The sequence below is a fragment of the Schistocerca cancellata genome, chromosome 8 (genome assembly GCF_023864275.1).
Source record: "Schistocerca cancellata isolate TAMUIC-IGC-003103 chromosome 8, iqSchCanc2.1, whole genome shotgun sequence".
NCBI classification, from domain to species: Eukaryota; Metazoa; Arthropoda; class Insecta; order Orthoptera; family Acrididae; genus Schistocerca; species Schistocerca cancellata.
In genome coordinates, this window is record NC_064633.1 from 345,746,692 (window position 1) to 345,890,870 (window position 144,179).

The following is a 144,179-nucleotide window of genomic DNA, read 5'->3' on the forward strand; positions in this document are numbered from 1 at the left end:
GCGAGGATGTATAGTGGGCATGCGGGAGGCCGGGTGGACGTACCGCCGAATTGCTCAACACGTGGGGCGTGAGGTCTCCACAGTACATCGATGTTGTCGCCAGTGGTCGGCGGAAGGTGCACGTGCCCGTCGACCTGGGACTGGACCGCAGCGACGCACGGATGCACGCCAAGACCGTAGGATCCTACGCAGTGCCGTAGGGGACCGCACCGCCACTTCCCAGCAAATTAGGGACACTGTTGCTCCTGGGGTATCGGCGAGGACCATTCGCAACCGTCTCCATGAAGCTGGGCTACGGTCCCGCACACCGTTAGGCCGTCTTCCGCTCACGCCCCAACATCGTGCAGCCCGCCTCCAGTGGTGTCGCGACAGGCGTGAATGGAGGGACGAATGGAGACGTGTCGTCTTCAGCGATGAGAGTCGCTTCTGCCTTGGTGCCAATGATGGTCGTATGCGTGTTTGGCGCCGTGCAGGTGAGCGCCACAATCAGGACTGCATACGACCGAGGCACACAGGGCCAACACCCGGCATCATGGTGTGGGGAGCGACCTCCTACACTGGCCGTACACCACTGGTGATCGTAGAGGGGACACTGAATAGTGCACGGTACATCCAAACCGTCATCGAACCCATCGTTCTACCATTCCTAGACCGGCAAGGGAACTTGCTGTTCCAACAGGACAATGCACGTCCGCATGTATCCCGTGCCACCCAACGTGCTCTAGAAGGTGTAAGTCAACTACCCTGGCCAGCAAGATCTCCGGATCTGTCCCCCATTGAGCATGTTTGGGACTGGATGAAGCGTCGTCTCACGCGGTCTGCACGTCCAGCACGAACGCTGGTCCAACTGAGGCGCCAGGTGGAAATGGCATGGCAAGCCGTTCCACAGGACTACATCCAGCATCTCTACGATCGTCTCCATGGGAGAATAGCAGCCTGCATTGCTGCGAAAGGTGGATATACACTGTACTAGTGCCGACATTGTGCATGCTCTGTTGCCTGTGTCTATGTGCCTGTGGTTCTGTCAGTGTGATCATGTGATGTATCTGACCCCAGGAATGTGTCAATAAAGTTTCCCCTTCCTGGGACAATGAATTCACGGTGTTCTTATTTCAATTTCCAGGAGTGTAGTTTGTCACCTCTCAGGAGACATCACACAAATACCGTTCGTAATGTTCTCTCGGCAACTGGTCGGGACGGACTTGCTTTCACTGACAGCAGCGATTCCTGACGGTTTTGAAGCCGATAGTCATTGATAGACGTGACACTGGTCTCCACTCCGTGTCGGTTAGGATCTTTTTACGACTGTCACTGTTCTTGCGCTAGTCTACAACGCTGCGAACGGTACACCATTCCTTGTTGAGACACTTGATAATCTGCGGCGATAAACCAACAAATCGGGGAACTTCATTCGTGTATGGTCAAGGAGATGCCGGAACACTAGGAACACTATATCTCCTCTCCGCCATTATGTCACGTCGACCCGTTTTAACACTTCGATTTCTTACAGGCGACTGGCCATACTCACCATTTCACTGCCATGATTTATGTAAAGGAGACAGTCGAATGAAAACCGAACACGCGCCACAAAGGGACCATGGAAGGGTTCCATTCAAAAGTAACCACCAGACGAGTTGACACATATATCCCACGGGGTGGCGAGACGATCAGTTCCTGTTTCGTAGACTGCGGTCGGAGACTGACGGATCCACAACTTCAACCTTCAGTTTACATAATACACTCCTGGAAATTGAAATAAGAACACCGTGAATTCATTGTCCCAGGAATGGGAAACTTTATTGACACATTCCTGGGGTCAGATACATCACATGATCACACTGACAGAACCACAGGCACATAGACACAGGCAACAGAGCATGCACAATGTCGGCACTAGTACAGTGTATATCCACCTTTCGCAGCAATGCAGGCTGCTATTCTCCCATGGAGACGATCGTAGAGATGCTGGATGTAGTCCTGTGGAACGGCTTGCCATGCCATTTCCACCTGGCGCCTCAGTTGGACCAGCGTTCGTGCTGGACGTGCAGACCGCGTGAGACGACGCTTCATCCAGTCCCAAACATGCTCAATGGGGGACAGATCCGGAGATCTTGCTGGCCAGGGTAGTTGACTTACACCTTCTAGAGCACGTTGGGTGGCACGGGATACATGCGGACGTGCATTGTCCTGTTGGAACAGCAAGTTCCCTTGCCGGTCTAGGATAGAACGATGGGTTCGATGACGGTTTGGATGTACCGTGCAATATTCAGTGTCCCCTCGACGATCACCAGTGGTGTACGGCCAGTGTAGGAGATCGCTCCCCACACCATGATGCCGGGTGTTGGCCCTGTGTGCCTCGGTCGTATGCAGTCCTGATTGTGGCGCTCACCTGCACGGCGCCAAACACGCATACGACCATCATTGGCACCAAGGCAGAAGCGACTCTCATCGCTGAAGACGACACGTCTCCATTCGTCCCTCCATTCACGCCTGTCGCGACACCACTGGAGGCGGGCTGCACGATGTTGGGGCGTGAGTGGAAGACGGCCTAACGGTGTGCGGGACCGTAGCCCAGCTTCATGGAGACGGTTGCGAATGGTCCTCGCCGATACCCCAGGAGTAACAGTGTCCCTAATTTGCTGGGAAGTGGCGGTGCGGTCCCCTACGGCACTGCGTAGGATCCTACGGTCTTGGCGTGCATCCGTGCGTCGCTGCGGTCCGGTCCCAGGTCGACGGGCACGTGCACCTTCCGCTGACCACTGGCGACAACATCGATGTACTGTGGAGACCTCACGCCCCACGTGTTGAGCAATTCGGCGGTACGTCCACCCGGCCTCCCGCATGCCCACTATACGCCCTCGCTCAAAGTCCGTCAACTGCACATACGGTTCACGTCCACGCTGTCGCGGCATGCTACCAGTGTTAAAGACTGCGATGGAGCTCCGTATGCCACGGCAAACTGGCTGACACTGACGGCGGCGGTGCACAAATGCTGCGCAGCTAGCGCCATTCGACGGCCAACACCGCGGTTCCTGGTGTGTCCGCTGTGCCGTGCGTGTGATCATTGCTTGTACAGCCCTCTCGCAGTGTCCGGAGCAAGTATGGTGGGTCTGACACACCGGTGTCAATGTGTTCTTTTTTCCATTTCCAGGACTGTACGTTTCACAGCTACGGATTCCGCATGGCCGCGCGGGATTAGCCGAGCGGTCTGAGGCGCTGCAGTCATAGACTGTGCGGCTGGTCCCGGCGGAGGTTCGAGTCCTCCCTCGGGCATGGGTGTGTGTGTTTGTCCGTAGGATATTTGATAATTTAGTTTAAGTAGTGTGTAAGCTTAGGGACTGATGACCTTAGCTGTTAAGTCCCATAAGATTTCACACACATTTGAACATTTGATTCCGCATGTTGTCTGATCTTTCAGACATGTCCGAAAGAACAGACACCAAGCACTCATATAACTGATTCACCTCGATGAGCAACGAATCCATATGCTCGATCTCTATGGGAATCTAAAATTAGCGAGCTTTGTGGAAATGGACGGGAACTGTGAATAGTTGATGCCAGGTAGGAGTGTGGATCAGCTGGACAGAGTGACGATATAGTCGGTGCATCTACGATAAACACGGTGTCAGGGTGACGCAGCGGTTAACGCAACTGCCTAGTAAGTAGGAGGTCCCGGATTCGAGTCCTGGTCCGGCATACATTTTCAATTGTAGCCTCTAATTCAACATAAAATCCCCATGCAGCTAATAGTAGTCCTCCCCTTTCCTTTCCAATCTTACCCCTCCACCTTCAGTTTAAATAGGACATTGGGGTATACAGGGTGGTCCATTGATAGTGACCGGGCAAATATCTCACGAAATAAACGTCAAACGAAAAAAACTACAAAGAACGAAACTCGGATAGCTTCAAGGGGGAAACCAGATGGCGCTATGGTTGGCCCGCTAGATGGCGCTGCCATAGGTCAAACGGATATCAACTGCCTTTTTTTTAATAGGAACCCCCATTTTTATTTCATATTCGTGTAGTACGTTATGAAATATGAATGTTTTAGTTGAACCACTTTTTTCGCTTTGTGACAGATGGCACTGTAATAGTCACAAACGTCTAAGTACGTGGTATCACGTAACATTCCGCCAGTGCGGACGGTATTTGCTTCGTAATACATTACCCGTGTTAAAATGGACCGTTTACTAATTGCGGAAAAGGTCGATATCGTGTTGATGAATGGCTATTGTGATCAAAATCCCCAACAGGCGTGTGCTATGTGTGCTGCTCAGTATCCGGGACGACATCATCCAAGTGTCCGGACGGTTAGCCACATAGTTACGTTATTTAAGGAAACAGGAAGTGTTCAGCCACATGTGAAACGTCAACCACGACCTGCAACAAATGATGATGCCCAAGTAGGTGTTTTAGCTGCTGTCGCGACTAATCCGCACATCAGTAGCAGACAAACTGCGCGAGAATCGGAAATCTCAAAGACGTCAGTGTTGAGAATGCTACATCAACATCGATTGCACCCGTCCCATATTTCTATGCACCAGGAATTGCATGGCGACGACTTTGAACGTCGTGTACAGTTCTGCCACTGGGCACAAGAGAAATTACGGGACGATGACATATTTTTTTGCACGCTTTCTATTTAGCGACGAAGCGTCATTCACCAACAGCGGTAACGTAAACCGGCGTAATATGCACTATTGGGCAACGGAAAATCCACGATGGCTGCGACAAGTGGAACGTCAGCGACTTTGGCGGGTTAATGTATGGAGCGGCATTATGGGACGAAGGATAATTGGCTCCCATTTTATCGATGGCAATCTAAATGGTGCAATGTATGCTGACTTCCTACGTAATGTTCTGCCGATGTTACTACAAGATGTTTCACTGCATGACAGAATGGCGATGTACTTCCAACATGATGGATGTCCGGAACATAGCTCGCGTGCGGTTGAAGCCGTATTGAATAGCATATTTCATGACAGGTGGATTGGTCGTCGAGGCGCCATACCATGGCCCGCACGTTCACCGGATCTGACGTCCCCGGATTTCTTTCTGTGGGGAAAGTTAAAGGATATTTGCTATCGTGATCCACCGACAACGCCTTACAACATGCGTCAGCGCATTGTCAATGCATGTGCGAACATTATGGAAGGCGAACTACTCGCTGTTAAGAGGAATGTCGTTACACGTATTGCCAAATGCGTTAAGGTTGACGGACATCATTTTGAGCATTTATTGCATTAATGTGGCATTTACAGGTATTCACGCTGTAACAGCACGCGTTCTCAGAAATGATAAGTTCAGAAAGGCACATGTATCACATTGCAACAACCGAAATAAAATGTTCGAACGTACCTACGATCTGTATTTTAATTTAAAAAACCTACCTGTTACCAACTGTTCGTCCAAATTGTGAGCCATATGTTTGTGGCCACTACAGCGCCATCTATCACAAAGCGAAAAAAGTGGTCCAACTAAAACATTCATATTCCTTTACGTACTACACGAATGTGTAATAAAAAATAGGGGTTCCTATTTTTAAAAAACGCAGTTGACATCCGTTTGAGCTATGGCAGCGCCATCTAGCTGGCCAACCATAGCGCGATCAGGTTTCCCCTTCAAGCTAGACAAGTTTCGTTCTTTATAATTTTTTCGTTTGACGCTTATTTCGTGAGATATTTGGCCCGGTCACAATCAATGGACCACCCTGTATATGTTTCACCGCCAGAATTCAAACTGGCTGCCTCCGGAATCTAGGGCCACTGCACATGTGCGCAATAGCGACCTCAGCTACGAATGCAGCTGCAGGTACTACTCTACCATACTGAAACGAAATTTAATCTGCTGTCGAACAAGATGTGCAGAATTCAGCACATTATTAGGACAAATACAAGTAAATAATCCCAGATTTGCCTAACGATTTTGCATGATGTCTGCAGTGCTGATTCTAGTATTTTGTACATTTGCATGCATTTATTTGGTAGTATAGCCAATTCTGAAGAAAAAACTTACGCAGATGCAGCCGGGCCACGTCTTCGACAATCACCGATATTTCTGCAGGGCACACCTTGTTATTTTCAAGGTACAAATTCTACGAAAGAGCACCGTGCAAGAATATTTAAACTCTCTGTATGTGCGGTCATACCAATCAAGGATCGTAATATGGCATAGGGTAGGTGGAGGTGAAGCCCTGGAATTTTCAGTTTTTTCTAATATTCTGGTCAATGAGGCGTAGATAAAATCCCCTCGATTTCAAATTGAAGTCCTAGGTTTGGTTGTTACCTGTAACCCATCCAGTTTATAGCTCTCCGTTGTCAGCATTGGCCCCATTTGAGATAAACATGGATTAAAATAGTCTGTATCACAAAAATCAAATGGCTCTGAGCACTATGGGACTCAACTGCTGTGGTCATAAGTCCCCTAGAACTTAGAACTACTTAAACCTAACTAACCTAAGGACAGCGCAAACACCCAGCCATCACGAGGCAGAGAAAATCCCTGACCCCGCCGGGAATCGAACCCGGGAACCCGGTCGTGGGAAGCGAGAACGCTACCGCACGACCACGAGATGCGGGCTGTATCACAAAAACGCTTGAAATAGCCCTTTGTAACATTGTGGTATTATTGCCAAGTTACCCAAAACAATATTGAACAGAAATGTCCCTTAAATCTGGACATAATGCTTAAAAATACTTCTACAAAAATAATACTTTCCTCTCCACGAAAGGATGGTAACCTGAAAGAGTTCATTTGCTGAGGCTAAGATGCCTAGATGCTAAGTAAATAGTATACTTCGTTAGGTCCTCTGATTCTTCCACGAAATCCCGTGCTCTTCTTCTCCGAATGTACCTTCGGCAATTAGTAATTCCATATCTATATCCGAGGTGCTCTCATGATGTGAAAAATCTAAATCTGACTATGAAGGATAATTAGACGGCTGACTGATCTGTTTTATTCCTTTTTCGGCATTGATGTAATTATATATAGCTTAACGTCGTTTAGTTTCTTTCCTTGGCACGTCTTTCCTTCTCAGGAGCAAGCGTTTGTTTTCCCATGTTTTCTTCTTCCATTGCTTCTTTATTGAGTACCAGAAATGCTTTGTCAAAAGGCTCCCCTAAATTTTATTTTAGACAGCGATATCACTTTTATCTTCAGAGGGCATAGTCTCTGCAGTGTGTATTGAATGCCATCTTTTGGCAGTGTGTGTTGAATCCCATCTTTTGCGTGAGTTGTCATTGATGCAGTATCGTCAAATTGATGGAGCTGCGGGCATTTACCCTAACACACCTACGGAGATTTGCCCCATTTCATTTTCCGACAAATGCGCCATTGTTGAATTTGGAGATCAATTGGAACAATTATTTCCATGCGAAAGTGAACCTTAAATGCAGAAGTGTCAACGAGTAATGCGTTTATTTTTCATTTCCGTCCCTACGTTATACAATGCTCATCAGAAAAGTTATATGTAAGAAGTAAGAAATAGACATACCTCATTTTCTCACCTCTGCAGCGCTGCAGTCATGGACTGTGCGGCTGGTCCCGACGGAGGTTCGAGTCCTCCCTCGGGCACGGGTGTGTGTGTTTGTCCTTAGGATAATTTAGGTTAAGTAGTGTGTAAGCTTAGGGACTGATGACCTTAGCAGTTAAGTCCCATCAGATTTCACACACACACACACACACACACACACACACAAAATGCACCACGAAACAATTATCCGAATGGGGTGGAAGTCGGTATATGTGATGTACATGTACACACAAACACATTATTACAATTTCAGGAAAAAATTCGATGATTTATTCAAGCGAAAGAGATTCACAAACTGAGCAAGCCAATAATGCATTAGTTCACCTCTGGCCCTTATGCAAGTAGTTATTCGACTAGGCATTGATTGATGGAGTTGTTGTATGTCCTCCTGAGGGATATTGTGCCAAATTCTGTCCAATTGGCGCGGTAGATTGTCAAAATCTCGAGCTTGTTGGAAGGCGCTGCCAATAATGTTCCAAACGTTTTCAATTGGGGACAGATCGAGCGACCGTGCTAGTCAAAGTAAGGTACCCCCTCGTACAAGAACAGCACGCAAGTTCCTCAGTGCACTCTGGCAGATGACGCAGACCAGATTCAGTCTCTGCAAGGTCCTGGTTTACAGGTAATCAAAGAGAGTATTGGAAATGTGCCAAAGAATGTATTAAATTTCTGGGCAAAACCGTTTCCAAAGTAGCTTAAGACTATATTACAGAATACGTTATATGTTTCATTTACAGCACAGATATAGAGCAAATCTTTCCAGACTGTATTTCGGAAATTAATTTTGAATTCTTTAGTTCTTCTCCATTCACAATGCTACTACCCAGTTGTATTTATTTATGTCAAGCATTCTGATACTGAATGTCAGCAGTTGACCATTCCGGACTGAAAGGCCAATAAAACTAAACCCTTTCCGAACAGGCCTTGAAGGTACAACGGTACCGACCGACCGCCGTGTCATTCTCAGCCCATAGGCGTCAGTGGATGCAGATATGGCAGTGGCATGTGGTCAGCACACCGCTCTCCCGAACGTTGTCAGTTTTCGTGAGCGGAGCCGCTACTTCCCAATCAAGTGGCTCCTCAAATGGCCCCACAAGGGCTGAGTGAACCCCGCCTGCAACAGTGCTCGGCAGATCGGACGGTCACAATCCAAGCTGGTGATCTGACGGAAACCGGTGTTACAACTGCGACAAGGCCGTTGGTCTGAAAGGCAAGTAACTATGGGAATTATACTATGGTACGACATTACATCTCTGTAAAAATATTGTCAGGTGGAGCCTGTACATAGTGACTAGTGTTACTAACTTTCCACAAAAATCTACTTCTGTAGCATAAACTTCAAAATGCTCATCGTTGCAAAAGAACTCCTGGACTGCTGTTCGCACAAGGTATGCAAGAGAATTTCTATGAAGTTCGGAAGTTGGGAGAAGAGGTGGCCTACTGGCAGAAATGAAGCTGTGGAGGCAGGTCTTGAGTTTTTCTTGGAAACCTCAGAGCCAGGAAGTTTCATCTTCATATTTTTCTGAAACACTCCTGAAAACAAAGTAAGAAACTAGTTACAAATCGTCTGGCTTCAGCTGCCAGAGACTATGGTCATTTGTGTGTGATTTGCGTTTGCGTCAGTGTGTGTATGCGTTTGTTGTGTATTTTCGAGAAAGGCCTTATTGGCCGAGAGCTCACTTTCCGACAGTCTTTTTGTTGTGCCTATTTGCGACTCAGAATCTCGGCTATATGGTGAATAGCAACCATCCTTTTAAAAATATTGTTACAAACTAGTTACACTGCAACATCCGATTTTTATTTGTACAAGATATGTAGGGATTACTAGAATTTTCAAACAATAGTGTTCATTGTACTGAAGTCGGTGATTTCTTTGTGTGGAGAGTAGGTTTAACTAAGAGTGAGATAGCATACTGCACAGGTTGCCAACATCAAGCGGAAATTGTCTCATGACTTTAGCATCTTGCTACTTTTTTATACTTTGCATTAAGATCGAAAATTTAATATTAGATGTGTTGTTCTTACATATGTATTTATTAGTAACTGCAACTATTTGATTTGGTTTTTATGATTTGAAATTTTATTTGGTCCTATTGATTACAAGTTGTATAAGTGGTGTACTAATAACATAGGACAAGTCACGAAAAATAATACAGTATTAAATGAACATTTTATATATCACATACACACTATTTGACTTATTTTCTATGAACCCAGTGGTAACAGTAAAAATAAATGAAGGAACATATTTCTACCCTCTAATGACATACATAAACAAATAAATTTACATTTGTGAATAAATATTGAGTCACACTCGACGGAATGGGACGTCAAAACATATGTATCACACAAACTGAACACATAAAAAACTACAACTGTATGTCAATAGGAACGTAAACTGATGAAGCAGTTTTTATTAATTAACTTTTTCAACTCTTTTGAAGGAGAAAAAAAATAGTTGTATTGACATTATTTGATACCTACAAATAAGGAAACGTAATGGAAAACGTAAACATGCTCTATGTATTGCCATATAAATTTTGTTTGATATGTTTTTATGTATATATTTGTGCTATAAAATAAATGTCGATGTTTGGATTACACTTTTCTTGTTTCTGTATTTCCATCTTTGTGATCGATGTTCCGTGGGGCTTATGTTGTTCCGCTTCTCAGCAGTTTGCCACACAGAATTTATCAAGAATAACAGTGATGAGGTTTACTTTGGCTATTAGTAAACTTTTTCATTTCCTTAATTCTGAGTCTACGTTGCGCTAGTTAAATCGCTTATGGTATCTTGTAACTTCGCCTTCACTTCAGTACTGCGCTACGCGAAATGACGTTGTGTTGCGAAAAGACGTTGTGTTCCCGTACTGTCCAGCTCTAGTGTGAAAATAGCACCCTTTCATTCTTTTCCGTTAACCTCTTGTGCATTAGCCTAAATAAGTGGTACAGATATGAATCCAAGTACATCGCAGGATAAGAAGCAAGTAAGTGTAGTACGTGGAGGTAGTGTATGTTGGTGACAAAAATATCCTTTTCGGCGGAATGCTCATAGATATTCCTGTTCTAATCCCCTTGGTTAGAGCAGTGTGAGCGTTACTGTTCTCTTCGTTCAAAAAATGGTTCAAATGGATCTGAGCACTATGTGACTTAACTGTTGAGGTCATCAGTCCCCTAGAACTTAGAACCACTTAAACCTAACTAACCTAAGGACATAACACACATCCATGCCCGAGGCAGGATTCGAACCTGCGACCGTAGTGGTCGCACAGTTCCAGACTGTAGCGCCTAGAACCGCTCGGCCACTCCGGCCGGCTTCTCTTCGTTGTCCTAATTATTATAATAGAGCAACGCAAATATAACATGTGCTTGTAACTTCTCTTGTGCTACACAAGAGTCCCATCTAAAGAAAATGTAGTTACATTTAGTTTGCAACACTTGTGTCGTGAAGAAAAGCAGATGAATCCAAGTACATCGCAGGATAAGAAGCAAGTAAGTGTAGTACGTGGAGGTAGTGTATGTTGGTGACAAAAATATCCTTTTCGGCGGAATGCTCATAGATATTCCTGTTCTAATCCCCTTGGTTAGAGCAGTGTGAGCGTTACTGTTCTCTTCGTTCAAAAAATTGTTCAAATGGCTCTGAGCACTATGTGACTTAACTGTTGAGGTCATCAGTCCCCTAGAACTTAGAACTACTTAAACCTAACTAACCTAAGGACATAACACACATCCATGCCCGAGGCAGGATTCGAACCTGCGACCGTAGTGGTCGCGCAGTTTCAGACTGTAGCGCCTAGAACCGCTCGGCCACTCCGGCCGGCTTCTCTTCGTTGTCCTAATTATTATAATAGAGCAACGCAAATATAACATGTGCTTGTAACTTCTCTTGTGTTACACAAGAGTCCCATCTAAAGAAAATGTAGTTACATTTAGTTTGCAACACTTGTGTCATGAAGAAAAGCAGATAAATTTGCGCTAGCGTGCATGCTTTTATACACCATTTTGTCACATAAGGTTTTTCATGTCAATATTAGGTTGTAAAACAGTCATGTTGTTTTCTTAAATTCATCAGTGATTTTTTTTTTTTTTTTCAGCGCGACCAGCTCGTACTTTATGTTCCGCTTTTCTCTGAGCTGGAAGGTATCGTGCTCATTGGTTCGAAAGAAACACGTACGGATGACATCAGGAGGCGAGAGAAAAGCGACTGGCCCTCCGCAGGTCGATAGAGACACAACACAGTGACAAAGAAACAAATTAAGAATAATATTTTCTCTGCGTAATGCCGTAATAAGCACAGTAGCCCCGCAAAGTAATACATCGCATAGATCGACAGCAGTAAGATACGCTCAAAATTCTGTCATTCTGTTCAGCGGAGAAATAGGGCGAGGGGGGTCGGGATCAAGAATAAGAAACTAAACTATCAGTCTCGTCGACTTCATTTCCTCATCACGAATACAACACAGACATAAACAGAGAACACATGCCTTTTTTTGTTTGTTTGACGTCTATTAACTTAATAATGTAAACTTAAGGAAAACTGTCACGTTCGGGGTTGGTGTGCTAGTCACGAAAAAGAAAGATATATCTGTTGTCATCACTCTGCAATTGGATTTGAATGTTTTTTACTAACATCTCGAGATTTGGAGTGATATTACTGGTCATCACGCGCATTGCTCCAGTCAGATAACGTTAGTAAGTCTACCGCTAATCTTTGATTTTGTTAATAATAATGGCGTGTGACGAGGGCCTCCCGTCGGGTAGACCGCTCGCGTGGTGCAAGTCTTTCGATTTGACGCTACTTCGGCGACTTGGGCGTCGATGGGGATGCAATGATGATGATTAGAACAACACAACACCCAGTCCCTGAGCGGAGAAAATCTCCGACCCAGCCGGGAATCGAACCCGGGCCCTTAGGATTGACAGTCTGTCGCGCTGACCAGTTTTTTTTTTTTTTAATCTCATTTTGTTCGTTTTCGTTCGTTGTATCTGCTCAGGACGGACGTCGCAAGACACCCGTTTCAGTTCGTCGTTGTTCCATTAACTCAGTTTTTTTTATTAGAGAGGGCAGCTAACCCTCTGACCGAACGCGCTGAGTTACCGTGCCGGCGAAATTTCACAGTTCACTGACGCAATTCACCACGCTTATATAATTTTTTTTTTTTTTTTTTTTTTTTTTTTTTTTTTTTTTTTTTTTTTTTTTTTTTTACGTTGCGGACGTCACACGACATCGGGTAAAGTTCGTTTGTTGATCCTTCCACTCAGTTTTTTATTACAGAGGCCGACCACCTCTCTGACCGAACACGCTGAGCTACCGTGCCGGCAGCACTCAGCTACCGGGTGCGGACTTTGATTTTGCTAATTTCATTGTTCAGAAAACACTTTTACACAAGTGTACTGAAGATCCAAAGAAAGTGGTACACCTGCCTAATATCGTGTAGGGCCCCCGCGAGCACGCAAAAGTGCCGCAACAGGACGTGGCATGGACTCGACTACTGCTGAAATAGTGCTGGAGGGTATTGACACCATGAATCCTGCAAGGCTGTTCGTAAATCCGTAAGAGTACGAGGGAGTGGCGATCTCTTCTGAACAGCACGTTGCAAGGCATCCCAGATATGCTCAATAATGTTCGTGTCTGGGGACTTTGGTGGCCAGCGGAAGACTTTAAACTGAGGAAACGTGTTCCTGGAGCCACTCTGTAGCAACTCTAGATGTGCGGGATGTCGCATTGCCCTGCTGGAATTGCCCAAGTCCGTCCAAATGCACAAAGGACGTGAGTGAATGCAGGTACCAGACAGGATGCTTACGTACGTGTCACCTGTCAGAGTCGTATCGAGACGTATCAGGGGTCCCGTCTCACTCCAACTGCACACACCCCACACCATTACAGAGCCTCCACCAGCTTGAAACAGTCCCCTGTTGATATGCAGGGTCCATGGATTCATGGGGTTCTCTCTATACCCGTAAAAGCCCATCCGCTCGATACAATTTGAAACGAGACTCGTCCGACCAGGCAACATGTTTCCAGTCATCAACAGTCCAATATCGGTGTTGACGAGCCCAGGCGAGGAGTAAAGCTTTGTGTCGTACAGTCATCAAGGGTACACGAATTGGCCTTCGGCTCCTGAAGCCCTTATCGATTATGTTTGGTTGAATGCTTCGCACGCTGACACTTGTTGATGGCCCAGCATTCAAATCTACGGCAATTCGCGGAAAGGTTGCACTTCTGTCACGCTGAACGATTCTCTTCAGTGGTCGTTGGTCCCGTTCTTGCAGGATCTTTTTCCGGCCGCAGCGGTGTCGGAGATTTGTAGTTTTACCGGATTCCTGATATTCGCGATACATTCGTGAAATGGTCGTACAGGAAAATCCCCACTTCGTCGCTACCTCGGAGATGCTGCGTCCCATCGCTCGTGCGCTGACTATAACACCAAGTACAAACTCAACCTTGATAACCTGCCATTACAGCAGCAGTAAACGATCTAACAATTGCGCAGACACTTATTGTCTTGTAGAGGCGTTGCCGACCGCAGTGCCGTTTCTGCCAGTTTACATTATCTCTGTACTTGAATATGTCGCCCTATGCCAGTTTCTTTGGTGCTTCATTGCATGTGGTCCCGAATATACGTCAGACTCCAGCAGCTACTCGAAACATCTGCAGGATTCGTGCTCATGGGAGTTCCTGTGAACTGTATCTATATTTTCTCCTGTGTGAAATTTCTCCCTGAGCACAGGACTACACTGAAAGTCAATGAGCCATCCAAAATTCAGGAGGCGCACTTTCAACGTTTACTGCAAAAGGAGTTGCAAAAATATTAAAATCAGTTTCAGGTCGATTTAAGTCATTAAATCTACTATCAGAGTTTAACAGAGCGTCTAGCACAGCCCCAAATTCGTCAAAATGTCCTCTTAATGTCTCCTTTTCAAGACTTATTTCATTTATAACTAGTGCAACATTCAAAAATTGCGCAAATGGCCCTTCTGAAAGTTACTTTATCAACCGTAGCAATCTTCTTTTAAAACTCAAAGCGGTACGACACAGTGACAAAGAAACAGATTAAGAATAATGTTTGCTCTGGGCAATGCCGTAATAAGCACATAGTTGGTTTGTATCCTGCGGAGTTGTATCTCAAGATTTTTAAGAGCTTCGTAAGGTGATTTCAGTGGTACTACTCATTTTATTAAAATGGTTTTTTGATTGCATTTGTCTCTTTCATACAATTAGAGTAGCTACTATAGAATCATTACAGTATTTGCATTTTGCCTTATAGTAATAATTAGGGTCATTTACTATCTATGAACGAAATGCTTGATCCGCCTCTCGTGCAGTGTGATTTTGTTCAAGCCTGTGCTGAGGTTTCTCACTTTTTGGCAAATCGTCTCTTTGCATCTTCTTTTTCTTTGGCGTAGAAACATCACACATATCATTGCGCCCACTTAACAAATTACACAAATTAACGCAAAATGTTAATGTTATATGCTGTTTGGCAAACGTACTGCATATCGAACTAGAGCACGAAGAACTGAGGATGATTGTTAAACAGTACACAGCTCAGCTGCCGGTATAGCCTCATGTAATGACAAATCATACACCACAGGAAGGACTTATAATCCCTAACGCTCTTTTTTACCGAAGGATCGACACCAGACTTTTTGCTATTCATTAGTGGAGCTCCGTCTATTGCAACCAATGGAAGTTTTTCCCAACAAAGATCATATTTGTCAATTAAGTTTTCTTAGCAAGGCAATGTGTTGTCGGCCGTAGCTGTATCGAGCACTGGCGCTAAGTCAAAGAGTTCCTCCATGACCTGGAACTCAGCCTCAACATTTCCCACAAATTCAGCAATCTGAGCAACATCTGCTACATCTATGACTTCATCTGAAGCCAAAGAGAGAGCGACAGAGAGAGAAAACTAACTTTGGTCTTAACTTTCAGCTGAATTTCCATGTCGTTTGCCATTTCTTTGAAGCGTCTGTTAAGTATTCTCCGTGACAGAGAAAATATTTCAAAAACAGAAAGAGTCCCTGGACATAAGATCGTTCCGACAATAATAATAATATTTACAAGAAATGATCTACATCTATATGAGCTTATTTCTGTCTCTCTCCTCCGTTTTAATTCGAGAAGTTAGGCCTTCTTTTCCTCTCTGTCCAAAAAGATCACGAATTTCTCCTGAAGGAGTTCAAAATTTCTCTTCACGTTGTACTTCTTCCATGCCGAAAGAATAGCATTACAAAAGAGACTTTAAGTAAAAAAGTAACCTTCTTCCCACTGAGGTTCGGAACGTAGGGATTCGACCTGTTTTCGTTTTGTGGATCTTTATTGCTCTTCAACCATTTTCCTATCGCTAAATTTGTCCTGCCACGAACGCAAAAGAGGCTTTTGACATCCACAACACTAACGACACGAAGTAAACAGGATCGTCTTGCAGCGCGCTAGGTAAAAATGGAGCGACGTTAGCAGAGAGATGGAGTGGGAACTGCTTGTCGATAGCGCCCACGGGCCAGCAACGCGAGCGCACACGAGCGCCCGCGCCCGCATTTGCTCTCCCCTGGTGTGACGTGTGTTCTGTGGTGCTATATTTCACGAGTAATTAAAATTCGGTAGTGCGTCTAGCATTCGGCTGAAATCGAAAAAGCGGTCACGTGACATCCCTCCACCTGAAATCGGTCACGTGACGTTCCTCGCCTTCTGTGTGGCGCGATACTTGTGTTGACCGACAAATTTACGAAAACTGTATTGAGGATTCGATCGCAGCTGAATATTTGTGACATGCGAGACAATAAATATGATTGCTGGTCCTTTCATTCGCAGTAATGTAAGCTGTGATGTTAGGTTCCTATCCAAACAGACCCTCGAAAATCCTGACATATTCCGAAAAACAGCGAAGTACTGGTGATAAGCGAGACAGTAAATGAGATTGCTACTCGCTTCATTCGCAGAAATGTAAAGCTGTGCTCTTACGTTGCTGTCTAATCACACCTTCGCAAATCCCAACGTACTCGGTAAAATAAAAGGTCAAATACGTGTGACGAGAAAGAATGTAAACGTCACTGCTGGTTATTTCACTCGCACCAATTTCAAATTTTCAATTTTTGATCGACACGAAATGGAATAAACTCATTACCGAGAGAGCACGCTCAACATCGAATATCGCAGAACACACTCCTATTACACGAAGCTGCTACCTTCTGCTCTACAACCACAGGACCACAGCGACTGTACATAGTCTGAAATTATAACACTGTTTATGTTAAAATCTCCTTAGGACCTTTATAGCTGTATATCATTGTATAACAAATCGTACCTAGAGTGGCGTGTTTGTGACAAATTTTCATTGCGCCGTTTAAAACGGGTTGCTTTCACAAATCGCAAGTTATAATACGGAAACAACCCAAATACAACGAATCCAGCGTGGCATCTCAAAAGTAGTGAAATGGGACGTCACGTGATCGCTTTCCGATTTCAGCTGTCAGCACAATGCCAGACGAACTTCCGAAATTTAGATACTCGTATGTTTCTGTTGGAGTGCATGCCATCTATACGGTACGCGCGTGAACTAAGTGACAAGTGCATTGTGGGTATGCTGACGTCTGACATTAAATGTATCTGTTACGTACGTACAGCTCACTTCACTTTTTACACTGTGTAAAGGAACTGGAATTTTCTAAAATTAGGTAACAAACGGTACAATGTCAGATCAGTGCCCAAGTAAAAATGACATCCAGCTGGTTTTTAAAAGATTACGCTCAATACCAACAAACAAGGTGCAGTATGTGAAGTAACAAAAAGTGCTCTGTATTTTTTATTCGCATCTGTTTCTGTTCAAGCGTTTGCTTTAAATTTAATTCAGTTATTCCTTATTGTAGAAGTCTTACTTAGGCTCCTCTCGATTGTTGGTGCTATATGTTAAGTCACCAAGTTAGACCTAGATCATTATTTACCAAAATTAACATTGTTGATTTTGTTTTCTTGCACAGTCTTGCTTCGATTGTGATGCGAAGAATCCAACGTGGGCAAGTGTTACATACGGCGTCTTCATATGCATTGATTGTTCAGCAGTTCATAGAAGCCTTGGCGTTCATTTGACATTTGTTCGATCGACACAGTTGGATACGAATTGGACATGGCTTCAGTTACGACAGATGCAGTTAGGAGGAAATGCAAATGCTGTATGTATTCAAGACCCTAAAGCTCATAGCCGATAGTATCTCTTAATTTTTTTAGACATCTCAATCACAAAATGTATCTTACGTCCCCCTTCTTTGTAGTGAGAGCCACTAATATACCTTTCAAATATGATTAACGAAATTTTTGAGACGCTTGCTGGTGTGTCAGACCATGTGTGAAAGTTGTTGGGCTATTTAGGCATGAGACAAATTAGGCACTGTGATTTCTAACTTTCCAATGCTTATTGCTACTTCAGTTATGGCCTTTATATATGCTACTTCGAAAGTTTCTAGGTACCAAAGAACTTACTACGTCCAGAAAATACATTATTTTAAGCTCGTATACTGTTGTAAGGCATTATTTTGTGTGCATGTAGAATGTAATTTGCTTTCATTTGGAGGAGTGTAGAATAAAATGATTAAGAAACAAGCATATATGCCAGTGTTATTAAATTATTAGGCACTATTACTACATACATCCCCTAAAGAGTGTACAGCAATGACATTTCTTCAACTACATCCATACTCTGCAACCATTGTGAAGCACATGGTAGAGGATACTCCCCATGTACCACATATTATGTTCTCATGTGGAGTGTAAGAAGAGTGATTGATCAAGTGCCTCTGTGCATACTCTAGTAAGTCTAATCTTACCATCGCGATCACTATGAGAGACGTGTAGGGGTTTATAGTCATGTTAAACTATTGTTATATTAGCCAAAAATTTATTTTTCACTAATAGGCCCTAGTGTAGATTGCTGTAGAAGTACAGCTGGAAGTCAGACTTCTGAATGATGAATTTCCTTCTCTGTCCACTGGGTTGGCAGTGAACTAAAATGAAGTAGTTGCCTTTGCACTTAAAATTACGTATCACTCTATGATATTTGGAGGTCAGAAGAATGGTAATAATTTCTAAATCTATTGTCAAATATCATTGCCATACCTAAAACCATGTGATATATTTACACTTAGTTTGTACAACATTCACTCCTTAGAGATATTCGTTACTTATATTAGAATGAGTTTGCCATAGATTAAAAATTTACATGGTATAGCAGTTTTCAGGAAAGATGTATCAAACTGATCATTGTCCGGAGTGGAGTTGTGTATTGGTAAAAGACTCAGAATAATTTAAAAATACCTGCTTCTCCAAAGATCTGTTACACTTCCTCACTTCAGTTAATAATTCAGTATACATGTGTGAAAGATATACTACTATGCAGCACTTGTGTGAATGTTTAAAATTAAGAATGAAGAAGAGCAAAGGGAAACACATTAGAAAAAATCTCCAATCTTTAATCCAAGGTGTTAGTCATCAATGGACCCAGCTTCTGTTTAATTTTGTCTTCTATTGTTTAATGGGAAAGCAAGACATAAAAATGCAAAATATGCTTAAGCAAGAGTTAAATTTTCCAGCTGTACTGCCTGCTTCATAAATCTCTTCAGTGTTAATCCTGTAATTTTTCTATAAAATCCATGATTGAGCTGTTGTTATGATCTGAATGTACTTGGTCAGCATATTTCATTGTTAATATGTGACCATCACTGTCTATTGCTTTTGCGTCTAAATCACAAAGTTGATTGGCCTAAAAGAAACTGACCTTTACTGTTACAAACCCTACAACGCTGGATATCAGTTACCCTCAGTTAGCATTGTCTACCTGAGAATCAACAACAAACTCTCCACAAACAATAATCCTCCAGTTAAGTGTGTATAACTTCGTGCAAAGTGTCTCTATAATCGTGTCACTTTATGGAGGTCCCTGACATTGCAGTGGGCTGGGCACAGCAGTTCTTCATGTGCACTGCAACCAGTCACGTTACACGATTTTATAAATGTCTCTAAGGCAACACCTCAGTGTTGCCAGAGCTCCATAGATGGCTATTGTTCTCACTTGCAACCATTTGCAATGTTACGAGCTGTCAGGGATCAAATTATGCCGCTACGGTTATGGTGCTTGAGGTATTTTCTACCATCATTGCTGTTAGCTTGTATGTTTCTTGATTCAGTGTTGTGGTACAGCAGTAAGAGAACTGTTCAGCACATTAATTGTATTGGTCTTGTTGCTATTCTGGTCTTCAGTCGGAAGACTGTGGCTCTCCTAGATAGTCTATTCTGTACAAGCCTCTTCATCTCTGCTTGTCTAAGCCAACCTACATCTGTATGTGACCTACTTAATATATTCAAGCCTTGGTCTCACTCTGAAATTTTTACTGTCCACATTACCATTCATTACCAAATTGACAATTTCTTGATTGCTTCAGGATGTGTCGTATGAAGAAATCCCATATTTTAGTCAAGTAGTGCCATAAATTTCTTTTCTCTCAATTCGATTCAGGCACCTCTTCATTAATTATTTGATCTACCCGTCTAACTTTGGACGTTCATTGCTAGTCCCACATTTCAAAAGCTTCTATTCTCTTATTACCCAAACTTCTTGTCAGTCATGTTTCACTTCTGTATAAGGCTACACTCCTGACAAATACGTTCAGAAAAGACTTCAGTGAGTCCATTAAGTCCACAAAGAAGGGGTGCCGTTACACCCAATTGTCAGCAACATTAGGGCACCTACATATTTGCTGGTCAAATACCTGGCAGAACTACTAAGCCATTACCTGTGTAAATGCCCTCATCACGTTCGGAATTATATGGATTTTGTAAAACGTCTTGAGAACTTCAAGCTGAAAGACTCAGATATCCTGGTGAGTTTTGACATTGTCTCGTTATTCACCAGGGTGCCTCTTCGAGAGTCAGTTGAGCTCATTGCACAGGAATTTGACGAGAAGACGACCGACCTTTTCAGGCACATTCTGACCTCCACGTATTTTCTGTTTAATGGAGAATACTATGAGCAAACAGGAGGAGTCACAATGGGGAGCCCACTTTCATCTGTGGTCGCGAATTTCTATATGGAGTATTTCGAGGAGGAAGCTTTGGTGTCATCCAAATGGAAACCTGCTTGTTTTCTACGTTATGTTGATGACACGTTCGTGATATGGCCCCATGGAAGGAACAAGCTCCTAGACTTCCTTACACACCTGAACTCCATACATCCGAACATCAAATTCACTATGGAGACCGAAGCAGAAGGAAGTTTACCATTCCTGGACGTCATGGTCAAAAGAAGAGCGGATGGCATGCTGGGCCATGGGGTATACAGGAAGAAAACGCACACTGACCTGTATTGGCATGCAAATAGCTGCCACCGCACTTTCTAGAGGAATGGGGTACTAAAAACACTGGTCCACAGGGCGCGCACCATCTCGGACACAGAGTGTCTGCCCCATGTGCTGGAACACCTCAAAACTGTATTTCGGAAAAATGGGTACTCGGAATGGCAGATCAGACGCGCTCTCCGCCCCACCTCTACAGTACAGCGTGTGGAGATGGACGAAGTCACGGAGGAAGAGATAGCCACCACCTATATACCGTATACTGGCGCACTATCGGGGAAAATAGGACGAATATTGAGGAAACACTGAGTAGGAACTGTCTTTTGCCCACCCAATAAAACACGAGCATTATTGGGAAGTGTCAAAGACGATCTCGGTTTGCGGGAGGTTGGCATATACCAGATTCCCTGTGAGTGTGGGAAGACTTACATTGGACAGACAGTGTGCACCATCAAAGATTGTTGCCGAGAACATCAGAGGCACACTCGACTTATGTACCCCAAGAAGTTGGCAGTCGCAGAGCACTGTTTGTCTGAAAATCATGAAATGGACTACCAACATACCAGGGTCTTGGCACAGACATCTAAATCCTGGGACAGCATCGTTAGAGAGGCTATCGAAAATCGTACCAGGGACGGACTCGTTAACAGAGATTGCGGCTATAACCTCAGCAAGGCATGGGAACCAGCACTGAGTCTAATTAAAAGGAAGCTCAGCAAAGAAAATGAATGGGCGGACGAGGCAGTTACACCAACACCACCACAGATGCCGACGCCAGACTCCCAGCGACCACCGACACGCGGGCGCAGACTGCAGAGAGAATGCCTCTTGGGGGAAGGGGATTTAGGACAGCCACCTGCCCTCAGGAGCTCAGTTCCTCAGCGCACCTGATGATGGCGACATGTCTGATTGCCGAATTATTGTGCCCATTGGACATTATGGACCGGCAGTACACCTGTGGACTGTTCGAGCTAGAAATACGCCGGGAGAAGTTTAAGACTCACCTCTAAGTATTGTTTACTTCTTGAGTGTGAATTACATATATGTTTTAACAGCATTTGTAAACAGATTCATTATAATAATCTTTCTCATCACCTTGGCCAGTTCATTGTAAGATTTTATTCCTTGATTGAAAATGATGTTTAGAGATTTTTGTTTGTATTTCCTTGATAAATGAAAGTTCATATTTCTCTTGTTCCATAATTATGTGTAGAAATACACTGCTTAAAAGTATTCGAGGAATGCGACTTTGGGTACCTGCCATACTCTACTGAGCATCAATTGAGTACTTGGTACGTTACCAAATTAAACCTTTATCTTTCTCGAATTAAGTCCACAACAAAACATCATTACATCCTTGATTGTTTGCATAAAAAGAACTGACATGTCTGACAGGTGTCAAAAACAGAGTGGAAACAGCCATTCATCCCATCATCCTGGGAGCTTTTCATTGGACTTTATGAGCTCCAGTAATGCATATGCTCTTGGTGAGCGTTTATCACTGTCCTGACACTTATGGGGCTTGCTCCTTATAAGTCTGCAGAGGTCACCCTGTGGTATCCATTCCCATTCTTCACAGAGAGCCCATGAGAGTTCTTGGCGAGTCTGCGGTTGAACAGGACAACCACAAACACGTATGTCAAGCATGTCCCACATATACAGGATGGGGTTTATGTCAGGACTCACTGCTGGGTATTCCATTACTTCAATGTCTAGACTTCACGAGACATCCCTGCTGACTCTAACCTCATGGGCCCTGGCATTAGAAGGAATTCTGGGCCACTGCCACATGCAGCAGCCGCCACATGGTCCAGCAGGATCTGTTTGATGTACTGTCTAGTGGTAAGGTGACCATGGATAATGACAGGGTGTTTATGGCTGTCAACACTGCAGCCTCCTCACATCATCACAGAACTTTGGAAATCTGTCAATTACCTATAACATTCGGCAGGCACTGCCCTACATGGGTCTCTGCAACATGGGCATGCCCATAATCTTGTCAGAGGATATCTGGACACTTTTGCCAGTGATGAAGTTGCCGGTTGATGTGGAATGGCAAAACTGAAGGTGAGCTGCAAGGTCTTATTGTGTCAAGAGGGGTATTCAAGGAGGAATTCCAGGTCGTGGTCCTTTCTTGTAACATTACATTCCGATTGGAAACAGCAGCTGCAGTGCCCCTTCTGAGTTAGTCTCGCAGTGCTCTGAATTATGTGTATGACAATGCAATGCAGAGATGTCTAGATATCGGTCTTCACGTGGGGTTATAATGTGTCTGTGATCTTGCCCAACTCACCTTGTGTACTGACTTGGCTCCCTATAGCGTGTTCACCACCTACAGCTGACACATGGAGAGGCATTGAGGTCTGCACTAACACGTCTGAAAGCCTATCCTTTTGGGGTCAAACGGACTGCCCTTGTAACTTGTAATTCGTTAAGATGCTGCATTGCATGTGCTTTGTTGAATACAACGTCCACAAATGACAACTGCCATCGATGTACTGTACCTCACTAGAAAACACTGGGACACTGATATTCACTTCTTTCTGAGGGTCACCTGACTGTAATTGTTGCTTACTTTGAAAGCAAAGATCTCAACCAATGCATTTAGGTCAATTTATCACATGTATTCCCCTAATTCTTGTGAACAGTGTATTAGTGAAATACTTATAGTAATGTTTTCTGTTATAAGCACAACAGATTGGTATAGATGGCCTCACTTGGTGTGGTAAGGATACTCCATTTTAAAAAAAAATATTTCTGTACAAGTAGCCCTACTACTGTTTCTAGTTATTATTTGTACTGCCATTTTCTGCAGTTGGAAAATTTTCTCCATGTTTTGTGCCTTTGATCCCCAGAAAAGAAACCCACAGCCAAAAGCTGTGTAGATGTAGGAATAGTAGTATCTCACCACAAGACATTGGCTGTTATGAACTGATAGTAACACTAAGAGCATAACATTCTGATGACATCTTCGTATGTTCATTCATTGTTGACATCGTTTGCTCCCTAAAAACTCAGTGTTTGTTTCATAATCTATAGAGTTATCATCTGTGCTCAGTGGGACTGAGTTGTTTTCTCTCTTTCGCTGAACTGTTGTAAACATCCTTTATGATTTCGTTTGCTTTCTCTAATAGGAGTTGCTGTAATGAACAAAGAGAACTTTTCCTCTTTATCTTTTACTGTCAGAGATGCCGTTAATATATACTAAGAACAGAATTTGATACAATATACTGCCCTGAGGCAACACCTATGGTGATGTGTTTGTCCAACAAGCGTTTTCCTAAAAAATTATCATCAGCAGACATTGAATTACCTCTACCTTTTGCACCCTGTTTTCCAGGTTATACTGGAATCGCTTATCTGCTATTTGTGTTACACCTAGTGCTTATAGCTTGTTTAGTAGTATTTTATGTTCAACAAACGTCACAAACCTTTACACAGCTAAGAATATGCCTGCATTGCTGTCACCCATGTCAAGAGCTTAAGGAATAACTTTTGTGAACCCTGCAGTGGCTGATATTGTACTTCTGCCTCTTCAGAAACCAAAGTGCATCGTTCAAAAAGAACCTGACCTTATATTTTATTGTTGAAACCAACGATAGTATCGGGGCATGCACACTCTGTCTCTGTGTTTATAGACATGTCTAGGCTCCATGCGTGATACCTTTTCATGTGGAACGCATCGGTCAGCTGTTGACAAGTGAACACATGCACATGGTAGTCATCATATTTTGTGTTATGGGCAAAATGACAGTAAAAGTGGAACAGCATTATTGCATCATATTTTGTTTTAAGCTTGGCACTTCTCAAGTTGAAACAATTTGCAAGGTTTGATAAGTGTTCGGGGATGAAGCAAAGCGTACCACAGAAATAAAAGAGTGGTACAACTGTTTCAAAGATGGCCATTCATCATCAAAGAATGAATCATGTTCAGGTAGCCCCTCAACACTGCAAATGAGGTTGTTCTTGATCACGTAAGGCCATCTTGTGATGCAGGATAGACGAATAATGATCAGAAAACTTGGCAGATGAGGTTAAAATTAGTACTGTATCCATTCATTCCACTTTAATTGAACATTGGGACCTCAGGAGGATCTCAGCAAAATTTGTGCCAAAGTTGCTAACAACTGAGCAGAAACGACTTGATTCAGATATCGATCAGGACATGCTGAATACTGTGAACAGTAGTACTACGTTTCATATCACAGTGATCACTGGTGTCATTCATAGGTTTACAGCTACAACCCAGAAATATACACTCCTGGAAATAGAAATAAGAACACCGTGAATTCATTGTCCCAGGAAGGGGACACTTTATTGACACATTCCTGGGGTCAGATACATCACATGATCACACTGACAGAACCACAGGCACATAGACACAGGCAACAGAGCATGCACAATGTTGGCACTAGTACAGTGTATATCCACCTTTCGCAGCAATGCAGGCTGCTATTCTCCCATGGAGACGATCGTAGAGATGCTGGATGTAGTCCTGTGGAACGGCTTGCCATGCCATTTCCACCTGGCGCCTCAGTTGGACCAGCGTTCGTGCTGGACGTGCAGACCGCGTGAGACGACGCTTCATCCTGTCCCAAACATGCTCAATGGGGGACAGATCCGGAGATCTTGCTGGCCAGGGTAGTTGACTTACACCTTCTAGAGCACGTTGGGTGGCACGGGATACATGCGGACGTGCATTGTCCTGTTGGAACAGCAAGTTCCCTTGCCGGTCTAGGAATGGTAGAACGATGGGTTCGATGACGGTTTGGATGTACCGTGCACTATTCAGTGTCCCCTCGACGATCACCAGTGGTGTACGGCCAGTGTAGGAGATCGCTCCCCACACCATGATGCCGGGTGTTGGCCCTGTGTGCCTCGGTCGTATGCAGTCCTGATTGTGGCGCTCACCTGCCAGCGCCAAACACGCATACGACCGTCATTGGCACCAAGGCAGAAGCGACTCTCATCGCTGAAGACGACACGTCTCCATTCGTCCCTCCATTCACGCCTGTCGCGACACCACTGGAGGCGGGCTGCACGATGTTGGGGCATGAGCGGAAGACGGCCTAACGGTGTGCGGGACCGTAGCCCAGCTTCATGGAGACGGTTGCGAATGGTCCTCGCCGATACCCCAGGAGCAACAGTGTCCCTAATTTGCTGGGAAGTGGCGGTGCGGTCCCCTACGGCACTGCGTAGGATCCTACGGTCTTGGCGTGCATCCGTGCGTCGCTGCGGTCCGGTCCCAGGTCGACGGGCACGTGCACCTTCCGCCGACCACTGGCGACAACATCGATGTACTGTGGAGACCTCACGCCCCACGTGTAGACCAATTCGGCGGTACGTCCACCCGGCCTCCCGCATGCCCACTATACGCCCTCGCTCAAAGTCCGTCAACTGCACATACGGTTCACGTCCACGCTGTCGCGGCATGCTACCAGTGTTAAAGACTGCGATGGAGCTCCGTATGCCACGGCAAACTGGCTGACACTGACGGCGGCGGTGCACAAATGCTGCGCAGCTAGCGCCATTCGACGGCCAACACCGCGGTTCCTGGTGTGTCCGCTGTGCCGTGCGTGTGATCATTGCTTGTACAGCCCTCTCGCAGTGTCCGGAGCAAGTATGGTGGGTCTGACACACCGGTGTCAATGTGTTCTTTTTTCCATTTCCAGGAGTGTAGTTCCCGTATCCCTGAGACCCAAAAAAGTGAGGCAGGTCTGCAGCAATGTGAAAGTCATGCTGGTCGTCATTTTTTTACTCCAGCGGCGTGATCCATCACGAGTATGCCCAGTAGGAATTAATGTCTGGAAAGGCCCCCACACACGCTACTGCATGCTTGACAGTCACGCTTGTGCAAGCGTGCTTGCAAGCACAGACGACGATGTGCTTGCTGTTGCAGACTTGCTTGTTTTACGGAAAAACAAAGGAGGAAACACAATATGTGGAGTAAAGAGTGGCTTAAAAAACGAAAATCGTATTCTCATAAAAATATACGAGTGAACTGAAGATATATCCTCATGATTGGCATAATTACCTCAGGATGAATGAGGAAACGTATTTGAATCTTTTTTCCCTCGTGGCGTCTTATGGCTTAACAACAGAGGATTCTAATATGCTATCATTGCAAAGGTCTACTGCAGGAAACATTCCAATTGATGCTAAACATGTGAGAGAGGAATTTATGAACTACTTTGTGAATGAAGTACAAGTTCATTGGCAACATAATTTTGTGCATTATCAGTAAAGAAAAATGTAAAAGAAAACAATGTATATTGCAGTATAGTATAAATAAATAAAAGCATAGTCATATATCTTAATTGTAACAGTGCTACTGTAATTAAATACCACTACCAACCTATCTCACTTACCTGTTTTCTTTCTAAATTACTCGAAGAGCATCTTGGCGTCTCATGTTCATTTAAAAAGTTGAAAAGATCAAAGTATCACAGAACAGGTCTGTCAACTTCGTCTGCTGCAGCCCCTGATTTGTAAGTGCTGTCACGTTTCCTTTTTTTCTTGTCTGTAATTTGTTCGTAATGTATTAATTTTCTTAATAACAGTAACTTTAGTTGCTGATGGTTCTATTTCTTTGTACTTTGTGAGAAGCACCTCATATGCTGCGTCTCTTTACATATTATCGTGATATTCTTTACTTTTAATATTCCATAAACATGGGTGTCTTTCATAGCACCTAATAAATTCCTCCAACACTTCCCAGTCTGACATCAGAATGAAGAAGGAAACGGCGCAAAATCTAAATAAATGAGCCCTCTCCATGGTCTGTGTCCGAATGACAGATGTGTGCTTGTTCAAGCCTCCCTATTGTAGGCACACATGAGCAAGCATGGACGCGCTTGGAGGCTTGCACAAGCAAGCATAATCGAAATTTGGTCAAGCATCAAGCTGCTTGCGCAAGCCTGATGCTTGCACTAATTTACCCTACACACAGTCAAGCATGCAGTAGCGTGTGTGGGGGGCCTTAAGGTGTACTACCGAAAGGTTCTTCATCGCCTTCAAGCAGTGAGATGCAGATGGTTGGATTAGGGGGCAGCTGGCAGACAGCACTTTTTCCACGATAACACTCCCACTCATCATTCTCAATTAATTCAGAGTTTTTTGGCCAGCCCTTCTGTTCCGTTGAACTGGCACTGAGTGACTTCTGGCTTTTCCCGGAACTGAAAAGGACTCTGAAAGGGCAATATTTCAGAACACGGTGCAAAATTTGACACCATACCAAAATAGGCTTTCCAGCAGTGGGAGCAGTGTTGGCAAAGGTGTGTAGAAGCTGAAGGGCACTGTTTTGAAGGTGACTAGTGTCAAACAGTCCAACCCGATAGCTGAGTGGTCAGCGCAGCAGTCTGTCATGCCAAGGGGCCCGGGTTCGATTCCCGGCTGAGTCGGAGATTTTCTCTGCTCAGGGACAGGGTGTTGTGTTGTCCTCATTATCATTTCATCATCATCTGTGGAAGGCAACGGGAAACCACCTCTGGAATCACTTCCCTAGATGCTCATGCGGTGGACCTCTCTGACGAGGCTTCCCCCATAAGGCAGAACACAAAGTGAGTGAGTGTCAAACAGCTGTATCTGAATAAATATTGATTTTATAAATACAAGTCAGGTACTTTTTGAACAGCCCTTGTATTTATACGTGTTACTCATTAGTCTTGTCTTTTGTAATTCGTTATATCTTTTCTGAGAATGTTGGCAATAGTAAAACAGGCCTGTAGTTTTCTTTGTCTTCTGCATAGTAAGGGCATAACTAGTGCATGCTGTAGGTACCCTTGAAAAGTAAGTGAACTGAAGACTCATTTACTATGTTTGTTTGTGGCGTTTATATTCTGTGTGTGCGCATCTTCAGGACAGAGACTGGAACCTCGTCATTTCCTGCTGGCTTCTTATTTCCTTCATGACTTCAGGCTCTGTTGTAAGAAACACCATTTTGCTGTGTAATTCATTGTGGGTGCTACATATGTTTTAGAAAGATTTTGTTGCAATTTCTCCACATTATCAAAGTAGTAGTATTTCACAACATTTACCAATCCCTGGGAATTCTCTGTTATTCTACCACCGTCTTTGACTTGTATGTTAATCAGCTTGTGCCTATCTTCCCCAGTTTCATGTTTTATCACATACTACTTTGCTTTTAATTTTTTTCTGCATTGTGTATTATTTCATCATCATGTGGTGTCCCTCACCACCACCACCACCACCACCACCACCACTTACTTTTCTACTGTGAGGCCCACAGTTATCACTGACTGTCAAATAAAATATCAGTAGCAAAGAAAAAAAAATCTAAACTAAAAGAATGTTCTTAATTGTATTATGTTTGTTCCACTTTGAAAGACTGTAACGTCAGATGTTCGTACATAAACAAAATGTAGTACCGAAGCCTCACCTAACAGAAATCAAAACAGTAAGAGATATTTTCTAAATGCAACAAATAGATGTCAAATCTTCAGATGCGTAACGAGAAAAAGGTATACAGCAAAAGATATATGTAAAATACATGCGGATGTTAACAGTTTGGTGCAAAGCATATGTAGTTCAGTATGTAAACAAGTCATACTTAGATTATAACCATCAAAAATTCAGTGAACAAGTAAACTTCCTGTATAATAACCACCAAATATACTAAAAAGTATTATTCCAAAAGTGGAACAGGTAAGAAAAGAACAAACATATAATTGAAACTTATGTTTTGACCTGCACTAAAATCACATTTCTCTCTTGGCAGCAAACTTGCTGTTTTGATCAATGTCCTTTGGAACTCACTAATTCAAAAGAGAGAGAGAGAACTTGTATGCGCATACATGCTCATTTTTAAATTACCTCTAGCTCCAGAGGCGCTTGACAATTTTAATCTGGTTTGTGTGCCTGTCGACTATTAAGTGTCTCAGCTATGTGCAGATAGGTTACTTTTACTTCTTGCTGTGCTTGTGTTCCACCCAGGACTTTCCAGTATCATATTAATGCGTACAAAGAGATAATTAAGTAATATGCTTATCAAACATAGGGGAGTGAAGAAACATTTTTGTACCTTCAGCACTAGCCGCTATGGAGGGCACTTCCTGTCTACTTACTTCAAACTTCAGATAATAAATTCTTAATTTACATCATCATTGCTTCCGTCTTTTGGAGGCATAATTTGGCAGTCTAGTACATACCAGATCGAGATGTCCACTAGGTCTTAGTAAATGCCAGTATGTTAACCTCCTATCTTCTTCATACTCTGTTCTGTCTCATTCTTCTTCCTTATTATTTTTTTATATCCACTGTCATTGAAATTATTGATAGGTCTTTCTAGCCTATCTTTTCTCCCAGTTTTCTATCCAGTCTCTTTCTTCCCCCCCATTCTTGTCTTAATGTGACGTGTAACAAGCACTGCACAATCTGGAGCCCCAGATGTTCCTGTTTAGTCAATTAGTAAATAGACATTCATCCTCTTTCTTAACTACTTTGTGTATACCAAATCAGGTTCCCATTCAGCTGTGATATTTAAAAAATTGTTTTTTTCAGATGACATTTTTTCGCCAGCATAATTGTACATCGACAGATGCGCAACAGAAATACAATTCACGTGCTGCCCAACTGTACAGAGAGAAGTTGCACCACTTAGCTATTCAGGCCATGCGACTTCATGGAACAAAGGTAACACAGTTTCAGGCCATCATTAATCATTTCAAATTGTGCTTCGCATATAGTACTGTTACATTAATAATATCTTTTATTAACTGTGCTAAAAATTATTCCAGGTATTACCCAGTACATAACCCTTAATCACCTTCTCTCATTAGCAATATGAGAAACTGTTTCAAAGAGCTTGTAATATATCTCGAATTTTTCTAATGTGTGAAGCTTTTAATAGGTTATTCATTCCAAACTGATGTGGATAAGTACATTATGCAGTTATTCAAGATATACTTCATTCTGTCTAAGGAAAAGTATGTTTTTGGTCAGCACTAAGGATAGTTTCCCTGGAGATTTCATTTCTCTCAAGGGGTTTGACAGTCTGAGGATCTTTCATTGTGTCAGTCATGTCTACAGAAATCAGCAGACAACATTAAAAGATTGATTGCACTTTGCTTCTTCTTAGTTTTCTCCTCATAGTGTTGCTGCTATCTTATTGGGGTTTTTCTTCTAGTGGAAAAAAAAAAAGTATCTGCATAAGATAAGAAATGCTATAGAGGAATTGAGTCCGCTTTAAAAAGACTCACTCAGACTGTTGTTGTTTTCAATTGATCCTGTAAACTGAAAACTTCTTCATAAGATAAAGTTAGCAACAGTTCTATTTTCAATTGTTCAAAATGCCTTTTCTCTTATACTGTGCAAAACTAAAATACGATATGGGAGTGCCTGTGGTGTTACGAAGAACAGTGCGGTGTTCCTTTGGACATGCACGCATGTCTGAAGGAACAGGCACTGCAGTGACTTCAGCTATTACGAAATCCATGAAATGTGTTCGCTGTTGCAAATACAAACAACCATCAGGGGAGACAACAGTGAAAATTTGTGCCAGATCGGGACTCTAACCCTAATTTCCCTCTTTACGTGAGTGGTTGCCTTAACTACTGTGGCTATCCATGCACGACTCATGGCTGGACCCAAACTTCCACAATCAATGTTTGTGCATAACAACCTGTACTCGTATACACATCATGTAATCCTGTACAGGGGAGGACATTGTAATTGAAAGTTGCTGCCTAGTATGAATGCATATGGAGGGTTGGATCTGACTGTGAGTCATGCACAGATTGCCACAGTGGTTGAGGTGACCACTTGTGTAAAGCAGGGAAACTGGGTTCAAGTCTCAGTTGCCACAAATTTTCATTGTCGTCACTCCCTTATATAGTTAATGGGTGTTCATATTCGCAACTGCAAATACGTTTAATGTAACACTTTAATAATAAGCATACAAGCTCCAGTCCCTGTCTTTATTTCCGTATTTGAAGTATTAAAGTACATGCCTATACAAAATAATTACGTATTCACTCAATAGTATGAAAATAACCGGTTGGTGTGAATGTCTTTTATTCTAAGGCAGTTTTATCTTACTAGTGTTCTAAGTCAGTGTTTAATTTGTGAGGCATTTGAAGTATATTTAAAATATATGGATTGCGCATGGAATGTAAATTCTTGAGGAACCAGTAGATGTAGAAGTTGCACTTGGCTGAGTAACTTAACATTTTCTGAAAATTTCAGGATGAGGAAAAAACGCAACTCACTGCAAATAAAGACAGACATGGCAGGTATTAACACTTGTTCATGGGAGGTAGCTTCTAGTTCTGGAAAGCAAAATACTAAGTGAACATAAATATTGTGCACTCACCAGAGAAAGTAGGATTGTGATTTCAATACACAATTAACAATTAGTGCTAATCTTATCTTAAAATTTGTGTTCATATCAGTGTGAAAACAGTGAACCTAAAAAGGATGTGAAAAAATGATTATGTTAGCTCTCTGATCAACATTTATTGAATCTGTAATTCTCAATGCATTAGGATGATGAAAAATGGCGTCTCTGTGCTCCACAAAAACCTTTGTCTTCAACAGGAAAATCTACTGAAGCTACAGTAAGCAGAACAAATAATTGGTTTTATTCACTCACTCACTAATTGAATAGCGTGTGAACCTAAAAGCAGAATTGTTTGTGAATTATAAACAATTAACTCTTTCTGTGTGTATTCAGTAGCTGAAATGAGAAATTTTCTTGTCACCATTTTCTCATTGTTCACTCTTCTCCCTATCCTGTTGATTTTCTAGCTATGACTCAATATACCTGCCCCTCCCCAGCCCCTTTCCCCTTCTTGCATGTTCCCATCAGTGGACTTAAGACTCTTCTGTGAGTGTGTGCATGGCAAGTGCAGGACCCCAAGCTATTGAGGCACCACCTTCCTTTCTCTTAAGTGCTTTCTCATGATAGCAGCCTTTGACATTGACCTGGCTATCACCTAGGTTCTGTCCCCCAGGGGGTCCACAACTCTTTTGTGGATACGTGCGTAGCGAGCACGGGACCCCGAGCTAATGTGGCCTTCCTTCCTTTCCGGGCTCCATACCTTCCCTTTCCGCATCCTTCCCCATCCCCCAGCTTCGCCCCTCCTCCCCTCACCTCTGGCTCTTTCCTTCCCTTTCTCCCCATCTGGGAGTATGGTTTGTGCCTACGTCCAGAAACGGATGCTCGAAAATGTAACGCATTCTTCGCCTTCTTTGCTTGTATGTCTTCTTCCTTCCTTTGTCCTTCTCTTTTCCTTACCTCTTCTCTTTACCCTTTTCTCCGCTGCAGCGTTTGAGACCTCTCTTCTTTCCTTTCCCTTTCTCTTTCTTCCTCCCTGTGCGTGTCTGAAGGCCGACCCACGCATTTTTGTGCGTAGCCGGTGATGGGGTAACGCGTAATTCCCCGCCCCGGGTAGACAGGTAGGACACGTACGTACCCTCTGGTAACGGCCAGGCCCAGGGAGGGGTGATTACCCGAGCTGATACCTTCCGAAAGTGCCGATTGGTCCCTCCGTCCGTTTGTCGGGAGGTGTGACCTGAGGTGTGAACAATCACCTAAGGCGGGAGTGCCCTCAGAGTGGGCCCCCACAAGGGAGGAGCGCGCCATCAGAGATGCCGGTAATCATGGGGGATTCTTCCGCAATGGTTTCCTCACCTTCCACTATGTCTGCTCACAAGCGTAAGTATACTGAGTCTCAGCCACAGACGGTTCTTCCATCGTTGCCACAGTTCTTGTTGTTTCTCGGTCTGACGAAGGTCACTACTTCTCCATGGTCAACCCTTTCATTCAGAATGAGATTTTCACTCTGCAGCGGAGTGTGCGCTGATATGAAACTTCCTGGCAGATTAAAACTGAGTGCCCGACCGAGACTCGAACTCGGGACCTTTGCCTTTCGCGGGCAAGTGCTCTACCAACTGAGCTACCGAAGCACGACTCACGCCCGGTACTCACAGCTTTACTTCTGCCAGTACCTCGTCTCCTACCTTCCAAACTTTACAGAAGCTCTCCTGCGAACCTTGCAGAACTAGCACTCCTGAAAGAAAGGATATTGCGGAGACATGGCTTAGCCACAGCCTGGGGGATGTTTCCAGAATGAGAAACATCATTCTGGAAACATCCCCCAGGCTGTGGCTAAGCCATGTCTCCGCAATATCCTTTCTTTCATGAGTGCTAGTTCTGCAAGGTTCGCAGGAGAGCTTCTGTAAAGTTTGGAAGGTAGGAGACGAGGTACTGGCAGAAGTAAAGCTGTGAGTACCGGGCGTGAGTCGTGCTTCGGTAGCTCAGTTGGTAGAGCACTTGCCCGCGAAAGGTAAAGGTCCCGAGTTCGAGTCTCGGTCGGGCACTCAGTTTTAATCTGCCAGGAAGTTTTCAACCCTTTCATTATTCAGAAAGGTGTCGACGCAATTGCAGGTCCTGTAAAGTCTTGTTCCAGATTACGGAATGGCACCTTGTTGTTAGAAACAGTCAGTGCCCTCCAGGCACAAAAATTGCTGCGTACTTCACTGCTCCACACCTTCCCTGTCCGGGTTGAAGCGCACCGCACTTTAAATTCCTCGCGTGGAGTCGTTTATACACGCTCCCTCGATGGATTGTCTGACGAAGAAATTCAGCACTACCTGTCTGACCAGGGCGTAACGGCTGTTCATAGAGTTATGAAAAGGGTTGACACGAACATCATTCCAACCCGCACTGTCTTCTTGACATTTGACAAAGTTCAACTTCCATCGAAAATCAAAGCAGGCTATGAGATAATTTCCGTTCGCCCTTACGTCCCAAACCCTACACCTTGCTATCGGTGTCAGCGGTTCAATCACACCAGCCAGTCCTGTTCCAATCCGGCCAAATGTGTTACGTGTGGCAACGATGCCCATGAGGGTGCTTGTCCATCTCCATCCCCTCGCTGCATCAACTGTATGGGTGACCACGCTGCTTCCTCTCGAGATTGCCCCGTTTTTAAAGACGAAAAGCTCATCCAGGAAATCAGAGTGAAATAAAAGGTGTCGACCTTTGCTGCTCGAAAATTATTCGCCAGTCGACAGCCCACCGTGCCTCAGACAGGAAAATACAGCACTGTCCTTGCTTCTCCTCGGCCAACAAAGGACGCGGCCACGCAGACTTGCGACCTCACCTTTAGTGCCACGGTCGTCAGATCGGCCAGCGCAAAGATCGCCCGTTCAACCTCACCCCTTTCGCCTGCCCACTCTATGGCTCACCCTTCATCGGGTTCTGCTAAATCTCGAGCCCAAAAGTCAGACACCAAGACTTTGAAAAAAGAGCACACTCGTGAAGATTTTTTACGTACCCCAATTTCACAACCATCGGTTCCTCCTTCATCTAAACATCATAATTCCAAGAAGGCTAATAAGAAACCCAGTTCATCTCCTTCTCCGCCAAGGTGTGTCCCATCTACAGCACCACCTTGCGGAAATCGCCCTCGGCCGTCTTCGGTGTCGCCGAGGCGCACTGCTGGTGGCCGATCAACCAGCCGATCGCTGGTGGCAGGAGCTGCTCCTGAACAACCCATGGATCAGGATCTTCTGCCTTCGGCTGAATGCCATTCCATGCTGTCGGTCGCAAGCTCTGAGCAGTCGTTGAGTTGACAGCAACCTTGGTCACATTCGTCCATTTTCTGTTCACCCTCTGTCCATTATCGACTGGAATATCCGCGGCATTCGAGCCAATCGGGATGAATTGTCGATCCTCTTACGATCCTACTCGCCGGTCATCTTCTGTCTTCAGGAAACAAAGCTGCGTCCCCATGACCGCTTTGTTCTCCCTCATTTTCAGTCCGTCCGATATGATCTCCCCTCTGTTGAAGGCACTCCAGCCCATGGAGGACACCTGATTCTTCTCCGTGATACTCTCCATTATCACCCAATTCACTTAAACACTTCCTTCCAAGCTGTCGCCGTCCGTCTTTCCCTTTCTGGATACACGTTCTCTCTTTGTACTGTATACATTCCATCGTCCACACCAATGGCACGAGCTGATCTCCTTCATCTTCTTGGTCAGCTTCCACCCCCCTATTTGCTGGTTGGGGACTTCAATGCCCACCACCCGCTTTGGGGATCTCCACATCCTTGTCCACGTGGCTCACTATTGCTAGACGTCTTCCACCACGTGGATCTAGTTTGCCTCAACACTGGGGTCCCTACATTTTTGTCTGCCTCCACGACAAATTTATCTCATTTGGACATTGCGGTCGGTACTGTTCCGCTAGCTCGGCGCTTCGAATGGTTCGCCCTTGATGACACACACTCGAGTGACCACTTTCCTTGTGTCCTCAGACTGCAGCCTCAACTGCCATGTATGCGCCCGCGACGCTGGAAGTTTGCCCAAGCCGATTGGGCACTTTTTTCGTCTCTAGCGACATTCGATGACCGTCACTTTCCCAGTGTCGATGATGAGGTCACACATATTACTGACGTTATTCTTATAGCTGCGGAATGTTCAATACCACGCACCTCCGAATTGCCCCGGCGCCCCCCAGTTCCTTGGTGGAACGAGGCATGCCGTGACGCAATATGTGAGCGGCAACGTTCTCTTCGCGTTTTCCGCCACCATCCTACTTTGGCCAACTGTATCCGCTATAAGCAATTCCGTGCGCGATGCCGTCGTGTCATCCACGATAGGAAGAAGGCAAGCTGGAAATTCTTTATTAGCTCATTTAACACCTTCACTCCCTCCTCGGAAGTTTGGAGTCGGCTTCGACAGTTCTCAGGGCGCCTAGTTTCTCCCCGGTCTCTGGGCTCACTGTCGCGCATGATACATTAGTGGACCCCGTCGCAATTTCTAACTCATTGGGTCAGCACTTTGCTGAGATTTCGAGCTCTTCAACTTACCCGCCAGCGTTTCTCCCAAAGAAACGTGCAGCGGAAGTCCGACCTCTTGCTTTCTCCTCTCCAAATCGCGAAAGCTACAATACTGTTTTCTCCATGCGGGAACTCCAACATGCACTCTCTTCTTCTCGCTCCTCCGCCCCAGGACCGGATGGTGTCCACGTCCAAATGTTGCTGCATTTATCAACCCATAGTCTGCGTTACCTCCTTCGCCTTTATAATCGAATTTGGACCGATAGTACTTTTCCCAGACGATGGCGGGAAGCTGTCGTCGTTCCTATTCCGAAACCTGGAAAGGACAAACATCTCCCCTCTAGCTATCGCCCCATGTCTCTCACGAGTTGTGTCTGTAAGGTTTTGGAGCATATGGTGAATTACCGTTTAGCTTGGTGGCTGGAATCCCGCAGTCTTTTAACACCTGCCCAATGCAGATTCCGAAAGCATCGTTCTGCAGTTGACCATCTTGTTGCTCTCTCCACTTATATCATGAACAATTTTCTCCGGAAATGCCAAACAGTAGCAATATTTTTTGATCTGGAGAGAGCATACGATACCTGTTGGAGGACAGGCGTCCTCCGCACACTGTTCTCTTGGGGCTTTCGAGGTCGGCTGCCCCATTTTCTTTGCGAATTTATGGCAGAGTGCACATTTAGAGTGCGGGTGCACACTACTCTCTCCCGTACTTTCTCCCAAGAAAACGGGGTACCCCAGGGCTCCGTGCTAAGTGTTGTAATGTTTGCTATTGCCATAAATCCAATTATGGATTGTCTCCTTCCTGATGTCTCGGGCTCCCTCTTTGTGGACGATTTTGCGATCTACTACAGCTCTCAACGGACCAGCCTTCTTGAACGACGTCTTCAAGGATGTCTCGATCGCCTCCACTCTTGGACCATCGAAACTGGCTTCCGTTTTTCTCCCAGTAAGCCGTTTGTGTTAATTTTTGGCGACGTAAGGAGTTTCTTCCACCCTCCTTACATCTAGGACCTGTTAACCTTCCGTTTTCAGACGTCGCTAAATTCTTGGGTCTTATGTTTGACAGAAAACTATGCTGGTCCTCCCACATTTCGTATCTTTCGGCTCGCTGTCTGCGATCCCTCAACACCCTCTGTGTCCTGAATGGTACCTCCTGGGGAGCGGACCGAGTGGTCCTTCTCCTCCTATCGCGCCTTAGTGCGCTCGAAATTGGACTGTGAAGCATAGTCGACTCCTCTGCTCGGCCGTCTATTCTTCGGCGTCTCGACTCTATCCACCACCGTGGATTACGTTTAGTGTCTGGAGCTTTTTACACCAGCCCTGTGGAAAGCCTTTATGCTGAGACTGCTGAACCTCCGCTGTCCAATCGGCGAGCAGTCCTTCTGAGTCGTTATGCAAGCCATCTGCCTTCCATGCCTGCTAATCCAACCCATGACATTTTTTTCAACGCCTCCTTTGATGTAGGGTATGCAGGTTGCCCCTCCTCCCTACTACCACCGGGAGTCCGCTTCCGTCGACTGCTCCATTCTCTTTCCTTCCGCTTTCCTAAAACCTTCTTGACAACTTGGGGTACAGCACCGCCTTGGCTCCGTCCCCGGATCTGCCTGCTCCGTGACCTTTGTCGATTTCCCAAGGATGGTACCCCTTGACTTGTTTATCGTCAGGCATTTGCTGCTCTATGTGCACAAATGAAGGAAGCCACATTTATTTACACCGATGGCTCGAAAACATCGTTAGGTGTAGGGAGTGCCTATGTTGTTGGCGACACCCCAAATCACTTTCGGCTTCCCGACCAGTGTTCGGTCTATACTGCGGAGCTTCACGCTGTTCTCCAGGCTGTCCACTACATCCGCCGCCATCAGCGGATACAGTACGTTATCTGCTCAGATTCTCTCAGCTCTCTCCTCAGTCTCCAAGCTCTTTACCCTGTACACCCTCTGGTCCACCGGATTCAGGACTGTCTGCGCTTGCTCCACTTGTGGGGCGTCTCGGTGGCATTCCTCTGGCTCCCGGGACACGTTGGTATCTGTGGAAATGAGGCGGCCGATATTGCGGCCAAGGCTGCAGTCTCTCTTCTCCGGCCAGCTATTCAATCGATTCCCGTCGCCGATCTACGGAGCATTTTATGTCATCGTGTTACTCTTTCATGGCACGCACATTGGTCGACACTTCCCAATAATAAATTGCGGGACGCGAAAGCTCTTCCTTGTGCTTGGACCTCTTCCTCCCGAATGCGTCGTCGGGAGGAGGTAATTTTAACTAGACTCCGGATAGGGCACTGTCTTTTTAGCCATCGGCATCTTTTAAGCGGCGATCCTCCCCCACTCTGTCCCCACTGCTCTCAGCTGTGGACGGTAAGACACCTTTTAATTGAGTGCCCCTATTTTAATTCGTTACGCTCCCGTCTACAGCTGTCGCCTGACATCGTCGATTTTAGCAGATGACACGCGCTCAGCCGATTGCGTTCTCGAATTTATTAGTGCCAGTGAAATGATGTCAGTCATTTGAAGCTTTTTTTGGGGACAACCAACCCCTTTCTGTAGAGGATTTTTAAGCCTTCGTTCTGCTTTTAGTTTCTCCAATTTTATGACTTTCGTTCCCATTGCTGCTGATTTCCATTTTCGGTTTTTTACTGTTTCCTAAGTCACGGACTGGGCGCTAATGACCATAGCAGTTTTGCACCCTAAAACCAAAACAAACAAAAAAAAAAAAAAAACCTAGGTTCTGGCTTCCTATGCTTTACATTACCTATCAGCTTAATTTTTGCCCCCTCCTGGGTTTGACCTCCATTCTGAAATTTTTTCAGTAGTTTGGACCAACAAGGGAAGGACACCGTCACCATACGTAGCATCTACTGCACAAAATGTTACAACTTATCTGAGCACACTAGCTGCATAGACTCAAATACACACTTAAAAGACAATGCGGTAATCAAAACGAACTGGTTGGGTTGTTACGTGCCTTTTCAGTAGAGGCCACTGACAACACAGGTATCACATAACTGATGCTTGAGCTGCTAGCTCCCCATACATTCTGAGGAGTAGATAACGCATCTTCCTAGGGCTTCAGAACTCCGGCAACAGCCCTGAAGCAAGTTGCCTTTGCTTCGGCTAGATGGTGCCTGTGGATAGAGCCCTCAATGGGAGTGATTATATTGGGGGATGTTTTGCATATGAAACATATCGTATTTAACCAGAAGAATGGTACAATGGTACAGCTGTTCAGACATGTGAATGACTGGGGACATACCATGACCATTGCACCACATAACACTTTGAATATGGTCCAAGAAGTTATTTTCCACAGTTACACTACTCTCTGGACTGATGAGAAGCTATGGGTGAATGTCGAACGGCTATGCGTACATTTTGTCCAGCACATACAGAAAGGTCCCAAGGATAATCAGATACAGGTGCTTTTATTTTAGCCTTTGAAGGAAATGTCCTCCCAGGAAAAGTTAGTCATTTTTTTATGTCAGTTGTATGGAACACCATCCTCCACTTTTACTAGTGTCTCCAGGCAATAAGCAAGAAAAGAACTCTATTGACTGCCAATCATAAACTGAGATGAAAAAAAAAAGAATGTCTACATCCTATTGACATAATTATCTATTACGTGAAAGTCATAACCGTCAACCCCCACCCTCTTACACAGTTTTTTTCCATACCAGATCTCCCACCATCTCTTGTGGCTCTCACGGCACCATCTTCAGAAACACTTCCACAGCCAGCTAGGGAAGCAGCTTCTTCCTTCTGTGTCTACAGGTGCAGGGTGTACATGCCCCAGAACAACTGGGAAATCCAGGAAAAACCTGAGAATTTTTTCGTCTGGGAGAAAGCGGAGAAAAACTAGGGAATTTTTAGAATTTGGGGTATTTTTCATTGTTTTAGTTTTCAGTTAAGTTTTTGTAATTTTGATGGTAAGAACTGATAATCTTGTGCAAAGAATTTTCGTTTAGCCCACTACTGCAGAATTATTCTGCAGCAATAAAACGTAAATGAGAGAAAAACACCAAAATAAAACTTAAGTTGCAAAGAAAACATACCATTTTCAACAACAAAACACAATGCACACACAAACATCTGCTGACAGCAAAGTTTGTCAAAGGTCTTAAGACAAAGCTGTTCAATGTTTCATAACAACAAACTACTTTCAAATGAGCGTGACATCTCAACTGTTTACATTAAGTTCGTTTGAGTAGTTGCCAGCAGACTCATCCACATGCACAGAGCTGAAGTTACATATGAGTGACATGTTCTCCAGCTTCTGGTTACTTAAAGCAAGCAGCCAGATGCTACCCAGAAAATTTTTTCTGTCACATCCAAGCTGTCAGATTTGCACATGTTTAGAGCAGTCCAAGGTGTAGTGGGGGATGGTATACAGACACTGTATCATGGTAGTTTTAGGTGAGGACCAATTTGAACTGTAATTGTGTAAGATACCAGTAGAGGTCTACAACTCTGAACTACCATTGCCAACTGCAGCAAACAACTGCACTGTAGGCACTATCAAATGCTTTGTGTACTCCAGTCTGCTTTGTGTCATGGATTTCTTGCTTGCTTTTTTAGAGAGGGGGGGGGGGGGGGCGAGAGAGAGAGAGAATGAGAATGAAGAGACTAATCCTGGTGCATAAAGGGATTGAATGCAATTCTCACCACAACAAAAGGAATGAACTATCGCTATGACTGTTATGTCAGTTCGGCTTTCATGGATGCGCAGAACGCAGACATAGGATGGCAGCCCTCTGAGGAGGAGGTAGAGCTTATTCCCCCGCACTGCTGCTCTCCCCTCAGACAGTCTAAGTTCTCACCTGTTTATGGTCATGACCCACTGCCATGATACACTATACACATAATAGTCTTCAAGTGACCCATATTTACATTTTGCGATTTTGCTGTTTTCTCTTTGTTTAAAGATCTTATGTCAAATGAAAACAAAAACGTATATCTGTTTATGTGAGCTATCAAGTGAATTAAAATGCATTCACTTAGTAACATGTGATTAAATATGTTATTAGTTCCAGTTTTCTGATTTTATTTTGACATTATTGGCAATCAAGCATTAATCGTCTTGCAGAACAATGTTGTTATTTTTGTCAGTTTGCTAAAAAAAAAAAAAAAAATGGCTTTCATTAATCTGCTCCACAGTGACAGTGTACTTGTTTAAAGCGAAATGCTTCACTCCGCATTACTGGCTAGTTTCAACTGTTTGCAGAATTTCAAGTGCACGTTTTCATCTTCTGGCATGTATGACATAATGCCATAATAAAGAACAAAACATGAGATCATACAGTACTCGTGTTCCAAGAAAACTGACATTCCGAAAACCTCACTGAAAAGCTTAACACCAGGTTGGGGCTTACTTCAGTGTGAATCTGGACATACAAATGTGCGCTTTAATCCTAATCACACATTTTAGTATGGTTTCTGAATTTCTGATGCTCTTGGTGTGATTTCCTCTTCCTTTTATGACATAATGTAAGAACTATTAATGCTGTATTCATACATAAATGTTAAAATGGAAACTCCAGGTAGGAATATCAGCAATACACAAAAAGATAGATTACTACTTACCATAAAGAATACACGTTAAGTTGCAGATAGAATTGATTAAAAAACACTTACATAAAGCTTTCGGTCACAGCCTTCGTCAGCAAAAGAGGAACACACATCATTCACACAAGCACACCACATGCACACATAACTGTCAACTTCAGCATCTCAGGCCAGACTGGAATAAATTTTCACTTGAAGATGACGAGGCAGGGAAATTTAGTCAATAGTATTGAATAAAATGTTTTGTTTCAAATATATTGACAGCTTTAGCAAAATTTTACAAATGTGCATTCTGTGAAACACAATGTTTTTCGATCACCAGCCATGTTTCAACACTTGTTTGGTACCTCCTCTAAATGTGATGTTATTTCTTAATTTGTGTTGTTTACATATTAAATTTACAGAATGCCACTCTTTGCTAAATTGTAGACTTGCAGCACACTGTGTTTTATCATTGTAACTCCAGACAACGCCTTCTATTTACTGCTGGAATAGAATATAAACTGTCAGTTATTCTTTTTCTTGGCTCTGCAGATAACCTTGTTAATTTTTTGTATGATTTGCAAAAGTCATGGAAAACTTATTGTCCTCAGTCCTGGGTATACACACAACTGTTTATTATGTTTTTATTTTTGCAAGAAATTTGTATTCATTCTTACTAACGTTTTACAGTGCTGTGTGGCTGTAAACCTGATTGGAAATGCTACATAACAGTATTGCAGAGTACGAATAAAAAAAAATCTGTGTTAAAGTCACCCCATAGCAAAATATTAGGATGCTGTGAGTTGTATAATCAGTTTTGAAATGAATATTATGCTTAGGACTGCTTTCTTATTTTGCTTTCCTTGTCTGGATAGGATATGAAAAAGCAATTGCCACAAGTACAGTAACTCCATATGTCCCATCAAAACAACATGCCGCAGTGCTGCACATGGTCACTTGATGCTCCACTACGCATGAAATACCAAACAGCAGTGTGACGGAGGGTGTATGACCAGAGCAAACACCAATCATGGGCTACCTACATCATTGTAGCTGTGCATGCGCAATAACAACTGCTTTGTGGTGCTCTCTGGCAATTGTTCAAATGAACCTACTTCTAACATGTTGCAGGAAAATATTTTGAATGGTGGTTTGAGAAGTGTTCCTTTCAAAGTAAATTTCCTTATACGTGAAATTAATTGTTACACTTGAGAATGTGCAATGGATTTCTTACATCAAAGAGCGTATGATTCTCATTCCAAACTTAAATGGGCCTGCACACTTTCAATATTTGTTGACAATACTAGTTTGTCAAACCTTCAGTATATTGAAGTGAAGTCACACGATCAATAACATTGACAAAAAGTGTCAGTTGACAGTGGGATTTTACAAAGTTAAGATGTCGAACATTCAAAAGAAAGCATGTGCTGCAATTTATTAGCTGTAGATTGCAAGCAACAGAAAACAACAAATAAGAGGAAATGGGTATGAGATTGGTTGAAAGTAGAAGCAACTGGTCAGTTGTTAATTTACTGACTAAAATCGAAATCACAGATGTGAATCCGAGGTATAAAATACATAACTGCGAATGGAAAAAGAAACAGTGTACACTAACACTGCATGGCTGGTCCGTGAAGCTTGGTCAGCATCTGAATGGAGAATAGCATCAAATCGTCAGTATTTGATCTCATACGTTCAGTATGTCTTGACAATACTGAGAATATTTTGAGGTCCATCAATACAGCTCATCAATGTTTCTAGGATTGACAATACGTAATACGTGCCCTCAAGACAGACTGCATATTGACAGTTTGACATTATTATTGATTATGTGAGGGGCCCGTTAACACTTTGAGGACCAGCCACTTAGAAAAATTTTGGGTCCAGAAAAGCAAGCGATTTACTTCATTATTTAAATGTTTACTGGTACATTTGTGTCTAATATATATTAAAGGATAATAAACACAAAACAAAGACCAAAATTTTATGTGAAAACTTAGCTTTTCTTGTAGTTATACTGTATATGTTAATTTAAACCATTAATTTATCCTGTTTGTGTGGCCATGCTACTTAACAGTGATGTTGCTATTGGCTTACTACAGCATGTGTTCTGTTCTCTGAATCTCCACTTACATTGATTTGGAAGATCACTTGACGTGAGCTATGATTGACAAAAGTGCACTGCTATCTCAATTTCAGTGCTTCAGAAACTTAACATACTATATTTAGTGCAATTTGTATTTAGATTTTAATAATAGGAAAATATGCATTGTACATCTTGCTGTGCATCAAAGATATTTCCAAAAAGCATTGTTTAACACAGAAGTAGTGTATTTTCACCCAGTAAAGTTTCATTTTTAACTGGGAAATTCGAAAAAATCTTGGGTGTTTTTTAATCCACATGTACACCATGTGGTTGACAGGACTTCCTCTCAGAACCCATCTCCCTGGAAACCTGTATCAGAGGCTTGATACCTGACAGTAAATGAAGGATTCTGTGCATCCCGGGGCTGCTGGCTCTTCATCCATCCCCATTCCCACAACATACAGACCTTCGCAAGAATCTCGGCCAGCAAAAGTTGTGAAAAACAGGGATCGGCAACCCCGGAGGTGTGCCACTTCCCTCCATGCAGTAGGATTCTGAATGAACATTCATTGATGTGGTTCCACTCCCATCAGTGACAGGCATGATCCTGGTATGTGACTGAGCCCTGGCCCTTTCACACATAACTTGGACACCTGTAACACCCACTCTACTGAAATTTGCGTTGCTCTACAACAAACATGCTTTACTTGGACCATTCCCCATTGCTCCATTGTTATTAAGCATTTTTCTGAATCGTGCTGGCCCTGGGTATCTGGATGGGTCTGTGTGTTAGTTTGCACAGGTGTCGTCAGTGAGTGGATACCTCTTCATACCACATTGGAAGCAATAAAGGTGCGAGTTCAAACAACCCCAGTGTTCACCATTTTTACATCTATTTACTTCCAGGAAGGCCACTTTCTTATGTAGAGTTGACCAATTTAATCCCACAAATGTTGCCCCTCCCCTCCTTTTTCTTCAGCTTGAGGACTTCAATGTGGACCACGTTTGGGGAGTACCACTTCGTCTGGTAGGGTAATTTTGTTTGAACAGGTTTTTACTTACTATAATCTGTCTCTCCTCGATGATGGGACTCGTACCCACTTCAGAGATGCCAGTGGCACCTTCTCATCTGTCAACATTAATAATCTCATCCCCCAATCTTGTGGCTTTACTACTTTCGTCACTATGTGGCTATTTTTGTGTCAGGGACCACTTTCCACTGATCCTGGCAGTTCCTTGCCACTGCCTTATGGACCAGTTACCTCACTGAATGCTTTGAAGAGCCAAGTGGCAGTTGTATGCCTCTGCTGTTACCGTGGTAATCTCTCTGTCAGATTGCATTAAAAAGGTCGTGCAAGACTTTTCCATCATGATCACCCTTGTGTTGGAACTGTTATTCCCCTTTCTGCAGGCCCCTTCTATCGCCGTCTGATGCCCTGGTGGACAGAGGACATTGTTGTAGCAGTTCAGGATTGCGAAAGAGCCCTGCAACATTTTAAGTGACATCCTTCACAGACCAGTCTTCTCACTTTTGAGTGACTTCGTGCTGAGGCTCACTATTTCATAAATGCAGTTAGAAGGAATGCAGGAGTGCTACATCTCTTCCCTGGTAATGTATGTCTCTTCATCCCAGGCGGGGGCCAAGCTTCAAAGTCTTCTGAGCTGCCAAAGATCAACAACTGTAAAGGACCTCTTCTTACATGGTGTTATTATACAGACATATCACCTTGCATAACAGCCTGTGACCCACTTTACAATGGCATAGGCATCCTCTTCTTATGCACATAAGCGAGAAATTGAAGATATCCCACTATCCTTCACCCCTCACTGTGCTGAATTATATAATGAATTTTTCACTCAGTGGAAACTGCTTCAGGCTTTTTCCCCATCTCACAAAATGGCCTCAGGACCTGATTTCATTCAGTCAGATGATACATCTGAATGTTATGTTCAAATGTGTGTAAATTTCTAAGGGACCAAACTGCTGAGGTCATCAGTCCCTAGACTAACGCACTAATTTAACTTATGCTAAGAATTACACACACACTGATGCCCAAGGGAGGACTCGAACCTCTGGTGGGAATCTGAATGTTACCCAAATGCTCCATCTCCTCCGGGTCTAAAACTGTATTTGGCTTGACGGTCTCTCCTTTGCAACAGTAAAGCAGTATCATCACCATTCCTATTCTTAAGCCAGACAAAAATGCAACATCCGTCAACAGTTACCAGCTGATTAGCCTCATCAACATATTCCGCAAACTGCATGAAAGGATAGTTGCCCATCAATTATGCTGAATCCTTGAATTTTGGGTCCTCTTGTCTCCCTATCAGCGTGGTTACTAGGAGGGACATTCGACAACTAACCATCTGATTGGATTGCAAACAGCAATCCAATATAGTTTTTCTAAATGTCGTCACCTCGTTGCAGTCTCTCTCTCTCTCTCTCTCTCTCTCTCTCTCTCTCTCTCTCTTTTTTTAAATCTACATAAGGCGTACAGCACTGCCTGGCACCATCAGATTTAACTTGTCATCTATGTTGGGCTTTCAAAGCTCCCTACCATTTTTTATTTGTCAGTTTTTATCCCACCAGTTGTTCCAGGTTAGCGTTTTTCGCTGCACTGAGCCCTCCATGGTCCTTCATTGCCATCAGTGAGCTACTGACATCTGACGGCCCACTGGTCACCCTGCACTGTATCTAGATGACTTTCCCATTTGGTACGGATCTCACTCTGTAGCTCTGGCTGAACGCCAACTCCCAGGAGTCATTTGACAGACCTCACTTGGTGTCTTTACAATGGTTTCCAGTTCACTGCCGCAACTTGGATGATGCATATTCTGTTGACCACACGACTAGGTCCATCATGATCCAGAATTCTACTTGGGTACATGGCACTTGGACGTTGTGCAGTCCTGGTTTTTGGGATTCTTCTTTGACAGAAGGCGGTCTTGGCTGTGCCATATTTGTCAAATAAAGGCTAACTGCATGTGGAAGCTTAACACTCCCTGCTTTCTCATCTGTATCTCTTGAGGTGCCAATGTCGCTCTTCTTCTCCATATCTATTGGGCTCTGGTTCAGTATTGCTTGGACTGTGGTTGACAGGTTTAAAGCTTGGCAATACCTTCAGTTTTGGAATTACTAGAACCTGTCCACCATCATGGAGTTCAAGGGGCCACTGACGCCTTTTGAACTAGTCCCATAGACAGTCTCCTTGCCAAAGTGGGATTTTCCCTCTTCAATTGCAATGGTGCCAACTCTTGGTCTCATGTGCAATTGCCATTTGACTATTTCCTGCTCATCCAACATATCCTATTGTATTCTATTTGCATGTGCAGTGCATCAATCCCCTGACAGCTGCCAATGGGTGATACCAGTTAGCATGTGCCTTTCACCTTTCTGCTAGAACCGCCACCCCCTCCTCAGAATATATTCCCGTTTTCCCATGTCTCCCCCTCCTCCGCCCCATTGATTGGTGCCCAGGCCATGAATTAGGACCAATCTGTGTCGAGATCCTGAAATAGGGGCGGTCGAGAATTCAGCTCGTGAGCTATTACCTGCCATGAGTGACGTAAGCGCTTAGCACAGCTGCACGGTTCTCCCATCGCCGCAGTGGCACTCCATCTGAGCATGAGGAGAGGTAAACTGCGAACACACTGCATATGACTTGGTTTTATATTTCATATTTCACATAGATCGCAGGCAAAATGTATTTTCAGTGTTTAATTAGTTTTGGCACAGTGAAGAAATAATTTTTTTCGAGTACAAATTGTTGGCATGCAGTCAGATGTGGACAATTTCACAGATTTTTGCACTCAAGTTGCCATGTAATCATGACTTTAGTTTCATAATCAAAAAATGTCTTTCACACGTTCATGTTAATTGAAATACTGTTGCAACTTTGTGATCTAATTATGGAGACATGGAAACTCTACCTGAGGAAAACACTGTAGACCTCATTTACAGTTTTAACATAAAAGTATTTGTCTTCAAAATGGGCCTTACATTGTAGGTCAATCAGTTACATCTGCGCAAACGTAGGTGCACTTTCAACTGAAATGGGAAACAGTCTTGAAAACAGATAGAAGATTGGCAGTGTCCTCAAAACCTTTGGAAAACTATCCTTGTAGTCCTTTCAAAGCTGCAATGAATTCTTGAAACCTTGCACATTATTGTAATGTCATTTCACAACATATCTGCAGCACACTTTGATTATGTGACTGTATAATAGGTATTGAGAATTTACATCCCTCTCCTCTGTCATTCCCATTATTTTTTAAAGCTTGTGATGATAGATCACTAGACTACCTCTTTTTGTGCAAACATCCATGGGACCTGTGAATGTCCTTCATACCACGAACAAATAGTGAAGGGCAAACAACACTGACACTGTGGTTCTGCCAAACTGCCATCCAGCATGCTAGAAATAAGTAAATTGAGGAAAGTGTTGGCACATCGACTACTAAATGAAATGCCGCACTGTATCAGGTACATCAGAGAAGAACCAAGTAAAGACAAGACAGGCCAAGCATCAGCCCGCATACCTGTTATGCTTGCAGTTTAACACATGGTGGCCAGTTCTGTGCCAAAGGCTGTTGTCTCCATGACATTTTAGTGTCAGTTCCTTTTAGTTCTTCAGGAGTTTCAGGGTGCTACCATCTTATACACTGATGGCTCTTAAACTATCGATAACACAGGATATGCTTTTACATCTGCTGGTCAGGAACACAATTTGTTGCTAGAAGTATGTAGTGTTTTTACAGCAGAGCTGATAGCCATTAACAGAGCCCTCCATTTTATTAAATGGGGCCTGCCTTGACTGCATGTCCATTCAAAAAGTTCCAGAACTTTGTCCACAAAATTTTTCTACACTTACCTTTTACTCATTGCACATGATCTTCTCTGAAGTACTCTCCTCCACAATTGATACACTGCTCCCAATGCTGTTTCCACTTCCAGTAGCAGTCTTGGTATGCCTCTCGCTGGATCGTGCGAAGTGTTGTCTGCAAATTTTCTTTTATTTCATCTATTATTACAAATCTTCATCCTTTCAATGGGGCTTTCAACTTGGAAATAAAGAAAAGTCTGGATAGTACAGAGGATGAACAGCACAGTGATTTAGTCTTGTGTGCAATGGTCACGCACCAACAGGAATGAATGTGCCGGTGCATTATTTTGATGCAAGAGCTATGAATTATCTCACCACATTTCAGGCCATTTCCTTCTCACATTTTCTCGCAGACTTCGCAACATGTTCCCATAATACCATCGATTAACAGTTTGTCCCTGTAGCATGAATTCATGATGAACTAATCCTTCAAAGTCAAAGAAAACTATCAGCTTGGCTTTGACATTTGACCTGACCTAATGAGCTTTTTTGGTCTTGGAGAACCTTTCCTGACCCATTCTGAAGACTGAACCTTGGTCTCAACATCATAACCACAGAACCACATCTCATCACCAGTTGTGAGTCTCTTAAGGAACATCTCGTTCTCATTTGCACGATCCAAAAGCTCTTGACAGATTGCAAGGCAAAGGTCTTTCCGGTCTTGACTCATAAGCCATGGGATGAACTTGGTGGCAACACAGTGCATTCCAAGATGCTGTGTTAGGATTTCATAACATGAGCCAGCTGAAATGTTACATTCTTCTGCAATCTATCGGACAGTCATTCTTTGATTGGCACACACAATTTTATTGTCATTCCTGATATGAGCATCATTGGTAGATGTCGAAGGGAGTCCTGAAAGAACATCATCTTTAACATGTGTCTGGCCATTTTTAAACCGTGTGAACCGTTCATAACACAGAGTACTGCTTAAGCACTCATCATTGTAGGCTTCCTGCAGAATTTGGTGTGTGTCTGTAAAGGTTTTCTTGAGTTTCACACAGAATTTAATACAGATGCATTGCTCCTCTGGCTCTGCCATATCGAAATTCGCAAACTGTGCCACACAATGTTCTAATCAATGCAGCACTGAGCAATACCCAACAGACATCCAACAATGAAACTTCCAGCTGTTACACATTAAACACAGACATGTACAGGGATGCCAACTGCATTTTGCGCCAACACACTATTGGCCCGAAATTACAAATGTTCCGGAGTACAGACCTCTTATAGTGACTCAGTGAGCAGTCTTTAGACCATTGACCTATGTCACTGTCATCACCCTCTGATCTCTCTGCTATTCACAACCTTCTCGCTGAACTTAGTCATATTGTCTGCTTGGTTGTCTTCCTCTGGAGCCCAAGTCAGATGGCTGTCCTAGCAAATGAACTGGCTGACTATTTGACTAGAGAAGTGATTATTCATCCTCCACTCACTTTTATGTACCCAATTGCAGATTTGCGGGTACCAATAAGACCTATACTCACTCGGAGATGGAAAATGTCAGAGTACTGTCCCCTGTACTAAACTCTGCACTGTCAAGGAGACTAATGTTGCATGCCCCCCTCATCCATTCCTCCTGGAAAGAATTCACCATCAAACGTCATCTCTACATTCGTTGTACCACACTGACCCAAAGTTTCATTTTACCCCTAGCCCCACATTTTGATTGTGGACATAACGCAGTCAACTGCTCGTATCCTGGTGGAATGCCCCCCTGTTCAGACGTCTTTGCCTCTCATTTTGGTGGACGGACAGACAGATGGTTGTACTGGCTCTCCATTTTCTCTATGATTGCGGTTTTAATTTTCAGATGTAATGTTTTAAACTACCTAAGGGGATGGGCTGGGTGGCTGGTTGGGATTGGGGTGTCTCCTGCCACATAACAGGACAAGGACCACCCTTGAGCATGCCTTCTTTGCCTATTGCCTGTCTCATCCTACCTTTTCTGTGTTTTAATTGTTTGTAGATGTGGTTTGCTTCTTTTCCTGCCACACCATTTTCCATTTCAGGAGTAGCACTCCAGTGAATAGTGGCTCCAATCCGTATACTTTTACATCTTCACAGATCTTTTTTTCAGTTCTGGCGTCAGTATTGCCTTTAATGCCTCACTTTTACCACTTATACATCCTTTCCTCGTGTGATCAGTTCTTGTTGAAAGTCACTATCTCCATATGAACTCTTGATTGAGGGACTGATGAGGTTGCTGTTTAGTCTTACCCTCCAACCGACCTCCCAGTCTTTTTGCATGTTGTATAATTCTGCTGCATCAGATTACCTTTTTTGTTTCAATAATTACTAATATTGTTGCAATTTAGTTCAAAACTTGGAGTAAGTGCAGATCTTAACATTGATTATACTTTACTTACCAATTTTGACAAGGTGTTCACTAACATCACTGTACTTCACATGAAAGATATTGTTGTGAACATAATTAAGGTTACACTGTGGCACCATAACCAAATAAAATTGGTCCTTTCAGGTTGTGAAGTACCAAATTGTTTTGTGTTGTACTTTCTAAATTCATGTTTTTGGTGATGGTGGAAACCTCCTTAAAAGAACATATGCTGTTTTTGTGATAAAAGGTTAAATTTTCTTAACTAGAACATTAAATTCTTGATGCTCACTATACTTTTGTTTTAATTGTTGACTTGTATAAGTGGAAGAACTGACAGTGTCTGTGTTTGTTTTCTTCATTTGTGAACACAGGTAAAATTGTACTGATTTTTCAATGACATGTTTTACATCAAACCCAATGATTTTTAAATATCTCCAAGTAAAGTATCCCCTTTTATGGCTGAAAATACTCATTGTATGTCTTGTGTCAAATCATCAGTGAGGTTTATCTGTAAACCATTGTCTCAAGACATGCATTAGTATAGGATGTGGTTGGAATTTGTGGAGAACCACTGTGGTCCTTCAGTTGTGCCACATTTCAATCCCACTTGTGTGAGTGCCCTTATCTTCTCCCACACAATGGAGTGCCAAATCCAGATCTATATCTACTTGCTAAATGAAACTATATTGTCCTGTTGGACTTTGTTGAAGAAATATGTTGAATTGAAAACAGACTTGTAAGAAAAATGGTTTCATGTAAGGAATACGTTGTGGCTTTGAACTGAGGCATTGATAAAAGTGCTTCTTGCTTAGTTCATGTGTCTGTTAGCACAAAAGGACCATTTACCATATCTCTAAAAAACTGTAATGTTTGTAATTTCATGAAACCATTTCTTTTTGAGAGGGAGTTGACTCTCTTTAAGTGCCACATTTCAGTGTAAAATAGTTTTCAGCATTTTATAGAATTTGCAGTATCATTGTGTTGTTAGTAATAGTACTGCACTTGAAGACATTTAGAACTGTTTCAAACTAATGTAAATGCCTCACATATCTGTTAGCTGATAATATTGAATTAATCCCGTTAGGGATAAACAGAGTCATAACTTAGTGAAGCTTACCATACTAAAATTGACTAGTCATTGTATAGTTAATATTGAAAGGTCTTACAGATAATGAACAAAGACTAGTTTATTTTACTAATTACCTTTTTAAGAATTTCCCATTATTTAGCTAAATTCGTGATATTTTTTGTGTTACTATTCGTAAGTTAATTTCTTGCTTCAGTATAATATTGTACTCATGGGAGAATATTTGTTTCAATCTTGTCGTGGCAGCTAGACATTGGTTCTACGCAAGAGGCCGCAGTAGTTTTATCTCCCAGCAGCCAAGCGGTGAGCCGCTTTAAAATTTTTTCCTTGTTTATAATTTTTAAGTGTGTAAAAAGTTTAATTTGATTTAATTGGTATGTGCACACGCTCACTCCACCCTCTCACTCTGTTCAGCTCCATCTCATAGCATTTTATGTCCTATGTCTCTTTCCATCAGCTTGTTGTTTTCATTTCATATTCATTCTGCCTTTGTTTCTTCCAGGTACTACAGACTTACTGAAGAGTACCTTATCAATCATTTTATGTCCCATTGAGAAAAAAATTTAAAACTAAAGTTATTTAGGACATAGTGTATTAGTAGGGTATCTTCCTGCACAATATTCACCTGTTTTATTTTTTAACATTGTTGCTGTTATTATTATTATTATTATTATTATTATTATTTATATTTATGTGCACAATCTAAGATGCCTCATCAAAGAGGCAATTTCTTCTATGACAGGCACAGATTTAGGCCTGCAAGAATTGAGAAACTTAAAAAAAAAAAAAAATGTGATTACCCTTATCACAGATCGCTACACTCCTGCTTGTGTACCATTACTGTCTGGTGCATTGCTGAAGTGAGTAAAAAATGCAGGTTTTCAGCAAGATCTTGTTTTTAAACTTATTTTGAGAGCAGCTAACTGTTGTTATGAAAGAAGTCATGTATTGTCTCTTCTGGGAATTGCTCAGTTATGATCATTGTTGTAAGTATTTCAAGACAAATTGCTAGTATGGTGTTTTTTAAGTAGTTATTGTTGTTAAAAGATACAAATTTTGTAGAAAAATGTAACACAAAGAAACCTTGTGGCAGATTAAAACTGTTTGTCCAACCAAAACTCTAACTCGGGACGTTTTCCTTTTGCGAGCAAGTGCTTTACCAACTGAGCTACCCAAGCACGACTCACGCCCCATCCTCACAGTTTTACTTCTGCCAGTACCTCGTCTCCTACCTTCCAAACTCTCCTGCAAACCTTGCAGAACTAGCACTCCTGAAAGAAAGGATATTGCGGAGACATGGCCTAGGAAAGGCAAAGGTCCCGAGTTCGAGTCTCGGTCTGGTACTCAGTTTTAATCTGCCAGGAAGTTTCGTATCAGCCCACACTCCGCTGCAGAGTGAAAATCTCATTCTACAAAGAAACCTTGTTTTAAACATGAAATATTTACAGGGGCAGTGCAATTAAATTAAGAAAGTAGTTGAAGAGAATAACCGTGAAATTTGAACAATATACAAATGAAAAAAGTGTAAAAATGTCGACAATTAAAGATTATTTAAGAATTCAAAATCTAAAACAGCAGTATTCAAAAGGGGTGCATAAAAGTCTTTGCTGTCTGAGTGTTTTTGTATAGTGTGTTGCGTTGTGTTGTGTAAACCTGTAAAGTTGTTTAGCACTAACACAAAGAATTTTATACTGCTGTGTAGTACATCATTCTGTACCACTGTAAATTCCTTGTATAACAATGGAATTTGTGGTTTATTCATCTCATGATGTACATTTGCAATCCGTTTGGTTTGCATACATGTCAAAAATTTATGATACATTCACAGTGATTTGTTACACTAATAAAAAATAATACAACACCAAAAAGAAATTTTTGGGGGGATATGTAATCTGTCATATTCAGCTCAAATTTCCAGTTCGTCCTACATGAAATCATCCACAGAGTAATATTTCAGTGTCAGTGCCTCATATAGCTTTCTTTTAAGTGGGCCTAAATTAATCTGTATTAACTTGTTTACTATTAATTTATTATAAATTTTCATTCTCATGAATTGGAAGTCCCGGAGTGTACAGTTTGAGGCGGTGGTTGGGAAGCATAAAGTTTTGTTTGTTTCTTGTATCGTGCGAGTGAACAGAAGAGTTTAACAGATAACTCAGCTCTGGTATTCTTAATAACATTCAAAGCAGCTTGTGTATGCTACTTTTAGTGGGTCCTTATCAGTGGCAGTTGATAATATTTGCATTGCAAATGCAAAGCTACTCAGTTTATTTGCTAGGTACTCAGTGTGTGCATACTAGCTCAAGTTCTTACTTACATTTAATCCTAAGTGAGTATTTGATTTTGAATTGCATCATGTGAGTCTTAGATATATTTAGATTCAATCCATTTAGCTGAAACCAAGTTTCTAAGATACTGAGGGTACTGATCAAGGAGTCGGGTTAAACTCATGTAGGAATAAATGAACTGATGGTCTTTAAAACTGCCAATAAGGATAGAAATAGTGAAAGTTACTTATTTTGCTTCATAGGAATAAGAATAATGCATATTACATTTTTAAGTCATTTGATGGTACACAGAATGCAAAGTTTTTTACAGAGTTTACACATCTAGCAGCAGTACCAGCTATAATCTGACTAGGCAGTGAGTCAAACTGAATGGTTGACTGATAGTGGGCACGTCATACCTTCCTGTTTCAAGTCTGTATCTGAGTTCACTTGAGGTGACCATGGCAATCTCTCAGTAAGCCATGACCAGATGTGCTCATTGGGTGAGAGATTTGGAGATCATTACAGGAACAGCTGAACACCAGTTGTATCAAGATAGGTCTGGACAGCACAGCAACATTCAACCTTGCATTATTTTTTGAAAGATATTATCACAGAGGATTTTAAGATAGAGTTGCTTTCCAAATTATTGGTTGTACAAACCATAAGTGATGGTGTTGGGCACTCAGTGGCATCTCATACAATCACACCAGGTGCCAAGACCATGTAATGACAATGAGTGCTATCTGGCAACATTCTTTTGTATATATAGACACACATACAGAGTGGGGCAAATAAAAGTGGCCTGGAGAACATAGTCCCAGGGTACAAAAAAACGTGTCAGAGGAAAGGAAATACAGTACTAACCTGATTATAGCAGATGCTGAAAGTGACCACATTCATGTGTTAGTAGGTCCTGGTCAGCAAGTTGCTGAAGGCAGATTGAAGTTGGACTGCTGTAATTGCTGCAGTCTCATCCGAACTGTTGTGCTGCAGTTCTTGAAGATGAGGGTTGCTACGATACACCTTAGACTTGATGGCTCCCCACACAAAGTAATTGGCCATGGACAGATTAAGTGATCTGGGTGGTTACCTAAGACCGTGAACAGACTGACCTCTGCTAACAACTCTGTAGGTGTGAAGATTTTGTATATGTGCTCGAAGGTTCAGCCAGCTGTTTGAACAGTTGCTCCATCCTATTGGGTGCAACTGTGTAGGTCTCTCTCCCCTCCATTAATGCTGCCACAAATCATGCGGACACTGCACACAAAATCCCAATTTCTGATCATCCAGTGGTATTTCATGGAAGGTACGCTGATTCTTTTCTGCCCAGAACCTGTGAATGACGTAACCACTCCGATGAAACCAGGCTTCATCAGACATAAGAAAAAGATCTGTGTCTCGGCCATTCATAGTTATCTCAGCGAACCACTGAAAACTCGGGGTGCTGAGGAGCATCTATTAGTTTTAATGCATGAACAGCAGACACTTGGTAAGGATGCATGTGAAAGTCCATGTGGGGTATTCGTCCGCAAGATTGATGTGATAAGCTGGTCTCTTGTGACAGGCATCTGGTTGATTTGGGAGGACTTTGAAGCATTATCTGGTGAACTGAAGACACATTTTCAGGTGTGCAGACTCGTTTTGGAATGTTTTTTGGCTTGTTCAAAACAGATCCTGTCGTGACACCATTTTTGGAATAAGCTTTTGCTTCTGTGAGGATCCACAGCCTCTCAAGTGTTTAATAAAAAAAAATACATTTTTCATTGTAGGCTGTATTCAGGTTTTATGTATGTGACATAAAAGAATGTTATGAGAATGATAATGTAGTACATGACATTGCAGATGTGCTTGATAATGCCTCATGGCCAAAATTAGCTTAATAGCATGATTTTAATAAAGCTCAGTACAGCCTACAATGGACAAAGTGTCACATGTCACTCTTTGCTGGCACTTTGACACCATTAAATTGCTCATCAAACACAGACCACACTGTTTTCATGACTTTTTTGTCACGCAACTTACAGCAATGAACACCTGATGCTCCAGGGTGGGTACTGTTGCACCTTTGCACTGCTCCAGTGACAATGACACTGCCCACACTACACTCTGAACCAGTGTGGATCACGTGGCGGACGTACATGTAATGTGCATGTCACAGGGTGTGGTTATGTGCACACATTCACCCCAATTGTATCCGCTTGTGTGGGCCACCCGTATTTTCCCCATCCTGTATGATACTGTGTGCAGAACTGGGATTCGTCTGTGTTATTTCAAGGGAAGCAGTGACGATGATTGCTATGCAGATGGACCTTGTTGCACCATGTGTCATTGCACTGTCTGCGTGTAGACTTGTCTTGCTGGAAACAAATCCATTTCATGGCTCAAGATATGTGATGTTGCTGTACGCTCTTGCACAGCTAAGCAAACAATGCTCCTGTTGCCTGTGCTTCTATATGTGGGGCAGGTAAGATTGTGTGTGGCATTGATTGTGGTCTTCCTGAATCCAACTGTTCTATATTCACATATCAGTTGGAAACTCCCAACCAATTCAAGCATCAGTATTGCGGAACAGTAAGCTGCCATCTCGATACATCACATTTCCGGTGCTGCCGGAAATGTGATTATTCTCTTTGTTACACAAAGCATAACACAATCATATCACAACCAAACAAAATTAATGTGTGAACTATGATGGAGAAACCCACTTTATTTTTTTCTTATGTACAGAATATTGGTGGCATTATTCTTACTTACTTTTATGGTTGCACTGAAATACTAATCATTAGCATATCTAGGTATGTAGTGGTACACTTGTACACTTCATGTCTGATTGATGTTTGTTCTGTACTGTCTTCATGCTGCTAGTTTTAATCGCTGTCAGTATACATTTGGAAGTACTGATACGTATACTAACTTCCTTAAAAGGCTGCAAAAGAAGGTTCTTTGTGGAAGAAGGGGGTGGGCATGTGCACATATTTTGGACACCTTTGTTAGTGCAGTGGTTGCATTGTAAGAGATGCGGGGTCCCTGATCCATGCAAATCATTTCACTCTTAGAGGCACATTTTGTGTTGCATAAACTTCATGTAATCTGCTTACCTCACTGTCCTATATTAGCGTTCAAGAAAAAAACTACACACCATACAAGTAAAGAAGTTACCACATAGATTCTATTTTTATTGTTGCTGTACAAAATGCAGTATTGAGGTTCTACATGTAATCTTACTGTACATAATGCAATGTTGCCTCTCTAAAATCTTCAAAAGTTTCAGTGCTACATATTCTTTATTTCTGGTTATTTCTTGTTCAGTGTATGTCTGTTTATTTTTCAGAACTGTTCTTTGAGTGCAATACTTGTAATTTTACTCTTTCTTCATGTAAAAATATTTTACAGAAGTGTTTTTGGAAACACCTCTTTTGACAACATTGAGTATAAATAATGAATTTGATACAAACATAATCTGTTCACCAGCATTGTGATACCACTGGTAACTGTGATGAGTTTTGCTATTTTTTCATGAAAACAGATGAAGTTATTCAATCCTCTCTCTGTTACAACCTACTTCTCCTCCTTTTGTTATGAAGTAAGATACAGTCTGCAAGTGAAAGTGCTGTAAATAACAGAATGAGAGTTCCGAAAAGAAATACAGAAGGAATGGCGGGGAAATAGGAATACTATATAAAACAGGTCGCACAAAAACAGGAAAGATTTTTTTCCAGTGAAGAAGAAGAAGAAGATGATGATGACGATGATAGTTGTGTTCATTTAGAACAAGGGATTCAGGTAGCAGCTGGCCTGTAAACCGAGTAAATGAGAAGCAGAGATGTGTGTGTTCATTGGGGGAAAAGACCCACTGGTGACAAGGCCAATAGTTGTTATGATTCAGTTTGAACATTATGATGGATGTTTCAGCTGCCAGTAATATGAACATACAACCTTGTCGTGGCAGGTCAAAATAACTGGACAGTGTGAGAAAGCGATTGTGGATGAAGAGAAAAATGTTTATCTCCTCCAGTTTGTCTCAAATGACTGGGAGCTTATCTTATGTGAAGTAATAAGTCAGACCTTCTGCTAATGGAAGAAAGAAAATTCTTAAAAGTGAAAATTATGAAAAATGTATCTTAGGTAAAAATAGCACAAAGTGAGAAAAAGAAAACTTTTAAGACTGGGGGTTAGCATTATTACTTTAGATTGCTTAAAAAAGAAAAGAAAGAATCAGTTGAACAGATCATGAAGGCCCAACAGTATTGACCAGCTGCAGTGTCATCCTGAGCCCACAGACATCACTGGATGCAGATATGGAGGGCCATGTGGTCAGCACACGGCTCTGCCGGCCATATGTCAGCTTACAAGACCTTTAATTGCTTTATTTTCCTGTAATATCTCTTTTGTGGATCAATTTATCATCACAAATATTGTAGTAAAAGGAAAATGTCGTTGTATTTTGTCATTTTATTACTGGTTGTTGCATGTCTTGTGAATAAACCATTGTAAATGACACTCTGTCGGTTGAAATTAATAAATTTACAATAGTTTATGGACCTGGCCATATTAAAGTAAACAACACATATTTTAAAAGAAGATTGAGCTATGCAGTGTGTGCTGGTAAAATATCATGCACCCCCCCCCCCCCCAATTCGTGTGTTAACAGAAACCTTCCATAAAAACATGACTATTAATTGCGATTTTAATCAATACTGATAAACTTGAAGGTCCCGATGATTGGATAAAGTGTAAATGGGACATATCTATTGTGCTTTGTTTATGTGACCTCTGAGATTATTAATGATATCCACAAACTTGCGATGTTGCCATGGGAACTGACAACTGACAACTGAACGAAAAGCAGCATATGCAAAAGCAATAAATCTGATACCAGCTGCGCTAAGTAAACTAGTTGCTGAACTTGTATTGACGTGCAGTAATGGTAGAAATAGGGGACAAACTATATGTGCCATTTGAATGTAGCTGCTCATCCCATTTAAATATGTTAATGGAGACCTTTTCTTTTAGGGTGATGTGCAATGAAACTAAAATGTATATTAGCTCTCATGAAGCTAAGCTACAAAAGTCATTTGTAAATCTAAATGAGGAGTTAACAAACCATAAAGGGAGTACGTTGTCTGATAGAATGTTAAATAGGTGAATCTTATCTATGGCGGGAAAGGAATATGGTAATTATAAATGTCTCTTTGACACAATAACTTCAGAAAACCAGGGTTTTAATTTACTCACTAAAACTGTATGCTATTGAATTACATGAACAAAATACAACAGAATCAGGTGCATCTGTAATTTCTAATGCATCAAAAGGGAACAAAGTAAGTCATAAGAAAATAGCAAAAGAGTGAGTAAAGCAAAAATTTGTGTATGGTAAATGGAAACAACTAGGCCATTGGGACTACAGAACGTCTATGAAACACTGCTGCTTTCCTGAATACTTTACAATGTGAATCTGATATAACAGTCAGTACCCTTAACAGTTTCCTTAGCATAAAAATAAAACAAAATGAAGATTGAGCAATTATGATAAGTCAAGAAAAAATACACAAAACAAATACTGAAAAGGTTAGAATGTCATAATCAGTATGATCTCAACTCCCAATGTACATGAAAAAAATAATCAAAAGGAAGCGATGTCATCATCTTGTCTCCATGAGCAAGGCAGCTGGATGTTTTATGTATCTTCCAATAGTAACTCGTGCAGATGTATCGTTTGTGGAGTGTAAAACTTTTACTGTTACTCTGGACTGGAATTGAATGAACTAAGTATTCTGGGATCTGAGAGGCACATTAAATTAAGGTATTATTTGTTAGAGAAGATTGATTTTTTTTCCCTTTTGGGGGAAGAAAATAAAAAAAAAATGTAAACTGTTATTCCATGGTATTTTGAAATATCCTTGATATTTTATGGAAAATCTTTATAATTTGTTTTGTTCTTGAATAGTTTATATCATGTGAATAAAACGTTCTTAAATGAAACTGTGTTAGTTGAACGTACAAATTTTTCAACAACAGCAACACCACCAAGCGCGCGCGCGCGCGCGCGCGCACACACACACACACACACACACACACACACACACACACACACGAAGTTATTTGTATCAAACCCATCCTGTGCTAATGAATGTAAATACAGAAGTGGAGTTCTTATGAATCTCAGTGAGTACCGCCAACTGGAGGGAATAAGTTCCTGTTGAGATGTTACCAAGCCCACCGTATAATCTCAACAGGCATGCTAATAAATAAAATGGCCATATAAAATCAGTTACAGTATATTTGCCAAAATAAGTGAAAAGATTATGCAAAAAGCCCCAAAAACATTTACAAAGTAATACGGGACTACATTGCCAAAACTGACACTATGAGTCAGTTGCTGTTTAAAAGTACAGTTAGTATCTTATTGAAATGAAGACAGTTCTATAGGTTCATGAGTCCTAAAATCTGTAGAGTTGAGTCATTTCTTGTATGGGTTTGGGGAATGTCATTCACTGTATCAACTTTGCTCTGCTTAAAACCTTGGAATATTTCCTGTGTGAACATTAAAGAAATAAATTGTACTTGATGTGCTCTACCACTAAGTTGCATGTGAAAGAATCAGGTGCTAAACCTGTAACTAAGTTCATGATTAAGAGGTGTTACAGCTGTGACTCCTCCTTGGTATACGAGGCCACCTCTAGCTTTGCTTTACTTCATCCGAAATTCCTTTGATGATTCACTCATGTCACACTGGAATAATAAAGTGTGTGAAATTCATTCATCAGAGTATGTTGTGAGTGTACAATGCTTTGCTGTTCATTTTTTATGGCTTGACCGTGTTGATATTGGATTTCAAATACCCTGCACACTGACATCCAGCTGATTTTGCTGTGCTGAAGTTGCTGACCTTTCAAATTTCAGCAGAAATTTCTTATTCCATATCATATTCATAATTTCTACATTTACTTTCAAGTTTATAGTTCAAGGGATGGTTCCCTATTTTGAAAACTGCCATTCAAATGACCTTTTGAAATGTAAATATGTTCCATAAACATGCCTTATATATTCTTACTTTCCTGTATTGTTATTTTGTAAGTATTAAGTCATTCCTCTCAGGTGCTGGCATTTCATATTATGTTGTTGTTGTAACTTCATGTCTCAGTTGCCACTGGAATTGAATGAATTTTTGCACCTTTCTGAAACCACAGTCTGAGATGCCATTGCATTATTATTGCTGAATGACTTTTAATGATTTTTTTTTTAAAGACTGTGTGCTGTAGCCATCCCATCAAGTATCTTGCCTGAAACATCTGGCAATTTTTGCATGTTTATGGCTGCATGTAGAAACTAATCTTAAATGCTAGTTCTTGTAATGTAGCCTATGTGTCACCTTACATATAACAGTAATGTTGCACAAGTAGGAGATCAGTGCTTGTTAATAAATGTTGTTCTGTGAACAATTTGCTGAGAACTAAACCAGTAAAAATATAAAGTTCCTTGCAGTTTTATTGTACTTACATTAGCTGTAAAACAGTATTTGTATCTAATTACCCCCATTTTTTAGTTGCATATAGATGCTGCATCGGAATCATCATGTGGAGATGAAAAGAGAGAGGAAGATTTCTTTGCAGAACATACCAATATGGAGTCTGTTCAGTATGATGATCTAGAAGAGGAGCAGCCACGTGAAGTGAGTTGAAGTTACCAAATACTCATCAGTTGTGTTAATATGTATGTGTTCCTCTGAGGCTGAGTTTCTGTAAGTTGTATAAGCTCTTATAAATTTCATGTGATTAACAGACTGCACCAGAACAAAGAGTTTTAACAGTATAAAATCCAAGAAAGAAAGGAACAAAGAGGAAAAAATAACTAGGCCGGGAAGAAACTTGTACTTACGAAGTGGCAGCAGACTAATTGCAAACTAATAAAAAACTTTACAACCAAAACAATAAATTTTGAGCTTCCTGTTACACTTTCTAAGTAACTAACCTGACCTGGTTACCTTTTCTACCTATGTATTACGTATATCCCATTAATTCTTTTTGCCTGTATTAAGGAATATGGCATATCCGACACTGTTTATGTGTAGTAAGTCCTTTGGTGCTACCTGGTAAGTAGAGCTGTTTCCATGATCTTCATTTGGTTGTAATTTCATCATTTAAATGTTGCAAATTTTGTTCAACAATATCCAGATGTGCTGTTCCATGCGTTGTGATTCTTTCATATTACATCCAGTATGTAATATGGATGTGAAACAATATAATAACACTTTGTTATCTAAGCTGTAATGACAATGATTACTTTAAAGGTTATTTTTAGGGTAACGATGTAGGAGGTGAACTAATTCCTGCCGTTCGATTTCGCTGCTGATAATTCAGGTCTTTGATCAATGCTACTAGTGCTGAAGCTTGTAAAATATTTTTTTTAAAATAATTTTATAAATCTTTAGCTGCACCTTTCTGTTAATGAGTGTGGACTTAGATTTAAGGGTAGCAGGGTGTTAAAGAATAAGCTTTATCAGGCTATGAAAAAGTAACTGATAGTGAAATAAAAATAAGCAATGAAGGTTGTCTGTTTCAAAGTACACATCATTGCACCTCTGTGAAATTAAAATCTGCTACTGGGTAAGATTTAAGGGTAGCAGGGTGTTAAAGAATAAGCTTTATCAGGCTATGAAAAAGTAACTGATTGTGAAATAAAAATAAGCAATGAAGGTTGTCTGTTTCAAAGTACACATCATTGCACCTCTGTGAAATTAAAATCTGCTACTGGGTAAGATCCAGTACCAAGTTTCTCTACCCTGCCCATTCTAATACGTGTGGATCCCTCTTGGCCTGCTGTCCACGAGGCACTCGAGACATTGCTGCTGATGCCTGTCCTATTTTTCAACGGCAGTTGTCTTGAGGTTACCCAATGTGTGAGGAGGGTTCCTGTGATGTCACACTGTGAAGTTTCAACTGGTTGCAAGCATGCTCAGTGGGGTTCATGGCCAGCAGACACCACAGGCCATTCTATTAAGTTGATGCTTGCCTCCTGGAGGAATGGATTCATGGAGGATCCTGAGCCAATACTGCACAGATCTCAAATTATACTGGAAAGTGATGAGCTATTTGACATACACACTTGATACTGGTCCAAAAGCTAACTGCCCACCTCCATGCTTAACCTGAAACTGCATGCATGAGCTACTCATTGGTACCTGGTTATCTTCATACTATTCTATGGCAGTCATCAATCGTCACCAAATTCTGTCTTAGGGCACCATGTCGCTGCAGAGGGAGGAGGGAGGGGGGGGGGTTTAATCATGTAGAAGTGGTAGCATACTGTCTGAGTCAACACAGCCATCTCAAATGCTTCCAAAAAAAGGCAGAGCGCCGTTCTGTTACTTTCTCCATGGGGTACTTAAAGGACATAATGAGGCATAATTTACAGGTATATGTCAGCAGCTGGTGGTATTACATAGAGAACCATTACTAGATCTTTAATGTTTTGTGTGTAACAATAGTGATTTAGTGATTAAAAGTCAGAATGCCATCACTGTTGTATGTGCCAAATTACTGTGCACATGGTTTAACCCTTAACTGCTCTAGTGGGGGTCCCGAGGAACCCCAGACGATAGAATACAATACATAGTACGTGAACAGAACAACAGATGGCACCTGTGTTCTTGGTAATCCTCAGTGAAGTGCTGCCTTTTAACGCGGAGTGTTGAATGCGGTGTTTCCAGTATTATTGTGCGAGATAAAGAAAAAGAGGTCTCACAATACCCCACCAGAGTATTAACATAAGTTGTTTTTGACTATCTCAATTAGTGTTTTATGCAACTGAAATCTTAGAGTACTTCAAAAACAGCATACTTTCCATGATAACGTTAATTGTTACGGTTATGTGAGTATGAATGCATTATTTTTCAGAATGGCATCATCGAAGTCATTAACAGATGACGAGTTGGAAAGAATAGTGAGTGAACCTGCGTTTTTGCAATCTGATGAGGAAACCACAGTAGATGAGGATGAATTTATACTAAGTGATCATGATTCCACCTCTGAAGCTACATCAGAAAGTAGTTGTGAAGAACCAGATGAAGAGGCGTGTATTAGACCTTCCGCTGACAAATATTTTTTTGGAAAAAAGCGGTGCTACAAGTGGTCAAAAGAAGCTCCTCCTACAACTCTTACCCGTGCTCACAATATAGTCAGTCATTTTCCAGGTGGTTAATGTGAAGCAAAAACGATTGATTCAACTGACATATTATCTGCTTGGGAACTGTTCATTAGTGAAGATTTATTGCAACTAATACTCACCAATACAAATGTCAAGATACATGACATGTCAAACAAATACAGAACTCCTAAGCCAGCGTTCATATAGCCGCTACATATAATAGAACTGAGAGCATTTCTGGGTCTGCTTTATTTATCTGGAGTAATGAAATCCAATCACGAAAATGATGTTGGACTTTTTGCTAATGATGGAACTGGTCGTGATGTGTTTCGAGCCACTATGAGCGTTCAGAGATTTTTATTCAATTTGGTTTGTTTGTGATTTGATTGTGCTGCTACAAGAGATGCTAGGACGGCTGATGACAGACTTGCAGCTATTAGAAATGTGTGGGAACTCTTTATAGACAAATGTCAAAAGTATTATACTCCAGGAGCGTACGTGACAATCGATGAAATGTTAGTACCCTTTCGTGGTAGGTGCAAATTTCGCATGTATATGCCCAAGAAGCCAGCCAAATACGGCCTCAAAGTTATGTGCCTTTGTGACTCATGAACATTCTATTTATGCAATGCATTTGTTTACACAGGAAAAGGGACAAATAAAAGTACATTATCAATCCCAACACAGGATGTTTTGAAATTAATAACACCAATTGAGGGAAGCAATAGACACGTGACAGTAGACAATTGGTTCATGTCACTTGAACTCTGTGATCAACTAGAGGCCAAAAAGTTGACTGTCTTAGGCACTCTAAAGCAAAATAAACTGCAGATCCCAGAAGAATTCAAACCAAACAGAAAGTGTCCAGTAGAATCTGCATTATTTGGGCATAATGAAGGAAAGACAATTTGTTCTTATGTTCCTCGGAAAGGTCAGGCTGTTGTGTTGCTTTCATCTATGCATCACGATCAGAAAATTAGTACTCAACAGGAAAATACCTGAAATGATCATTGATTACAATGCCACAAAAGGAGGAGTGGACACACTGGACCAAATGTGCGCCAACTATTCATTATCATGGCGAACATGCAGATGGCCAATGTCTGTATTTTATGCCATTCTAAACATAGTAGGAGTCAGTGCTGCTGTCTTGCTTCAGTGCACCAAACAACTTGATAAAACAAATGATTTAAAAAGAAGAGAATTGCTACAAAAGCTTGGAATGGATTTAGTAAAGCCCCATATACAACGTCGAGATGTCTGACCCCTTTCTCGTGAACTGAGAGACGTTGTTGTTAAACTTGGTGGTACTCCTCTTACCTCAACATCTTCAGAGCCAGAACCCATGAGGAAAGCAAGATGCTACATGTGTGCAAGAAATGTGGACAAGAAAACCAAAATAGTGTGTGAAGAATGCTCAAAACATGTTTGCCCCAACCACAGATTTTCAGTGTGCCAAAATTGTTTGTAATCATATCTCAAATATGTAAAAATGTTTATAATATTCAGTGATAAAAGTGCAATGCAAAATAAAATTTCCTTAAATTACAGTTTCGTTTTTCTTATTGGGGTACTCCGAGACTCCACTAGAGTATTAGTGTATGAGCATTTCACTAGAGTAGTTAAGGGTTAAGCTTGAAAAGACTCATTGAAGTATGTTAACCCACTGAGAGTGTACACAAGCTACAATGCCCCAGTCATGATTTGCACCACTGTGCACTCTACTGAACCCCATTGAGAATGCAGATTTACTTTTATCACTGTTATACAGATACCGCTCACGACTTCCTGCGGTCAAAGAAATATTGAGAAAGAGATTTCTGACAACAATATTTATGAGGATGGTACAAAAGTTTTTTGAGTAGTATATTTACCAGTCTCTTTTTCTCATGAACACTACTGGAAACTAGCTGACTTGAACTGCAGGGTTGTGATCAGTCATCCCTCTTGAGACTGTCACCATCATTACAGTGTGTTTTGTGGTGTTGGACTCAGTGTTATCATTAACACTTCATTCCATGGTTAATTCATCATAGTATATCTGTTTTTATCTTTAGCTAAGCTGCTACATACCAAATAGAATCTTAACATTTTAATATACAGATCACACTTTGAGTGTTTGCAAAACAATGGATAATGCTTCACAGACAGTTTCAAAACAGGTTAGGTCAATAAGTGGTGTCATTTTCTATTCATAAATTTAGTTTTTTGAGCCTGTGACTGTCTTCGACATTTTGCTGTTATTTCTGTTGGTCCTTAGACTGCTAGAAGAAATGGCGGTGCCTCTGGAGCTGCAAATGTTAATCGTGGTGAACCAAATGTCAATGCCATTCTTGCACCTGAGGGCAATGAGAAACTCCAAGAAAGGAAATCAACCATTGGCACACGTAAGCCTCAGGCTAAACGAAGCACTGTAAGTCACAGGATAAATTAAGTCACAGAAATTAGTATTATGGTCAAAATACATTTTCCTCATAGCTCTTATGTTTGGTGTAGCTTGGTGGAAAGAAAGGTGGTCTGGGAGCACAGAAAGTAAACGCAAATTTTGCTGAAATTGAAAAGGAAGCAACAATGGCAGATCAGCAAAAATTGCAAGCAGCCGAAGAAGCAAAACTAAATGCTGAGAAAGCTGCAGAAGAGGAGGAGAAGCGGGTATATAAACATTCCTTTTTGTGATTCATGTTCTTTGTCCTGCAAAGCTAATTACTTACACTATTCTGAGTTCCATTTCTGTACCAGAATTGTGTTTCATGAGAATAAATTATGGAACTTGATATAAAAAGTCAATACATTTATTATTTGATAATCTTCTGTTCCTGTAGATGTTGTCAATGCGGTTGGCGTACAAGGATCTGAGTCTACAACAGAAGAAACAGGAGGAAAAGTTGAAACAAGTTGACCCAAAGAAGGCAGAACAGGTTGAACGTCTTGGAATGGGCTTCACTTCACGAATGTAATTTACAGAAATACTCAATTACTTTTAGAATTTAATATTGCCTTTCTTATGTTCTCTTACTCAGCAATGATTTTGTATTTTGTAATGTAATATGAAGTAAGGAAGATCAGAGCTCAGCGTCCTATCAGCAGTTAGGTCATTAGAGATGGAACACAAGCTCAGTTTAAAAAAGGATGGGAAAGGAATGAGCCATGCCTTTTTCAATGGACTCGCCCCTGCATTTGCATGGATTCATTTAGGAAAATCACAGAAAACGTAAATCTGGATGGCTGGGAAGGGATTTGAACAGTTGCTCTCCCAATTGCAAGTCGTATGTGCTAATGTTGCTCTCCCAATTGCAAGTCGTGTGTGCTAATGACTGTCTCGCCTTGCTCGGTGTAATGTGATACGAAATGTGATATGAAATTCAATATCTAGACATTGACATTTCCTGAAATAAGATTCTGTATCAAACAATGAAAAGTCCAGGATGGAATAGCAACAGTATGGAAAGGATAGATTGCTACTAGCCACATAGAGGTAGCAGTGTTTTTCATTGTGCCTGTCTGCAACTCAGTGCGTCCTCTATATGATAAGATTCTGTATCGAATACTTCTGACATCTGTCTGGATATCATGAGTTTTTAATGTTAATGGTAGTTACTTTCACCAGGAATGTTGAAGCAATTTTGAGATTTTACAACAAATTGTTCTAGGTACACTGGCAACTATTTGATATCCATTATATGTTCTACCTGTCTTCAAACTATACTGAATTGATACATCTCTCTGTGTGGCAGGTGCAGTGTTATAGGTTGACTTGTGAAGATTTTTTTGAGAGGGGGGGGGGGGGCTGCACTCGTACCCGCATCATCCTATTCCTTGCTCCTGCTTGGTATACCCATGCATTGCTGTATGTCAAATTGTAACTTTTTCAGACACACAGATAGCTTGTTTTTGAAAATGTATTTTGCCCTTCAAGACCTCTATTTTACTCTTCTATTTATATCATTTGCTGACCATTTAGTCACTCTTGTAATGACTCTAAATACAAAGCCTGTCTCCGGTTTTATGACTTCATTGTTAACTTGTACCATTTTGTATTTAGTGATTACACATTAAGTGTATCTATTTTCAGACTTGCTTTTTTAAGTTCACTGTGTACCCTCTACAGAAAACATTGTATTTGCTGCAGACTGGAGGTGTACATGTAAAAAATTAGAAAGAGCATAGATATTATTACCTATATCTGCATCTGTATAACCACTCTGCAATTTGTACTTGGGGGAGGATTCATAAAACTGCTTTCAGACTTTTTCTCAATTGTTCCACTCTCGAATAGCATGTAGGATAATCTAACACCTAAATCTTCTGTGTGAGGCCTGATTTCGTTCATTTATTATGAGTCATTTCTCTGTTTGTAGGAGTAGTCAACAAAATATCTTTGCATTCGGAGGAGGAAAGTTGGCAGTTGAAATTTCATGAAAAGATCTCGTTGCAATGAAAAATCCTTTGTTTTAATGATTGCCACAACAATTTTGGTATCATATACTTGACACTCATTCCCCTATTTCATGATATTAATCTTATCGGGTAAGGATCCTGTGCTGCACTGCAATACTTCAGAAGATGGACAAGTGCAGCATAGGCAGTCACATTAGTAGATTTGTTGCATTTTGTGAGTGTTCTGCGAATTAAACACAGGCTTTGGTTTGGCTTCCCCACAATATTTTCTTTTTGATGGTTCCAGTTTGTTTGTAAGTGTAATCCCTCAGTATTTAGCTGAATCAACAACCTTTAAATTTGTGTGCTGTATCGTGTAACCAAAATTTAATGGATTCTTTTAAGTTCTTTTGTGGAGGACCTCACACTTTTTTATAGTGTGGAATTAATTGCCTCATTTTGTGCCATACAGGTAACTTGGCTAAATCATTTAGTACTAATTTGTTTTGATCTTCTGATGATTTTACTAGATAGTAAATGATATGTGCAATCAGTTTCAAAGGTCTGCTCAGATTGTCTCCCAAATGGTGTGAGATTAGAATCACCTGAAGACCTACAACACTTCGTTGTGGAATACTTGATATGACTTATGTCATAAATTACAATTAACTGTGATCTTTCTAACAGGAAATACAGAATACTGGCGTACAACTAAAACAATGCTCCATAGACATTGAATTATAATTATCACTTCACCACTTGTTTGTATGCAGAATAATGAAAAAGTAGTGAATTGAGGAAAAACATAGGAATTAATAGAAACTAAAGAACAATATTTTTAACCAGATAAAAATATAAATGTATGTCTGTTGTTGGGGGAGGGGGGTTGCAGGTGCACACACTTCTCGCCTCATTCAAGAAAGTGAATGTTGGAGCATCTATTTTTGGCAAAATTCGTGTCTATTTGTGTCAAAATTCACATCTATTTTCTTGTTTGTAAATGATTAGGTGCACAAATTTAAAACGTTGTCACGCTACATGAGTGAAAACAAACAAAACCTTACTTCTGTGAGACTAACGGTTGAAAAAGAAGCTGATTGGGAACTTTAAGAGTGCAATATTTGCTTTTGCAAAAACTTCAACAGCTTTTTATTTTTATTTCTGAAATGGCCTTTATTTTCTTTGTTTGCTGTATTTAAGCTTTCAGAATATGATTGTTCTGTGAAAAAGCAGTACATACAGTTTATGGTGTTTCTGGACATTACTTGTCTCTTCCCACTCTTTTCCATGATTACAAAATCTGTAGAACATTAATTTAGACCTTTTGTGGGTGTTTATAGCACTGTGACCCATTCTTGCTAATGCTACAGATAGAACTGACAAGACGCTTAGCATATAAGTAGTGTTAGCATAGCAGTGGAACCGAAAGTACTGGTAAATCTATTATAATGTTAGGGAAAGAATTTTGACACAGTCAAGGAACGTGACAGATTTTGTTTTCTGATTTCTGTAGTGCAGAGTGCGGGCACTGTACAGCGATTAGTGTAAACAAACTATAATTTTGACTGTCATTTCGCTATGAAGAAGCTTCTATTAAATAATTTCACATTTTGAGGCAAAATTTGCACCTATTTTGCATTTATTGCATAATGCAAATTTTGCCAGCCCCCAATAGAAAAAGGTGTAAGTGTTCTGAGACTGACTGTTCATTGTTCTGAATTACACACCTCAGTAAACAGCTCAGATGTGTGCTCTCCTCAAGCCAGTTATAGTGCCAGATACTTGTACAGTGGCTGTGACAGTGAAATGATTGAAATGCAGAACAATTAATAGGAAGTACCAGTTTAATAACATATTGGTCTTGTCTGGGTGGTGAAGTCTTCCGGGATAACATTGTTCTAGCATCCACACTGTGAGACTTGCACAGCCTAGTGATGACAGTTATGTTGTAGGTGCATTCCTGGGAGAAGACACCTCAAAAGTTCTGGAGTATGTCAGTATAATGTTGTATCTATATCGTCATAGGTCAGGTTGTTTTCCAACTGGAACTATGCCCATTCCATTAGGTCAGGTTTGTGCTGTATGCTTTTAAGAAATTGATGGATATCTGTTAATATCTTGCCCGCCAAACTTGAGATATACTAATCGTATATCAGTAGAAATGATGTCACGGTAGTTTTTAGGTGAGTAGTCACAATTTTGTGACTTATAACTCTAACTGCTGTGATGAAACATCTGTTAGCCATTTTATGCTTTCTATTGCTGTCCAGTGGCATGTAATGAACTTTCCATTAAGGTAAGCAGTTACAAAAGAATAAAATGTCATTTTTTAAACATCAGATTGCTTTTCTGGCAAATTTGTTGATTACCTGCCACACGTGATCCCTTTCACTTGTTAATAAAGTTTAATTTTGTAAGCCATTGTTTAGCTTGTAAAGTACATACAGGGTGGGCAAGAAGTCTGCATACCCCCCTAGTACTGAATGCTAATTGATTTGATTTGTTTTAGCACAAGTACTTATATACATACTAAGTGTTGAGTATATTGGTATGTTCCTGGTCATGCTGTAAATACATTTCTGTGTGGTGCCATGTTGTTCTTGACATATCTTTGAGCATATGTGGTATTATAGTGTGAAATGGATCCCCAGCAGCATTGTGCAGGTTTTCATTTGTAGCATAACAGCATGAAGATACATGCCCCCTAATGACTCCCCATAATAAGTTTTTAGTGTGGTGACATCAGGATGTCTTAGTGGCCATTTCAAGGGAGCTGGTGTTGCAGATGAACCACTACATACCTACTGTCCTGAAAAGTGATCATTTAGGAACTCTCTCATTGCAAGAGCGTAGTGAGTCTTGCTACAACCAAATGTGTTCTCTGAGGCCCCTTTCCTCAAGCTAAGGCATTAACCATGTTTGTAATATGTATAAATAATTTGCGCCATTCATAGTCCTTTCAAAAAAGTACGGTCCAAGCAGTTGTTGCGATGTGATTGCTGCCAATATCATTACATAAGGTGGATTCCTTTTCTAACTTGACTGTGTAATGAGGAGTTTCTTTGGCCCAAATAACAATATTTCTAGCATGTGAGCTGCAATAAATGGCACATTCATCTGAAAACATAACCTTGGCATGGTTCACTGCATTCAGAAATTGAGGTAAGAAAGCACAGTGTGCTAAAACATGCTCCTTTCAATCTGTATCAAATAACTCATGTACAAACCTTGGTCGGAAAGGTCTGACCTTAAGGTCTTTTTTCATGTGATCTCACATTATTGTCATGGTATACTGAGTACAGAAGCACATTTACATGTCGACATCATAGGAGATTGTTCAGTCAAATCAGAGACTCTGGCACATGTTTCTCTCTCATGTTCTTCCTTCCAAATATTACCTGTCTTTAACACTGCAAAAAGGAAAAGCACGTCTTTCCCAATCCGTAAGTGTTGCCTTTTGTGGTGGAGCTTTATTAAACCATTCCTGAAATGCTCTCATACTTTTACCTCATTGTCTCCCTGGTCTGTTGTCACTTATGCACCCACATACTTGTCACTAGTGCACTCCTCAGTAGTGAAACTATGATTGGTAACATCTGCCATGGCTACAAATTAAAACTCGACAAGGACTGCAAAAAACATTTGAATGTAATTTTCAATCATTGATTCCAATAATTGTTAAGAAGTAACATAGCTACCAACCTGCATAACAACATTTGATACTAAACAGCGATACAGAGACTTCTCACCCACCCCATACATTGTTTTTTATTCTTGTTTTGGCTGGAAAGCTGCTCCAAACAGAGGCACTGTGTACAGGAATAGTCAAAAAAGTTCAAAGAGTTTTACAATTTCACTGTATGCAGTCAGCAGTCCACTTAACAGTAAAACTCAATAAATCACCAACACTTTTGGGATGCATTTCTCAGTAAACTTAACGCAACCGTCAGCTGTGATCAGAAACGGGAGGGGGGGGGGGGGGGGGGGGTGAATGATCTATAGGAATCTGGCAGTGCATGTGTGCAAGTTCTGGTCAGCATTGTTTATATTGATCAGAATTACATACATTAAAAGTTCCAAAAATAAGAGAATTCAAGTTACTGAATCTATCTTTTAACTATACCCTCATTGTGTCTAAAATGTCACAGTAGATTCTTACAACAGTAGTTTCCAAATGGAGTGCAGCATCATGCCTAGGATATTTAGATACAGGTTCATCCATACTTTGGCCATGAACGACTATTCCCCACGTTCTTTCAAATCCCTCACATTTGGTTTTCAACGAAATCATTAATTTGTGTTACGATAAGGTGCCAATGCATATCCTCAAAGGAATGTAGAACAAAATTGACTTGCATCACATTTTATCCATGAGAAGCAGTAGAGACTTCTTCATCCCATTTACCTGCATCTAGTAACTGTTTAAAAGTGAAACCACTTGACTGCAATATAATGTTGTCACCAAACTATATGGAAAACCACACTGTCTGGCAACTTTAGGCAGTTTTTTGTTTACTAGAGCCCAGGTTCTTTTGGTTGACGTGGTAAAAGACTAGCAAGACCATACAAAATGAGGGGAAAATTTTGTGTTTTTTAATTTTGACACAACTTTCAATAGCACTGAATTCAGTCAAGTGAAACAGTGACCAAACATTTCAGTAGACAATGTGCTTATCACTCTTGGTTGTATCTATTGAAATGAGTGGCCATAACTGCAGCTCCATCGTAACTCTTAGCATGTTCATGTATTTTTAAAATCTTTTACTTGACCACCAACCGTGACACAGTGATGTACTGACAAGCGAATAGCCCGTCAAAATCTGTGTTCAGAAAACATGCAAACAGGAAGGAGGTGTACTGAACTGTGAGAAATAAGCAAAATAGAAACCATGAATGGTCCAAGCACAAGAAGTGCAATATAGAGCAATGTGAAAGAGCAACAGCAGCATGGTTGAGTGGTCACAGTGTTGGGCTGCATAGTGGGCAAGCAGTTTTCGAAGTTCCATTGTGCCTTTTTTTCTTCTTCTTCTTCTTTTCCGCTCTGTTCGTTGGATTCAAATTTGTGTTTGTGTTGAGGTGTAACGTCCGTTTGCAACAGCAGTGTGTAAGAAATGGACCTACAATGGAAGTTGATTCAGCACAACTACTCTATTAGCAGCCGAAAGGAAGTGGCTTTTGAATGGGAACTGCAGACCTTTGATGACAATGCGCATGTGAGCCCTATCCTCACCGGAAAACACATCTGGTGTGTCGTACGTGGCATTAGTGACAGTACTTGTGTCATATGAGAGGAATCTCTTATTGATGCACTTTATTTGTACACCTGGTGAGTGAGTGAGATATGTCTCCTTGCCTGATTTAGGTGTTCGTATGAATGTGAATGTGATCAATCCCAAGGAAATGATGAAAACATAATAGTTTTTCACATAAGCTTCAACAAATAACTGTAACAATTTCACAATTATACAGTTTCTCTATGCCCTGTCAAAGCATATGTTTTTAACATTTTTGAAGTTGTTCCATTTTGGAAGTTTTGACCCTGAATTCCTTTGTTTTAACATAGTTCACACCCATTTATTTGTTGTTTTCACTTCTGTGAGACGTCTACATGTTATGTCGCCTGCTCTCACTGCTCACCACATTTACTTGCGTTGCTAATATATTATTACCACATGACTCATATTCTATAACCAGTGTATACTACCACAGCTGCCAAGATTACAGAAGGAGAACAAATATTTCAGTGACCAGATGGACAGTTCATAATGTTTTGAAAAAAATGATAAATACATGAAAATAAATGACACGAGGTTGATTTGAACACAGCTTATCCATTTTACAGTTAAACAGCATAATCACTTAACCACAACGCCGTTGCTTTTCCATTTCGCTCAATGTTGCAGTTACTGAACTTCGACTCTTCACTGTTTCTATTTTGCTGTTCTTCACAGGTCAATACACCTTCGTGTTTTCACGCTTGATCTGTGTTCAGTTTTTGATGGGCTATCCATTGGGACATCTCACCACTAAATCTGAGGGGGGTGCGATGGGGAGTTTCTCTTGTGAAGAGACATACAAGAAGTTACTTACATCAACTACTTCATCCATCCAGAGTAACTAGACAAAATTTGGTACACCAATCTCCTATCTTATTTTATTCATAAGCTTGTTTGAAACAGAAGCAGTCAAGCCATTCTATATTGGATTTTACACTCTTGTACATATAGAATAATGTTCTAAATTATATTTCAGCTTTACTCAGAAGACAAACAAGTTTAACAAAATTGCATTTATTCAGCTTTTGCGTGTTAGGGTGTCCTGAGAGCACGTTGTTGCTATTGTAGAGATGGGTATTGAAGCGATGTGTAAGCAAGATGCCTAGTTACAATGTGTGATTCAGTGTATGAGTTGTGGCTGTAAGGTAATGGGACTATTGCTGTAACACATTTTATTTCAAAAACAAACATATTCAGTTACAATAATCCTCAAATACCCTCACCTCCTCCTTTTGTAATGATCCATGCAGATTTTCTATTGATGGGAACCGTACTGGGAGTCTTATGCCCCATGCCCCCCCCCCCCCCCCCCCCCTTCCCTGTCCCTGCCACTTCTTCTTCAATGGACTGAAATCTTGTTCATTTTAATGCAGATTTAACTTGGGGAAGAGATAAGTCACAGGGTGCTGGGTCAGGTGATTAAGGTGGTTGGTCTAACACTGGGATGCTGTACTTCACTAGAAATTAACAAACCATGTGGTATGAACTAGTGCATTGTCGCAAAGCAGAACCCATGACTTGTTTTTTCCACAATTTGGGTCATTTTTTTTCTTTTATTTTCTCATGAAGTTGAGCAAGAACCTCAATAATAATGTTGATTAATAGTTTGACCTTCACTATGCCCTTCATTAACCCAGTGAAGATACAAAATTCTATGAAATCCTAAACTCAGATTGGAATGTATACCGCAGAGACAGGCTGGACAGTGAAGGGGGAGGCGTGTTTATAGCGATAAGAAGTGCAATAGTATCGAAGGAAATTGACGGAGATCCGAAATGTGAAATGATTTGGGTGAAGGTCACGGTTAAAGCAGGCTCAGACTTGGTAATTGGATGTCTCTATAGGCCCCCTGGCTCAGCAGCTGTTGTGGCTGAGCACCTGAAGGATAATTTGGAAAATATTTTGAGTAGATTTCCCCACCATGTTATAGTTCTGGGTGGAGATTTTAATTTGCCGGATATAGACTGGGAGACTCAAACGTTCATAACGGGTGGCAGGGACAAAGAATCCAGTGAAATTTTTTTAAGTGCTTTATCTGAAAACTACCTTGAGCAGTTAACAGAGAACCGGCTCGTGGCGATAACATATTAGACCTTCTGGTGACAAACAGACCTGAACTATTTGAAAAAGTTAACGCAGAACAGGGAATCAGCGATCATAAAGCGGTTACGGCATCAATGATTTCAGCCGTAAATAGGAATATTAAAAAGGGTAGGAAGATTTTTCTGTTTATAAAAAGTGACAAAAAGCAGATTTCAGAGTACCTGTTGGCTCAACACAAAAGTTTTGTCTCAAGTACAGATAGTGTTGAGGATCAGTGGACAAAGTTCAAAACCGTCGTACATTATGCGTTAGATGAGTATGTGCCAAGCAAGATTGTAAGAGATGGAAAAGAGCCACCGTGGTACAACAACCGAGTTAGAAAACTGCTGCGGAAGCAAAGGGAACTTCACAGCAAACATAAACATAGCCAAAGCCTTGCAGACAAACAAAAATTACGCGAAGCGAAATGTAGTGTGAGGAGGGCTATGCGAGAGGCGTTCAATGAATTCGAAAGTAAAGTTCTATGTACTGACTTGGCAGAAAATCCTAAGAAATTTTGGTCTTATGTCAAAGCAGTAGGTGGATCAAAACAAAATGTCCAGACACTCTGTGACCAGGTTGAGATTCATTGGGAGAGTCCTTAGAAAATGTAGTCCATCAACAAAGGAGGTGGCTTACAAAATACTCGTTCGACCTATACTTGAGTATTGCTCATCAGTGTGGGATCCGTACCAGATCGGGTTGACGGAGGAGATAGAGAAGATTCAAAGAAGAGCGGCGCGTTTCGTCACAGGGTTATTTGGTAACCATGATAGCGTTACGGAGATGTTTAACAAACTCAAGTGGCAGACTCTGCAAGAGAGGCGCTCTGCTTCGCGGTGTAGCTTGCTCGCCAGGTTTCGAGAGGGTGCGTTTCTGGATGAGGTATCGAATATATTGCTTCCCCCTACTTATACCTCCCGAGGAGATCACGAATGTAAAATTAGAGAGATTAGAGCGCGCACAGAGGCTTTCAGACAGTCGTTCTTCCCGCGAACCATACGCGACTGTAACAGGAAAGGGAGGTAATGACAGTGGCACGTAAAGTGCCCTCCGCCACACACCGTTGGGTGGCTTGCGGAGTATAAATGTAGATGTAGATGTAGAAAATGGTACTGAAACAGAGGATGACAGACTAAAGGCCGAAATACTAAATGTCTTTTTCCAAAGTTGTTTCACAGAGGAAGATTGCACTGTAGTTCCTTCTCTAGATTGTCGCACAGGTGAAAAAATGGTAGATATCAAAATAGACGACAGAGGGATAGAGAAACAATTAAAATCGCTCAAAAGAGGAAAGGCCTCTGGACCTGATGTGATACCAGTTCAATTTTACACAGAGTACGCGAAGGAACTTGCCCCCCTTCTTGCAGCGGTGTACCGTAGGTCTCTAGAAGAGCGTAGCGTTCCAAAGGATTGGAAAAGGGCACAGGTCATCCCCGTTTTCAAGAAGGGACGTCGAACAGATGTGCAGAACTATAGATCTATATCTCTAACGTCGATCAGTTGTAGAATTTTGGAACACGCATTGTGTTCGAGTATAATGACTTTTCTGGAGACTATAAATCTACTCTGTAGGAATCAGCATGGGTTTCAAAAAAGACGGTCATGTGAAACCCAGCTCGCGCTATTCGTCCACGAGACTCAGAGGGCCATAGACACGGGTTCACAGGTAGATGCCGTGTTTCTTGACTTCTGCAAGGCGTTCGATACAGTTCCCCACAGTCGTTTAATGAACAAAGTAAGAGCATATGGACTATCAGACCAATTGTGTGATTGGATTGAGGAGTTCCTAGATAACAGGACGCAGCATGTCATTCTCAATGGAGAGAAGTCTTCCGAAGTAAGAGTGATTTCAGGTGTGCCGCAGGGGAGTGTCATAGGACCGTTGCTATTCACAATATACATAAATGACCTTGTGGATGACATCGGAAGTTCACTGAGGCTTTTGCAGATGATGCTGTGGTGTATCGAGAGCTTGTAACAATGGAAAATTGTACTGAAATGCAGGAGGATCTGCAGCGAATTGACGCATGGTGCAGGGAATGGCAGTTGAATCTCAATGTAGACAAGTGTAATGTGCTGCGAATACACAGAAAGATAGATCCTTTATCATTTAGCTACAAAATACGTCAGCAAGTGGAAGCAGTTAATACCATAAATTATCTGGGAGTACGCATTAGGAGTGATTTAAAATGGAATGATCATATAATGTTGATCGTCGGTAAAGCAGATGCCAGACTGAGATTCATTGGAAGAATCCTAAGGAAATGCAATCCGAAAACAAAGGAAGTAGGTTACAGTACGCTTGTTCGCCCACTGCTTGAATACTGCTCAGCAGTGTGGGATCCGTACCAGATAGGGTTGATACAAGACATAGAGAAGATCCAACGGAGAGCAGCGCGCTTCGTTACAGGATCATTTAGTAATCGCGAAAGCGTTACGGAGATGATAGATAAACTCCAGTGGAAGACTCTGCAGGAGAGACGCTCAGTAGCTCGGTACGGGCTTTTGTCAAAGTTTCGAGAACATACCTTCACCGAAGAGTCAAGCAGTATATTGCTCCCTCCTACGTATATCTCGTGAAGAGACCATCTCGTGAAGAGACCATGAGGATAAAATCAGAGAGATTAGAGCCCACACAGAGGCATACCGACAGTCCTTCTTTCCACGAACAATACGAGACTGGAATAGAAGGGAGAACCGATAGAGGTACTCGAGGTACCCTCCGCCACACACCGTCAGGTGGCTTGCGGAGTATGGATGTAGATGTAGATGTAGATGTAGAATATTGAAAAAACAATCATTATTTTTGTGAGTTTTATTTTAGGTTGAATGTTTACCAAGGTAAATATCTGATGAACAGTACTACTGTTTTAAAGTTCACACAGTATCATCAAGTGGAAACTTTCTGCTTTTGCGACCAGTGGAAAAATGTTATAACCATAGTTGTTTACAAAATCAGTAGCCTGTGGCATTGGGAAAGTTGCTGTACTTGTTTATTGAGTTTGTCATTGTTTTATTCAAAAGTTTTTGCAAAATTTATGAACTGTGTGGGGTGAGAACATACAAAAACAGGAAAGACGCTGAAGTACACTGTAGTTATGACCAGGAACTTTTGGACAGAGGTGCTTGTGGCATTCAGCGTGACAAATTATTGTATAGAAAAGCGTGATTTGTATGATATATCTAGATTGACCGTACAAACTAAAGTTTGGGAAACATGTCTGAAGAAAAAAATTGGGAGGACAACGAGTGCTACATGAAGAAGAAGAAGAAGAAGAAGAACAAATGTTTAAGCAGGGTGTCCTGAGAGCTGCACATTGGTTATTTCCTTTCACTAAATTGGATATTAGACATTTAGTGAAATGCTTCCTCTATCAATTTACCAGGAGATGAATGAGTGTATTTATTCCTCAAGCAGCATTCAGAAGATTTCCCTGTTTGCCTAAATGAAAATATTAAAAGAGCTCATGGGGAAGTGAACAAAATGAGAGTTAAAACATATATCTCCAAAATAAAGCCAACGCTGGAAAATCTACCACCTAACAACATAATCAGCTATCACAAAACTAACATGTCAGATGATTTGGGCAAGCAGCAGGTAATTACAAAACAAAGGAGGAAGAATGCTGAAAAAGTTATGGATTCATTGATATCTAGTGTTTTGATAATGATGGCAACAAGTGCTGATAGTAAACTGTTTCCTCTATAAATCCTACATAAATCTGAGCGTTTGTGGAACACGTGGCAAGAAGGTGGCCCATGGAGAACCCACTTAATTAGGAATGATAGTGGATGGTTTGATTTACCGATATTTAAAGGCTGGTTTTTTACAAACACTTTGCCCTGTTATTTGAAGGAGCAAAATAGGCCACCAATGATGATTGAGGACAATTTGTCCAGTCATGTCTGTATGCATTATCGAAGACTGTGAGTGGAACAATAATTCATTCATTCTCCTTCCCTCGAATAGCACCCACCTTCTCCAGCCGTTGCATGTAAGCTTCTTCAAACCAGTGAAAGCAGCGTGGTGAGCCATATCGACTGAATGGAAGTAGTACAGTCACAGGACTATTTCAGAGGATGCTTATCCATATCTTCTGAAGCAGCCACTGACTAAGATTTCAACAAACTCTACAGAAAACAGAGAGTGGACTTTGTGCCTCAGGCCTAATCCCATTTGATCCAGATCATGTCTTATGGAAATTGCCTGATAATGAGGAGAGCCAGCAAAGCAACACAGAAACATGGACTTCAGTTTTGAAGAAGTGTTCAAAGTAGTTCGTTATCCTCCAGATAAGCCTGGTAGTCATGCTGCCGCAAACTAAATGTTCCTTCGGAGAAATCGGTTATAAGCCATTACTTCCAGGAAAACAAAAACATTGCGGAAACAAGTGATAGTACAAATTTTTGTTTGTGGGACACCCACAGCTGTTCAGCAACATGCTCATGGTAAACAAATCCACCACAGTTGTAAAGTACTCTATTGACTGAAATCCTGCATGACCAAAGTCGCTGTGCACCAACATGGTTTTGGGGTCTTAGCCCCATCATCGGGTGCATCGGAAATTGGGCAGTATTAGGATGTCATGTCCATGCCCTATCAACTAATAGGCAAACATCTACTGTTCCTGCACCTTCAAATAACATTCCAAATTATGGTTGTGAAAAACTCCCAACTTTCAGTTGCGGCCTGGGAAACTTGTCCCAAAACTGCCTCCAGGAATGTACACAGTCACATGCTGATACAGCATGCCTGTGTGACCCATGCGATTAAGACGAGCAGACATGCGGCTATGAACACCCCACCATTTCTGTAACAAACAATACAATGAAACATAACCTGTGTAAGTATCAGTGAAAATAACTTCAAAACTGTCCAAAATCACCTTGTTTGATGGTATTCAAAGTGTCAGTACAAACAGTTTCACAAGCTTCTTTTTGTTCGATTGCGGCAATTTTTGGCATCAGTTTCCCACAGACTTTTCTCATTATAATTGGTTATGTAAAATTTGCCTTACGCATTCTTTGTCAATTACTGTAGTCCTGTCCATAAATGATGGCGGTTTGCGCATGTCGAGGCATGGACGGGGATTGCATTGTTGACAATTTCAAAGAACAGTCGCAGTACAAGCGTGCTTACTGCTTGAAGAAAGAGTGTATCCTGCAAATTACGCCTCTCACTGGCTTCTGCAAAATTTATCACTTACCACCACCATCACCGATGAAAACTCACAACAAATGGAATAGAAATTCATTAAACAACATTCATTAAACAACTCGCCACAATCACATTTAATGCTTGCATTGGCTACTGCATTCCCAGCAAGGTGCCCAGGGAACTACTGAACGCTCATTGGCTGTCAGAGGATGCGTGATGTAGGTGCGCAGAACAAGCCTAACTCGACCGCCATCGTTTGTGGCTCCAGCTGTACTGTTTCAGCAGTCGATCGAAACTCAACTGTTGGTCAACTTTTTTATCCATTTTTTTGTGTTGAAGGGTGTTATGGGGATGAGTCATCTACAGTGTCTTCATGGCCATCTTGAAAACACTTGAGCCACTCAAAAATGTGTACGTGATACAACAGTCTTTGCCGTACACTTCTTTTAGTAGAAGATAGATTTCATAAGCTTTTTTTTTCCACATTTCATACTTAATGACATTTTACTGCTCTATTATTACATTATCATTTTTCCAGCAAAACAAAATAACAGTTCTTACACAAACAAAACTGATTTGTCTGCAGACACCAGAGATGCTGTGTTAGACTGAGAAGGCTTCATGCTTCACAGCTATTGGTCATTCCTCTTTGGTGGATGTGTACTTACTCTGTGACAGCGCCTTCCGTTATTCTGTAGCCATGCCTCATAGGTCTCTCCAGTTGTATTATGTTCTTCTTCTATTGAAAACTGCAGGTAGCAGAGTTGTGCCTCAGGGTGAACATTCACACTTGCACTGCCATGCTTGGATTTTCATGATTTTGTTGCTCACCGGTTTGATATGCACTGAGCATGCTGTCTTACCTTCCCACAACACCAACATGCCTGTGCAATGATATTGTAAACCCTCACACAATTAGCTCTCGACCAACAAGGATTTTGTCAATATTAGACAACACACAGACGGCTCCAGCTGCCAGAGATTGTGGTCATGTGTGTGTGAGTTGTGTTTGCAGAGTGTGTGCATGTATGTTTACAAAGGCCTTTGTTGGCCAAAAGCTAATTGTGTGATAGTCTTTCTGTTCTGCCTTTCTGCAATTCAGCATCTCCCTTGTATGGTGAGTAGCAACTATCCTTTTCATTATATTGTTACATCCCATCCTGCATATTCCATTGTTTGATTATTATAAACTGATCTACATCCACATCTATACTCTGGAAATCATTGCATGGCAGACAGTATGCTATTTATAGCTTAGAGATAATATAAACCTATGTACCATGTGTGTAATCATTCATTTACCTTAACCCTGTGTTTTCCGTAGCACTAGAGGAGAAATTGTAACTTTTAATCCTGCTAATCTCACACAAAGGCCAGCAGTTGCCCAATATGGGACTTGGGGACAAGAGCTGGCAGGTAGACATGCTTCACGGATCTCTAGCCACCACTTCTACTGCCCATTCAGAGAACATTCCTTCTTATGTGAATCGCAACTTATCGTGAACGTGAACTTATGAAATTAGCTGGTAATTATGAAAACTTGGTGGTGTTGATCTGAAAATATCATATAATATCACTATTGTCAACCTGTGTAAGGAATAATCTTTGTTTCCATTAGTTTCACTTGTGTTCACAGTGTGTGCTGGGTAAGAAGAGCTTACCTTGCATCCATTGAATACACACCATTGGTGCTGTCAGTACAGAAATCCTTTTATAATTTGAGTCTCTATAGAACATTGAATACCTCCTTTTCCCAGAGGCAAAAATGTATGTTGGTCTAATTACAGACAGGCACACTCAGTCCTTTGCTTAATTCAGTTGGCCTCACAGGTGTTCATTTGTTAGTAATAATAAACAGACAAAAACTGTGTACTATTCAAAATTTGTATTTACTCACCTGATAGAAGAAACCACTTGGCACAGTTTATTGGTGCTGTTTTTCTATACAGTATGGTAACAGTTATTTCAACTTATGTCATTCATCCCATGGATGAAAGTCAGAATCTTTTTGACTGTTACTCTTACAAAGAAGTAGTGCAAAAAAAAAAAATAATCTATTATTTTTGCTGTTTGTGTGTGTTTAATGTATTTTTAATTTTATTATAATAATATCATCCTCACAATAACATGTAGTTTTGTTATCCAGTTTTGCTGTTTCTTTTTTTAATGTGCTAATTTTACTTCATAGGGGGATAAGCCATTCTGCTGTCAGTGACATGAAGACAATTGAACAAGAAAATCCAAACATTAACTCTAGCACCACAAGCAACAAGTCTGTATTTGACAAGGAAAGTGATGGTTTTTTTGACGATTTTGTTGTATATGGCATGTAAGTTAAATTATAGTATTTTAAAATACTGTAGAACTGTTAAGTTGTAGTTTTAGTATTTATTAAATAAGATGAACCCCTTTGTTTTATCAAGTTCAGTGAATATAAATAATTCAAATTAGTTGCGTCTAGCTTTAGAGTAAAACTTTGATGCACTGGGCCCTTTCCGTTTGTTGTATAAGTGTCATGTGGCTTATTCTTCGATCTGTGAAGATTACACTGAAAGAAAGAGGAATAATACTGTTTAACATTAATGTTTATAAATATAATCCACAAAGACCAATTGCCTGCTGCTTATTTAGCATGATAATACACTGGCTTTGGTCAGTGAAATACAAAAATAAATATTTCAAAGATAAGAACCTCATTCCTTCCAGACATAAGGTGTATTAAGTAGTAATGAAGAAACAAAATAAAATTAGTTGAACTGTAAGTTTATCTCTACCTTCCCCTCTCTACCTACTTTCCTCCCTCCCCCTTACACACCCCACCACAGTCAAACACACCACCCACATCTCACTCCTCTCCCTTCTATCACACTGCTACCCCCTGCCAATCACGTCCACCTTCCCTCTCAAACTCCCCACTCCTTTCTCGCACCTCTCCCCCCCCCCCCACTCATGATCCCCACCTGAATCCCCAATCTTGATCCCCTTCCCCCCACTCTCAATCCCCACCCCACCCCTCTCTGGCACCCCTCCCCACTGTCACTCCCCTAACCACCTCTCACTACCCTCCCCTCTCCCCAGACTGCCCGACAATCCCCCTTGCTTACCTCCCCTCCTACCACTCCCCTCCCACCACACCCTTCCACTACCACCCCACCGCTCCTCTCCCACCCCACCGCTCCTCTCCCACCCCACCGCTCCTCTCCCACCCCACCGCTCCACTCCCACCCCACCACTTCTCTCCACACCTCCACTCTCCACCCCTCCCCTCACTCACCTTCTCGCCCTCCTCCCACACCTCCCCCCTCTTGCCAATCTCTTTCACCCCTTCCCCTCTCACCCCCTATACCTTCCCACTCCTGCCTTCTCTACCCCTCCCCTTCCCTCTCTACCCCTCCCCTTCCCTCTCTACCCCTCCCCTTCTGTCTCTACCCCTCCCCTTCCCTCTCTACCCCTTCCCTCTCTACCACTCCCCTTCCCTTCCCTCCCTACCCATCCCCTTCCTACCCCCTCCCCTCTCTACCCCGCCCCTCCCGTCTCTACCCCGCCCCTCCCGTCTCTACCCCGCCCCTCCCGTCTCTACCCCGCCCCTCCCGTCTCTACCCCGCCCCTCCCGTCTCTACCCCGCCCCTCCCGTCCCTACCCGGCCCCTCCCGTCTCTACCCGGCCCCTCCCGTCTCTACCCGGCCCCTCCCGTCTCTACCCCGCCCCTCCCGTCTCTACCCCGCCCCTCCCGTCTCTACCCCGCCCCTCCCCTCTCTACCCCGCCCATCCCCTCTCTACCCCGCCCCTCCCCTCTCTGCCCCTCCCATCTCTATCCCTCCCATCTCTACCCATCCCCTCCCCACGCTACCCATCCCCTCCCCCCTTTACCATCCCCTCCCCTCTACCCATCCTATCCTCTCTCTACCGCCTCCACTCCTCTCACTTCCTCTCCTGACCCTTCCCTCTCTCCTACTGTACCCATCCCCTCTTGCTATCCTCCACCTCTCACTCCCCTCCACATCCCTCTGTCTCTCGGTCCCCTCCCCTCTCATTACCCCCTCCCCTACCCTGGCCCATTTTGCTCTGCCCCTGGCTTACTCTCTACAGGTCGGCCCCTCTCTGCCTGAGAGGAAGCCGCCTTCTATCGTCATTCACTCAAAATTCTCACACACAATATCTACGTGTATTCCACTATGAAAGGAACAAATGGCTCATTGTTTTAGAAGCCAGAATTTGATGGAGTAATCTTTAAGAGAAAGGAATGACTTTCTGTTGTTTAAATTGAATACATACATCAGACTGTAAATCAAAGCTTGCAGATGTGCTGATACTCTTGATACAATGAGTATTACTGCAGTTCGTTGAAATAGCACTCCTGTACAGAATAGAAGGGTTGTGTGATTTCATTCCTTTTTCTTATTTTTTAAAAGTTTGGTTGTTGGTCAAATCTTTTCTTTGTACTCTCCCCTGTGACCGTAAAATGAATGTGTAATTTTCTTAAAAGAAATTGGATCAGGCTTATGAATCTCATAACTTAACATTGGTATGTGTCCTAAGAAAAAAAAAGACAAAGTGTTTACTTAAACTTCCATTGTTGATTTTTAAGGATCTCAAACACTTAGTCAACTGTACTTCAAACTAGTAAAACACACATTCACTGTGTTGGGCTAAATGTGATCCCAAATCTATTGAAACCGAATTTGCATCCTGCCCCATCACTACCTGCAGCAGCCATTTGGCATCCACCATTGAGTAAAGGCCTCCTTAAGTTTTCCATGAATTATGTTCTTAAGCTGTATGCATTGATGTTGCCCCTGCTCATCTTCAGATTCCATCTTCCCAGCTCCTGTAAGGGTGTCCTCTGTCATTGTTTCTTTATCTTGCAGCTGAACAAGGAACCTTCCATTCTCCAGGGTACGTTCTGCCCATCTTGATTTCGTTTTCATTACAGTTAATTCTCTTCTAGGAATTGTCAACATTTATCTCTCTATTGCAGACTGAGCGGTTCTCGGATTTTGCTTTAAGAGTCTGTCTGTGTCTTCCATAAGTCAAAATTGTTAATGCACTGTCTCTCTCCTCTTGAAATACATTGAAAATTCGGTTTTAAAACCCTATTTAATCTATCAAAAGCATGCTGAGTCAGTTTTTGTTCTTATATTTTTGTATGACTTTTCTGAACCTTATTGTACTCTTGTTGTAACTGATTTTTGATCCCCCTTCCCCTCCATCCCTCCCTTCATAGTGGAAGACAAACAGTACAATGTCATCAGCACAAACAAATGTGATTCATGTATGTTCCATAGACACATACTACTACTTCTTTTTTGCCTCCTCCTCTTTCTTGTTTTCCCAATTTAGAGATCTAAAACGCTTCCTCTAGGGCAACTGACAACTATTTTGGTGGCATGAAATCTTCGTACGACCCCTCTATCAATTGTGAATATCCTCCTGTGTTCATGAAGTCTAATGGAAGCCATAGCATTGGTCCATTATTCTACAATTTATTAACATGGTTGACTGAAGACCTTGTTTCTCAAGTTAGTCAAAATAATCCTTAAACTTTCTGAATCTGAGACAATGTGGTAATTCATACTCGTTACACTGTTCCATAATTTTATTGACAGGTTGCGTGATGCATTGATATATATTCACTTACAAAGGCCATTGGGTAGCATAGCAAATCAAATGTTTGTTCTATGCGATTGATGATAATATCTTCTACATTAAAGATAAGAGGCTATCAAGTCTGTAGTTCCTTGTGTGTCATCTGTCTTGTTTGTTGCGTAAAATATTTACAGTGTTCCAGTTTCAGAGAGTTGTCTACCTCTGCAGACATTCTATAAACAATTTTGCAAGTCTTTTTTGCATTACTTTGCCTCTAGATTTATTTCTGTTGAAACCATCCTCCACAGCTTAGGTTGCTAACATCTGTTGCACAGCTTTACTGTATTGCAGATGATATTCTTTAAACACAAACTTGATATGCACGTCATCAGCCACCTGCACTGGACAGATATGCTCAAGACATACCACTTGCTCTTTCATAAAAGGTGCCATTGCGAACAAGGTAGGGAATCTCCTTCCAATTAGGTGGCTGAATAACCAATCACAAGTCTCCCAGCCAACAATTCCACATTACTTTACCTTTAGTGGCTTTGTACTTCTCAACTTACTTAATTCCAGATTGTCATTATTAATTACTTGTATCTCTGATTCATCTCTTGAACTATAGAAACACTTAAAGAAATCTTCAAATGCTTGCACAATTTTCTGTGTTCCTAGATATTGTACACTCCACCCTGTAACTGACTGATAAAATATGTCTACCTAGCAAAATTTTCTATTTTGTTTTCGTCTTACGCTCATAAACTTTCCAGGGTTTTTTCACAGATCCTCTTAAAGACAATTCCGACTAGTTTTAAAAATTCAATGTGTTTTTGTATACTTCTATTATTTGATTAAAATTTTCTCCTCTTTTGCAGCTGTACCATTTCAGATTTTGTATTCTTTTGCTTTCTGTCATGAACTTTTTAAAATACCTTTTGATCAAGTGTTATAAATATTTTTTCTGACCCTAGGTACAAGCCATCTAGCTCAAGTGAGAGCAGAAGTTTGGAGTCTATGTTCCTTGATGGGAGCTCAAGCCGTGACAGATACAGCAACTCAAGTAGATCTTGGCAGTCGGAAAGTAGGCAGCCGTCTTCGTCATTTTCAGTAGTCAGTACAGATGAGAAACCTGCTCACAGAAAGGATCCCATCCCAGCACCAGCCTCTACAGGAGATGAAGCTCAGAAGAAATTCGGAAGTGCGAAAGCTATTTCATCAGACCAATTTTTTGGAGACAGTCATGACAATAACGTAAGTTAATAACTAAGTGATCAATACCATTGTATATCTATCAGTGACTTGAACAACACCCCCCCCCCCCTCTCTCTCTCTCTCTCTCTCTCTCTCTCTCTTCTCTCTCTCTCCAACTATTATGAGAATTCACATAAACAGGGTATAAAAATTGTGAAAAGTATAGAGCAATATTTTACATGTACCTTTATGATTTTGCTTTAATTTAAATTTTATATGTGTAGGAGAGTTCCTCATAAAATATTTTATTAATCTTACAATTTTAAAAAAATTGTTTTATTTCAGTGGGAGCGTAAGGTAAATCTATCACGCTTTGAAGGTTCTTCTAGCATTTCATCTGCAGACTTCTTTGGTAATGGTAATGCAGCAAGCAGTCGCCCTTCAAGTTTCGCAGCACAATTGCAAACACCAGATCTAGAAGATGTCAAAGAGAGTGTGAGACAAGGAGTAACAAAGGTTGCTGGGAAGTTGAGCTCAATTGCAAATGGAGTCATGTCATCTATCCAGGTACAGTTGATTCTGGCATGCTGTAAAATGATAGTTTATGTTTATTTGAAGCAGGCTGTATGTTGAGAGAGAGGAGGAAAGGAGGGGGGGGGGACAAGCATTTGGCGCACCACTGTAGAAGTACGAATTTTCTAATGATAGAGATGTGGTGAATAATGTTTCATCATGACTAGTTCTTTTATTATGAATTTTTAAAGTAATTCAATTCTAATTATGAAATAGCCCATGAGAATCAGTGTAGACCTACAATAGAATCACATAATCTGCACCAATGTAGCAGTGAAAATGGGATAAAACTGTTTTAAGTTTGCTACTTCCAAGAACGTGCATAACAAAAGCATGTATGTTGCACATAATGATATACATAAGCGGACATGTACTAGAAGCGATGGCACTACTGAGACTCAGATATTGTGTAATAAATTAAGAAAGAAGTCTTAGCTACATGCACATCAGAAGCCACAATGTAGCTGATTATTTACTTATAAATGTTTGTCTTCTCCACACATGTTATACAACTTACATTATCGGTTTTATCATACTGCCATTGTCAGATCATTAAAAGTATTCAGATACAAATATTGTCATCAAATAATCTGCACATATGAGTACAGCACTTTTTATGTACCCATGTGTACACATTATCTGATGATCAAACAATGGAAAATCCAGGATGGAATGTAACAATACCAGAGAAGGAAAGTTGCTACTTACCATATAGCGGAGATGCTGAGTCGCGATAGGCACAACATACCTCTCATGCCTTTGATGGCAGGGCTACCTGTGAAACCAGTCATGTGATTTACAAACTAAGCTGCAACCACTGTGCTGCATTCTAAGTAGGCATGACAACCAACAAGCTGTCTGTATGAATGGTCACCGACAAACTGTGGCCAAAAAACAAGTGGACCATCCTGTTGCTGAACATGCTGCCAAACATGATATCCCTCATCTCAGTGACTGCTTCACAGCCTGTGCTATATAGATCCTTCCTACCAACATCAGCTTTTCTGGATTGCACCGGTGGGAACTTTCCCTGTAATACATCCCATGTTCCCATAACCCTCCTGGCCTCACTCAACCTTCATTAGTCACTGTCCTCACCCATCCAGCCCCCCCTCCTGTTCCCATTCCAGCACTACACAGCTGTCATTTCACCACCACCCCCAGTCTTTTAATTTCTTTTTATTTCTCTCCTTTCCACTACTTACCCCTTACCCCTCTCCCCTCTGCACCTTCTCTCCTGCCCTCCATCTAAACTGCAACACTTCACTGTCCGCCACTGCCACCATACTATCCGTTCCCCTCTCCACCCCAGCTTCCTCCTTACCTCTACCCAGTCGCCACTCCCATCATGCACTGGTGATGCTGCTCGCAGTGTAGTTTCAACTCTCTGAGACTGCAGACGAGTGTGCAACTTGTGTGTGTGTGCAACTTGTGTGTGTGTGTGTGTGTGTGTGTGTGTGTGTGTACTGCTGACAAAGGCATTATTTATGGCCGAAAGCTATAATTGTGTGGATCTTTTTGTTGTGCCTATCGAGAGTCAGCATCTCCGCTATATGATTATCTGATGATTGTATTTGTATCTATACCCTTTGAATTATCTGATGATACAATAAGCTGATCCCAGTAATGTGAGTTGTATAACATATGTGATCAAGATGGACATTTATTAATAAATTTTGGTCACGCTCCATGCTTCAGCATCATATTGCAATACTGGCCTTATGATTGTTTCCTAGAGTTCTGCTTGGTTTTCCTGGTCAAGAGTTTGGAGGTTAGAAGTTTCTGGAGGGTAAAGTACACTGTTTGCATTCCATAGTCTGGTATTCAGCTTGTCTTCAGTTGCAGTCGTATATATTTACACTAACAAGGGAACCTCCCCATCACACCCCCCTCAAATTTAGCTATAAGTTGGAACAGTGGATAGGCCTTGAAAAACTGAACACAGGTCAATCGAGAAAACAGGAAGAAGTTGTGTGGAACTACGAAAAAAATAAGCAAAATGTACAAACTGAGTAGTCCTTGCACAACATAGGCAAGAACAAGGAGTATGGCAGTTCAGGAGCGCCGTGGTCTCGTGGTTAGCGTGAGCAGCTGCGGAACGAGAAGTCCTTGGTTCAAGTCCTCCCTCGAGTAAAAAATATACTTCCTTTATTTTCGCAAAGTTATGATCTGTCCGTTCGTTCATTGACGTCTCTGTTTACTGTAATAAGTTTAGTGTCTGTGTTTTGCGACTGAGCCGCAAAACCGTGCGATTAGTAGACGAAAGAACGTGCCTCTCCAATGGGAACCGAAAACATTTGATCGCAAGGTCATAGGTCAACCGATTCCTCCACAGGAAAACACGTGTGATATATTCTATACCAGGCTGTTCCAATCGAGCTCCAGGGAGCCGGAGCGCTCACTGCGGCAGCTCGGAGCCCGCGTGGAGGGGGAAAGTGAACTCACTGCCCCCTGGCCGCATACAGCCGCAACTGACGCAATAATCTGTGTTCAATGACAGCTATGACTAGCCGCGGGAGCCCTGTACTTCTATTGGAGGATACCTTTCTATTCATTGAGAGGGATGGTCGTCGGCAGTGTTTTGTATGTCATAAAGTATTTAATTCTGCGAAGAGGTACAATATACAACGACATTATACGCGTCTTCACGCAGCGCACTACGATCAGGTAGAAGGCGTTTCACGCAGAGAACTTGTAGCCAGGCTTAATAACGACATACCAGGAGACGTAAGTTTAAAAACGGTTTCGTAATACGGAAAGTATCAAAATATGCAACATAGTTCTTGTTGTGTAATGCGTGTATAATTTTCAGGTGAATGAGAGCGGAGAAAACAATACTGAATCTGCAGTTCGAGCAAGCTGCAGGATCGCTCACATCGTTGCGATGAGCGGCAAGCCGTTTTCGGTGGGACAACTCGTAAAATCATGCATGGTAGCAGTTGCAGAATGTTTGTTTCCAAGGGAGGTGCAGGCAATCGATGGGGTTTGCCTGTCGAAGCAGACAATGTCTCGTCGAATCCTGGACATGGCAGCGGATTATGAAACACAGATCAGGAAAAAGGCGGAGAGCTTTGTTGAATTTTCGCTAGCGCTTGACGAAAGCACCGACATATCGGACTGTGCTCAGCTTGCAGTCTTTGTGCGTGGTGTTGACATGGAGCTGAAAGTAACTGAAGAACTCTCGGATGTGGTACTACTCGATGACACCGCAACAGGATGTGACATTTTTGAAGCTGTTTGTGAATCAGTGGACAATATGAATTTGCCGTGGGATAAGCTCCATTCTGTAACGACATACGGTGCACCACAAATGATTGGGCGTCACCAAGGATTTGATTCTCGTTTGAAAAATAAACTCAGGGATGAATTCGGGAAAGACATTTTGACTCTTCATTGTTTTATTCACCAAGAGGCACTGTGTGCTGCAACAGTAGAGCTAGGTGGCGTAATGAAAGATGTCGTGAAATGCGTGAATTTTGTGCGGTGTCACGGTATGAATCATCACAAATTCAAATCATTCCTGAAAGATATGGAAGCAGAGTATGGGGATATACCTTACCACAGTGCAGTTCGTTGGCTAAGTCGGGGAAAAGTTATTGATGATGTTTTCTTTGCCATTCATGAGGAAATATCCCATTTTCTCGAAATGAAAGGGGAAGAAATGCGTTGTCTGAAAGATATAAAATGGATATCTGACCTGGCGTTCCTATCTGACATAACTATGCATCTGAATAAATTAAATCTGTCATTGCAGGGCAAAGGGCAGCTAATCGTTGACATGCACGACGAGATCGAAGCGTTCATGGAAAAGTTACGTTTATTTGAGAGGCAGATGAGTAATGAACATTTAACGTTCTTCAATCGTCTTGCTTCTTTAAAAATACCTGAAGGTACTACTTTCGGCGATTACCAAGCAAAGTTAAAGCAGCTCATCACGTCGTTTGAAACACGATTCCGAGACCTCACTAGTTTGGAAATGGAACTTAAGGTGTTCAGCACTCGTTTTTCAGTTTCCCCCCATGCTTGTCATTGTCACTTCAATTAGAGATTATTGATTTGCAAAGTTCAACTTTGTTGAAAGAGAGTTACTACAACACGTCAGATCTGTCACGATGGTATCGTTCATTACAGCAAAAAACATTTCCCAAGCTTCACAACAATGCCACTCAGATCATGTGCATGTTGGCACGTATTGTTGTGAGCAGCTTTACTCAGCAATGAAAAGAGTAAATAGTAAGGAACGATCGTTTCTTCAGGATGTAACAATGAAGCTCATCCTCCGCATTAACGCTGCGAACACTTTGATGCCTGATATTTCCGATCTTGTAATGAAAAGAAAGTATCAAGCTACAGAGGCCCAATAAATTTAGTATGCAATTTCTTATAAAACAGTTGTTTCTTATTTATTTCCCGAACATCGTATTTCCTGGTGTAGCATGTCATCATGTCTTATCAGCTAAGAGTATGAGGTTGTCGATCTTGTAAGACGCAGCTGGCACATCAAAACGCTTGCCTTGCCGCCTGCCTCAGCCAGCCGTGCCACGCGCCGGCCCACTCGAGTGGCCACAGCGAGCGACGCGGCTCCCTGATTGATCTGTGTTCAGTTTTTCAAGGCCTATCCACTCTGCCAACTTATAACTACATCTGAGGGGGGTGCGATGGGGAGGTTCCCTTGTAAGTAGAATATAAACTGAAAAATCAAGATGATTATCGAGCTTTGGACAACTTTAAAAGAATGTATCACACAAGCAAGTAATTCAGTTTTGGACATATTAGACCAACTAGAAAGAGAGATACTAATTAAACACATCCACTAAAGAATTTTCACAGATATTATATTTCCCCAAAACATCAACAATTATTGTTAAGATCCATGCTATGTTTGGTTGGCACTGTTTTAAGACTACTTCAGAGGGGTTTACGATAAGCATGTCCAGCACCACCAAAGTTTTCACCAATGGGAGTAGTCCTCTTGCATGAATCCATAAACACATAAGTTGATCTATTGAAGAATTCATGTCAGTCTTGGTATGGTAATGAGAAAATCAGAACAGCTTAGCACAACCGGTGCATCTCGTTATGTACTGGTGCGCCAGCCAAACCTCGGCAAACTGTTACTGTACTATGTATCGCATGAACTTGTTGCTTGGTTGAAGTACTGCCAGTGTGAATATTTATGGGTGTAAGTCTGAGCTCTGTTGACATTGTGCTCTTTATTGGCATATGGCCAGATTTGTGTTGGTCAGGATGCTAAAGCTCTACCTCCTAAAAATGGGAAACCTGGATAAAAACAACTAGGCTGGGTCAAAGGCCTTTTGGAATGGATGGTGTATCATGATGCTCTCATTCAATATCCTATTTTGTGTTGGTCCGTGCTCTGGTGGCAGATGTTATTCTAGGGTATATACATTGGGATGTATATACCCTGGAATAACTGGAAAAACCCTAGAATTTTTTCATCCGGGAAAAACCTGGGATTTTTTTTAGTATCCTGGGAATTGTTCATTGTTTTAAGTTTTTTTGTAGTTTTGAGTGGTAAGAACTGATACTGTAACAAAGAATTTTACTATACGCCACTACTGTAGAATAATACTGCACAGTAAAACATAAATAATGGACTAACAAGAAAATAAAACTTAGTTGCAAAGAAAATGCACCATTTACAACAACAACAACAACAACAACAACAACAACAAGCAATGCACACACAAGCATCTGCTGACAGCAAAATGTACCAAAGCCTTTAGGACAAAGACTGTGTAATACTTCTTAACAACAAACTACTTTCAGTGAGGCGTGATGTCATAACTTTTGACATTTCAGATTAGGTCTCAGGAAAATATTGCGTTTGATGGTTTTGAGAAGCATTACTTTCAAAGTAAATTTCATTTTACGCAAGATGAATTATATTATGTGTGATTATGTCTGATGAATTTCTTAAATCATGGGGCATTTGAATTGCATTCAAAACTTAACACTTTGGGGGCCAGTGACCTAGAAAAGAATTTGGGCCTAGGAGATCACCCATTTATGCCATTATTTAAAATTTTATTGACGAATTTGTGTTCAATATATCTTAAAGAACAACGTACGTTAAAAAAGACAAAGCATTAAGGTTAGTTTTTCATATTTACAGTTTTACTTCTTTCATAGACTACAAATTATGCAATAATGATCGGCAAAAAGTATAATTTTCACTCAAATAAAAGTAGGAGGTAGGTGCTTGAGCAGTTTCACACGTAATTGGCTTTTCTATGGAAAAGTCTAAGTGCTTGGTGGAACATTTATTCAACTGGGTATCCCATGAAATGCATGGTGCACAGCAGTGAAGGTTTTACTCATGCTTGCCACAAATATTCAGCTGCTGCAATTTAAACTGTGCTCTTAGGATCCTGCCTAACCACACCCACGGAAAAAACATCAAATAATTTTTGATGATCAATATTACAGGGTGGCGTATGAAATGTGTTACCATTTTGTGTTTGAATATAAACTTTATTGTCAATACAATCTGAAAGGAACATATACTATAATGAAGAGCCATCCATGAAGATTTGTTCTAACTTGGCACATGCTCAATATGTTAACCATTTCGTTTCCTAACTTCCTTCAAATGAACACTGAAGTCGGTGATTACCCTATGGCACATTCACTGCAAGGTTGAAGAATAAGTCTTCCGAGCTCCATTAAATCGCATGGACGTTTCGGGAAAAGTTTTTCCTTTAGGTATCCCCAAAGAAAAAAGTCACATGGATTGAGGTCTGGACTATTGGGGGGGGGGATTTTGTCCGTCATTGAAGTGACCTGGATACCAGAGTGAAATGATCGGCATGTCGAAATGCTTGTGTAAAAACTCCAACACAGTGTTTGCAGTATGTGGCCTTGCTCCATCTTGCATGAACCACTGCGTATTGAAGGGCAAGGCAGTAGCAAGAAGCTGTGGAATGAAGCTATTGCGAAGCATGCTCAAATAACTCTCGCTGTTCACAGTTTCTTCAAAGAAAAAGGGTCCAATAAGTGCGTGACTGGAAATTGCTGCCCATGCTGTAATCCTCGGAGCGTAATGTTGTCGTTCATGAAGCACTTGTGGGTTTTCAGTGGCCCAAGGCGTACATTTTGTTTGTTAACCACACCGTCTAAATGAAAATGCACCTCGTCTGTAGTTTCTTCCCTATCCTCCACCCACTGAGCAAACAGTAGTCTCTGCTGCTTGTGTTCTTCAGTGAGCTTCTGTGCACAGGTCATCTTGTATGGGTACATATGGAGGTCACTTTTAAGAATGCGTTGAATGGAGCATCTGGATATTCCCAGTTGCACTGCTGCCTTCATACATGATTTCCCAGGACTTCTTTGTACAGCAACTCGTACCGCTTCAATATTCTCCGGCAAACAAACAGGCTTAGGCCGAGGTCGCTTCACTTCCAACACAGCCTTCCTGTACAAACTTGCTTTTCAAGTGAAACCAGGCTTTAGTTATTTTGTCAGTGGAAGCTTGTATTCATTCGTTCATTCAACTAACTGAACATAGTAGTTCTTAAGGGATATGTGAAGAAGAAAGGAACACTGGCACATTTTTTGCAATGTTTTGCATTACATTTTACTGAGAAAAAGTGATGTTCATTGGTTAAAATTAAAATTTCAAATTGCGCCTGTGTCACGCATTTTTCATGTCACCGTTCTGTGGCTGCCAGATCCAGTGTCACAGCTGGTGCAGCGGCCAGTCACTACTAGCACAGCTCCCAGCAGTGGTGTGCTCGCACTGTCTACCACACCACCTCCTCGTGCCAGCTTTGACCCTGGTCCTGGCATCTGCAGGAGGCGGCTAAGGCAGCAGTGCCACATGCTCATTTCTATCACTCCACAGAAAAAGGTGAAAAAGTATTTAAGTGAAAATCACTCAAACACAGAGACTGAGTGAAAACTTTCATATAACTGAAGTAACCAACAGGGATTTATGTCAGTCGATTCTCTCGCATTGAATTAAACTGGTCAAACCAGGTGAATGAGTGAAAACATTCATGTTAAGGTTGCATCTGACAGAGACTTGTTTCAATCAGTTGTGTCACACTGAATGAAACCACTTATACTGAGCGAGTGAGCGAAAACTAACTGACATGGCTGCAGACTGGTTTAATTCGACTGAAAAAAAAGGGGGGGGGGATGAAAAAACTAATTGACTAGCCTATCAGTTGTTGAAAACAGTTGGTTGTCCCATCACTATTTGAGAGTTCAACGGATCTTTTTTAACTTCCAGAAATGCAGTACACAGCATAGCTCTTTCATACTTCTTGAAATGAAGTTTGCACCGTGATTCACTACCAAGGTATCACGCGCTCCAGACTTCAGTATCCAACTGTTAACTAGTGCTTATGCTACAGTAGTGGCCTGTTGGTCTGGAATTGCTATCATCACCAGAAACAGTGAAAAGTGGTAGATTATCATAAGCATGTTCCTAATCCCTGCAGGTGTTTTGTTGAAAGGTCCACCTGTGTAAAGCCTTAGCATTTGAAAAGCCTTTGGTAGCCTCTGCAAAGCAATTTTCTGATGTGAAATATCTGCTCTTTTTGTATGTGGCACACTGCCTCTGACACACTACTCCACATCTCACTTCTTATTTCTCCAACGAAACTGGCCTAAAATACTTCTGTCTGCTGCATGCCGGCCAGCATAACCTGACAACACATGGTAATGAGCTTTTTGTAACAATTCCTTTTGGACATGTGGTCTGCATTTTGTGACCCCACACGACAAATTCTCATATATGATTAAGTGTGGCTGTGACTTAAAAAACCTGATAGTCTTTATCCTCTGTCTGTGCTTGTTGCCATTCCTACAAACTCTTGCCCACTGTACACAGCAGAGCTAATTTGCAACTCAGTGTGTCGGCATTTGTGTTTTTTCTACTTGCCTTATGGATGACCTCATAATCGAACTCAGTGGGCTTGAGAACCTAACATGTTAGGTGTGTCTCACAGACGAAGCAACTATTTCAAGGACACATGATCAGTCACAATCTTAAACTTTCTACCATACAAGTAACACCATATTGTAACACTGTATAGGACTGCTAACATTTCCTTTTCAATTGTCTTGTAGCTACATTCCACTTTAATTGCCACGAAGCGTACGCTGCTGGACATTCAGGTTCGCTAACCACGTGACCCAAAATACAAACAACTGCTTCATTACAACCATTGCATGTGAGGATGGACTCTTTTTCAGAATTGGGGTAAACCAATTCCAGATCCAAAATCAGTGCCTCCTGTAATTTCTCAGATGCTAGCAGACACTCCTGTGTGCTGACTATAACCTACTAAACACATCCATCAGTCATCCCACATGTTTTATTATGATGTCATCTATATAAACTGTAGTGTTCCTAGGCTTTAACCCTCTTAAAACTTCATCCAATAACTGATGAAAAGTAGCAAATCCATTTTTGAAACTGAGTAGCACCCAATTATACTGGTAATATCTGCATGGTGCTGTAAATGCTGTCTTTGGTATATCCTCAGGTGCTTCTTCTAACTGATGGTAACCACTGTTATAGAGATCCATTGTGGCAATGTAACGACACTGACCCAAATTATCCAAGGTCTCCGTAATATTAGGGATTGGGTAAGCATCTCCAACAGTTTTGCTCTTCATTCCATTTAATGAATTTTTTTTTTTTTTTTTTTTTTTTTTTTTTTTTTTTTTTTTTTTCTCTCTCTCTCTCTCTCTCTCTCTCTCTCTCTCTCTCTCTCTCTCTCTCTTTTAAAAAGGTACAATAACTATATTCGTGTTCCATGGGCTGTCACTGGGTTCTTTGATCCAATCTTGCAGATTTTCAGTTAACTCCTCCATTAATGGCTGTAAATGTCTCACTATATGATACAGTTTCCTATAAATATTTGTACTACGCCCTGTAGCTATATGGTGCTGAGTTACCAGAGTCGCTGGTGACCACAGAACAAGTCGCTAAACTTCAACAATACTTCTTCCACAGCTCTGCGATCCCTGCCCTTCAAGTGTCCCATCTTCTTTTGTAACACTACCGAGTCGATGGTTTGCACATGGTTGATATCCAGATTTGACCTACCAAAGTCTTCTTCCTCTAATATTTCCATAATGGTTATCACTGTACTCTTTTACAGGCTAACTTCACCTCTGCAAAAGGTATCTTTGCTAACTGGAACCATATATTCTCCATTTACTTGCAAGTGTTATGCTTCTTCACACAAAACAATGTGAACCATCTAGCTCAGACCGTCTTGTCAGCTTTTCCTAGCTCACACCACACCAATCTCAGGTTGTTAAATTTGCACTGTGAGAGTTTCTCGATAGCATGCAAGTGGTCCATGTTACAAAATGTTACTTTCCTTGTAGTCATACTGCGTTGGTAGCATTAGCTATTCCATGCTCCTCAGCTGTGTACAGTCTTGCAAATGCCATTCAACAGGAGAGTTTAGACGTAATGTCAACAGTACTGCTCAGTGGCTTACTTGATCAGCACGTCGCCGAGCTTGCCTCCCTTGCCTAGCTGAGGCTAGAATAAAACTTTAAAAATTTACGCTTCTCGCACACACAGGTTGTTTAAATAGTCTCTCTGTTTAGTCTCTTGCACTATATTGTCAAAATAATTAATGTGATTTGGTACAGACAGTACTAAAATTTCGGGATATTGCTGAAATAGGCACTAAATAGTAATAATTAATAGTGTGACACTGTAGACTGTTGACAGCATGAGATATCAGGTACAGTGAAATTTCGATCATTTCCTTTATATGGAGTGGTACCCCAGCCATATATTTTTTTTAAAAATGTTTTAAAGGTTGCCACCTTGACTGTTGTGGACAAGTATTCCCTTTATTGCATCTTGCACGAGGTGTAATTGCAATTTTGTAATGTAATTTTAGAGTATATTGACACCTACTACACTTGGAGATGGCGTGTAAGGCCAGAATTGGAAATTCGTGCAAGACTTAATAAAGTGAAAACTTATTGTCAGCAGTAGCCATGTTGCAAATTTTTAAAATGTTGTTCAACAGTGGGATGTGTTGGTAGGCATGTGCAACATGTAAACATTTCTCCTCTGCCAATTTTAGTAATATCTCTGCTAGTTTTGGTATGGGTTACATGTCTGTTTCTGATGGTGCATTTACTGTTGCCTTGAAATTACTGTATATACACTCCTGGAAATTGAAATAAGAACACCGTGAATTCATTGTCCCAGCAAGGGGAAACTTTATTGACACATTCCTGGGGTCAGATACATCACATGATCACACTGACAGAACCACAGGCACATAGACACAGGCAACAGAGCATGCACAATGTCGGCACTAGTACAGTGTATATCCACCTTTCGCAGCAATGCAGGCTGCTATTCTCCCATGGAGACGATCGTAGAAATGCTGGATGTAGTCCTGTGGAACGGCTTGCCATGCCATTTCCACCTGGCGCCTCAGTTGGACCAGCGTTCGTGCTGGACGTGCAGACCGCGTGAGACGACGCTTCATCCAGTCCCAAACATGCTCAATGGGGGACAGATCCAGAGATCTTGCTGGCCAGGGTAGTTGACTTACACCTTCTAGAGCACGTTGGGTGGCACGGAATACATGCAGACGTGCATTGTCCTGTTGGAACAGCAAGTTCCCTTGCCGGTCTAGGAATGGTAGAACGATGGGTTCGATGACGGTTTGGATGTACCGTGCACTATTCAGTGTCCCCTCGACGATCACCAGTGGTGTACGGCCAGTGTAGGAGATCGCTCCCCACACGATGCCGGGTGTTGGCCCTGTGTGCCTCGGTCGTATGCAGTCCTGATTGTGGCGCTCACCTGCACGGCGCCAAACACGCATACGACCATCATTGGCACCAAGGCAGAAGCGACTCTCATCGCTGAAGACGACACGTCTCCATTCGTCCCTCCATTCACGCCTGTCGCGACACCACTGGAGGCGGGCTGCACGATGTTGGGGCGTGAGCGGAAGACGGCCTAACGGTGTGCGGGACCGTAGCCCAGCTTCATGGAGACGGTTGCGAATGGTCCTCGCCGATACCCCAGGAGCAACAGTGTCCCTAATTTGCTGGGAAGTGGCGGTGCGGTCCCCTACGGCACTGCGTAGGATCCTATGGTCTTGGCGTGCATCTGTGCGTCGCTGCGGTCCGGTCCCAGGTCGACGGGCACGTGCACCTTCCGCCGACCACTGGCGACAACTTCGATGTACTGTGGAGACCCCACGCCCCACGTGTTGAGCAATTCGGCGGTACGTCCACCCGGCCTCCCGCATGCCCACTATACGCCCTCGCTCAAAGTCCGTCAACTGCACATATGGTTCACGTCCACGCTGTCGCAGCATGCTACCAGTGTTAAAGACTGCGATGGAGCTCCGTATGCCACGGCAAACTGGCTGACACTGACGGCGGCGGTGCACAAATGCTGCGCAGCTAGCGCCATTCGACGGCCAACACCGCGGTTCCTGGTGTGTCCGCTGTGCCGTGCGTGTGATTATTGCTTGTACAGCCCTCTCGCAGTGTCCAGAGCAAGTATGGTGGGTATGACACACCGGTGTCAATGTGTTCTTTTTTCCATTTCCAGGAGTGTATGTAACATCCCATTCCTGTGCTTGTAAAATTGCGAGTGTCCGTGAACTAGAAACTACTGCTTGCAAAATACTTTGTTTGTGGAGTTAGTTCAGTTATTGTTTTACATGATCTTTCAGAGTAAATGAAATTGATTGTGATTGAAAAAAAATTATGAGCTGCGTAATAATAAGTCATGTGTACCATAAAACCCGAGGATTTGCTGACATTTGTAATGGCTGATACAGTATAGTTTCTTAAATCAGATTCACCAAATCTGTATGTTGTGAACATCTGCTTTATACATTACTGTGATAAGCATTAGTTTTGTGACTTATTTGTTGAATGTGCAAGCCAAGAATGTCCCTAGGTATCCGATTGTCCACATAACCCCAGACTAAATGCATAAATTTATTAGCACTATGGATGACCCCGTGTCCAGCTCGGAAGATTAATTAAATTTCATTTACCTAATTGGGTACAAATTAACTGTCTGATCCAATATTATGACCTGATGACCTTAGTGCCATTCCTGTGGGGCATTTACTCCTCTGCGTGTTGTGCTTACCATTGCTTCTACACGCAATCAGATTTCATATTGCATGTTGATACTTTATGTGCACTCACTCACTTTTTGCATGAATTTGGAAATATTGAAGGCAGGCGGTATTAATAGTTTCTGTTATCCATTCCAAGATGATTTCTTGAGCTGCACTGGTTATCGTTACGAGAGTCATGCTGTGCCTGCGTGGCTACAGTTCATGCTTTGGTGATTCTGCAGACTTGTGTAGATATGAATCCCTGTGAGTTTTTGTCTACAGTATCCTTGTTATGGAAAACTCCCTATGTTATACTTTTCAGATAGTTTCTGTCGCATATTGATCTCCGCCTCTTGAGATTTTAAAAAGTTGGGCAGTTTCAGTGCTACTTGGCAGACTTGTCTGATAAGCATCACATTATGATACCACGTGATTGGTTAAGGCTGTGCATCCTAGTTACATCTGAGTGTTTCAGTGATTGTTGACAACACTACACAGACTATGCTGAAGAGGATACCAGAAAGTCTATACACCACAGCCGAAGTCATCACCAGTGTGAGCAGTCAGTCTCGAAAGAATGCAAACATGTACTGGTAGATGTAACAAAGAATTCCAGTTGATAGTAGCACGGCAGAAAGAAAATCACTGTAGCTCAACACTAGACAAAGTAGTGGCACAGCAGAAAGAAAATTGCTGTAGCTCAACAGTAGACAAAGAACTCTGATGAGCATTTGTGCATTCATTTAAATGCTGGTATGATGGCTAAAATTCAGCAAAGAGGGCAGATGGCTATAATACTATGTGACATGAATTTGTTGTTTGCTGAAAGTACAGCTACTGTGCATAGCAGTGGACACTTGCAATGAGGGCTTTTGATTTCATTGTGGTCAAGTGGAGGAGATTCTTGTGTGAACCAAAATGTTTTCCACTGACGGGAATGTCAAATCTCTCTTGTTTACAAGAGGAGAGCTTCAAATTATTAACTTCTGAAATAGCAATGTGTAAGGCAGATATGGCAGATGCCTGGTTTGTAATTTTAACCCTTTGATTTTGAAGCTAAAAGATCTTTACGAAAAGGGGAAAATATAAGAAATCAGAGAAAAGAAAATGGTAAGATGAACAAGTGCTGGAGGGAAGAATGCCAAATTCTGGATAAGAGAGAGAGAAATTTCAGGAATACATTAGAGCAGCAAAACTTTCGAAGACTGTTTCAGCAGTAGGTGAACAATCATCAGGTGCCCTCTTTCTATCCTTATTCTAACTTTGTAGTCAATAGCGTCAGGTTAAATTCATTAGATTTGTTACTCATTATGCAAATAGGGCTTCTTACAGTTTGTCATAAAGCATAATATAATTTATATCAAGGGAAACAGTTAATTATTGATAAAATTATTTAATTGGATAGATAAAAAAATGTACTCACCGGGTGGCGACAGCACACACACATAAAAGACTGTTGTGATTGGCGAGCTTTCAGAGTCAGTGGCTCGTTCTTCAGGCAGAAGGGTTGAAAAGGAAGGAAGAAGGGTGAAGGAATAGGACTGAAGAGGTCTTGGAAAAGGGGTAGATTTTGGGAAAGTCAACCAGAATTGTGGGTCAAGGGAGACTGATTCAGTCCTTGCTTCTCATCCCAAATGGTTAGTCTCCTCTTACCTGCGGTTCTGGGTCACTTTCCCAAAATCTAACCCTTTTCCAAGACCTCTCCAGTCCTATCCTTCACCCTTCTCCCTTCTCCCTTCTTCCTTCTTCCTTCCCTTTCAACCCATCCGCCTGAAGAAGCCACTGACTCCAAAAGCTTGCCAATCACAACAGCCTTTTTTGTGTGTGCGCTTTGCCACCGCTTGGGGAGTAGATTTTTTTATCTATCCAATTAAATAATATATCTAAAAAGAAAGATGATGAGACTTACCAAACAAAAGCGCTGGCAGGTCGATAGACACACAAACACAAACATACACACAAAATTCAAGCTTTCGCAACCAACGGTTGCCTCATCAGGAAAGAGGGAAGGAGAGGGAAAGACGAAAGGATTTGGGTTTTAAGGGAGAGGGTAAGGAGTCATTCCAATCCCGGGAGCGGAAAGACTTACCTTAGGGGGAAAAAAGGACAGGTAAACACTCACGCGCACACACACACATATCCATCCGCATATACACAGACACAAGCAGATATTTGTAAAGGCAAAGAGTTTGGGCAGAGATGTCAGTCGAGGCGGAAGTACAGAGGCAAAGATGATGTTGAAAGACAGGTGAGGTATGAGTGGCGGCAAATTGAAATTAGAAATTAGCGGAGATTGCGGCCTGGCGGATAGCGAGAAGAGAGGATATGCTGAAGGGCAAGTTCCCATCTCCGGAGTTCAGACAGGTTGGTGTTAGTGGGAAGTATCCAGATAACCCGGACGGTGTAACACTGTGCCAAGATGTGCTGGCCGTGCACCAAGGCATGTTTAGCCACAGGGTGATCCTCATTACCAACAAACACTGTCTGCCTGTGTCCATTCATGCGAATAGACAGTTTGTTGCTGGTCATTCCCACATAGAACGCTTCACAGTGTAGGCAGGTCAGTTGGTAAATCACTTGGGTGCTTTCACACGTGGCTCTGCCTTTGATCGTGTACACCTTCCGGGTTACAGGACTGGAGTAGGTGGTGGTGGGAGGGTGCATGGGACAGGTTTTACACCGGGGGCGGTTACAGGGGTAGGAGCCAGATGGTAGGGAAGGTGGTTTGGGGATTTCATAGGGATGAACTAAGAGGTTACGAAGGTTAGGTGGACGGCGGAAAGACACTCTTGGTGGAGTGGGGAGGATTTCATGAAGGATGGATCTCATTTCAGGGCAGGATTTGAGGAAGTCGTATCCCTGTTGGAGAGCCACATTCAGAATCTGATCCAGTCCCGGAAAGTATCCTGTCACAAGTGGGGCACTTTTGGGGTTCTTCTATGGAAGGTTTTGGGTTTGAGGAGATGAGGAAGTGGCTCTGGTTATTTGCTTCTGTACCAGGTCGGGAGGGTAGTTACGGGATGCAAAAGCTGTTTTCAGGTTGTTGGTGTAATGGTTCAAGGATTCCGGACTGGAGCAGATTCGTTTGCCACGAAGACCTAGGCTGTAGGGAAGGGACCGTTTGATGTGGAATGGGTGGCAGCTGTCATAATGGAGGTACTGTTGCTTGTTGGTGGGTTTGATGTGGACGGACGTGTGAAGCTGGCCATTGGACAGGTGGAGGTCAACGTCAAGGAAAGTGGCATGGGATTTAGAGTAGGACCAGGTGAATCTGTTGGAACCAAAGGAGTTGAGGTTGGAGAGGAAATTCTGGAGTTCTTCTTCACTGTGAGTCCAGACCATGAAAATGTCATCAATAAATCTCTACCAAACTTTGGGTTGGCAGGCCTGGGTAACCAAGAAGGCTTCCTCTAAGCGACCCATGAATAGGTTGGCATACGAGGGGGCCATCCTGGTACCCATGGCTGTTCCCTTTAATTGTTGGTATGTCTGGCCTTCGAAAGTGAAGAAGTTGTGGGTCAGGATGAAGCTGGCTAGGGAATGAGGAAAGAGGTTTTAGGTAGGGTGGCAGGTGATCGGTGTGAAAGGAAGTGCTCCATCGCAGCGAGGCCCTGGGCATGCGGAATATTTGTGTACAAGGAAGTGGCATCAGTGGTTACAAGGATGGTTTCTGGGGGTAACAGACTGGGTAGGGATTCCAGGCGTTCGAGAAAGTGGTTGGTGTCTTTGATATTAAATAATAATATAATTTATGTTATGTTTTAATTTGTAGAGCAGCTAAAATGGTTTCTGACTCCCCCCCACTACTACTTATTGAGTAGTTTTTTTTGTGTTTACCTGAAGGATTGGAGCTAATATAGCGATACCTTTTCTTTTCAGGATCGATACGGGTATTGATGGATTGTACCATTTTAAACAAGCACCATGAAAGAGGCATAGCAAATTTTAGTCTATGCCCCTGGAAGAGTTCATACAAAGTGTGCCTTGATATTTTTACAGCCGAATTTATTTGAATAAATTTGTGTCATTCCATTTTGTTTTCAGATCATATTTGAAAGATAAAAACTGGTGAATGTGCAAAGATATTTTATTCTTTTTCTTCTTTTTTAAAATTTTTGTTTACAATTAAAATGTCAAATATTGTACAGATTCAGTATGTAAATATTAAAATAAAGTAGATACTGTAGACATTGTTCTTATGTACTTGCATTCATTAACAACCAGTTACTAAGTTTGATACGTAAAGCTTATCAAATTGTCCCCCAACTCTCTCTCTCTCTCTCTCTCTCTCTCTCTCTCTCTCTCTCTCTCTCTCTCTCTCTCCCCATGCCTTTGTTCCATCATTGTATTATTTAGTTGCAGCCCATTCAGGTGTTTTCTAGGTAAATTTAATGTATTTTTTATACGATTTTTTTTTTTCCTCTTCCCAAGACCTCTTCATTCTTTAGCTGTTTTCCTATTTCATTATCTCTGTTCATATTTTCCTGGTTTTCTTCCTTTCTTTTACTTCAAATTACATGTTGATAATTTTGTGTCTTTCATTTATCAGCTCTTCTTCTGTTTCTTGAAAAACAATTTTTTTTTTAATTTATCTGTTTATTATACCATAAATCCTTTTTGTGAGTTTTCTTGTTCATTCTTTTTTTTATGTATCCATAGAATGTTAGCCAGTATTTCTGATCATGTCTGTTAGTCTGTGCGTTCATATAATTCTTTTTTTCTTCGTACATCCATAGCTGAAATGGAGGACAGTGGGACGTCAGCTGGTATAAATTTTAATTAAAAATGAAGGAATTCCTCCAGCTGTATTTAAGGTGTCGATTTTATTTTGGCAACTAGTTTCAACGTTGTAACGTCATCTTCAGACCCATACACTCATTGACGTCAACTGCGTGCGTGGTAGTAACCCACCTTCCACACGGAGCACGTCCATATCTCACCACTGACTTCTAGTATCAGCCGCATGCAGTTGACGTCAACAACTGTATGGGCCTGAAGTTGACGTTGTTACAACATTGAAACTAGTTGCCAAAATAAAATCGACACCTTAAATATAGCTGGAGGAATTTCTTCATTTTTAATATAAATATAATTCTTTGGTTGGTCTCGTCATCCATGTACCATCTCTGTGTGCTGCTTCAAAAATTTTTCTGAGGGTTTTAACATTACAGAGAAACCCCGCATTTACACTTTTCAAGGGACTTCAAAAGAATGGTGTTAAACACAGGAAAATGTAAAATGTGAGAAATAACATTTTAAGCTGTAAAAGTTACATGTAGGATACCACCTTGCACTTTATGTATGATATATGTACATAACAGGCATCAAGACTTCTCAGGGACTCGTTTATTATCTAATTAAAACAGCTGATTTAACTGGAACTGATAACTCCCTGGGAAGTAGGGACGTTTGACTCAATTTCATATGTCATAATCAATGTATCTGAAAGCCTGCAGCTATCATCCATTATTTAAATAATGAAATACTGCACTAATTACATATTTTTTTCATGCTTAGCATGATGCATTTTGAGAATTTTTTCTCTCTGTCAAGTGCAAATATGTAAATAAGTATTTTGTGTGGTGTTGAATATGTGTTATTCTGTGTCTCTTGCACTGTAGTTGTCTTTTTTAGTTTATCGCGTACTGTGCCTCATCAGTTATGTAGAAAACCACACGCACATGCAAACTATCACTCACATTGTTTGTTTGTGTAACATCACAAAAAATACATACGTAAATATTGCACTTGACAATGAGAATAAATTCTCAAAACACGTTTTGCTCAGCATGAATAAAATGCGTAACCGGTGCTGTGTTTAAACTAAAAACAGTTGAGCAATGCAAAGTGAATGATGGTGTCAACTAGCGCTCCATATGCCAAAACTCACTAAATATGGTTCGACAAAGGTGTCACGATGATCACAACAATCACTAAACTGTGTTTGCGTGGTAGAGACAGTTTGGAAATGGTTGTGATTGGTCATGATATCTTCATTCGAGCGAACCTAGTTACTCTCATAAGCTACCGCGCCAAGTAGAGTCTGGCAGCGGTGGGAGATACGGCACAAATTGTTCCAACTTTTACACGTTTACCGGTTCAAATCCTTTGAGTTGAGTGCCCTGGTGTCAAGAAACGTAACCACTAATATTTGTAAACACCACTGGGTGGCCAAAATTATGCCAGTATCATTTCTTCTCCACGAACATTTTTTCATAATGCGTAAATTGCGGGACAATTATAAATATGTTGACACAAAATCAGATGCCATTTAACGTTGTGGGCATAGGAAATTTGATGAAACTGATAAAAAATGTCTTAAATGGCGGTAAAACATTAATTCGGGGAACGAGGTGTGAGGAAGTATTTCTGTGTGCTCTAGTACTTTTGTGAAAATGTACAAATTCAATTCCTGCTGAGCAGTTGAGAAATTGACGAGATCCTTTAAAAATGATGTTCCAAGAGGTTTTCAAATTTACAGTAAAAATTATTACTTTCTTCTACTGAGCTAAAATTTAGTGTGGCCAACTATGAAGTTGTATTTCAGACTACTGAGTAGTGATGAAATGTATAGTACTGGTTAAGCATACTAAAGTGATGAACAAATTGTGGATTTTCAATTGTTTATTGCCTGGTTAAAGTTGTGGTTCTTTAGACAGCAGGTTAAAGGTTCTGTGCTTACATTCACTACTTGTGAATAAATGGACTAGTATGAACTGTAATTCAGTTGTTACTTTGTCAGAAATTGTGTTTAAGGGAGATTCGGTAGCATGTGTGTTGCCAAAGTGATAATGCAGGTTAGACGTTTTAGCCAAGAAATTTTTTCAAGTAATAGCTTCAGTCAGATCTGATATGGTGAACCTTTTTTTTATATATATTTATTTATTTATTTTCAGTTACAAGAAAGCAAAGTTTACAAACCTTGCTGACACCTGTAGTGCAGCCTGTCTTTTAAACAGCTTTTCTGTGTTGAACCACATTATATGACACTCCAGGCAAGCAGCTGTTCTGAGAAGCTCACTGAGGTGAGCGAGTAACCTCAAGAAAGGGAATGAGACCATGCTGCAGCACCACCACTTTGCTGCCTCATGGACTAACAAAATCTCAGCTTTTAGTAATTACAACATTTTGTGCTGTTATTAAATTTATTTATGTATTTATTTATGATCATGATCTCAGCTGGTGTGCCATTCTCAAGTAACTGCGGTATAAATGAGAACTGCTAAAAGAGCAATTCAATTTGAGGAATACTTAATGCTCTCAAAATTTGTAAGGCAAATTATTTTTAAAGTTACGTTTGTTGTGCACATAACTGTGAAGCATATCAATTCATATTCATTCCTCTTAGGAGGAGATCATTCTCATGAAAAATGTATGTCTGGAACTACATGTATGATCATTGGTTAGTAGCACCCTACACATTCATAGAGCTTCTGTTACAACAATAAGGAAGGGTGCCATGCAACATGAATTCAAGAGAAATTATTATGTAGTAGGTAATGTGTGTACAATACATTGAGTGACTTCATGTCAAACACCTCATTTGACATAATGTTCTTATTTTTAGCGAGGTTTTGTGTCTTTTTGTATAGATGATGAGGAATCCTTGTTCCCTTGTGCTACGAAATATCTAAATATGAGGACGGTGTCCAGTGTTAATGTGTTTCACAGACATGTAGAAAATGGTATAAATTATTAAGAATAATTTAACTGTTGCAGATTTTGAGAACAGAATGTGTTTTTATAATTGGACTGGTCCTTTTGCAATTTAGTTGTCACAGGTGCTACTTGAGAATGGCACAGTAGTCAAAATGACAAATATAAATTAATAAATATGTCGGTTGGAACTTAAATAGTGGCAACACTGCTGTGGAGACACTATGCAATGGAATCTACTATTGTTGCTGATAGCACATGTTGTTGACATACCAACCTTACCTCCGAGCAAATTGACTTGCCCATCCCCCATCACCGGCGTGCGCACAATCTAGGGAAACACAGTCACTTGTGAGCGAGCGGTCTAACATAAAGGTGTCACTATGTTTTTGAAACAGGAACAACGGAGTTGGATCAAGACTGAATGTGACAGAGGTCGTACAGCAAGACAGTGTCAGCAAGGTCTTCAAAAGGCATGCGGGGAATCGGCATTGCCGTACAGAACAGCGGCATGTTGGGCAAAAGCCTTCAACGAAGGTTGGCAAACTGTGGCAGACACACATCGGGCAGGACATCCTAGCGTCTCTGAAGAAGCAGTGCATGCTGTTGCATTAGTGGACAGTGATTGATGCCATAGTATTTGTGAGCTCGCCCATGAAACCTGATTAGCGCATATGACCGTGCTTCGCATCCTGAAGGAACACTTGCGCATGCAGAAAAATATCTGCACGAATTGATGGAAATGCAGAAATGAATGCGTAACAACGCTGCTCAGATACACTTGGAGCGCTGTGAGTGCAAAGGAGAGGCCTTCTTACGCCATATCGTAATACTGGATGGGACATATATGAGCCAGAAGTGAAACGTCAATCCAATGAATGGCGTCATTATGAGTTGCCGTGAAAGTCGAAAGTGCGGGTGAAAGTTACGGTGATTCTCATCTAAGACTGTGATGGTGTTATCGTAACGCATTACATTCCTCCATGGCAGACTGTCAATGCACAGTATTACTGTTCGTTTTTGGAGCACTACCTGTGACCAGCTTTTCGAAAGAAGCGGTGACGCTTTCTGTGCAACCTACCCATCATTTTGCATGACAATGCGCGGGTGCATACAGTGCAAGCTGTGGCTGCTCTGTTCGGTTGATGGGACTGGGAAGTACTGTACCATCCTCCATACTCCCCGGACTTAAGTCCTTGTGACTTTGATGTGATTCTGATGGTGAAGGGACCACTCCATGGCATTTGCTTCAGAACTGTTCCAGAGATTTGAGAGGCAGTAGACCGCTCCATTCGCACCATGAACAGATCAGACTCTGCTAACGGTATACTACGCCTTTCATATCGCTTGCAACGGGTTCTACACAATGCTGGTGACTACTTTGAAGGACAGTAACAGGTACAAACATGTAACTCTTTTGTATCGGTTGTGAATAAATAGTTGCCACTATTTAAGTTCCAACTCTCATACATTTAATTAGTTTCAAAAGAGTGTTTGCTCTTATTTTCTCCATATTCAACCATCCTGCAATATGGAACAATGTAAAAGTAGACGAGGTGGACATCATTATGTGTTTTCAGTAGTAGGTAGCACAGGTTCCCTGATCCTTGTTTCAATGAGGAAGTCACTTTGCTAGCAGTGGTCATGTTATTAGAGGTATTAGTGGAGCATAAAACACCAGGATCTTCAAAACCTAGACCCATAATAGTGAAGTTTGTGTCATACAGGAAAAGATCTGAAATCGTCAGAGCAATAAAAAACTCATAAAGTCATGTCTGAATCTCACTTGTGAAAGACTAAAGATTTGAACAGTGTGATCTTGAGATTTTGGCTACAAAATATGTGGCCAAACTACAGCAGAATAATGGTGAAACTGAAAATGGGAAGAGATCAGTCCGCAATGCAGATGACCTCAAGTGCCTATGCTTTAGGAAGTACAAAGACAACTATTGCTGGTTCTAGTTTGTGAGGTTATTTTTGTAATTCTTTCCTTAAAATAGTTTTGTGTTGTTGTCATTTGTTCGTTTAGGTCTACTTCTAGTACTAATTATAAAATTTATGTTCAATTCTCACACTTTCAATAGCAATGTAGTACGTTATTTCATTATTATTTCAATATTCTCACAGGGCACTGACTCAGTCGATTAATTTACCATCTTACTTCCGTTTTTATTTAGTAATTTATCATCATATCCTTCACTGACGAGGGGCAAACACTAACTGATTCGCAACAGAGCACCACCGTGCCTATTTTTAAGAAGAAGGAAAATCCCACTGAGTGCACCAATTAGTATCCAATTCAACTTCTCTTCCATGCCATGAAAATCTTTGAGCGTGTTCTGGATCGAAGTACCCATGAGATCACACAGATTTCCAGAAACCAAGCTGGATTTGTGAAGAACTGCGGCACAACTGATGCGATTCATGCTGCAAGACTCTTAGTTGAGAAACATCATGAGAAAGCCAAGCCGCTGCATCTAGCATTCCTAGATCTCGAAAAGGCCTTTGATCGGGTGCCACACAGTCTCATCTGGCTTGCACTTCGACAGCATGGTGTCCCAGAGCAGCTTATTGACTAGGTGCAGGTACTTTATGCACAGCTAAGAAGTTATGTCCATACAACCTCAGGACTATCCAAGGACTTCCCCATCACAGTCGGTGTAATCAAGGTTCTGCATTATCACCACTTCTGTTTATTCTCGTAATGGACACCATGTCAGCTGACCTGCACTTGCCATTACCATGGACCCTACTTTATGCTGACGATGTGATGTTGGCAGCAGAAAACAAGCTTAATCTTCAGAGCCAAACTCAAAAATGGGGTGACCAGTTGGCAAAACACAGTTTGCACCTTCATTTGAAGAAAACCAAGTACCTGACATCAGACAGACATGAAATTGGAATCATCATGATTAATGGTGAAGATCTGACTCGTGAGTAAATTTAAGTACCTTGGTTCCATGATCACTGTTGATGGCTGACTCACTGAAGAGGTCAACACCAGAACTCAGGCAGCCTGGATGAAGTGGCAAACAACAACCAGAGTCACTTGCAACCACAGGATGAAATATAATTTAGAATTAAAAATCTATCCCACTGTCATCCGACCAGACACCTTTTATGGTTGTGAGTGCTGACCGACTACAGTTGAGACAGAATGCTGCCTCAGTGTAGTGGAAACGAAGAAGCTAAGGTGGACAGTGGGCGTCACTAAGTTAGATGATGTTTCCAATGACAGCATTAGGAAACAGTTTGGTGTTGCACCGATCCAAGACAAGATGTGTGAGAGTCTTCTTCGATTTTTTGGGCATGTTTTATGGGCCGGTGATGACTGTCTTGCCAAAGTGGGTTACACACTTGAAGTTGTCAGCAGAAGACATAAAGAACAACCTAAGCAACTTTGGGCTGATACAATTCATAAAGACCTTAAATGTGTGAACATCCACCCAGATGCAGCCCGTCATAGAGTGAAATGGAGATAACAGACCCATGTAGCGGACCTCTGCAGGCACGCGGGACAAACTCTGAAGGAAAAGAAGAGGAGAATTTATCATTATACTAGCTGACCCGACAGACTTCGTCCTGTCAAAAAGATTTGTAATATGGCAGTTTTTTTGCCTACGTATTTAAAAAAATTCTCCTGAACAGAACCGTCACCCTGGTGATAGGGCGTTGTGAATAAAAAATAATTAAATAAAACATATATAAGGATTTAAAAGTAAGTAATCGCTTTATTGTTAATCATGTGAATCATAATTATTATTATTATCATTGTAGTGCTTTGTGGTATACGATGTTTTTTGTTTGATTACCTGGCGCATAGATAAACAAATCTGATGGTTTTCCAACACGGGAACAGGCAACATACAATTGACCATGTGAGAAACATGGGTTTTCTAGATTAATACCACAAACACTTAATGATTGCCCCTGGGACTTGTTTATAGTCATAGCAAAAGCAAGCCGCACTGGAAACTGTAGTCGTTTAAACTCAAATGGCACATCAGTCGGAATCATTGGGATGCGCGGTATGAGAACATCTTCTCCTTTATACTTTCCTTTGAGTATAGTTGCTTCTATCACATTGTTTAGTAATTTTTTTATCGCTAACCGTGTACCGTTGCAAAGACGCGGTTGGTTGATATTTCGCAACATTATAACCACCGATCCAACCTTTAATTGAAGATTGTGAGGTGGCAATCCTGGCAAATCCAGCGAGTTTAAAAATTCCGGTGGATAGTTGACTACATCATCTTGATTAGTAGCCGAATCAACTGATTTATATATCCTCAATTCGCCTGTAATTTGTTCTTGAATTTTGAAATTTAATTCATTTACATCTATGTTTTTTGCAGCCAGTATAACTCGTTCGCTCAACCAATCATGGTTTCTGTAATTTTGAGAAACATCTGGAAACACCTTCTGAATAAGTTCATCTTTTGATCGAGTTAACTGACAAAAACTTTAAGGAAAGTTAATGCAGCCAGTCAACATGTCTATAGGAAATTTGCCATTACCAATGTCAATGAGTTGTTTAGAGAATATGTTTCCAGATTGGTCATTTTGCAACTCGATACGCATATTCTTGCTTAAATGAAGTACTTTGACATGTTTCCACAAATTGGAGGACTTTAGACATGCATTGAGTTCATCAGCTGGCGTTGATCGTGGAATCACTGGCAATGTTTGACGATAATCTCCTGCTAATAAAATCATTGCACCACCAAATCGGTTATTATTGCTCCGTAGATCTTTTAAGGTTCTGTCTAAAGCCTCCAAAGATTTTTTATGTGCCATCGTGCATTCATCCCAAACAATCAATTTACATTGCTGCAAAACCTTTGCCATTGCAGAGTTCTTCGAAACGTTGCAGGTTGGAGTTTCATTGCTTTGCATATTTAATGGCAATTTTAGTGCTGAATGGGCTGTTCGACCACCTTCAAGCAAAGTTGCTGCGATTCCCGACGAAGCGAGTGCAAGTGCAATTTTATTTTGTGAGCGAATTGTTGCTAATATTAATGAAATCAAAAAAGTTTTTCCTGTACCACCAGGTGCATCTAAGAAGTAAATCCCTCCAGTTTCATCATTTGTTACTTTCATAAGAGTTTCAAATACATACTTCTGTTGTTCATTTAACAGTGGAAGATTTGTTTGAATTAATTCTTTCAAAGCGTTGAGATCATACAGTTTTTCTCGATGCAACTCTTGGTTAAAAGCGTCATGCATTGGACGATTGGGCGCGGTCAGGCCTAATTGAATTAATAGTTTGTTTGACATTATCAAGCACATGTCCTCAATTGAAATCAATGCTTCATTGTAAATTTCTTCACTGATTTGTATATTTGGATTTCCCATTCTATTCCGTATTTGATACAAAATATCATCACACATATAATCTTTGTACTTGATCCACAAATCAATTGGGTTTGATGGGAAGCATGTAGATATGATTATAGAAAACAATGTTCGTATTTGATGAGCGTGTGATGATATTACAGCATCATTGAGAGTTTGCTCCCAATGAGCGTCATTTTCAAGCAATTGCAAACGTTGACAGGCTTCTCTGTAGGATCCACACAATTCACCATGAACAGTTCGTAACTGTTGGAATGATGTTGGGCCACGTACATTGACTAATAGCAGTCGTAAATAAAAACATTCATCATTGCTTGGATGTACTGAATAAATCCGGCCAATCGCATCGGTGGAATATACATCTGTATATCCTGGAACTGGTTTTCCTTGTTTCCGTCGTATAAATCTCCTTGAGGATTGATTCCAGGTATAATATTTTGGCATTTCAGAATATAGCAATGTTTGTGCGAAATGATCGTTTTGGCATGTCTCAAAAAAACTGGTTAATGTAGTAGATGGTGGCTGAGCAGCTCTTTGTACTGCGTTCTGTGCTGTAAAATACACTCTTTGTCCATTTTCTAAATGCACAGCTAAGTGAACAACAGAAGGGTGTCTCTCATGAATAGGAAAAGAAAATATTCGCCAAACTGCTTCATTACTACTGACATAGCGGCCCATTTGGTATTGGGTAACTTCATCATTGGAATTCTCTGCACCAATTCCAATCACAGCCATATCACTCCCTTTGGTTACATATTTGCAAATGTATTTAATAGATTTTACTGAATGGCAAGATTCAACGTTGATGTGTGCTTTGAATGTCTTTGATAAAATGGGTGAATATGGAACAATCCAACGATTATCTATTTCAATATCTTGTTGATTTAATTTGACAATTGTTGATTTTCCATTGTCTGCTGTCGATCTGCGACGATACAATGGATAACCGTCATTACCAGTAATTGTTTCCGATATTAATGTCCGTGGATATCGTTTTGAACATTTACCATCCATCATACACGGTGAATTTTGATTAAGAGTTCCACAGGGACCATGTATCATGTTTTTGATAACTACCTCATGCAATCCAGGATCTACTTGTACATTAGGGATTTCAGCTGATATCACTGCATCAACTTCATTTGGCCTTATCTTTTCAACCAACCAAATCAAAATATGTGCATGTGGCAATCCTCGTTTCTGCCACTCCACAGAATACATCCAGCAGCGTGTCTCACCAAACACATTATGTTTTACGATGAAATCCATTAAAGATTTCAACTTTTGTCTAAAGACTCTGGCTGTAATATCATGACGATCAATGGGTGATTGCCCAGGGAATAACTCCTGCTTGATTTCTATCCATTGTGGATTGCATGTAAATGTGATGAACAAATCTGCTGTACCATAATGACGAACATACGACATGGCATCTTGAGCATATTCGTGCATATGCCGAGGGCTTCCGATGTATGTTGCTGGAAGAATAGTCATCCGACCGACATTCTGTGCATTTCCATCAGTATTAATCGCATCTCGAAGGTGAACATACTCTTCAGATCGGAATTTGGTTTGATTCAACCTGATGAATGTTAATCTCTCCGTTTCAATTTTTACATACATGTCAACAACATATTTGTGATATAATCGCCGACATTTCAATATGTGATTTTCTTCATTTTCCCGAATCATTAGGCGGTATGAATAATAGTTCATTGAACTGACTTTTTTGTTGGTTTCAGAACCTGTAAATAGATTTTCTTTTAATAACATTCAAATATAAAATTAAAATACATAATATAATGACTGAGATATTGTCGCCATAGCTAAATTAATATTTTAGTTACCTGTAATGGGATTTATCATTTTTATTGAGAAATCGTAGCCATCTTCACCTTGCCAAAATATAATGGGATATTGCAGTGCATCATATGAGCGGTGTGTTTCCTTTATACGTTGTAATTGATCATTCCGACGATGTAAAACAATATCACGGGATTCCAAGTTTTCTCCAACTACAACGATAGCAACTTCATCAATAGTTGGTGCATTAAAACGTCTTGTATGTTGACCTGCAGGTGTTTTATCAGCTCTGATTACAATTTTGTGATTATCGGATGGCATCAGATCCAGGGCAGTTTTAAACAATATAATCAATTGATTGTGTTGATGAAATAAAGTTTGTAATTGTTCTACAATAGACCTCTTTACTAAATTGTTATGTGCACAACGCAGATCAATTTCTTGTGGTGAATTGCCCATAAAATAAATTTGCAGGAATTTGTTGTCGCTATCTGACACTGGTAACAGTGAACCTGCTCTGTGATATATTTGCCCTTGTATCTGTAAATAAAATAAAATATTATGGTGTGGTATAAATTAATGGATTGTCAGTGATCAAACTTAAATAATATTTGATCTTAAAAAGTATATATTTAGTTTGAACTAATATCTATCAAATATAAAATATAATAAAAGTGTCACTGAAACTGAATCACCATATAATATGATGACTAAGTGATATATAAGTGATTAAGAAATTGAAGATTAGTGACACATCTTAACTTTTGTGACAGAAAATTTTGTTCGCTAAAATAATTATGAGTAACTGCTATAATACATACCTTGAAAGTTGGCATAAAATTTTCCCGAACTACATTTGTTGCCCCAAATGAAGTCATTTGAAAGCAATTGTTATATTGTTGGATATGTGTCAAAAAGTGTATAGAATCTGTTCCTATTCCTGAAACCAATGAGTACAATGGTTCTGGTGGTGGGTCCAATGGTATCAATTTCACTTTACCATTTGCGCAACACAATCCATTGGCTTCGTTTTTGTATTTTAATGCCTTACAGTGTGAGCAAACCGAGTTCATAGAACCAATAACAACACATTGGTAGTTACTGTAGTCAATTGACACATCGTAACTGAAAGCAGCTCGATTCAAACTTGCGCGATTATTAGTTGAATGTCGCGCTCGCGCTTCACGCGTTTGTGATATCCGAATTCTTTCACGTTCATTTCCGTCGTCACGTTCTTGTGCCGTACGATTAGATCGGTAATTAGCTTGGTTTGTAGCATTTCTGGTTCTTCTACCTAAATTGCTTCGTCTTATAGGAGGCATATCAAATATAAATTAGTTTTTCACTAATCACGAACTAAACAAACACTAACTAAGTAAACACTCTGCACAAAACACGAATTTGTTTCGTGTATCAGTTGACAAAAGCAAACTCAGTAGATTAGGTCACAGACAACTTTTTTTTTTTTTTTTAATTTTATATGACTTGAAGTCAAATCCTTTTAAGCCGTACGAATTGTAATTTGGATATTATAAAAATAATAAAACACTGTTGGTAACGCGATTTTTGTTTGACTGATGTAATGACGTGGAAACTGATGCATTTTATCTTGCGTGCCGAAACTAATACAAAAGAAACGCGAGTTTCGGAACGCGACATTAAACTTCTCCAACTATGTATTCTGTGCTCCAACGCACACACGCACATTGTTTTGATAGATATGATCTTTGACGTTAGGAACACACCTACATTGCTTAGACAACAGTGAGTGCTTGTAATTTAATATGAACTTTATACCATAGCAATAAAGCTCAAATTGACTACGTTTTAGTTACAAATCATTTGTATAGGAAAAAGAAAAGGGCTATTTTTAGGGTTTTTCCAGCAATAATTCTAATTTTTCTCGCCGTAAAAACCATCCTTGAACTTCAACGAACATTTTAAAAAAAGATTTGGCCAAATTGGTCGAGGCGTTGTTGAGTTATGCGCTTACCAACACATTTTGCGATTCATTTTTATATTATAGATATGTTACACCAACATTGACAACAGATATTAATGAATATGAAATAGGAGTAGTGATAATATGTATTGTGGAATGTGACAGTCATAAAAAATGGTTTAGCAATTGTGTGTTAACAATTTCAGAATTTGGGGTATGAAGTGTCTATAGAATCTTCAAACTGGTTGGTCAAATGGGGCAATAAATATTTGGTAATCCAACGATTTAAGAAAAATTTTCAGAGAAACTTTAATAGAAAACCATATTTATATGTCTTTAACTGTGGAAGACTGTTATGGAACGAGAAGAGCTTATTACTTAACGCAGTTAGAAGGATATGAATACCAACTGGCAGGAAGAGAGAGAAAGAGGGAGAGAATTATGAATGTAAATGTCTTGCGGTCTGTAATAATATTATCTTGGAACTCTTCCATTTGGTCTGTGTTTGCATAGAAAAACAGTAATATCACAAATTGAGTTCGCCTTGATGCAAAACACCTTGTTTTTCGTTTATTTCTTTATTATCCCAAACTAGTTTCGGCAACAAATATCACCATCATCAGTGGGGTTTTTTAATCTAAAACACGCAGAAAATGGTATGGTTGTACAAGCAAGTGTATACTGCTGACATACGAAGTTCACCTTCGAGTATTTATTTAATAACAGCCGCTCACATGGTTGCAGATGACATGATGTTTGCTAAGTAAAAAGACGGCAACAGAAAAAAACAGCACAGAAAATAATTGCTTAAAACATGCTGTAGCATTCAATATATAAGGTAGTATGAAATTATCAATATAAAACTATAGTTCAAAAGACGATTTGTAAAAATGTAATAATTACTGTGTTTGTACAACCATAACATTTTCTGCATGTTTTAGATTAAAAAACCCCACTGATGATGACGATATTTGTTGCCGAAACTAGTTTGGGATAGTAAAGAAATAAACAAATAACAAGGTGTTTTGCATCAAGGCGGACTCAATCTGTGATATTACTGTCTTGCGGTCTGTTTGTGCCCTGGCTAGGTGGCAGCAGTTATTACTGTCTTGCGGTCTGTTTGTGCCCTGGCTAGGTGGCAGCAGTTATTAGGGTGTATTATGACAGATTAAATACTGAGAAAACTCTTGAGGAAGTGCAGCATTAATTAATATGCTTGTCTCAGGAATTTATTTATTTATTTATTTATTTTTTTTTTTTTAACGGGTGAACACCTATGTTGTGTATATTAATGTAGTGTGAAGAAGTGGGGATTGTGTGGTTGTGGTTTGTGGGATGAAAGGGACCAGACTGCTATGGTCATTGGTCCAAGTGGGGATTAATGGAGAGTGTATCAATAATTAATTTATTTCAAAAGGAATAATTGATGGAACGATATACATCAGATAGATGACGCCAGTGTACTACTGATGAAAATCTGATAAAATCTGTTGTTATAATAAGTAAAAGATAGTAAGAAATCAGGTGTGACAGGTTCCTTAAGTAATAATAATGTAATAAATGAACATATACAGGGTGTTCCAAAATAATGTCTACAACTTTGATCATGTATAGTTCAGAAATAGGGATACGTAAAAAGATGCACCTTGAGGCATAATGTTTGCACACACCTAAAATTTTAATAGCTATTTAACAGAATTCAGTATGTGTACCTAGCAGGCAACCTAATTGATATTCCAGTCCCTCTCATGTCCAGCCTAGAATGTCCTCATTCGCATGTGCAGTTGCTGCTCTGATGCAAGCTTGCAGGTTCTGCACCAGGATTTGGTGTACAGCATTTTCTACAAAATATAAAATACATGAATCTAATGAGGTCATGTCTGGAGGCCTTGCAGGCTAGGAAAGGATTTCTCTCTGCCAATCCAGCAACCTGGAAATGTGTCATCCAAAGTCTTACTAACAATCAAGGTCTAGTAAGGAGGACACTGCCCTGCTGCAGCATGATGCCAGGTTGCAGCTTTTCAACCTTTAGAAATGCAAACTGTTCCAAAATGTCCAGATAAAAAAATCAAAGTTATTGATGTGCCTACAAAGGAAAATGATTCCACCAGATGCTCATGAAGCATACCACACCACACATTTACCCTTGGACTGTCGCACACAAATTCCATGCTCAAGTGAGACTACTCAGAGCCCTAGATACTCACATTGCATCGATTTACCTTCCTGGACATATGAATGGAAGCTTCATCCACCATCACTACCTTTGTCAGTTAGTCTGGGTCATCACTGATGCACCACAGAATCTCAATTGCAAATGCTTTCCACTTTGACCTTTCAGACTGAAGCCCATGCAGCAGCTGCAACTTGTATGCACGAAGCTTCAGTACCTTGTGCAGCAACCTGTGCATTGTGGTTGATGGTAACTGCAACTGTCAAGACGCTTCATGAATTTATTTGGTTGGGCTCAGGATAAATGGCTGTTACACCCATACCACATCTGCATCATTTGTGCTCTCAGATGCCCAGAACCCATTCTCTTCATGACACTTCATGATTTCTTGAATTTCGTGTACAACTATCTGATGGTTGAATATGGTGGTCGTGTGCTTCTGTAACGTGTCAGGACCAGGTTGCCAGATTTGGTCTCTATCGACCATTCCAAACACTGTAGTATCTGCTGGGGGGGGGAGTTCATTTATATTAATAATTATGCTTAAAAAATGTATCCAAACAAAATATTATAGTAAAACAGAGATTCCGATACATGGAAATATTATCCCATTAATGTAAATGATTTGACAGACTGAACTGTTTCCCTTTTTAACCTATATAGCTATATGATTTGCATAAATTACCTGATATAACTTGTGCTAGTACCTTTTAAGATACAAAGCATAATTATATGAATGTTTCAAATAGAAGGATAATTAATTCTTGAAAAATACAAATACGAATTATGTTTAAATACATGAAAAAAATAGTTTCTACATTACTGTATTTAATGTTTGTATCAGGATTGCTTAAGAAACAGTAACATGCTTAATAATGTACGGAAAATTATGCTCGAAAATTATGAATTATTTAGAAATAAAGGAGACGACTCACCAAAAGGCAGAAGCACTGCGTTTTCGATAGGCACACAAACGAAAGGTACAGAGCTTGGCTAGCTTTCAGAATGCGCCTCTTTTTTCTAGCTATGGAGAGAAATGTGAGGCCAGGGTGGTTGGGTGAAATATTACTGTCTCTCATTGCTACCTATCAGAACACCTCGGAGAGCATTAAAGGTAAACACCAGTCCTAATTGTCCAATTGTAAAGTGACCTGTTTCCAAATTACATACAAAAATAACCACTATTTCAGTATACATATAATTCGAAAACAATGCTTTGCTGATTAAAATTGTTCTTATGTGAGAAACATAATATAAATGTGAAGTTAATACTGTAACTAATCGAAAGAAATGTAGCACATGGTCAGGATGTACCAGTAAACCTATCATTATAAAATTACTACAGCAATTTAAATAGAACATATAAATAAAGCACGTTAATTGAATCTCTGATATATGTTAGCACTAAAATTCAGGCACTAGTTGATTTGTTATAAACAAATTTAGAAGTGTAATTGTTACCTGTAACATAATTAGTCAGAAAATGTTATATTAACTCGTAACTAAGTTGAAAATAGGTTCACCTTGTTCAGCACTGAGATTGTAAATTTTTAGCAATGTGTAGCTCATATTCGGTTTAACTTTTAATTGTGATTTTACATAAAATTGTAATTTTCATTGCAGGTAATTGTTAACAAAAGTATAAATAGAGGTCACACAGGCGCCTTGGGGCTCTCGTTTTTTGGCTAGGGTTGCGAGCAAATGTATTGTAGGCTCACTCGTTTGTTGATTGTGGAGAACTCTGTGTCGTTTGATGTCAACTTTGGGTACATGTGATATAACCGGTACAGTTCACCAGGCTCGGACACCAGAGTCCTGGAAATATATTGGTATTAAAACTGCACTGTACTTTGGAATTTATTTGGGAGTCTTCCGCGATCCTTTTCATGAGGCTGCACAGCGACGAGACATGAATCCAGGAATTTTACAAAACTCCAAGAACTAAACAACTGTCAATGTTGGTAGAATTGAAGTGAAAACAACAGCGCATCGACTGGGCATATCACTCAAAACATTTGCAATGCGGAGGTGGGAAAATATAAACATCTCACGGGGGAAGTGGCTCGTGGGAGAACGGGGAGCCGTCGGTGGGCTAGCAAGTGAAGCACATAGGTGAGGCGGGTGGCAGACACGTATTGTCACTCACACACAGACTATCGGGTGGAGAGCCAGCGAGTTACCTTAGGTTTAGGCCACAAAGATTATGGGAGCAAACAATGTGCTGTAAGGAAAGCTCCCACCTGCGCAGATCAGAAAAGAAGGTGGTGGTGGTGGGGAGGATCTAGATTGCAAGGGTTGTGAAGCATCCACTGAAATTTTGCAAGTTGTGCTCGGCTGCATGTTGTTGCACTGGTTGGTCCACTTTGTTTTTTGGCAACTCTTTGGCAATGGCCATTCATTCTAGTTGACAGCTGGTTGGTTGTCATTCCAATGTAAAATGCTGTGCACTGGTTGCAGTAGAGCTGGTATGTAACATGGCTGCTTTCACAGGTGGCTCAGACTTTGATGGGGTGGATAAACCTGCGGCAAGAATGGATTAGATGGTGCTGGGCACGTGGATTGGGCAGGGCTTGCATCTGCGACTTCACTTCCACAGGGGGTATGATTCCTGTGGGAGAGGATTGGGGTGGGAGTGGCATAGGGATGGATTAAGGTGTTGTAGAGGTTGGGATGGCAGCGGAACACCACTTTGGGAGGGATTGGAAGTATCTTGGGTAAGATGTCCCTCATTTCCAGGCATGATGATTGATAATCAAAGCCCTGATGAAGGATGTGGTTCATTCGTTCCAGTACAAAGAGGTACGGGGTTACAAGGGGGATTCTTTGTAGTTGTTTTCGGGATGGATGTGAGGATTAGGTGTATGTGAGGATACGGCACTGAAAATCTGTTTGTGAATTTGATCTGACTGTCTGAAAAGGTCTTTGTGAGGCTTTCAGCAAAGTGGGCAAGGCAAGGGAGTTCTCATCACTGCAGATGCATCTACCATGAGTGGCCAGGCTATATGAGGGGGTTTTTTGGTGTGGAAGGGTTGGCAGCCATCAGAGTGCAGGTACTGTTGGTGTTTGGTGGGTTTGATGTGGACTGAGGTGCATATGAAGTCATTTGAGAGGAGGAGGTTGACATCTAGGAGGGTGGCATGATTGATGGAGGAAGACCAGGTGAAGTGGATGGGAGAGAAGGCGTTGAGGTTGTGGAGGAATGAGAATAGGATGTCCTGGCCTTGGGTCCAGGTTATAGTGATGTCATCAATAAACTTGAACCAGACTGGGGGTTTGGAGTTTGGGAATCTGTGAATGTTTCCTCTACATGCTCCATGAAGAGGTTGGCATAGCAGGGTGCCCATGGCTGCAGCACAAATTTGTTTATATACCTTCCCTTCAAAGGTGAATAGTTATGGATTAGGATCTAGTTTGTTAGTTGTATGATGAATGAACTGGTGGGTCTGGAATGTGCAGGGCCTTGTTCAATAATGGGAAGTCCATGGGCATGAGGGATGTTGGTGATAGGGAGGTTGCATCAACAGTGATGGAATCCAGGAGATACGAGTTTGGGGATGCTGGAGAGCCATTGCAGGAAGTGGTTGGTATCTTTATTGTGGGAGGCTAGGTTTTTGACAATTGGATGGAGATGTTGATCAACAAGGGCCTCTAGTCTGGTGGAAGTTTATTGATGACATATTTATAATCTGGTCTCAGGACCAGGACACCTTACCCTCATTCTTCCACAACCTCAACACTTTCCTAGCCATCCCCTTCACCTGGTCCTCTTCCACCTTTCATGCCACTTTCCTAGATGTCAATCTCCTCCTCTCAGATGGCTGTCCTCACCTCAATCCACATCAAACCCACCAGTCACCAACAGTAAGTGCACTTTGACAGCTTCCACAAAAAGAAACTGGCCATTTGTGGTACACTCATCTGCAGTTTTGAGAACAGCCTCATCCAATATGCTGTTGGTCTTAGGGGACAGTCAATATCCCCCAGGCCTAATTCAAAAACAGATTTCCTGTGCCATATCCTCACACACGCAACTGACCCTCACATCCATCCCGAGAACCAACCATAAAGAGGCAAGCCCCTGTCACCCAATACACCCCAGACTGGAGCGACTGAACCAAGTCTTTTGTCAGGGCTTTGATTATCTATCAATCATCACGCCCTCAAATGAGGGGCATCCTACCCAAGGAACTTCCAAAACCCCTCGCAAAATGGTGTTCTGCCAGCTACCCAGAATGCACGACACTCTAGTCTGTCCCTATGCCACTCCCACCCCCAATTCCCTGACACAGGTATCATACCCCAGTGGAAGACCCACATGCAAGACCTGTCCAATTTACCCACCCAGCACCACCTACTGCAATCCCGTCACAGGCTTATCCTACCCCACAGAGGCCAAACCACCTGTGAAAGCAGCCGTGTGATATACCAGCTTTGCTGCAACCACTGCAGAGCAGTTTACATTGGTATGACAATCAACCAGCTGTCAACTAGAATGATGGCCACTGCCAAACTGTTACCAAAAACATGATGGACCACCCAGTGGAACAACATGCAGCAGAGCACAATATGCAAAATTTCAGAGGGTGCTTCACAACCCATGCAATATGGATCCTCACCAGCACCACCAGCTTTTCTGAGTTGGGCAGACAGGAGCTATCCTTACAGCACATCCTTCCCTCCCATAAATTTGTGTCCCCACATCAGCTGGTTGCATGCTGTTATCTCACACCCTAGTCTATGAAATTACATGCCTAGTCGTCTCCCACCTGCCACGTCTACCTGTACCCCTAACTAGCCTGCAACAGCTCCCCACTCAGACGTCTCCCCTCAATCCCCTCCCTACCCCCACCCCACCCCTCTCCACCACCTCACCCCAGTACACTCACCATGGCCAGTCAAGAGCTGGCAGTGAAGTGAGCACAATATAAGGATACAGGAGAGTGCACGTAAGTGAATGTGTGTGTATTTGTGAGCATGTTTTTTATACACATATATAAAGGAAGTGCATTCCGAAAGCTAGCCAAGCACAACACCTTTTGTTTGTATGCCTATTGATGATGCAGCACTTCTACTTTTCATTGAGTCATCTCCTTTATTCCCAAATAATTAGTAATATGTCTATTCATTTAAATAGGGTGGTACGTGTGAGTGTACGGAATTTTTGCTTAGTTCAGTTCAGAGTTTTTTCTTTAAGATTCAGAGGTGCAAAATTTTCTATACCCTTGTTATCATATAAAAATGAGTAGCTGTGTTGTTTATTAATGTTATGTTAAAGTTAATGCACTTGAAAAAATATGTATGTGTATCTCATATTTTTGCATATGATTTGATATGTTAGTGCAAATATTTGTATGTGTTACGTTCAATGCAATGAATGTACGTAGATGTACAATCTAGTGGTAACTAGTTTACGAGAGAAAAAATAAATAACCAATATACTGAAATGGAATCATTAGAAAACTCAAAAATTAGGATATTTTATTTATATATGTTTGGTCAGCATCCCCATAATTTCTAGGAAATCAGAGAATTGATTTTTCAACCCACTGCAGATAATTTGAGGGCAATAGACCTGGTAGAGTGGGACAGTAGCTAAGTGGTATAAGGTCAGTGTTCTGAACACAGTCCACTTCTAGGCATGTGGATTCACACAATACTTCCTACAACTTGATTATTCAAAATAAAATGAATTTTACTCTGAACAAGGAAAAACTGTGATCAATGGACATTTCTGTGAATGTTGAACATGTTTGGTCCTTTGTGCAGACCATTTGTCTTCTGTGAATTTTCAGTACAAAATACACTGATGGGGAATTGGTCCCTCACTCAGCACAACAGGTTGATACCATGGGATTACTAGGTGCGAATACGGGATGGGAACAATGTAACAAAAAGATGTCCAAATACAGAATAGTTCCTTTACTGGAATGTTAACAGGAACAATTTGTTAAAGACTGCATTTACAAAAGTAAGTTGCCACAAAACTGTCTATGAAAAAAACTATCAATTAATTTGGCCCAGTAATCTGCACCACTTGTGAAGCTGTTACGAATACACGCAAGGGGATCCCACCACCATATATGGTGGAATCATTTTACGCAGTTTTTTAAGACTACATGAGAAACATCATTAATGTTCTTGAGGTATGGGAAATGGGGCTAATTTAACACTGATCAAAGAAATAGAACTTGAGGTACCTTAGGTGAAGCTGATATAACACAGTTGGGGATTTCAGCCAATAAAAGATGGGCACACGGCACCACAGTAGTTTGCATATAGTTTACAAGAAGAGGTTGGATCTTGCTGCACTTACTATAATTTACCGGGCTCCATGAAGTGGGTACTCCAAGCCCAAGGCACACGATCATGAGGCGGGTGCTGAACAATGTTGCCCCAAATCATGGTATAAATCTCACCTACTAGTTCTCCATATGCACTGTGGGCACCTACAACACTGTTAATTTTATACACATACAAAGGCAACTCACCACTGATGTCTTCATGGATTGTGTGCCTACCTGGTGGCACAGCGGCGAGTCATTAAGTTCTGATAATGAAGTAACTTTAATGTAAGCTTAACACCAAATGAATATTAAATCAATGCGCTCATCATGTGGACAGCTCGGTGGAGGTGCATTAAATATTGAGAGTTGGTGATGCTTCCTGTAGGGAAAAACCCCATATGCTGTGACAAAGAGGTGTGTGGGGGAGAAAACTCTTGTTGTCGGATGCATACAGTCTGCGATGCAGCTTTCTGCTGGGTGACACGTCATCTGCTACGGTGCGAGATCATCTACTAGAGCAGATGGGTGGCAGGCATGAATGCATAGTGCAGTGCCACACCAAGAAGGAAAGCAAATAAATTTCGTACACAATGGGTATACATTATAGTAGGAAGAATACATTTTTTAATTTGTAAGTGATTAGGGGTATCACAGTGTGAAATTTAATGGCTCTAACTCCTCTTGGCATCAAGTTAAACTGAGCTTGGATGACAGATACAGGACATTATTCCATGCCGCTTCAACTCTATGACAGATAACATCAATTGTAGTGGCTGGTGCTTGGTGGTGAGTCATTCCCAATATGTAACATGTATGTCACTGCATCATATGAAACATTTGTGCTGACATAATGTAAAAGGCTATGGATATTTATGGCTTTAGCTCAGTGATGTAGATATCACTGTGTTTTCAAAAATGTGAGACAGTTTTGCAATTTCTTAGTGAATTTCTTAAAGTGGAACATAAACTGATCACTTTCTTTTCCTTGTTCATGATACAATTTATTTTAACAAAGAGATAGAGGGGCTGGCCAGTACTTACCTCAGCTCAGTACAGCCGATAGATACACATAAAACAGGTTCTGTTTTATGTGTATCTATCGGCTGTACTGAGCTGAGGTAAGTACTGGCCAGCCCCTCTATCTCTTTGTTAGTATTTGTTTCACATCTTTATATGAGATTTTCCATTAATCATATACAATTTATTTTATTTAAAATAATTATATATAAATTTTGTAACAGCTCTTATTCTCTTGGCAAAAATAGAAAAAGTGTTTTAAGAACTGCAGTTTGAACCCACACACACAGAAGTCAACTCCACTCTGATTGCAGATCTTGTATCAATTGGCTGGTGCCTCATCAAGCTCTTTGTTTGTCAGGTACATCTGCATCAGACTGAAATTACTAATTCTGTGACTTCTTGTTTCTGAGTGTTTTAATGATTCCACTCAGAAAAAAAAAACCTCTCATTATGACCTTTGCCCTGCTTTCTTCTAGAAAGTGTAGAGACTCCATCCTATCACAAAAGTTCCTATCAAGGACTCCTCGACTAGTATGCTTAAGTTCATAGCAATCAGTGCACCACAGGGCCTGACTTCTTGTGAGTCACAAATCAATACACGGAAATTACCATCTATGTTAACAACTTTGACAAAGATGTGTGAAAGTGGGTGCTTGATGCCTAGACATTACAAAGGAGTGTGTTGCATATTTTACATCATTATGGGAACAATAATTATGCACACACAGTATCATTGCTGGTGCCAATACGATCTCGAGTTGCACCATTGCATGATTTACGTCTGCAGAATTCCGTCACCTCTTTGGCAGACACTTGCTTTCTTGGCAGAGACAGCTTTGGATATTACCAATAGGTCTGAATATATGGGCCACAACAGATGGTGTGTGAACACCTTGAGGAATTTGTCCTGTCTTGGCTGGGTATGGCTATGGTCAAGCTGTAATTCCTCAACTGAGAGCTGTTTTCAAAGTAGCAGCTTTCTTTCTAATTTACTTCATTAAATTTATCTGGCATAATCATGAATAACATTAGGCAGTGTAGTGATGTTTATTGTTAATGCAGTATACTGATTAAGTTCCTAAAATTTCCTTGTCTTTTGTTAATCTATACTTTGACCTGTTCCACATCCTTGAAAATTCGCTTTCTTGATGAGATGAATAGCAGGATATAAAAATGACCACAGTAACAGCGTGCAGCTCTACCAAAAACTTGATGAAAGCAGTGGACTATAGATGTGGAAAATACTACGAAAAAAGTAAATGGAGAACTTTAAAAACTGCCACCTTTGCAATAACAGTTGACTTGATTCCCTTGTCAGAGTAGAATAGGTTTCCTCTGTTTGAAAGTAAGATCATATATATTGTTGTGCCAGACAGAAATACATTCACTGGTACAAAATTGGGTCTTTGATTTACTTTGAGAAGAGACTGACTGGATACAACAACACAGAAAACACTAGTTCACTTTTATTATGACATAGATAAGAAGAATTATGTTAACTTTGTAAATCCACTTCCACACGAACATCATGAGTATTCACAGCTGTCTCTGAATATGAATGTATCACTGGATACAGACAAAATACCTGTATAAGTTTCTCCATCAAAGCACATGTAAGAATGACTTTCACTTATAGTTCTGCCTAAGACTTTGAGTACACAGCAGGCCTACTAGAAGACGATACTGTCATCTGACTCGATGATTGTGGACTGGGGCAGAGCGATCTTGTGGCCGGCCATAAGTAGACAAATGGATACAGCGACACAGTGAAATTTTTGTGGATGCGGGTGTGCTGGAGTCATTCATTTGATGCAGCTTGCAGTGGCTATCGTTTCTTGTCGTTGCATTGAAAGGTGCCAACCTTGCTTTGGCACACCACTCTTTGGGTGACACCACATACACTCTAAGAGGGGTCGGGGGAACCACATGCAAATCTGAATAGGATGGAAGTCGGTAGATGTGATGTACATGTACAGACAAACATGATTAAAATTTCAGAAATATTGGATTAATTATTCAATAACATGTTGGTCCACCCCTGCCCCCTATGCAAACAGTTATTTGGCTTGGTGCTGATTGATAGAGTTGTTGTGTGTTCTCCTGAGGGATATTTTATCAAATTCTGTCCCATTGGTGTGTTAGATCATTAAAATCCTGAGCTGCCTATAATGCCCCAAACATTCTCAATTTGAGTGAGATTTGGCGATCTTCCTGGCCAAGGTAGTGTTTAGCAAGCAGAAAGACAAGCAATAGAAACTCTCACCATGTGTCTTGCTGAAATTTAAGCCCAGCATGGCTTGCTATGGAGGGCAAGAAAACGGGACATACAATATTGTTGATGTACCACTGTGCTGTAAGGGTGCCATGGATGACAGCCAAAGAGGTCCTGCTGCGAAAAGAAATCGCACCCCAGGTCATCACTCCTGGATGTTGGGCCATGTTTTGTTGCCCCTCATGGAAAGCTATCCTGGGCTTACAATCCTGCAAGATAATGCCAACTCGCACATGACAAGAATTCATACTGCTAGTCTTCATGCTTGCCACGCCCTACCTTGGCCACCAAGGTCGCCAGATCTCGTCCCAACTGAGAATATTTGGAGTATTAAGGGCAGGACTCTCCAACCAGCTCAGGATTTTAACACCCTAATGCACCATTTGAACAGAATTTGGCATGATATCCCTCAGGAGGAAATCCAACAAATCTGTCAATCAGTGCCAAGCAAAATAACTACTTGCATAAGGGGCATGGGTGGACCAATGCATTATTGATTTTCTCAGTTTGGGAAGCTCTCTCTCTTCAACGGATGATCCAATTTTTCTGGAACTGTAATCATTTGTTTGTGTGTACATGCACGTCACATCTACCGATTTCTGTCCCATTCGAATAATTCCTGTGTGGCGCCATTTTTGTTTCATTTTTTAAAATTCCAAGTGGTGAGGGAATTGACAAGCAACATTAGCACATAAGGGACAGATTATATGTGGTAAGATGAAGCAGATATCACGTGAACCACATGAACTACTCTTCGAACCTGTTGATTGCTCCATCAGCCACACTACGTGAAGCTATGGCTGCCATGTATTTCTTGAAGAAAGGAAGGTGCAAGAGATCTGGATCATCCATAGAAAATTTGTAATTGCTTAAAGTTGTCCTGTTTCACTTCAATATTCCCTTCCACAGAAAAAAAGACTAAGTTGATGCATTCATAAATTAGTAGCACAATCCCAAATATGTGGTCTTGCCAGTTCATGCATGAGGTAACTGCTTTTGCTCCAGTAGCCACCAGGTCACTTGTGGAAAATTCCATCAGCAACAAACATATGCTCTCAATACCCCAACAAAAAATTTTGGAACCCCCTACTAGCAGTGCATGAAAGTAATCAACATCACTAATGTCGGCACAAAAACTGATGAACTACATCCTAAACAGAGAAAACAACTAATCTGACCATGCTTCATTTGTGCAGTGCTGTCTGAGGTGACCGCACCTAAAGACAATGAGCAGCTACCACACTGAAATATTGTGCAGTTCCCCCATCACCATCTGACACAATGCAAAGAACTGTAAAAGCATTTGTTTTTGTTGTCAGACGAATCTGAGGAGGCTCATCTGCAGAAGCATGGTAGTGGAAGTCTGCCAAAGTTAACCCGCTAGTACCTCATCTAAGTCCACAAAGGTTGTACACTTGTACCTTTGCAGCAAGAAAGTGAGAGACAAGCACCAATGAATGGCTCTCATACTCCAGTGGAAAGTCAATCCAGGATTCATGTGGAGGAGCTAAAGCTTTTGGTATAGGTGGGTCCAATGCTTTTATGTCTGCAGGGGAATCATCTGAAAACCAATTCCTGTACTCAAGGGCTATAGCCTCTATAGGCAGGATGACCTTAACAGAGATGATGTCAAAGATTGTGTGATGGTATTTGTCAACAGTGAATACAATTGCTTTAGTTTCCCCTCAACACATTAGCTTGTAAGCAGTTGCAGCAATAGTGCTCATGACTGCTGCTTAGAAGAACCATGCACTCCCTAATGATATTCTAGGCCAATGAGCGAAATCGTCACTTGTCAGGGGCACGCTGTAAGGAATCCCCTAAATTGACTCAGCACAGACCACCTTTTTAGAAGCAGTGGAATGCCAGTACTGAGACTGGTGAAGAGGTATGTGTATTGTGCTACACTGCACCCATGTTTGGTTGTACGTGGCGAAAATCTGTGGCATCTAGTCAGTAACATAACCAAAGCATTTTGGAAATATATTTTCTCAACTACAACTTATCTTAGAAAATACATTAAGGAAAGGCAAACCTACATTTCTAGCATTTGTAGACTTAGAGAAAGCTTTTGAAAATGTTGACTCGAATACTCTCTTTCAAATTCTGAAGGTGGCAGGGGTAAAATACAGGGAGTGAAAGGCTATTTACAATTTGTACAGAAACCAGATGGCAGTTATAAGAGTCGAGGGGCATGAAAGGGAAGCAGTGGTTGGGAAGGGAGTGAGACAGGGTTGTAGCCTATCCCCGATGTTATTCAATCTGAATATTGAGCAAGCAGTAAAGGAAACAAAAGAATAATTCGGAGTAGGAATTAAAATCCATGGAGAAGAAATTAAAACTCTGAGGTTCACCAATGACATTGTAATTCTCACAGAGACAGCAAAGGACCTGGAAGAGCAGCTGAACGGAATGGACAGTGTCTTGAAAGGAGGATATAAGATGAACATCAACAAAAGCAAAACGAGGATAATGGAATGTAGTCAAATTAAGTTGGGTGATGCTGAGGGAATTAGATTAGGAAATGCGACTATTTGAGGAGAAAAATAACTGATGATGGTTGAAGTAGAGAGGTTATAAAATGTAGACTGGCAATGGCAAGGAAAGCGTTTCTGAAGAAGAGAAATTTGTTAACTTCGAGTATAGATTTAAGTGTCAGGAAGTCGTTTCTGAAAGTATTTGTATGGAGTGTAGCCATGTATGGAAGTGAAACATGGATGATAAATAGTTTAGGCAAAAAGAGAATAGAAGATGGGATGAGAAGTTCCGCCTTATGCAAGAACACCTTTTTCCTTTTTATTTACCCATACATGTTTCAGCACTTTTGTGCTATCATCAGTGGGTTCTATTTTTATTTTTAACTTACATTATGTTATTGTCCTCTTGTTTTGGTAGCTGTTATGCTACACAATATACAACATGTCATAGTTTTGAAGTTGTGGTACGTTTTCCTGTTTTGTTGGCGAAGTAAATAGGCTTACTTCTTTGCCTGTGTTCGCGTGGCAATGCAGTTTTTCGATTACTCAAAGCTTACTTCTTTGCCTGTGTCCGCATGGCAATGCAGTTTTTTGATTACTCAAAATGTTTTGAGTAATCGAAAAACTGCATTGCCATGCGAACACAGGCAAAGAAGTAAGCCTATTTACTTCGCCAACAAAAACAGGAAAACGTACCACAACTTCAAAACTATGACATGTTGTATATTGTGTAGCATAACAGCTACCAAAACAACCAAACAAAACAAGTTAAAAATAAAAATAGAACCCATTGATGATAGCACAAAAGTGCTGAAACATGTATGGGTGAATAAAAAGGAAAAAGGTGTTCTTGCATAAGGCAGAACTTCTCATCCCATTTTCTTAGCAAGCACGGAGACAACAAGAAGAACTGCACCACAAGATGATTATTTTGACACCAAGCCAGGTATTTCCATCGCAGCTCTTCAACAAATATCAGAACACAATCATCAGACTTCATAAAACCATACTCAACATTAAGTTCAATAAACTATGTTTGGCATATAAAATTGTACCTAACTATGTAACAATAACTGTAAACAACATGTCACAAGCAGCACAGCAGACAAAACATAAGGCAGAAATCATGTGGATAAAGCAAGAAATCCGGTCTTTGTATTCCAAAAAACAGACTCTGAATATTGAATTATACAGATTGCATTTAGAATTAGCTAATCACATAACATACCCACCATTTTTTGACGAAATAATATACAGGGTTAGAACATACACTGAGACTATAATGGCCTATGTTTTGAGTAATGGAAAAACTGCATTGCCACGCGAACACAGGCAAAGAAGTAAGCCTATTTACTTCGCCAACAAAACAGGAAAACGTACCACAACTTCAAAACTATGACATGTTGTATATTGTGTAGCATAACAGCTACCAAAACAAGAGGACAATAACATAATGTAAGTTAAAAATAAAAATAGAACCCATTGATGATAGCACAAAAGTGCTGAAACATGTATGGGTGAATAAAAAGAAAAAAGGTGTTCTTGCATAAGGCAGAACTTCTCATCCCATTTTCTTAGCAAGCACGGAGACAACAAGAAGAACTGCACCACAAGATGATTATTTCGACACCAAGCCACGTATTTCCATCACAGCTCTTCAACAAATATCAGAACACAATCATCAGACTTCATAAAACCATACTCAACATTAAGTTCAATAAACTATGTTTGGCATATAAAATTGTACCTAACTATGTAACAATAACTGTACAGCACAGCAGACAAAACGTAAGGCAGAAATCATGTGGATAAAGCAAGAAATCCGGTCTTTGTATTCCAAAAAACAGACTCTGAATATTGAATTATACAGATTGCATTTAGAATTAGTTAGCTAATCACATAACATACCCACCATTTTTTGACGAACTAATATACAGGGTTAGAACATACACTGAGACCATAATGGCCTATGTTTTGAGTAATCGAAAAACTGCATTGCCACGCGAACACAGGCAAAGAAGTAAGCCTATTTACTTCGCCAACAAAACAGGAAAACGTACCACAACTTCAAAACTATGACATGTTGTATATTGTGTAGCATAACAGCTACCAAAACAAGAGGACAATAACATAATGTAAGCTAAAAATAAAAATAGAACCCACTGATGATAGCACAGAAGTGCTGAAACATGTATGGGTGAATAAAAAGAAAAAAGGTGTTCTTGCATGAGGCGGAACTTCTCATCCCATTTTCTTAGCAAGCATGGAGACAACAAGAAGAACTGCACCACAAGATGATTAGAGAACAGAAGCTTTCGAAATGTGGTGCTACAGAAGAATTTTGAAGGTTAGATTGGTAGATCACATAACTAATGAGGAGGAACTGAATAGAATTGGGGAGAAGAGAAATTTGTGGCACAACTTGACTAGAAGAAGGGATTGCTTGGTAGGACATATTCTGAGGCATCAAGGGATCACCGATTTAGTATTGGAGGGCAGCACGAAGGATAAAAATTGTAGAGGGAGACCAAGAGATGAATACACTAAACAGATTCAGAAGGATGTAGGTTGCAGTAGGTACTGGGAGATGTAGAAGCTAGCACAGAATAGAGCAGCATGAAGAGTTGCATCAAACCAGTCTCTGGACTGAAGACCACAACAACAACAGCAACATTTTTTCAACATGACTGACAAAAAAGTGACATCAATATTAGAATAAATAATTGAAATGAATATAGACCCCATCGCCTGAAAGTGGACAACTACCATGGTACCTCATATGTGAAAAAACATTTTCGAATGAAGCTATTAAGTCTCTCAGGTTAAGTGATCACCTTGATAAATTACTCTGTGACAAAGTGAGGAAGCCAATTTCATTTTTTCAAATGTTAAAATCAAAGTTTCAGAAATTCAATGCTATAGGCAAGCTATTCAGAAAACTCACTCTCATTGCAAAGGTTTCATTGCTTACCATAGTCTCATTATAAATAGTGATGTGTGGGAAATCACTACTATTAGGAAAGCAATTGTATAACCCACAGCTGAAGAAAATGTCTGTGCAGCTCTGGTGTGACACACATGTGCCATGACGAAATGAAGTTTTTGGGTTAATGACGCAGTTTTGAGAAGAATTGAAGAGATGCCTTCATTGTGGGTGAAAAGCTCTTCAATCAGTTAATGCCCACAGAATTAGTAATGCAAACTGATGAATCAACAGCTACAGATAATGAAGAATTCAACAATCAACAATATGAGGTAATGGAAGAACCAACTGTTTACCAGATATTAGACAACCAACATGAAAGGCTGAAAGGCTCTTCTATACAGAAGTGCACCCCATAGAGGTGGTGCTGAGTCACAGATAGGTGCAAGGAAAAAAAGTCTGCTAAACATCTAGGCTATTGGACAAAAAGCCCTCCTTCAGAAACAGAAAACAAGCACACATCCACAACTGGCACACATATGGCCACTGTCTTTGACTGCTGTGGCCTGAGACAATGGCCACATGTGTGAGGGTTGTGGTCGTGTGATGAGGGATTGTGTCAGATGGGGTGTGGTGGCTAGAAGGAGAGACAGACATGAGGTAGGAAGAGTGGTTTGGGGAGGGGGGAAGGGGCAGGGTAACTAGTGGCTTGGAGGGAGGAAGCTGGTTTGCCGGCTAGGCATGCGGGCGGGAGGGGTGGCAGATGAATGGACTATGCATATGATACACTGTTGTCCGAGCCGGTTAGATTAGATTTAGATTAGATTAGTTTTTCGTTCCATAGATCCATGCTGAGGAGATCCTCGTGGATGTGGAACATTTCAACTTTTTTTTTAAAAAAAAAAAAAAAAGCTGAAATATCAATACTAATAGTATGAATATATACAATACATCATTTGTTTCTATTAAAAAATTCGTCTATGGAGTAGAAGGAGTTGGCCACTAGTAAGTCTTTCAGGCTCCTTTTAAATTGATCTTTATTTGTAACTAATTTTTTTGTTTGCTGGCAAATTATTGAAGACGAGTGTTTCTGAGTAGTGGACCCCTTTTTGAACTAAAGTAAGTGCTTTTAAGTCTTTGTGCAGATCATTTTTGTTCCTGGTATTGTATGTATGAACTGAGCTGTTTGTTGGAAAAAGAGATATATTATTTAGGACAAATTTCATTAAGGAGTAAATATACTGAGAGGCAGTGGTTAGTATACCCAGTTCTTTGAAGAGGTTTCTACATGATGTCCGTGAATTTACTCCACAAATAATACGTATTACATGCTTTTGGACTCTGAAAACTTTTGTTTGACTTGAAGAGTTACCCCAGTATATTGTACCATATGACATTATGGAATGAAAGTATGCAAGCTTTTTCATTTTTATGTCGTCTATGTCTGCTAACACTCGAATTGCAAATACAGATTTGTTAAGGCGTTTCTGCAGTTCTGTGGTGTGTTCCTCCCAACTGAATTTATTATCAAGTTGTAATCCCAGGAATTTAAGACTGTCAACCTCTTCTATCTGCTCTTCTTCATACTTTATGCATATGCTGGGTGGAAAAATCTTACAGGTTCTGAATTGCATGTAGTGAGTCTTTTCAAAGTTTAATGTCAATGAGTTGGCTTTAAACCATTTATTAATATCCATGAAAATATAATTAGCAGATCTTTCTAGAACTACACTCGACATACTGTTTATTGCAATACTTGTGTCATTTGCAAACAAAACGAACTCTGCTTCTGGCAGTGTAACTGATGAGAGATCATTAATGTATACAAGAAAAAGCAATGGCCCTAAGATGGATCCTTGTGGGACACCACATGTAATTTCTTCCCATTCTGATGATGACTTAATTCACTAGTCCCTTGTACTGACACCCTTTGTTTCCTGTTAGCTAGGTATGACTTGAACCATTTTGCAGCACTGCCCGTGACACCATAGAATTCTAATTTATTTAAAAGGATGTTGTGGTTCACACAATCAAATGCCTTTGACAAATCACAGAAAATACCTGCTGCTTGTAATTTGTTATTTAATGAATTAAGTACATTTTCACTGTAGGTGTAAATAGCCTTCTCGATATCAGAACCCTTCATAAATCCAAACTGTGTTCTTGATAATATGTTATTTGTGGTCAGATGGTTGAGAAGCTGCCTGTACATTACTTTTTCTAAAATTTTTGAGAATGCTGGCAAAAGTGAAATTGGTCTGTAGTTTGTTGGTATCTCTTTATCCCCTTTCTTGAATAGAGGCTTAACATCTGCATATTTTAGCCAGTCAGGAAATGTCCCAGTTATAATTGACTGGTTACACAAGTAACTTAGAATTGTACTAAACTCACAAGAACATGCCTTAATTAACTTTGTTGATATTTCATCATAACCACTAGAATGCTTTGTTTTCAAAGATTTTATTATGGAAGTTATTTCTTTTGGTGAAGTGAGTGACATATTCATGTAGCTGAAGCTATTTGTAAAGGCTAGTTTCAGATATTCAAGGGCATTATTTACTGATCCTGACAATCCCATTCTATCAATAACGGATATAAAGGACTTGTTAAATAGATTTGCCACACTATGCCCATCGGTTACTAATGTGTCATCTACCCTTAATGCTATTTGCTCCCTTTCCTTTCTGGTTCTACGAGTCTCCTCTTTCACTATATCCCATATTGTTTTTATTTTGTTCCCTGACATTGCTATCTTCTTCTCGTAGTGCATTTGCTTAGATGTCTGAATTACTTTTTTTTAATATTTTACAGTATTCCTTGTATTTAGCTAAATCATCAGTATTGGAGCTATTCTTGGTCGACAGATACATTTTCCTTTTTATCTTACAGGAAATCTTTATTCCTTGTGTAATCCATGGTTTTATTATAGACTTCTGTTTAATTTGAGCAACTTTTAGAGGAAAACAGTTTTCAAACATGGTACTGGCATTGTTCATGAATGTATTATATTTTTCACTCATGTCATGGGCACTATGAACATCTTTCCAGTTCATATCTTTGAGCAGTTTTCTAAAACACTCAATTTTTGGTTGACTGAGTACTCTCCTGTACTCAGACTTAGCAGTCTTGATAATCTGCTCAGAATTTACATCTAAAACAAGGAGCTGCATGTCAAGATCTGATAGTCCATTTATTACAGGCTTTATGATATGATTTTGTTCCTTTGCTTTGTCTGTTAAAATGTTGTCAATGGCTGTCCTTGAAGATTTAGTGATCCTAGTTGGAAAGTTTACAGTGTGAGTTAGATTGAAAGACAACATTACTAACCGCAGTAAATGTTTACTGGAAGCTTGCATTAGAAAATCTGCATTAAAGTCACCAGCAATCAAAATTTCTTTGTTTCTTCCTGTTAAATAACCCAAAAGAGCTTCTAGATGATTTATGAATAGATTATAATTTCCTGCAGGTGCTCGGTAAATAGTTACTATTATATAGGATCTGTTATGACCTCTACTTCTGTTGCACATGCTTCTAGATGCTGGTCTAAACAGAATTTATTAATGTCAATGTTCTTGAATTTATGGCAGTTTTTAATAAATGTGGCATCTCCTCCTCCATCCATATCTACTCTGCAGAAGTAGGAAGCTAGCTTAAATCCTGAAATGTCTAACATATCTATGCCAGTGGTCACTTGATGTTCAGAGAGGCAGATTATGTCAATTTGGTTAGATGAATTCATTTCATCAATACAAATGAGTAGTTCATCAATTTTATTTCTGAGATCCCGGAATGTTCTGGTGTAATAAAGATAACTGATACTGCATACTAATGGGATTATAACTGCTTTGGTGAAGATGAACTGGCAGTTTCTGATTACTTTCTGTTAAACATTATTTAAATGGAATCTGTATGCTAAAATCTGACTCCTGTTCATCTGTTTTCTCAAACTGAGTGTGTCTGCCAATCTCTCTTAAAACTCGTTTTCTTTCCCCCTTCCCTATCCTAAAAAAGGCATTCCTCTGACACCTGTGACCACTGGTATTTTACCACTTGTGACAGTGCCACCCCCCCCTCCCCCCTTGCGTTTTCTGCAATCAACCCAGACAGTTTTCCCTTCCCTTTCCTATTGAGGTGAAGGCCATGCCTAGTGTAGTCCCACCTATTGATAGCATCCACAGGAATCAAACCAATATGGGATCCTATATCCGTCCTAAGCAGCCACTCCAACTCAAAGTTCACCCTCCTGACGGAAGAGTTCAAATGAGGCCGATCATGGCGTCTCAACACAGACACAAATCCCACACTCGTATGCTTCATTGCTGATGCTATCTTCACCAGGTCACTCTCTATGGAATATTCAGAGTCTCTGTCAATGCTATTTCCCGGACCACCCACTATAACCACGGCATCCTCCTTTGTGAAATCTTGGCATAAAGAACCTACATCCTCTGTTACCTGACCCAGATCTGCACTAGGCTTGAAAAAGTTTGTGACCTGGTACTCTGGACCTAGATTTTCCTGCAGTAGTTGGCCAACACCTCTACCATGGGTGCTACCTAACAACAGAACTTTCTTTTTCTTTACAAATTTCCCTATCTTTTTCAAGTCCTTGAAAGCTTGTTGTGCCCTTTTTATGGCTTCAGCTACATGAGGCTCATCCGATTCTGACTGAGGCAACAGGTCAAATCTATTTTCAAGATTTATGACAAAGCTGTCTGATGCTCTCCTTTGCCTGTTCCCCCTATTATCTGTTGCCACTCCCCACCTCTGTTCACCCTTCTCCCTCTTTAACCTGTCCAGTTCCTCCCTTGCCTTGTCTAAGTCAGCTTGAAGAGCTGCAATTTTCCCTTCCTGTTCCACTATTTTCCTGTCTCTACTGCAGATCCTCCAATACCACTGGTGAGCCTCATTTATGTCCCCATTTCCCACGCCACTACATTCGTCCCAATGAAAGAAACTACAGCACCCATCACACCACACCCCGGAACTAACGATCCTACGGCATGTCATACACTTCTCACTCATGGTAAAAACAGAAATTGTATAAACTGATTTAAGTACTGAGTAAAACGTAAACAAAGGACCCTAGAAACTATTCAAGCAGATATAAATAAATTGAAAGATTACTGAATAAAAAAACTAGTGATTACATATAAGTTTAAGTCACTGTTTACTTACGATACGCGTGCTTGAAATTAAGCCTAAAATTCGTGCTATAGGTGCGAGAAGGAAAATAAACTTCTTACCCCGTTTAATCTTCTTTAACACTTCACTAACACTTCCGCTAATGTAACAACACTTATATTTATACACTCAGGAAATGTTTACATACAAGTTTAATTCACTGCTTACTTACGATTCGCACGCGCGAAATTAGGCTAGGATTCACGCTACAGGCGCGAGAAGAAAAATACGCTTCTTACCCCATTTAATCTTATTTTATACTTCACTAACACTCCTACTAATTTAACAACACTTAGATTATATTTATAACAACTGTAAACGTTTAAAAACAGCTTAATAACAATGTTTTTTATAATTGTTTAATGCAGCAAATACTCGAAGAGTCCGCGTCGGAGCAGTGTTGCCACCCCGGTGGGGTGCGGCACCCGATGAACATGATGTGGAGACATGAATTAGAAGTGGACGACACGCCAGAGGAAGGGACACAGACTGATGGAGGATGTGGTGGACGGTAGGTTAATGGAGATTGAGGCCAGGAAGTTGGCGGGAGCAAAGTACCGTATTTACTCGAATCTAAGCCGCACTTTTTTTCCGGTTTTTGTAATCCAAAAAACCGCCTGCGGCTTAGAATCGAGAGCAAAGCAAGCGGAAGTTCTGAAAAATGTTGGTAGGTGCCGCCACAACTAACTTTTGCCGTCGAATATATGTAGCGCTACAAGGGGATGCTTTGTAGGCACAGAGATAAATACTGGCGCCAAAATCTCTGCGTCAGTAAATAAATTAAAAAAAGGTGGAAGACGAGCTTTTTTCTCCGCCCCGAGTTTCGACCACTGCATTTTCGTACATTATCCAACGAAGTAAATACAAATTCCGTATTGTTCATCTTCGAATGTATTAGAATTTCAATGTACTACGAAAATCCGACTGGCAGGACTGTTTGGGATGTTTGTCAATATGGCCAACTCTACGTGTTGAATTTTTTACTACCTGTGAGAAGAGGTGGTTGCTAATAGGAACCTGACGAAATGTGAATCACATGCAGTATTCTCTTCACCATAAGAATAATATGAATGTAAACATTATGCCACGTATTCTTTCGTGTTTGCTGCTATTTCATTTAAATCCTATCTGCCTAATAAACTACGAAACTAGAGTGAGACAACAGCAAACGCGGAAGAATATACGTATCGTGTCATGTTTATATTCGTATTTTTCTTATGCCTAATAGTGATACAGTCAGAAATTAAGCACGGCAACTGATTAGATTTTTAAATCTAAGATGACTAATTCCTGTGCAGAATTTGACGTACTAGAGAAGCGGCCGCAAAGATTTTCAAACGGAGAAAAATTTTCGCCTAACTCTCGTTCAGAACATATTCTATCATATGCAGTCTATTATTTGGTTCTTGTTGATCATTATCAAAGAAAGCAGTGTAAGTAACAACAAATAGCAGTCTCTTGCCATTGTTTCGCTAGTGAGACGATTCCTCTCTTTTCTTTTTTTTGAATTGTAAGCGGCGGTAGCGCGCACAAAAGCAAGCAATGCCGCGCGCGGCGACAGGCCGTAAACACGCACTATCAGAATGAGACAAACAATGCATGACACAGTACAGTAATGCATTTTCAGCTCAGAGTGATGTTAACACCTATAACAAAGAAAACGGCACTTATCAGATCAAAGCAAAATAAGCAATCGATTCAAACCAGACGAAGCACGTGAAAAGGAAGGGTACCCGTATAAATACGGACGGAGCGCCTGACGTATAGCAATGGCTACCTGGTAAAACTTAACTGTTACGCTTATGACTCGAACCAAACTCCTGTAGCTGTATCGTCATTCATTCGACCTAAATTGTGTCTCGTATTACAATGGACCAACTTTGTTTTGATTTGGAGGTGCGGCCTAAAACTTTTCTCTCCCCTTGAATTTCGAGTCTCAAATTTCAGGTGCGGCTTACATTCGGGAAAATTTTTTTCCTCGATTTCGAGTCTCATTTTTCGGGTGCGGCTTAGATTCGAGTGCGTCTTAGATTCGAGTAAATACGGTATATACTGCAAGGATATCAGCTATGTAGTTCAGCAAAGCTTGTGGTGGAGGGAAAGGTCAAGATGGTCCAGATTGTGAAGCAGCCATTGAAATCTTGCCTGTTGGGCCACTGTGTGGTCAACTTTCTTCTTGGCCACAGTTTGGCAGTAACCATTCATTCTTGTGGACGCTAGTTGGTTATCATAACTACATAAAAAGCCGTGCAATGATTGCAGCAAAGTTGGCATACAAAATGGCTACACTGTTGGTATACAAATGGCTGCCTCTGATGATGTATGATAAGCCTGCAAACAGGGCTGGAGCAGGAAGTACTGGGTAAGTGGGCAGGGTAGGTCTTGCATCTGGGTCTTCCACAGGGATATGATCTTTGCCGCAAGAGGTTGGGAGTCGGAGTGACATGTATGGACTAGCATGTTGTGTTGGTTTGGTGGGTGATGGAACAGGGGATTTTAGGAGGGATAGGGATGACAAAGGGATGTCCCTCGTTTCAGGGGATGATAACAGATAAAACCATGAGGAAGATGGTTCAGTTGTTCCAGTCCAGGGTGATATTGGGTGATGAGTCTCAGGAAAGAATTTATTCCAGGAGCTAGGAAGTTTTCTTTCTTTCTTGCGTGTGCCTGTCGATGACTCACTGCTTCAATTTTTTTTTTAATTGT

At 41.1% G+C, this 144,179-nt stretch overlaps 1 protein-coding gene across 4 annotated transcripts; it reads left to right on the forward strand.

Annotated features, from left to right (window-relative positions):
• The first annotated feature begins 17,090 nt into the window (after window positions 1-17,090).
• LOC126094732 (ADP-ribosylation factor GTPase-activating protein 2) lies at window positions 17,091-106,572 on the forward strand. Of its 4 annotated transcripts, XM_049909280.1 has the most exons (13): window positions 17,091-17,296; window positions 17,510-17,701; window positions 30,392-30,523; window positions 32,374-32,445; window positions 52,860-52,916; window positions 62,430-62,555; window positions 67,290-67,442; window positions 67,526-67,681; window positions 67,852-67,982; window positions 84,114-84,254; window positions 88,486-88,765; window positions 89,051-89,272; window positions 106,264-106,572. In XM_049909280.1, exons 1-13 carry the CDS (start codon window positions 17,222-17,224, stop codon window positions 106,279-106,281), a joined length of 1,755 nt encoding a protein of 584 aa, XP_049765237.1. In that variant the 5' UTR covers window positions 17,091-17,221; the 3' UTR covers window positions 106,282-106,572. The 4 variants fall into 4 exon arrangements, with proteins under 4 accessions (XP_049765237.1, XP_049765238.1, XP_049765239.1 ...); XM_049909281.1 differs by lacking the exon at window positions 52,860-52,916; XM_049909282.1 differs by lacking the exon at window positions 32,374-32,445.
• The last annotated feature ends 37,607 nt before the right edge of the window (window positions 106,573-144,179 follow it).

What these genes read in the sequence shown, in the direction of transcription:
- LOC126094732 (XM_049909280.1), top strand. Translation starts at nt 17,222, where the DNA reads ATGTCAGATCAGTGCCCAAGTAAAAATGACATCCAGCTGGTTTTTAAA. An exon ending in CTCAGGCTAAACGAAGCACT is followed by an intron (nt 67,443 to 67,525) that starts GTAAGTCACAGG and finishes TGTTTGGTGTAG; the next exon opens with CTTGGTGGAAAGAAAGGTGG. An exon ending in GAGACAGTCATGACAATAAC is followed by an intron (nt 88,766 to 89,050) that starts GTAAGTTAATAA and finishes GTTTTATTTCAG; the next exon opens with TGGGAGCGTAAGGTAAATCT.